Source organism: Camellia sinensis, chromosome 13 (genome assembly GCF_055761805.1).
Source record: "Camellia sinensis isolate YWXY chromosome 13, ASM5576180v1, whole genome shotgun sequence".
NCBI lineage: Eukaryota > Viridiplantae > Streptophyta > Magnoliopsida > Ericales > Theaceae > Camellia > Camellia sinensis.
In genome coordinates, this window is record NC_138973.1 from 66,042,529 (window position 1) to 66,186,707 (window position 144,179).

Here is a 144,179-nt window from a genome sequence, read left to right on the forward strand (position 1 = left end):
AACAGAATTTTCAAACCATACCTTGATGACTTTATTGTTGTATTTATTGATGACATATTGATTTACTCCAAAAGTATAGAAGAACACGAACAACATCTGAGACTTGCCCTACAAACCTTAAGAGAACAGAAACTATATGCTAAACTGTCTAAATGTGAATTTTGGCTTGATCATGTTATGTTTTTGGGGCATGTTGTTAGCAAAGATGGAATTTCTGTTGATCCGCAGAAAATTGAAGCTGTAGTGAACTGGCCTAGACCAACAAATGTGACTGAAGTTCGAAGCTTTTTGGGATTGGCTGGATATTACAGAAGATTTGTCAAAGATTTCTCCAAGATTGCCCTACCATTGACTCAGTTAACTCAGAAGGGGACATCATTTGACTGGACTGACCAAAGGGAATCAGCATTCCAAGAGTTGAAAACTCGACTTGTGACTGCACCAGTTTTGACCTTACCTTCAGGTACGGATGGTTATACTGTATTTAGTGATGCTTCTCATAAGGGTTTGGGATGTGTTTTAATGCAGAATGGGAAAGTTATTGCTTATGCTTCCCGACAGTTGAGACCACATGAAAAGAACTACCCGACCCATGACCTGGAACTTGCTGCAGTGGTGTTTGCACTGAAAATCTGGCGTCACTACCTGTACGGGGTGACATGTGAAGTATACACCGACCACAAGAGTTTGAAATATTTCTTCACACAGAAAGAACTGAACATGAGACAGCGGAGATGGCTAGAACTGATCAAGGATTATGACCTACAGATATTGTACCATCCGGGAAAGGCCAATACCGTTGCCGATGCATTGAGCCGGAAATCGATTGGGAACTTAGCATGTTTGCTCACAGGACAGAAAGAGTTGCTTTGTGACCTTGAAAAATCTGAAATTGAAATTGTTTTGAGAGAACAAGGTGGAACCTTAGCTGCTATTTCTGCTCAACCGGCACTGATTGAAGAGATTAAAGAAAAACAGCAACTGGATGACTTCTTGAAGAAGATCATCGAAGAAAGAGAATCTAAACCGAGACCGGGATTCAAATTTGAGAATAATGTACTGAAATTTCAAGAAAGACTGTGTGTACCAAATGATACTGAACTGAAAAGAAGAGTTCTGCAAGAAGGCCACAATTCGAAATTGTCTATCCATCCGGGGAACACGAAAATGTACCAAGATCTGAAACAGAATTTCTGGTGGCCGGGAATGAAGAAAGAAATTGCCGACTTTGTGTCCAAATGTCTTCATTGCCAACAGGTCAAAGCTGAACACCAACGACCTGCCGGACTATTGCAACCCCTACCCATACCAGAGTGGAAATGGGAGCATATCACGATGGATTTTATCGTCGGATTGCCTCGCTCCAGAAAAGGTATGGATTCAATTTGGGTTATTGTTGATAGACTAACCAAATCTGCTCACTTCTTACCTGTCAAGACGATTTATAATGCGGACAAATTGGCTGTTATCTATATTGATGAGATTGTAAGACTGCATGGAGTGCCTGTGTCTATTGTTTCTGACAGGGATTCGAAGTTTACATCGAGGTTTTGGCAAAGCCTACAGACTGCACTGGGTACCGAACTGAGGCTGAGTAGTGCCTATCATCCTCAGACAGATGGACAATCAGAAAGGACTATCCAAACTCTGGAGGATTTACTGAGAATGTGTGTCCTTGATTTTCAGGGAGATTGGGAAAGTCATCTGCCATTAGTTGAATTCGCCTACAACAACAGTTACCATTCGAGTATTGGTATGGCGCCTTTCGAGGCATTGTATGGCAGGAAATGTAGATCTCCAATTTGCTGGGCAGAAGTTGGAGATGGGCCTTTGCTTGGGCCCGAGATTATTTATGAAACAACTGAGAAAGTGAAACTGATACAGCAAAGACTGAAAACTGCACAGAGTAGACAAAAAAGTTATGCAGACGTCAGAAGACGGGACAGAGAATATGAAGTAGGTGATCACGTTTTTGTGAAAGTGACACCGATGAAAGGCCAGACTCGTTTTGGAGTCAAAGGCAAGTTAGCGCCGAGATATGTCGGACCGTATGAGATTATTGAGAAAATCAATCCGGTGGCGTATCAAGTTGCGCTTCCTCCTGAAATGGAACACATGCATAATGTTTTCCACATTTCTATGTTAAGAGATTATCTCCGGGATCCCTTTCATGTAATAGAGCCTACCCACGTAGTGTTGAGTGATGACTACACTTACGAGGAACGGCCTATACAGATTGTAAACAGACGAATCAAGAAACTGAGGAACAAAGAGATCTCGCTGGTAAAAGTTGACTGGCAAAACCATGGTGGCATGTATGCCACTTGGGAAAGGGAAGATGACATGGCCAAAAGATATCCTGAACTGTTTCCACTGAATCCTGTTTTCTTCCAGAATGAAGGTAACTCGAGTTTAGAGGACTAAACTCTTTATAAGGAGGGGAGACTGTAACAACCCTCATACTGTTTACCGATTACTGACTGATTGATTACCGATTACCGTTAAACTGAATTGATTATGACTGATAATTGGACTGATTAAAGTACTGAACTGACTGATTGAAATTGGAAACCGAATTGATTGAGTATATGTTAGTTAAATTGCATTTTATCTGTTTGACCGTATGATTATCTGTTCATGCTTATATGTTTAAACTGCTAATTGAAGGCCATATCGGCGGCCGAATTAGAAATTGATTGATGTTTTATGATCCACATAATTAATGTAATTTTATGGTATAATTATCTGAAATTTGATTAGGTATGATTAAATTAGATTAAATAATGAGTTAATTGCAGAGTTGACTTATTTACCGTTTCGCCACTTAATGGCCACCACTTCACACCTCTTGAGCCTTATTACACTCCACGTGCTTGATCAAAACAAACTTTTCTTCTCCCATTCTTGCACTCAACCGACCCAAGAGGAGAGTTAGAGAGAGAGAGAGAGAATTGTTCTAGAGAATTGGCTTGAAAGGCTTGAAGAGATCATAGGAGATTTGCCTAATTGGACTCCTAAACCTTGAATACAAGCTCTAGGTAAGGATTTTATCTTCTCATTCTCGTGTTTGAACTGGTTCTTGTATGGTTCATGTCTAGTTGTAGAGCTAAGTCATGAATTGGTCCATTAATGGTGAATTGAAGCTCAATCTTTACATGCATGTTTGTATTGTAGATGTTTGAGTTGTTTTCATGGCAAAAGGTTACATGCATGTTCATAATCATGTTTAAGTCCATGATTTCACCATGTTTTGAAAAAGAATTGGCTCCTGAGAACATCAATTGAAGCTTAAGTGTTGCATGCATGTACATATATTGAAGTTTTGAGGTGGTAGTTCACCATACCTCACATGCATGTCCATCTTTTGGTCATACTCCATGAGTTCATCTTATCTTTGAAGGTTTGAGCTCTTTTGAAACAGCATTAAAGCTTTGAAAACGATTTAAGATCATGCATGTCATGTTTGAAGATTGTTCTTGAAAATGATTTGAAATTGGGTTTGAATTAAACACCCTTGGGCTTTGATTTCTTAAAAATTGAGCTTTGAAACATGATATCCTATGTGTTTTTAAGTGTTTTCCAGAAAATGGGCCCAAGAGGATTGGTTTTGATGCTTTTGAGCTTGGTTTTAGACCTGGAGATCGAATCTGGGATTTCCAGATTTCAGTTGTCCGCTCGAGCGGGGGAAGTGCCGCTCGAGCGGGAAAATCGAGCTTCCAGCATCTTGCACTGTTTTACAGTCCGCTCGAGCGGAGGATTGGGCGCTCGAGCGAAGTCATGTCTCAAGCTCGAGCGGGCGTCGAGCGGAGATTTCACCCGTCCAGTACTTTCACAGTACGCTCGAGCGGGAAAGTTTACGCTCGAGCGTGTACCTTTGTTGCATGTCCGCTCGAGCGGGTAAACCTGAGCTCGAGCGGGACTCTGTTTTTCTGAAAATGCTTTTAAATGTACATCTTTGCATCCTCATCCCATTCTAGGCATTCTTAGGCCTAGTTTAAGACATCTTGTTGAGGATATAGACGTAGAACACACCGAGGCATTAAGGATTAAGTTATTATATTTCCCAACTGTGTAGCTTAGTGTGTTCAACTTGTGAACTGTGTAGGGTTGGCGACTGGGGAGACACGCTCTAGCATACTGTAGCCCGAACTCTGTGAGTAACAATTGTGTAAAGATATGTTCAACTGATTATCTTTTGAATACTGAACTGAACTGTTTACTGAACTGGTATTACTGAATGAATGTATGTCCTTTATTTCTGAACTATACTGTGGCATCCTTAGTACCTACGGTTTACTGTATTGTTACTGTTACAGAGATCTCTGTCGGTTCCCTCGTGGAGCCACTACTGTTTACTGACTGATGGCCATCATTACTGTTCGGTCTTTTAAGACCTACTGTTACTGTTATGCTAATGGATGTACCACATATGACTGTTTACTGTACTGAACAACTGGAATACTGATTGAATTGAACTGTTTTCATTACTGTAAGGACATTCATTCTAAACCCCTTTACGCATTATGTTATTCACTGGGCTTTAGCTCACTGCTCATATATATATGTAGGTGTACAGGCACCAGATCGGAGCTAGGAGCGTCAGGGTAACTCCAGTTTTGTCAAGCCAGCCTTCGTGCCTCACTGCGAGGTTCCGAGCCTATCTGCTAAGGCTTAGGGGCGTTTTAAGAATTCCCCCTTCCGTACTGTTTCACTGTTTTGTATAGACTGACTGTTCACTGTACCGCTATCTAGGGTTGAGTCCCTAGTTTGAATGAATGTAAATATTGTGCATACTGTTCTGTACTGTTTATGTATGAATGCATGAAAAATCTTTTTGGCATACAGACTGTCACAGCTCATTGGACATTGTTTAATTACTGTATTGGCTTCCGCCAGGCCCTGTACTCTGTTTTACTGTATTACTGTTCTGCAGGCCTTCGGTAATCTCAGATTACTGGCCGGTTACGGTGCTAAACCCATAGGGCCGGGTTTGGGTCGTGACACGTTTTTTCCTAATCATTGTCTTTTTTAGGATCTTATCACGAGGAAGAAAATTAGTAGTGGTAGATAGGAACATGGTCTCTACATTCTGGATCAGCCTGACAAGCTTGCTCATTCATTTATTTAGTAACCATCCACCAAGGAAGACCTTTGTCCGTGGCACCGTCGCTTAGGACATCTCTCTTTTTTACTACTTAGGCATCTTTTTCCTTCTGTTTTTGAGAAAAATAATGTGTTTGATTTTCAATGTGAGTCATGTCAACTTGGAAAACAGCACAGAGCTTCTTTTGCTCCTTCTATTAATAAAAGTTCAGTTCCATTTTCTTTGATTCATTCTGATATATGGGGTTCCTTACGTTTTGTGTCTTTAAAAGGTCAAAAATGATTTGTTACTTTCATAGATGACTATTCTAGGGTTACTTGGGTATATTTGATGAAAGGGTTACTTGGTTATATTTGATGAAAGAAAAAAGTGAGATGTTTTCTGTGTTTCAAAACTTTTATAAACTGGTTTGCACTCAATTTGAGACGGTTGTCAAAATTTTGCATTTTGATAATGGGGAATATATTGACTCTGGTCTTGCCAGTTATTTCATCACTCATGGCATTATTCATCAAACTTTGTGCACTAACACCCCTCAACAAAATGGTGTTACTAAACGAAAAAAATCGCTATCTCGTTGATGTGGCCCGTTGTCTATCCTTTGAAATATGTGTTCCTCGATCTTATTGGAAGGAAGCGGTTTTCACTGTAACTTATTTGATTAATCGTTTTCCTACTCAAGTCTTTCAAAAACAAGCATCTCTTCAAGTTTTGTTTAGGTCCACATCTTCTGGGTTTTCCATTCCCTCTAAGACTTTGGGATGCGTTTGTTTTGTTTATAATCATTCACCCGCCCGTGGTAAATTAGATCTTAGCTCTCTTAAGTGCGTTTTCCTGGGTTACTCTGCAACTCAAAAGGGTTATAAATGTTATCAGCCTTTTCACTTGCAAATGGTTTGTCTCTATGGATGTCACATTCTTTGAGTCCCAGTTGTACTTTTTAACCTCCCCAGTGTCAAAGTCATCCCTTTAGGGGAAGCCTCGGTATGCAGAGATTCATGTTCCACTACCGCCAATGGTTAAACAAATAGAGGATGATGGGCCCACAGTTGTTGTGGAAAATGAAGCAGGCAAATTTTATGTCAAGGACAAAGATAGACAGAAAGTCACCTGAATGCAAGAGACTATTTTTCCTCCTCTACTACCAACTTCTTCTTTGGATAACGGTCCAGAGTCATCCATTTCTCCTGGGAGTCCAGGTAATTCTGATCCTAATGCTCATATTCCTAAGTTTTCAGATCTTGATGTTCTCATTGCTAATATGAAGGGATTAGGTCATGTACTCAGTATCCTATGACTAATCATGTCTTTTATTATAATTTGTCTCCCTTGTATAAAGCTTTCATGTCTAAGATTTCTTCTGTGAGTTCATCTAACAATTTTCAGGATACTCTCTCTATTCCTAAATGGAAACATGCCATAATGGAAGAGATGCGAACTCTTAACAAGAATGACACTTGGGAATTAGTGGAGTTACCTAAAGGCAAAAATCCAGCTGGGTTTAAGTGGATGTACATTGTGAAACACAAAGTAGACGGTTCTATAGAACTATACAAAGCAAGACTAGTTACTAAGGGTTTCACTCAGACTTATAGGGTAGATTACCAGGAGACATTTGCACCGATTGCTAAGATGAACTATGTGAGAATATTACTCTTTCTTGCAGGAAATTCGGAATGGCCACTTCATCAGTTTGATGTGAAGAATGCCTCCTTTCATGGAGACCTAAAAGAAGAGGTCTCCATGGATATTCTCACTGGTTTCGATGATGCTAAGTCCAAAGGTAAAGTGTGCAGACTTCGGAAGTGTAACAACCCGAAAATTTAAGTTGTCCCTTAAATTTTATATTATTATTCGAAATTATTTTCTAAGTATTATGATATTTTTATTATAGTTTTCTAGACCAAAATATACTAAAATACAACATTTTCCGTACAACAACTTGCGTGCCCCGCAAGTGTCTTGTCGTCTATGCTTTCTTCACTATATATATATGTGCTGATTCGTATGAGCCTCATTATTTTTATTCCCAAACTCTCTCTCTCTCTCTCTCTCTCTCTCTCTCTCTCTTAGTTGTTCGGTTTATATAAATAAAATTTTGAGTTTAGTTTGGAGTATCTAGTGGATCACAGTGAACGAAAGGTAAAAGTTGAAATTAACATTAAGGTAAGTTATATTATACCTTAAGTGACCATAATATATTTTACGTATATTTTAAGTTATCATAATATATTTTATACAAGTTATGTTTTATAACTTATATTAGATTTCGAGTATGTTAATTATTTTCAGAACTCTATTTGCTTAAATTATATCCATGGATATGTTTGTTTAAATTTTAATAATTATTTGACAATGATTTTATAAATAATTATGTTTTGTAAGTACCACCACGGGAGTCCCATGCCTTGGGGGACTTAAATAAGCATTGGCCTCTATTTGGCCACTTTGTGATCCTCTATTTGTTATGGATCTATTGACCTCTGTTCTGTGCGAAGTAAAGTGATGTGCGGAACTAAGTACTACACTATTGTAGGAGCCACCTCTAGAATCCGTACGAGTCACCTCTTGAATCTATACCTCTGTATTGTCATGAATCCATTGACCTCTGTTCTGACTGTCACTTCTGCGACCTCTGTTTTGTTTAGTTCGGTATCGTGGTTATGGTTAGTTATTTACATAATCTTAATTTTACTACTTAAATGATTATTTGTTCAGACTAAGTATTTTAAATATTTTAGTTTAAATAACTATATATCCATAGTTATTTTGTGTCCCTTATACTCTTAGTATAATATTTCTCACTCTGCCATGTGCTTATAGTTGTTTACCAATTTTCAGAAAATAATGCAATTCAAAAATAGTTTTTGGAGAGTCTTAGACGATGAGTTATGGAATAGACACACATAGCATTTTTATAGTATTTATAATTCTAATTTTCATATGTAAATATCGGCCTTTTTGGTCTATAAATTTTGTTATAAAAATAGAAGCTCCAATGATTATTTTGGTACCCTCACTTAAATATTTTTCTACTCTCATTTAGTAATTTGTTTAAGAATTGGCTAGAGATAACTTTAGTTGCTAGCCATCACAATACTTAACCCTTGGGTATGGGGAGCGAGTCGTGACAAGAAGTCACTTTATAGGCTAAAGCAATCTCCTAGGGCTTGGTTTGAAAGGTTTGCTCAAGTTATACTGAGATATGGGTTCAAACAAAGTCAAGCTGATCACACCTTATTTGTGAAACATTCCTCACATGGTAAGACCATAGCTCTTATTGTTTATATTGATGATATTGTTCTGATAGGGGGATGATGTTAAGGAGATCCCTTGCTCGGTCCAAGGAATTTGAAATCAAAGACTTGGGTAATTTGAAGTATTTCTTGGACATTGAAGTAGCTCGGTCCAAAGATGGCATCTTCATATGCCAGAGGAAGTATGTACTTGACTTGCTAAAGGAAACTAGGATACTTGGAGGTAGACCATGTGATACATCTGTAGAATCGAGTCAGAAACTAAGTGAGGATCAAGGGGGAGATACCAGAAGCTAGTGGATAAGCTCATATACTTATCCCACTTGCGTCCAAACATTGCCATTGTAGTGAGGATGGTAAGCCAGTTTATGCATGCTCTTAGAACTTCCCACTTAAAGGCAGTTATGAGAATCTTGAGGTACCTAAAGTCTTCTCCAGGAAAAGGTCTCTGTTTCTCGAAATATGGACATCTTAGTGTGGAGGCATTTACTAATGTGGATTGGGTTGGATTAGTCACTGAGAGACGATCAACTTCTAGATATTGCACATTTGTTGGAGGAAACCTAGTCACATGGCAAAGTAAGAAAAGAAACATAATGTGGTTGCTAGATCTAGTGCTGCCGAAGCAGAATTTAAGGTTATGGCTTAGGGTGTATGTGAGTTGTTATGTATTAGACTAATGTTGGGGAACTTGGGGATCCATCAGACCAATTCCATGAGATTATACTGTGACAATAAAGCGGCGATCAACATGACAGAACCAAGCATGTGAAGATTGATAGGCACTTCATCAAGGAAAAGCTCACTAGTGGCACCATATGTACTTTATTTGTAAAGACTGGGGATCAACTAGCAAATGTTCTCACCAAATGAATAGGGAGCAAACCGTTTCATAACATTCTCATCAAACTAGGCATGAGAGATATCTTCGCACCAACTTGAGGGAGAGTGTTAGAATAGGGAATTATATTCTCATATTTTATTTTAATTTGTTTTCAATCTTTGCTTAATGTAATGGGCTGTAATGAGCTGGCCCATAATTTATGTCTTATGGCACTCCTATAATTATGCTTTATTCTTAATATAAAAAGCGATGAGGTCTCTCTCAATTCCACTCCTGTAATTATACTTTATTCTTAATATAAAAGGGGATGAGATCTCTCTCAATTCCTATCTCTTTCTCTTCTCTAAACTTACAAGTTCATGTGATACTCTAAATAGTTATTGATCTATATATGTAGAGGCTCATAAAGACAATATGAGAAATGTCAATTTAAGACTCGGAAGAATTGTTCTAAAACCACTTAAAATTTTTGGAGAGAGAGAGAGAGACAGAGAGAGATTTGGGGCAACCACTTTGTAGTGTAGGTCAAAGATTAAGTGTGTATTTAATTTTTTTTTCCATTAAATATATATTAATCCGTACTAATTAAGCATTATTTTTATATGTGAGAGAGAGAGAGAGGGAGGAGGAGGTGTGGTGATGCAATAGTGGAGCTCTTTTTATCTACTTTCTAGAGCATTCCTTGGTTGCAAATCAACCACTGTGGTAATCCAAGTCAAGTCCTTGTGTGAATTATTGATGAGAGACCAATAATTATTTTCTTGTCTCCTAATCAACCTTGAAGTCAACATTTCAAGTTGTCACCTAGTCTACCATTTTAAGTTGCCAATAACTTTATTAAGGTATTTATAGATAGTGACTATTTTAATTAATTTTTTAATTTTTTTTATAAAAAAATGTTTTAAAAAAAAGTAAGAAAAGTAATATGATTAGGTGTTTTGATTATTTTAATTAAAAAATTAACACCCCAAACAGGACTAAAGTGAAAATAATATGGCAATAATACTATTAAAATCTCTGCAGCCAAAATAATATAATTTTGCTTTTACTTCACATTTGAGTGGTTGAATTATCACAAAACATAATTGTGATAGAAAAAAATCATGACAGAGGATCCTGTCATAAACAAATCGAACACAAAATTAGCCACTTAAGTTTAGTTTGTTTTGAAGATGAACTCGAAAGTAACACAGCTCAAAAATCAAATTAAAAAAAAAAAAAAAAAAAAAAAAAAAAAAAAAAAATCAACTTGGTGTCAAACACATGTGATACAAATTTGACACACCTAACCAGCTTCATCTAGTTGCTAATAAATAATAACCTTTTATCCAATAATGTTACATCATAAAATTGGGTCGCAATAAGCACCACCTTGAGGAACATTTACTGCAATTCCTTGTACTGCAGGGTTATTTGGGATTTGTTCATTTAGTGTATTTTTAACTTTTTACGAGGAAATATATAAAAAAATAAAGAGATAATGTAACTTAAATAAGTACACTTATTTAAATCATCCTAAATAATAATCTCTAAGTACTAATACCCCATAGCAATATCACGGCCTCAAACGTTGTTTCAAATTTTAGAAATTTTAATTAGAATTTTATTTAGAATTATGATTGTGTAATTTAGATTCATATGAGCCATGAATCTCGCAAGACAATAATTGAATCTCAATTACGCAATGTCTAAATAAATTTATGGACAATTTTTTTGAGTAATTAGCTTTACACTTTGTTTGAATTAGGGGTGTTTGCGGTTCGGTTACGGTCAGGGAATTCCTAATCCACCATCCGTCCGCCGGATTGGCGGATTGGAAAAAATCAATCCGCATTCGTCCGTCAGATTGACGGATGTGAATTGAGCAAATTGGTGAATTAGCGGATGGATGCAAATTGGTGTGGCGGTTTAAACTTTTATAAATTTTGAATATAATATAACAATTTGTTAACATTTTTTTTTTTGATAACAATCCAATTCAACATAACTAAAAACTTATCAACTAAATTGTCAAATATCAATAATAAATACATATAAGAAAACCATGCATTATCAAAACTATTTCATTACTTTTTTTAATTCAAAAACTATTCAATTTGTTTTTTTTTTTTTAAATGACAAGATTAAGCCTTATATTTTCTACACAAAAATACCAAATATCAACACTTGTCATTTGATAAAAGGATTAACAAATTGAAAACACAACAGAATATTTAAACTTTTTTTCAATTGAAAACACAAACAGAATATCTAAACAAATTAAAAGTACAAAGTCTTACAAATTACTAGAGGTACTCGTGGTTTGGAGGTTGGGTTGTGCCTAAAGGAACCTCAAATCCGTCATTCATTCAAAACTAGGCAGATTAGAAAAAATCAATCTGCGACCGTCCGCTCGTCATCACACATTCGTCCAAAATACAGCGGATCGGTTCGGTTCGGTTCGATCAGTTTGGATGGATCAAAATATCCACTGCTCACCCCTAATTTGAATCGTAGGATGAAAAACGAAACGAAATAATTATGGTTTCTCATTTAGGTAAGAAAATAAAAATAAATGATTGTGTTTGTTTTACTATTTTGTTTAGATGTGTGAGAAATAAATATTTCTTTCTCTTCCTTTGTATTTTAGGAACAACTTTAATATTATAAATATTTACGACCAATCAATTTGTTTCTTATCAAATCTTATCACTTTTGATAATAAATGAAATGATTTTATAAAAAAAAAAAAAATTTCTCACCATTTTTTTAACGTTTCTCATATTTTTTTACTGAGCTTATAAACTAAATATGCAAAAATATTTTACCTTTCTCATTATTTTTTATTATTTCTCACTAAATCACCTCATATCCAAGGTTAGTATACATTTGTAGAACTTAACCACTTCGATAATACAATCATTCTAAAAGAAAATTTTCTGAGAAGAGCAATGAGTGAGGCACCGAAAGGTGAGTTGTCATTGTCAATGCCATATAAATTATTATGAAAAATGTTGCGCACAGAAAATCAAACACAAAATTAAATATAAAAATTATTTCATCGGATGATCGGTTGGACAATTGGAAGACATCATAACAATTATAGTCGACACTATGACAGTCGCGGTCAACAAGTACTGGTCAAGATATCCAGACGATCATCCGGCCAGACAACCAAATGTACAATTTCTGTATTTAGATCTGTATTCAATCATCTGTCTGTCTAGACTTTTTGAATTATTATTAAGAATATATGTTGCTTTCACGCCATTCACAAGAATTAATCACCGTGGAAGCAACATTTTATGTTGTGGCATTATCATAAAAGTTGTTGGGTTACATTTTATGTTGTGGCATTATCATAAAAGTTGTTGGGTTGGTTTGGTTTGATTTTGAAATCAATTTTAAAAAATATATTTTTGCAAAATGTTTTTTAAAATTTAAATTTTTATTTAGTTGTATATTTTAAAAATTATTTTTTAATTTGTGATGATCTACAATTTTTTTGTAATTCAATAGATAAGTGAGAGAAAAAAATAATTGAATAATATATAAGATATGAGCAAATAAGAGAAGGAAAAAATAATTGATTAATATATAAGATATAAAAAAAAATGAGAAAAGATATATAAAAAGCAATTGAAAATTGTTTTGAAAAAAATTAAACAAATTTTAAATTTTAAACCCTAAAAAATTGAACCGTTAATTTTGTGGGGTCAAGAATTATTTTTGGGTGGTGGGAGTAGGTGGTGCCAACTGCCGATACGTGTCCCAATGGTCATTGTCCGAGAATTGCTATAGACTAGGAACTTTTTATCAAGATGTATTAAATATTTATTTTAATTTACTGTATTTTTACCAAAAATAATAATTTATAAACAAAAAAAAATTCGTACAACCTTACAATAATGATTTAATAGTGACCTCTTAAAAATTTTAGGGCAAATTACATATACACCCCTCCAGGTTTGACAAAATTACAGATACCCCCCTGAGGTTTGAAAAATTACGAATTCCTCCCTGAATGCTATATTTGCATAAGAAATTAGGGGGTAATTTGTTATGAAATATAAACCTCAGGGGGTAAATTGTTATGAAAATACAAACCTCAGGGGGTGGGATGTAATTTCCGAAACCTCAGGGGGGTATCTGTAATTTAACCAAACCTGGAGGGGTGTATATGTAATTTGCCCAAAATTTTAAAGCATTTTAATTAATCATTTGATATGAATATGAGTTTTTCATCTTAATTTTTTATTTATAGATCATCACTCTATTTAATTGATAAAATTTCAATTAAAAACTCGATTCTTTTTCTTGGTTCAAATTTTTGCGTGACTAAATTGATATCATTCATTTTTCAACAAATGATTTACATAGATGTTACTTAAATTAGGGTAAATTACAAACACGTTACACATTCTTTTAAATTTATTTAAATTACAAATTATTTCTTGTAATTTTAGAAATTATATTATACCCCTTAAGGTTTCTAATTTCATAACAAATAGGTCATTTTATTAATAAATCATCAAGTTAATTAACTACTTTTAATAATGTTAAAATTTTATTTCAATTAATAATTCAAATAATTTTATTATTGTATAAGTGAACAGTTAGAAATTTCACTTTTTCAATTAATTCTGTTAAATAAAAAATTTTGACAGGGAGATATTTGTAATTTTTCAAACCATATGGGGCAATTCATATTTTAAGCGAATCTCAAGTAGTGTATTTGTAATTTATCCTTAAATTAACCAAGCCTAATTGGTTACTATAATTCTCCTAAGGATTTGATTCTAACAGAAAGTTATGAGTTCAACTCTCCCTAATATTTTGTTTGGTTGAAAAATATTTATGTATTTTTGGTGTTTGGTACAATAAAAAACGAAAGTCAACAGAAAATATTTTTCATGGTCAATAAAAAACAAGCCTATTTTGGCATAAAACGTTTTCTGCTTTTAAAATGCAGAAATCATTTTTCGAAATTAAAATTTTACCGATATCACTACACCACCACCATTCTCACTTTCACTTCCACCACTACACCACCGTCGCCCCACCATCATGCCACCACCTCAACCTTTGCCTTTGTTCCACCACCGCCAAACATAGAAAATTTTTACTAATGTCACCAGACCATCACCACCCCCACCAAACATAGAAAAATATTTTTTGCAACTTTCTTCCACGAGTGGTTGGATCATGTAAGTCCTGAAAACACCATTTATGCTGTGGTGTGTCTGGGTTGGGACTAAATTATGCTCTTGTTATTGTTTTAGCTAAGGGTCTGCTTGTTTTGAGCCGTGTAGCGAGTGTCTAGCCGGTCAAACATGCTGCATGGTTTAACCGGCCAGACTTTGGCCAAGTTTGGCTAACCTAAAAAAGTGCACTTATTTAATCTTTTTATCTTTTTTAGGTCACATCAATCAACATCTCCTCTCTACTTTTTTTACACATAATACAAAAAAAGTCAAAAAGTGCACTTATTTAGTCTTCCCAAACTTGGCCTTTGTCAAGGTTGGGTTCGTGGACCGAGCTACTCTCAAGTAGCGGTTAAGGATCGAACCGAGCTACTTATGTAGACCGGTCAAACTAGATTTGGTGAAACATTTTGATTGAGCTAGGTGAAGAGTCGTGCAATTACTATTCAGGTAATGCAATTACTATTCTCGAATTCAAAAAAATTTTCCTCCTCGATTGTCTTATTTGTTGACCTAGGCATCGGAGGGATTTTCAGCACACATTCTCTAACTAGCTCACGTTTGTAGTTTCAGCTTAAACGACAACATTCGAAGGATTGCAAGCTTGATCAACAAGATTATACAAATGACGATTATTTCGTACTCGTACACATCATATTTGGCTTTGGATCAGATGTTTCTAAATGAATTTGGTGATATTTAAATTTGAATAGTTTGGATCCAATCTAATCCTATAAAACTCGCAAGAAAAGATCATACCTGCCATGGCCCATTAATTATAATGTGCCCATATTCACTTAGGTGGTAATATGAATTGATATATCAAAAAGTAATGTTAGAAATTTTAAAAATTTTATCAAAATTTCTATTAAATGTTTTATATGGATGTGAGATTTACTGATGTGTGACCCACACCATGTAAGTCTCACTTCCTTATGAGACATTTGGTAAAAATTTTAGTAAAATTTTTTAGAGTTCTAACATTTTTTTTGTGTATCAAATTTAGAACCTAACTAATTATGTACGTACCATAAAATTTGTCTTACAGACTCACCTCTCTCTCTCTCTCTCTCTATATATATATATATATACTAGTGTATGCCCGTGCTTAAAGGCACGGTGTAAATGATATTGTGATCAAAATATAATTGTAATTTATACATATCATGTTAAAATTTATAAAGTCTATAGCATTTTTTGATGATTTTTAAAGAATTTTCACGGGCTCTATAGAACTCAATTAAAATAACAACTCCCCCTAGCCTTAATACAAATTAAGAAATAAATATATAAAATTTATAATGTTCAGTAGTATTGCAAATCAAAATAGTAAAATGTAAAGTAAAAATAAAATAAAAATTTATAACTCATGCCTAAAGGCACTCTCAACAATTTTTTTGGTACCTCACACTCTACAAAACTCAATTAAAATAAATCAATTTAGAATGACAACAATTTCATTACACTATAGAACTCAATTAAAAAAATCAATTCAGAATGACAACAATTTCACTGCGCTATAGAACTCAATTATAACAAATCAATTCAAAATGACATATTTCAAGCATAAGAGGAATGGTGAATGAACATTTTGGTACAAAAGAATAATCATTATAGCTTATTAAAAAACAAAAACAAAAAAACTAATCATCCAATCAAGAATGAAAGACCAATCATTAACACACATAGAAAAAAGCAACACAACCACAACGTTTTTAATGCTTATCAGTCACCTGTAACAAAATCACTCCAACACTTGAATTCGACTTAAAAAAATCAGCTAAAAAAAATCATAACAGGAAAACTCATTCAAAATATTTATGAGAAACAGGAAAGCCAATAATTATGAATTAAGAGAAATTGAACATAAAAAAATTCATAATATAACTCTTTTTGATAAAAGCACCAATGTCTTCCCCAATTTACCTGCAATTATCGACTAAATACCAGTAATTTTTTCGTGATCAAAATATCTGATTCCTTATAGAAGGCTAAAAAAAACCGTTTAAAAAAAATTACCATTTAAAAAAAGTAACACTTGAGAAAATCCAAACTGACTAGTGCCGACAAAAGCTAAGAAGCAAAATAAACTATTGTATGAAAGATAGGACACCTAATCAAGCTTCCTCACCTTCATAAGTATGAAAGTGTGATGTAGATAATCGGTTTACTCCCTTCAAAAAAATTTGTCTTGAGTTGTAGTGGACTATCATAGAACTAAATAGGAAAAGCAATATGAAGTCCTGCACTTCCTTTTACGTAGTGTTAAAAAAAAAGGACAACGCTTCCAAATGCCTTCGAGCATTACCAAATGCAACCATCACTACAATCAGTGAGTTAGTATTATAAAAGATTGGTTCAATTCCTTCGCCTTCTCCGATCTGAAGAATCTTTACAGTTTGTTCATATAAAACCACATAAGAAAATTTAATTGAAGTACGCATGTTAAATAAATAAATAGGCGTTGAAGTAAAAGTTTATTGACTACATCATGCATGATTTCATTAGACAGTGATGAGACTGCTTGAATATTTAAAATCTAAGATCTTACACAATCATTAATAGTATATTATCCCCCGTTTCTCACTTAATCCCATTAAAAGAAATAGGCTTAGAAATTACAAACACATTTAAACTAATAAAAAAATCCATGAAATCCATGGCCATCAAAGTCACCATCTTGTTGTGCCCTTGGGTCAATATTCATTTATCCAGCTTTTCATTGGAAGAAAAATCCAGAATATGCAAACCAAAAAAAAAATCACGCATGCAGGAACAAATTTAAATTCTTTGTTTTTGATAAACATAACAAATCTAGTAGTCCATGGCGAAACTGATATTACACCTATTATTACATTCTTAAGTATGCATCAATGTCGAAATTAAGAAAAGACCACAATGTTGCATTCAATTATTCAAATATGAGGAGCTTTCGACATAATTAGAAGCATAACAATAGAAACTTGACATAACACAACCTACCAGTAACGCTAAATAAAAGTGTAACAACAATACTAATATTATGAAGTATCAAATGTTTTGTAGTCTTGAAACATACTAATATTTTAATTGTTAAATAAATGAAAATTCTTCAAGAACCATACCAGTTGATAAGAATTTTGTTCAACAACCATCTTAGGACTAAAAAAACTGTGATGTTTAAATTCTTTGTTTTTTATGAACATAACAAATCTAGTAGTCTATGGCAAAATTGATATTACACCTATTACTACATTGCTAAGTATGTATCAGTGTCAGAATTAAGAAAAGACCACAATGTTGCATTCAATTATTTGAACATGAGGAGCTTTTAGCATCATTTTGTTTTCCTTCACAAATAAGCAGACTTTATTAAAAAGTATCAAGATGACGCAAAGAACACAAAAATTCAGCCCCCAAAGGAATAACAAAGCTAAGAAATCAAATCATTCACAAAATCTACAAAAGCCAAAACATCTAGATCAACCAAAACATTGACTTATTGGCTTATTTGGGTCACGTCACCTCTCTACTTTATATATATATTTTCGTAATAAGCCAAAAAAACCAGCTTATGATCCATATATAAACTTGACAAAACACAACCTATAGGTAACACTAAATAAAAGTTTAACAATACTAATATTATGAAGTATTAAGTGTTTTATAGTCTTGAATCATACTAATATTTTAAATGTTAAAGAACCATACCAATTAATAAGAATCTTATTCAAGAACCATCCTGGGACTAAAAAAAACTACGATGTCAACACTTTGAAAGTTGTTGAACTTCTTTTAAAAATTAAAAAAAAAAAAAAAAAAAAAAAAAAAAAAAAAAACTTTTGTGACAAAATAAAAAATTTAGCATCTCACCAAAAAAGAAAAAATAAAAAAGAAATGTGTGAAAAAGACATTACCAAAAAGAAGAATATATCAAAACAATCTAGCGAATGACCTGTGCCTAAAGGCACGCCCCAACCAAAATGAAGCTTAAATTATCAACATTTGATATTCCTTAAACTCACTGTTAGCCTCACACTCCATTTTTAATCCTCAAAGATTCAATTTTTCCAAGCAAATCAAATTAAGGATATTAATGCAACAAAGTTCACTCTAAATATTCACCCAAAAAAAAGTTCACTCTAAATGGTTAACAACAAAGTCCAAAACAAAGAATAAAAAAAAAGAAATAAAAAAAGAAAAGAAAAGCAAGCAGACAAATACAAATCTGAATAAATGAGTTCTCTTATGATCTAAATAGCAATGCTAGGAATACAGATGTTTAAAAACAAACCCAAAATAGAATTGTAAACAAACACCAAATCAAAATCAAATTAGAAAACAAAGGCACCTAAGGATCTCATCACAGCTTGAGTTGAAGATAGAAATGTTTTTAGAGATCTATTAGATGGCATAATGGGAAAAGGAAAAAAACCAAAAAAGGAAAAGCTCATTATGTAATGAAAGAGGCACAAAAATAGTGAAAGCAAAAATTAGAAAACCTAGACAACAAAAATTAGACTTTGATGAGGCGGTGGCTAAGAGGAAGGGGCAAAGTTGAGGAGGGATTGAGAGATATCTAGAATTTGAGATGGGTGAAGTGTTAAAAAATAGACCATTGGATTAAACTAATCAAGACCATCCGAATTGCCACATAGGACAAATACATTTTCAAAATTAGTGTTGGAAATGGACCGTGGATTAAAGGGAGAAACAATCCTAGCCATTGGATTAAATACTACCTGTCCTTGTTATATAGAATTTTCTCTAAAACTAAATATTGGATTTTTTTTCAAATTTATTCCCCTATCGCAGTGCTACCATCTTCTTTGTCTTTTCCTCCCCTACTGCACATCCTCTCTACCTCACCAATAACTTACTAAATCCATAAAGATAGAAATTCAATAAAACAAAAGTAAACCAGCTAATGTGTTAAAGAAATTTCAAGGCGCATCAACTAATAAAAAATAAAAAACATCAAAATCAACAACCAACATAAATAATGATTGATTAAGCATAATATGAAAAGTAGATGTCAATGAATACCTACAATTATTTGGATGGTCTCGTAAAAGCATAATCAGAATTACTTCAATTATTTCCTGCAGAATAACGAAAAAGATCATCTAGAGGGGATTCCATTCTCGAAAACCATGTACAACAGCTTTTGAATGTGAAAATGTGCAGGAAATATTGTGAAGTAGGCTTGGGAGTTATTGACCGAAATAACGAAAACTGTAGTTAGGAAATAAACAACAGTATAGGAGTTACTAAAATGATTGTGAATCACTTCGGCCATATGAGTCCTCTTCTCGTTATAATGCTTTTAAAATTACATGAACCTCAAATATACAAACAGATTTCATGAGTATTCAAATGATAAAAACAAAAAAAAATAAAAAAATACATAGGAAAAAAATAATGAATAACATAAAAAGTATTCTTACAAATAGTGATTATATTGGAAACCTCAAAAATTGTTGACCTTTAGCAAGAAGAAATCAAATTTCAGAAATAGATTTAGAAAAAATCCAAAAAAGTCATGAATCACATAAAAAAAATATTCTTACAAATAGTGATTATATTAAAAACACCAAAAATTGTCAATCTTTAAGCAAGAAGAAATCAAATTTCAAAAATTGATTTAGAAAAAATTCATACCAAATTTTCATACCTTTGACATAACTTCACCATTCTACAACCGAAGAACCAAGGGACATTACAAATTCTCCTATAATACAAATTAAATAAAAAAATAGATAGAAAATTATATCAATAATGGGAATGGTTAACAAAAATACAAACAGATTTCATGAACCACGTAAAAAAATATTCAAAATTATACAAACAATAATACTATAAAGAACAAAAATTGTGCCTGAGAGAGAAGAGGGAGTGAGTTAGGGATTGGGAAGAGGGAGTTGGAGCTTTAGGGGGGGAGATCGAGCAAGGCTAGAGTCGATTGGAAAAGTTGGAAAGAGGGTGGTTAGCACTTCATTTTAAAGGCCAACTCACCAATAGGATTGGATTGTGTGATATTCTTCAACAATAGGATTTCAATTTGAGGTGGTTGCTGATTTTGCATATGAGACGGGGGGGAAAAAAAAGGTGGAGAAAGTAGAAGAATTATCCCTCTATTAAAAAATTATACATATTATTTTGAATTTGGATGATAATGTTGGACCCAAAAAACCAGCCTCTACCTTTCTTTGACCCATTTACAAATGGATATGGTCATGGCTGTATAAATTCTAACTCAAATGACATACAAAAAGAAAGAAATTACACAATACATTTAACAAAAAAAAAAAAATACACACCCAATTCAAAATCAAAGAATCATGGGATTGTTGGCAAAATGTTACTATTTGTCAATAAAAAAACAAAGTGTTAAATAATCAATGTCGAATTAAATTGAAAAAAAAATAAAATAAAATAATGTGAGCCTACCAAATTTTTAGGCAATGAGAACACATAAATATAATCAAATTCCAACCACAACGTTTGGATGCAAAGATTCTTAAGAAGTTTCACTTTTTAATCAAGCTCTCTAATGTGAGAATCAATCAATGCTTCATATACGAATTGTAAAAATCAATCATAATTAAAGCAATAAAATAGATAAATAAATAAATAACTAAATCAGTACCAAAAACAATTGAAAAAACTAACACAAATTTTTTTTTTCTAAAAAAAAGAACATAAAAAATTGCCTAATCTTCTTCAATAAGATTAGAAACACCAATAGCTCGTGCCTAATATAAAATAAAAAAAAAAAAAAAAAACTTAGAAACACCAATAGCTCTACAACAATCTCCAAAATCCTAACTTGCAAGTTAGTTTAACAATAGATCTAAAACAATATACATACACAATGCTGATAATAAGTGTTTAAAAAAATAAATAAATTAGAAACACCAATAGCTCTAACAATAGATCTAAAACAATATACATACACAATGCTGATAATAAATGTTAAAAAAAAAAAAAAAAAAAAGAAACACACAAGTTAAACACATTATGCGGAAACACAACTCATAACCACAACACAAAATTTCAATTACATGGAACTCAATAAATCATATTTTAACAAAGATCGTTACCTCCATAACATAATGGGTTCTCCAGTGTGATCTGCAAAGCATAGAAGATAAAGAGATTCATACAGTAGTGAGAGGGTAATTTATATGTAAATTGGACCAAGCTGGGTAATGGGCCATTCTATGGGCCATAGTAAGAAGGACTGAGTAAAAGGGGCCTTGTAATTAGTCCGGTTCAAAGGAGTCTTGTAGATAGCCCGGTCCGAAGGAGCTTGGTGGTTAGCTTAGCCCGATCAAACCATCTTGAGCCAAGGTATTTTTGGCCTCTATTTTAGGACCTTACTGTTGAGTAGCTCGGTCGAAGTACGCTATGGTTAGCACAGTCTACAAGCAAAGTCGAGGTACATGTTACGCATAAAGCGCCGGGATAAATAGCTAATGCTAGCTCGGTTGCTGAGCTAGGACCATCTCACTTGGTTTAAGCAGTGAGGGGGGTGTTGAAGGATAGACATTATCTTTCAGGAGTATGATTCCTAGGAGGACTCTGCATGGAGGAATAAAAGTCCTACTGGGATTGTGCCACGCGGAACCTATAAAAGCTCATACCATCACCTATGGAGAGGTAACACAACTTTGATTCTCGAATACACAGAGCTTTTGTCTATTTGTCTATTTTGCTGACTTAGGCATCGGAGAGGTATCCGGCACACACCCGCCAGCTAGCTCACGTTTGTGTTTTCAGGGGGTAAAGCGTCGACATTTGGAGGAGCGCGGAATTGATCAATAGGATTATACGAGAAGATTATTTCTTGCTCGTACAATTGGCGTCGTCTGTGGGAATCACAGAAAGAACAAAACCTCTTGATCAAAGTTTTCCTCGCTAGATTAGACGCAATGGCGCATAATGAAGATTTGTCGCAGTCCGCCATTGACGGGCAAACCCCAGAGGGAGGTAGAAGGCGTGCAGGTTTGCCTACCATCCCTCCCATGGCAGATTTGGAGCCCCAGCGACAGAATCCCCGGAGGGATACAAGGGGAAGGCGGGGTAACAGCCCCCGTCACTCATCAAGTCCTGATAGACAGAGGCGGAGGATCGACCCTCAAGTTTTGGAGGATCGGGTAAAGGAGCAGGATGAGTTAATCAGGAAGATGGCAGCGGACATGGAATTGATGAAGCGCCAGATAAAAGAGAAAGGGGTGGCGACAGGAGAGGGACGCAAAAGCGATACGTCCCCCTCGCTACTCTAAAGATCGTGGTAGGCATACCACGCCATCGCAAGCAGAGAGTAAGAGCCTCAGAACGGGCGATACTCAATCAAGGACTTCTAGAACTCATTACTACAGGTCTGAGAGAACGAAATCATTGAGGTCTTACACTGAGGGAAGTACCTATTGGCCCTCACATACGCACCAGACATCATCCAGGCAAACGAAGTTGCCTAGATCGTCCGACTTACGGACTGTGCTTGAAGAGAGGGCACGACAAAAGGAGGATGCCAGGGCACGCGACCCGCACAGAGTTTCAGCCCCTCAGCAGTTGGCTCCTCGAACGCATGGAAGCGTCGAGGTAGGAATGCCAATACCGTACCTTGCCTACGAACCAACAGATAAAGCACTGGCAAGGTTACATAGCTCACCGTTTGTTCCGGCGATTAAGAACGCACCCTTACCTTCAGGCTTCATCCAGCCTAAATTTACAACGTATAAAGGGAAAACAGACCCTTACATGCACCTAAGCCACTTTTGCTAGGTCATGGCAGTTTACCAGCGGAACGAGGCTTTGATGTGCATCCTATTCCCATCCAGCCTTGGCGACCTAGGTTTAACCTGGTTCGAAAGGCTACCAGAAGGCAGCATAGCCTCCTGGGTGTAGTTAGCAGAGGCGTTCGTGACAAGATTCAGAACGAACAACAAGATGCCAGTGGAGATCGATCAACTACTCTCCATTGACATAGGCGACAAAGAGACGTTGAGATCCTACAACAGTCGTTATCAGGAGACCTTCAACCAGATAGGAGATTGTCCCACAAATCTCGCCATCGCACAATACAAAAAAGGACTTCTAATCGGAAACAGGCTGAGGGACTCAATTACCATGACACCTCCCTTCACAATGGAAGCTTTAATGGATAGGGTACACCAGCACATTCGGGTGGAGGAGGATGGAGCTCGTGCTAAAACAAAGTCTGGTACAGCCGCAATACCAGATAAAAAAACTTCGGCAAAAGTCAACACGGTAGAATGTCCAAGCAAGAACGGACGAGGAAGGCGAGACAACGGAGAAGACCAAGATGAAAGAAGGTTGAGAGTCCGCACTGCCATTACCACGATATTCAAGAAACCAATCTACCAAATTCTCAGTGAAATACGCGATGAACCTTTCGTCAAATGGCCAGCTAAATTGGGAGAGGCATAGAAGGACTACGACGAAAGATCTCGGTGCACCTTCCATAAGGAAGAGGGGCACCGCACTGAAAATTGCACACCGTTGAGACAACATCTGGAGGAGTTGGTGGCAGCTGGTCACCTGGACCGATACATCGAAGGAAGGACGCAACCAGCCCCTCAAAACCACAATCACCCAGACGGAACGTCGATCGACACCCCACCTCAAGGCGTGATAAACGTAATACATGGGGTATTCGAGCCTGAACGAGTATGTGAGCTCAAGGGAATGATAAAGAAGACTGAGCACTTAAGGGAGGTATTAAGTGCGCAGCCCACCATTAAAAATGAGAAAACAGAGGCCACAAACGTCATGCCTTTTTCAGATAAAGACTTGGCAAGGATATATTGCTCTCACAATGATGCACTGGTCGTCACTCTCAGCGTCAAGGATTACGACGTCAAGTGAATTTTGATCGACCAAGGGAGCTCATGTGAGATAATGTACTACGAAACTTTCAAACAATTGAAACTGGAGGACAAAGACTTGGCACCTGCCGTATCTCCCCTGATCGGATTCAACTCAATGCCAGAGTGGCCAGTTGGCAAGATTATCCTCCCAGTCAGAGTAGGAAGCATGACGAAACAAGTGGAATTCTGGGTGTTGAAAGTCCCTTCCACTTACAACGTAATCTTGGGGAGGACATGGCTGCACGCCATGCGATCGGTAGCGTCAACCTACCATCAAGTAATACGGTTCCCTAACGAAGCCGGAGTAATTGAAGAGATCAATGGAGACCAAATTATGTCCAAGCAATGCTTCGTCACAGTAAATAGCAGCCGAGCTGCCAAAGGATTTGTTCAGATGGTGGAAGAACCTGAGAGCAATGAATTGTTTGCGGATGTTGGCAAAGCCGCTGAACAGAAGGCAGTGGAAGACTTGGTACAGGTAAGAATAAATGAAAAGGACCCGAAAAAGTTCTTTTTGCTTGGCTCATCTATGTCCAGCACCGAGAGAATAGAGGTCATGGAATTCTTGACCTCTAACATCGAAGTGTTTGTCTGGACGCCGTATGACATGCCTAGCATTAACCCAAACTTCATTTGTCACCAATTGAATGTCTACTCAACTACAAGACCAATCATACAGCGCATTCGCAGATCAGCACTCCACCACGCCGAGATAGTGGCGGAAGAAGTGGGAAACCTTCTAGAGGTAGGAGCTATCAGAGAGGTGCACTATCCCAAGTGGATATCCAACACAGTAGTGGTGCCAAAGAAGAATAGAAAACGGCGTGTCTGTATGGATTACAAAACAGTCAACAAAGCGTGCCCAAAAGACAGCTTTCCTCTACCACGGATATACCAACTGGTGGACCTCACGGTAGGACACAACCGACTTAGCTTTCTTGATGCATACAGAGGTTATCATCAGATCGCTATGTATGAACCAGACCAGGATGTCACATCTTTTACAACGCCAAGAGGTTTGTATTGTTACAAGGTCATGCCCTTTGGCCTAAAGAACGCAAGGGCAACATTCCAACGGATGATCACCAAGATGTTCGAACCATTGTTAGGCAGAACAATGGAAGCTTACATCGACGATATGGTAGTCAAAAGAAAAGATGAGAATGACCATCTCAGGGACCTAGATGAGATGTTTCAAATCCTAAAGAAACACCAAGTTACGCCTTAATGCATCTAAGTGTGCGTTCGGTGTAGGATCAGGCAAATTCCTAGGCTTCCTGGTGACCAACCGAGGTATAGAGGCAGACCCTTCTCAGATCAAAGCAATTCAGGATCTAGAGAGGCCCAACTCAGTAAAAGAAGTACAGCATCTCACCGATATGGCAGCCGCGCTAAACCGGTTCATAAGTCGGTCGTCAGACAGATATCGACCATTCTTTCAAGCATTAAAGGCCAAGTTTGAGTGGGATGAAGAATGCGACCGCGCCCTAGAAAGTTTGCAAGAATACATGTCTTCTCCACCGCTGCTAGTGACCCCAATACCTAGAAAAGAACTATTTTTGTACCTGGCAGTCTCACAGTACGCAATAAGTGCAGTGTTGGTCCGAACGAAAGGAATCCAACATCTGCCCATCTTTTATGTCAGCAAGACATTGCTGGGCGCTGAAACCAGGTACTTACCATTGGAAAAACTTACCTTAGCCTTGATGATGGCCTCAAGGAAGTTGTCGCACTACTTTCACGCCCACACCATAATCGTCCTCACAGCTTTTCCATTAAAAGCTTTGTTTGAGAGGGTGAACTTTTCTGGGCAAATCTTGAAGTGGGCAGTAGAGTTGGGATAGTTTGACATCAAGTTTCAACCCAGAACCGTGATAAAAGCCCAAGCTTTGGCAGACTTTGTCGCAAAATTTACACGAGGAAGTCATCACGTCTGCCCAGTTGACTTAATGGGTACAACCGAAATAGGGATGGAAAGTGGCACCAGAATAGCGCAACCCCTAATATAGAATACCCAGCCACATCCCAAGACATACCAGTGTGAACAAAAGGAGGGAGAAACAAACCATGCTGCACCAAGCAAAGACTCATCAACAAATAAAGACTTGGTACAATCAGATAGTAAGGAGCAAACAGTAATTGTGGACTTTGAAGAAAACACCAGCAACACTCAGGACCCCAAGGCATCATCTGATCCCTCTACCTGCTGGAAACTATTCGTAGGAGAGATGTGGAAGCTCTTTGTGGATGGAGCATCCAACAGGCACGGAGCAGGACTCGGCATAGTCCTCATCTCACCAGATGGCCTAGTAGCGGAACATGCGTCAACCTTGGCTTCCCAGCATCAAACAACGAAGCGGAGTATGAAGCGCTTCTGGCAGGACTAAAATCAGCACTCTACACAAAGGCCATCGAGCTAATGGTTTACAGTGACTCACTACTGGTGGTAAACCAAATTTCAGGCGACTACGAAGCAAAGGATGAAAGGATGGCTAAGTACCAAGAGTTAGTTAGAAAAGAAATCATGAAGTTTGAAGCAGTGCGGATAGAGCAGATTGGCAGGGAAGAAAACAACAGAGCAGATGAACTAGTAGGCTTTGCTTCAATGGCAGATACATCCATCCCATATCCACTACTGATCGACTTCTTACCCAAACCAAGCATTGAAGAACCTGAAGTAGAAGAAGTATGTTGCGCCGAACTAGGCCCTTCATGGATGGATCCCATTATAACGTTCCTAAAAGACGGCACTTTGCCCATAGAGAATAAGGAGGCCAACAAGATTAGAGCAAAGTCACAACGATTTTGGCTCTCCCCATCAATGGCCTTGTACAAGAAATCCTTTACAGGACCTTACTTGAAGTGCGTCCATCCTAGCAAGGTCAAAGCATTCCTGTTCGAGATTCATGAAGGCGTATGCGAAAACCACCAAAGGGGGAGATCATTGGCTTACAGAGTAATTTCGCAGGAATATTGGTGGCCTTACATGCAAGCAGATTCGGAGAAGTATGCCAAGAAGTGCGAGAAATGCCAGAAGTTCGCACACCAAATTCATCAGCCAGCCAGAGAGCTTCTACCTTTAACTAGCCCATGGCCCTTTGCAATGTGGGGCTTGGACATAGTAGGACCACTTCCAACAGCACCCGGCAACAGAAAGTTCTTCCTTGCAGCAACAAACTACTTCACAAAGTGGGTGGAAGTAAAAGCACTAGCATCAATAAAGGAGAAAGATGTAAAGAAGTTCGTCTGGCAGAATATCATCACTCGGTTCGACATACCCAAGGCGCTGATATCAGACAACAGCACCTAGTTCGACGGCAAAATTTTTAGAGGCTTTTGTGAGGAGTACAAGATAGAGTTCTACAACTCTACACTGGCATACCCCCAAGCAAATGGTCAGGCAGAAGCATTAAACAAAGTTGTCTTGGATGGATTGAAGAAAAAGTTAAAGAAAGCAAAAGGAAAGTGGGCTGAGGAGCTTCCTCACGTTTTATGGGCTTACCATACCACATCTCGACGATCAATGGGAGAAACACCATTCTCCTTAGCCTACGGCATGGAAGCAATAATCCCACTAAAAGTTGGCCTCCCCACCATTCGAAGCGAAAATTTTGATCCAGACTTAAACGGAGAAGCCATCACATTAGAACTCGACCTTGCAGAAGAAAGAAGAGAAAGAGCACTGGTTCACATCGCCTCATACCAACAAGAGTTGTCCAGAAAGTATAACAAAACAGTACATCCAAGACATTTCAAAATCAGAGATTGGGAACTGCGCAAAGTGATGGGCAACACCTTGGTACCCGGAGATGGCAAGTTAGGGCCTAATTGGGAAGAACATTACAAGGTGGTTAGATTAGTGAGAAAAGGGGCATACAACTTGGAAGACGAGGACGAAAAAACCATTCCCAGGCCATGGAACACTGCCAATCTCAAACTATTTTATTTTTAGCTTTTCTTTCAAGTATTTGTAATTTTTTCTTTCTCAATAAAATAAGTAGTTTCTTTTCAGTATAGTTGTTTCCTTCTGTAAAAGAGTGTTTTAGTGAGTTAGGCGCATTATAAGCATCGTTGGCCGGAATAACCAACTTTACACTCTCTTCAGCTAAGACCAGGATCAGTACTGAAGAAGTTGGCTGGAATAACCAACACCCCTCCTAAGCCTAGGATAAGGATCCAGGCTGCAGAACGTTTGGTCAGAATAACCAAACACTTTACTCTAGGTTGGCAGGAATAACCAACTTAGAGGTTGGCTGGAAAAACCAACACCCCTCCTAAAGCCCAAGATAAGGATCCAGGCTGCAGGACGTTTGGTCGGAATAACCAAACACTTTACTCTAGGTTGGCAGGAATACCCAACTTAGAGGTTGGCTGGAAAAACCAACACCCCTCCTAAACCCAGGATAAGGATCCATGCTGCACGACGTTTGGTAGGAATAACCAAACACTTCACTCAGAGTTGGCAGGAAAAACCAACTTTGAGTTCTCTTCAGCTAAGATTAGGATCTAGCTGAAGAGGTTGGCTGGAAAAACCAACACTTATTGTTCTTCAACCGAGATAAAGGATCTCGGCTGAAGAGGTTGACTGAAAAAACCAACACTTGTTACTCTTTAGCCGAGATAAGAACCTAGGCTGAAGAGGTTGGCTGAAAAAACCAACACTTGTTATTCTTCAGCCGAGATAAGAACCTAGGCTGAAGCAGTTGGCTTGAAAAACCAACACTTATTGTTCTTTAACCGAGATAAAGGATCTCGGCTAAAGAGGTTGGCTGGAAAAACCAACACTTGTTATTCTTCAGCCGAGATAAGAACCTAGGCTAAAAGGTTGGCTAGAGAAACCAACACTTATTGTCCTTCAGTCGAGATAAGGATCTAGGCTGAAAAGGTTGGCAAGTATGGCCAGTTAGATCACAAAGTTTAAGACCGGAATAAAGTATCTCGACTAGGGAATATTATATTTCACTCAGATTACAGAGTAAAGTACATACATGGAAATTAACCGAAATAATAGTTGGAATAAAAGAAGATTTCATTGAGAGTACAAATCAAGAGTTACAAAATGGTGGGATTTCAGCCCGGTTACAGTTTTCTTTCCAAAAGTAAAAAAGAAAAAAATACAAAGTCAAGCAAATAGATCATCAAGATCAGCATCCAGTTCAACTCGGAGCCCGGTTTCAGTTGGTAGCTCGATTGTCAAGTCTTCTACCGGTGGTTCAACCCGCGCTGAATGGATGGCTGGATCATTGATGACCGGGGCATTGTCAGGCACGGTCTCTTCATCATCATTCTCAGATTCAAGGAATTTTTGTTGAATGGCGGCTGCATACTCCGCCATACAGCTCGGTATGAAGTGCGATGGAGAGTTCAGGAAAACCTCAGTCTCTGGACTGTGACCGAGCTGTTCCACCACCGCTTTCCACCCGCACTTGAAAAATAGATCCTTGGCAGCTTCGCACTGCAGGATGTAGGTTGCTTCACCTTCTTTGTAACCACGGTCCTTTGCATCGCCAATCTTCTTCTCAAGTTCAGTTATTTCGGCTTTCTTGGTCTGCTCAACTTTGGCAAGCTCACGTAGATAACGGTCCTTCAACTCGGTCAGAGCTTTTTGTTTGTCCACTTCGGCTAAGTCAACTAGGCTAGTGAGGCGGGCGACCTCAGATTGTGGCTCGGCTATTTGTTGTTTGGCCTCGTTTAGCTCGGCCGTCTTCTTTTCAGCCTCTGCCAAGGCTTGCCTTATTGTTTTGCGTAGCTCTAGCATACGCTTATGGGCAATCTGGTTCTTTTGCATAGCCTGTATAGATATGGTAAGCAATGTAGAGTGAGAACCGAGCTAACAGTTGGACAAAACAGGAAAACAAAGGAAAGAGTACTCACCAGCACCATTGATTTGGTGGCCGAGCGGATTGCTTTTAGCTCGGTAAGGTGGGCGTGGTGATCCATATCAGGGGGCAGACACACGCTCTTAGCCAGGTTGAAGGCCAGCATATGATCTTTATCTGCCACCACTGAATCTGTTGGTCTGATGGCTCAATTGTGGTGTGTTAATTTCGGTGCCCAATCAGAGGAGTTAGCTCGGTCTGGGCTCTCAGGTTGTAGGCTCGGTACTTCGGTTTGGGGAAGCACAGTTTCGTCTTCGTCGACGAGGCATGGTTCAGTAGTAGAAGACTGAGCTCGCTTTCGAGTTCGAGACGATTCAGGTTGGTGGGATGGCAGGGCTACCACAGTCTCTTGGGTTTGACCGGCTGGGGGTACCTCGGGCTGGTTTGTCTCAGTCAGAAGGGCTCTTACGGCTCTTTTCTTGGCCATTTCTTGTTCAGTAGTTAGTCAGATCAGATTGATTTGAGGCAAGGTTGGGTCTAGTTCAGGAGAGGCTTCCAACAAAAAGTCAGTTACCCTGGTCTTACATCTACTACTGTGTCTATTCGTCGATTCAAAATTCAGTAGCTCGGCCCAACTTCTATTAGGGTATTGAAGTGCGGCGCGAAGTGTGTTTAAATTGGGGTAGTTGTACTGGGACTTGAGGAAGTTCAAATCTGCATGAGGAAAAGAAAACAGTCAGTGCAGTTCAACATAAGAAAACCGAGGTAAAAGTGAGCATGGAATTGAACCGAGGTAATCTTACCGGCTTCACCCTTGTTCCAATTTATTCTGTCGCCCTGAATCAGGGCTTGTTGGTCCTCAAAATTCCCAGATACCCAGAGGAAATCATCATCATTCACATCCTTATCCGGGGTATTTTTTATTATCTTTTCATGGCGGCGTCTTACTCTTAAATAGTAAACCCAGCCATCTTCTGTCGATCCTATGGAGTACTGATGGAAGAGCTCGGCTAACCGAGGTTAAGGCCAGCCTGACGATTTAGCTCGGCAATGTCATTTATTATGCGGTATGAATTTGTGAAAAGTTGAGTAGGACAGAGGTTGGTTTGTCTGAGGAACTCGCATAGAAGGGGCTGTACAAGGAATCTTAGTCCGGTTTCTACAATGGAAAGAAGTGTAAAGGGAGCAAAACCAAGGTTTTCCCAGGGTATGGTATCTAGTTCGGCTAAAGTGAGATGAACATCATCAAGGATATGGTAGTTCCTTCGGAACTCGGCCATAGCACTTGGTGAGTTCACTAAAAACCTATATTTACCCATAAGGATTTAAATTATGTATAAATTAGCCTGGAGTATTAGCTCGGCGCCAAGAAGATAATAGGTATCTCGGTTGGACGTGCAAAGGAGTGCCTGGGCAACCTAGTCAGAGTTTGCAAAGTGAAAAAGAAAGGTGTTAAGCACAGATCGTGGGACCGTGCTACAAGAAATATAAGCAAGATAAATGAAGTCCTAGCTCGGTTAAATGGAATGCTATCTAGTCTTAGCTCGGTTTAAGCAAGGGGCTTTAGCCTGGTTGAGCCATTTGGGCAGCATTCTTAGTTCGGTTTTAACTAAGGGAGCTGGTTTAGCCCCAAGATTTAGCTCGGTCGGTGGTTGAGGCTTTCTAGCGTGGTATTGCGTAAACCTAGTACGGTGCGATAGCTCGGTTAAAAGAAACAAAAAGTCCCCAACTTATGGAAACCACAAGTATGGCCTAAGTTTTAGTGCGATTGTTGGTTGTGGCTAGGCTTGCATCTAATACAAACAGTATCCTAGTTCGGTTGATGTGTGATTTTGGATCAGATACATCATTCTTCAGTTTATTCATGAGTACCAGTGGTTATATTGCAAAGGTTTTTTCAAAAAATGGAAGCAAAAATGGAACATATGCTTTGAAAAACATACAGGTGCGAAATCAACAGAAAGGAAGAAGATTCAAATCACTTACCAGTTCAAGGTAAAGACACTGAAGATGGAGGTGGTACCAGCAAGAACACGAGCTCCACAGTTGCAAGAGAATAAGGGAGAAGAAGTTTGAAGAGAGAGAAAGTAATGAATAGTGGAGTGATAGATTCAAAATGAGTTTTTTTTTTTGTGAAAAAGGTGAAATTGGGCGGGACTGCTCAAATTACGCGAAATACAAAGGCGGCGTGACAGCTGCATTGGGCTAATGATAGTATGCCACGTGTCTATGGAATGGGAAGCGACTCAGTTTTAGTACGATTGTAGAGACGTTTTGACCGGACAAGTTGGTAGCACGGTGTGAATTTAGCTCAGTTAGAAGGCTAAAGTTTTTTAGCTCAGTTGAAAGGCTAGTCTTTTAGCTCGGCTGGAAACAAGTAATCCCTATCATGCTGCGCAGATGGGATTAAGGGGCAATTGAGAGGGTAATTTATATGTAAATTGGGCCGAGTTGGGTAATGGGCCATTCTGTGAGCCATAGTAAGAAGGGCTGAGTAAAAGGGGCCTTGTAATTAGTCCGATCCAAAGGAACCTTATAAATAGCCCGGTCCGAAGGAGCTTGGTGGTTAGCTCTGTCACCACGGCCGGCGCGGTGACGGTTAGCCCGGTCGAACCATCTTGAGCCGAGGTATTTTTGGCCTCTATTTTAGGACCTACTATTGAGTAGCTCGGTCGAAGTACGCTATTGTTAGCACGGTCTACAAGCAAAGCCGAGTTACATGTTACCTATAAAGCGCTGGGATAAATAGCTCAGTTACATTGTCACTGTGTCATGAAAATGCTAGCTCGGTTGCTGAGCTAGGACCATCTCACTTGGTTTAAGCAGTGAGGGGGGTGTTGAAGGATAGGCATTATCTTTCAAGAGTATGATTCCTAAGAAGACTCTGCATGGAGGAATAAGAGTCCTACTAGGATTGTGCCACGCGGAACCTATAAAAGCTCATACCATCACCTATGGAGAGGTAACACAACTTTGATTCTCGAATACACAGAGCTTTTGTCTATTTGTCTATTTTGCTGACTTAGGCATCGGAGAGGTATCCGGCACACACCCGCCGGCTAGCTCACGTTTGTGTTTTCAGGGGGTAAAGCGTCGACGTTTGGAGGAGCGCGAAATTGATCAACAGGATTATATGAGAATATTATTTCTTGCTCGTACAAGTAGGTTGAGTTCGAAAGTTTGACAGAGTGTTTTGTTGGAAGAAAATCTGACCTGCTGAAATAGGAAACTGAAGAAAATCTGAAATTGAAATCGGTTGACTTGATCGAAGACGACTTGCAAAACCCACCATTTGATCGAAGACGACTCGCTTAACTTTGAACGATTGAAATGGGCAATTTCATATTGCAATGGGCAATTTCATATTGCAATGGGCAGAATCAAACCCTTCGATTTCAGATTGAAATAGGCGATTTCAGATTGTAATGGGAAAAATCGAACCCTTCGGTCAGGGTTGCTATGGGCAAGGGGGTTGAGGTTGGATATCCATATAGGATGGGCTCCGATGGGGGGAGATTGGGTAGAAGAGAGAGAGAACCAAAGAGTGTGTTTGACTATGAGAGAGAGAGAGGGTGGAATGGGGAAACGAGAATGTTTGGTAGAGAGAGAATAGTATCAAACCTTTGAAATGTTTGAATTTTGAAACCTGAACAAACAGAGCTTGAGAGAAAGAAAAACAAAAGAGAAGTGTGATCTCAGCCCTTAAAATTGGGGTGTTTGGGAAAAAAAAATAGCCTAGTGTAGGTTAAAAATCACAAAAAGACAAAATAGACTAAAATAGCTGATAAGACAAAATATCACATCAAACCCATAATCATTTCACTTTTTCTCTCACAAACATCACATCCAACCACAAAAAAATCCAATCATCTTCCCAAACACAAAAATTTTAGCCTACTAAAATAGCCAAAAACTAAAATAACCTACTAAAATATCCACTTCCCAAACGAGGCCAATGTATGACAAGAAGTATAATCTCAGCCATCAATTTATATGTTACTTAAGACAAATGTCCCTTCAACATCCTTGTTTTGTTATCTATATAATATGGCACAAGGGTTTTTGAAAATGTCATAAAATGTCTAAGAGATACATTCTGTATCAATGGGTCAGATTGTCCCATCTAAACTTCAACGGTTGAGATTTCTTCATTTCCCACCCACTCTTTGTAAATCGAAGAAAATCTCTCTCTCTCTCTCTCTCTCTCTCTCTCTCTCTCTCTCTCTCCATCAGAGCCCATCCTGTGTGGGATACTCAACCATAATCCCTATTCGTTTCTTCTTCCTCCCTCGCTCTGATTCAGTCAATACTCTTTCATTCTCTCTTTCCAATTCGTTTCTTCTTTCTCTTTTCCTTCCTCCCCCTTTCTTCCATCTCAATCTTCATCAACAGTGGCAGGCCAAACTCCATATTCCACCACAATCGACACAACCTTTTCAGCCCATAGGAGAGATTTCGAAAGGAGCCATTGCAAAAGGGAAGATTTCGTTGGACCACCACCGGCTCTAGAGAGATCGATACTCCGTCGTTGTCAATATTCAAAGAGATCCCAAACAGGTATTTTAATTAGTTAAGTTCTTAGTTTTTTCCCCCACTGAATCAGATCAATCTCTCATAGGGTATTTGAATGTCTGGTATACATATTGATAGATATGTATTGTGGGGATTGTGTATTTAGGATTTTCTTTTGTTTACATATGTGTATTTATGCAAAAGTTTTGGGAGTTTTAGAAATTGAAGGTAGTGGAATAATTAGAAAAATTAAAATTGGATTTTTTTTTTTTGGTTTGTGCTTGAATCTTGGATTTGGAGAGTGATTTGTGGAGAGAAAAGGAAAGTGGCTGGAAATATGAATTAAAATTGGGGGTTTTTTTTGGTTTGTGCTTGAATCTAGAACTCTCAACCTTTGCAATTCATGATATTTTTGTGGGTTTGGTTGTTTCTGATTACTTGAATCTAGATACTTTTATGAGTTTGTAAAGTTGAATCTGAATATTTTTTAATCTGGTTATTTTTGTCAAATCTGGATTTTGGAAATTTTTTCATTTTGTTGAATCTCAGATCATTTATTTTTGTGAATTGTGCATTGGTGTTTAAACCATAAACCTTTTTGACGTCTGTGGGTGTTTGGTTAGGTTGGTCATTGTGTGGATTCTATTTATAATTTAGCTTCTGACATGGGTTTGATTTTGAAATGAGAAATGAGTTTTAATTTTTGAAATAAGTTTTGTTTCATGAAATGGGTTTCATTTTTTAAATGGGTTTTGATTTCAGAAATAAATTTTTTATGTTCAGTTTGATTTCTGACATGGTTTTGATTTATGAAATGGGTTTGATTCTTTAATGGGAAATAGGTGTTGATTTTTGAAATGGGTGTTGATTTCCTATGGTTTTGAAAAGCTTTTGATTTATGAAATGGGTTTTAATTTATGATATTAGTTTGAAATGTTTGTTGTATGGGTGTATCTACTTTGACCTGTTGAATTTTTTGTGGTCTACAATTGACTACATAACATGTGTCTTTTTATTCTTTGTTTAATTTGCTTTTCAAGTTGTGGCACCAGTTGTCAAATTGGTTGTGCATTTAATTTCTTATGAGTAAAGGTTTAATGTTATGAAAGTATTTATGTCATTTTACTTCTTCCAATATAAACGGTGACAACTCAAAATGAGATTTTTTTATTATTATTTCTATGTATAAATTTAATATCAAATAATGTTTTAACTTATTCTTCATGACATGTAAGTAGGCACATTATGAGCTTGAATGCCAATTCTGATAGAGTTCTCTTCCATTATAATGGACATGGTGTACCAAAATCAACTGTTAATGGTGAAATTTGGGTATTCAATAAGGTTAGTATCTAATATGAGGCTATGATCATGTTCTTTTCTTTATCACTTCTAGAGTAGTGATGTTGTTTCTTAACTGTTCCTTTTGGTAGCTTCTTCTTCTTCTTTTTGTTTTTGTTTTTGTTTTTTTAAGTCTGGAATCAATACATTTGGTACCAATCGGTGGTAGTAGATTGGCTTAGAGTGATGCCTACTTGGTACTCAACCATTGTCAATCTTTAACTAGACTCCGAAAAGGTATTTTACTTTGATTGTTTGTTAGATTGCACTCTGACACTCAAATTTTAGTTGGTTTTGCTGAAAGGAAAGCATTAGTTACAATAATTGAGAGGACCCATGGCGGTAATGGACCCATGGTAATCGGGTCCCCAATTGATACATTGTTAAGCTTACTCATTTTCGTTGTTATTTTTTCTCATTTGACAATGCCATTGTCTATTAAAAAGAGAAACCATTGTGTGATAGTGTATGTGTGCAGACAAGTGGAGTGAGATCAACCGATGACGCTAAGCTAAGATAAGTTCTATAGTAATTTCTATTTTTGTTTCCTTTTTTTTTCAACTCTCCATTTCCAACCATATGCACTATCAATCTAATTTGTCATTACATATATAAATGAGGGATTTTAATCTCTAATTTGATCATTTTATTTCATGTGATGTTTGTTATTTCTTTATGATTTTGGGGTTCTCATGTAGAGAGTTGTACTAAATATAATATTTATGCTGCCAATTGGCAGCTTGACAATAGGACGGAGTCAGTTGCTTGAAGTTAGTTGCTTTTGTTGAGTCGATTTTTGGATTCTAGGATTTTGTCAAAGATCATTTACTCCAAGTGGGTAGATCAAGTACTACTAGGAGTACATCCTCCTTATTGTTCCTTTGCTAGGAGAAAATGTAGTATCACCCGTAAATTGAGACAACTCTTCCTAAAGCTGGTTAATGTAGTATCACCCATAAGCTGGTTAATGTTTTAAACTTGGTCCCTAAACATGATGATAATCTCTTTGTTCTTTGTGTTATTTATTCTAATCTTATATTTCTATTATGGTTTCAATATCTTAGTTTTTGTAGGACATAGCATTAGAACAATATTTTCTAATTAATATCAGAGATACATTTCATTTTAAGGGCTCAGATCAATCCTAATTAATATCTCACGGTTGACATCAATTTTCTTCCCGCTCAAACACTCTCTCCCTCTCCCACCTACCCATGTCTCCTTCCTCATTCCCTCTTTATCTCTCTCTCTCTCTCTATCTCTCCCTCTCTGTTACACGTCTCCTCCCATTCCCTCTTTGTCTCTCTCTCTCTCCCTCTCTGTTCTTCTTTCCTACCCTCCCTCTTGAGCTCGATTTCTGCCTCTCCCCCCCCCCCTTCTTTCTCAGTGGCTTCCAGTCGCAACCCTCCCACTCGCAAGGTAGGGTTTCCGATTGTGAATTGCAACACTGTGCTTTGATTGGGTCACCGAAGGCTAGGGTTTCCACCACCACAACCACCGTCATCATCATCAACTTCCTCAAATTCTACATTGACGCCGCTGTCTTCTTTTTCTCTCTCTGCTTCGAACCCCCATGGGAGCTCTCCGGTACCTCTCTCCCTCTCTCTCTCTCTCAATGCTTCTTTATGCTTCAAGTAAATCGATGTTTGTTGGTGGAATTGAGGCAATGGTTTAAATCGATGTTTTTGTTTATCATCGTTTCTGTTTCTGGTTTATTGTTGGGTGGTTGCCTATTTTGTGGTTCATGGTTTATTGTTTGGTGGTTGCCTAATTAGAACTATGGCAGAAATTATTGGTTTATTTATTTTTATTTTTTTTAAAAAAAAATTGTCAAATGATGTTTTTATTGTGTGCAAAGGGTTTGAAGAGAACAATGAACACTGATTGTTTCTCTTTTTAATTATTTGTTTTTATTGACTGATTAATAACACATTTTGTATAATAGTTAGTATAGATTATATTCTGTGGATTGGGGCATAGATACATACAAAGAAGATTTTAGATCAAGTGGTAGAGCCAACTTGCTCTGGTTGAGTCATCCTCCATGTGGTCTGTTTTGTTTGCAGAAATGATCATGTTTTTGTATATTTCAAGGTTTGCTAGATCACAAATTGGGCTACATAGTATATGATAATATATGAGTTATTTACACGGACATCTCTAAATTATTAGAAAATATTAATTTTATTTTGATTTTATTAGTTTTTTCTCTATGTACAGAAAAGCATTAGCTAATGCATTATTTTTGTCCATTCTCTCTCTTCGGAAAACTCTTTAACTTATATTCTCATACGCATTTTCATTTCAGTAGAAATTAACTTCAAATTTTGTGGATTGGGGCATAGATACATACAAAGAAGATTTGAGATCAATTGGTGGAGCCAACTTGCTCTGGTTGAGTCATCCTCCATGTTTGTTGGTGGAATTGAGGTAATGGTTTAAATCGATGTTTTTGTTTATCATCATTTCTGTTTCTGGTTTATTGTTTATTGTTTGGTGGTTGCCTATTTTGTGGTTTATGGTTTATTGTTTGGTGGTTGCCTAATTAGAACTATGGCAGAAATTATTGGTTTATTTATTTATTTATTTTTTAAAAAAAAAAATTCAAATGATGTTTTTATTGTGTGCAAAGGGTGTGAAGAGAACAATGACAATAATCAACACTGATTGTTTCTCTTTTTGATTATTTGTTTTTATTGACTGATTAATAACACATTTTGTATAATAGTTAGTATAGAGTATATTCTGTGGATTGGGGCATAGATACATGCAAAAAAGATTTTAGATCAAGTGATGGAGCTAACTTGCTCTGGTTGAGTCATCCTCCATGTGGTCTGTTTTGTTTGCAGAAATGATCATGTAAATTTACCTTAGATTTTGTATACTCTAAGGTTTGCTAAATCACAAATTGGGCTACATAGTATATGATAATTGGGCTACATAATCTTGGGTGTAAGACTCTTAAAATAGATAACTGTTTTTGTAAAAAAAACATGTCAATAACAATAAAAAGAGGAAAAGTGGTATACTTCGGATCAGGATAAGAGATCAAAACAAGCCTCAAATCCAAAGATTTCTATCACCATTTCTTGAAATGTTTATTCTTTGTACAACAGTGTCATTTTTTGGGTGAGTATGTACAACAGTCTCATGTCTGACTTTTTCAGCATTTCATTTGAAGGGTCAATTTTTGTGATTTTGTGCATATGGAATTGGTTTTTTGAAATGGGTTTGATATCTGTAATCTGAAAATGGGTTTGATTTCATCTTGATTCTATTGCATTTCAAACTCAACCCATTTGTTTGAATGTGATGTATATAGATATAGATATATATATCTATCTATATAATAAGGCACAAAGCTTTTTGAAAAATGTATCAAAATGTACGTGAGATCATTTCTATATACTATCTAACGGTTGAGATCATTTTTATTCCCGCCCAAACACTCTCTGCTCTCTCTCTCTCTCCCATGTCTGCCCAAACACCTTCTCTTCAACTCCCTCCCTACACGTTATCTCTCACATTCTCTCTTCAACTCCCTCTATGATCTCTCTCTCACGTTTGAAATTCTTTCTTTTCTGAAACTGGCTAACAGAGGTAGCAGATCAAAGAAACATCTTCCAACAATTTGATTCAAACAGAGACGGTGGTCTCAATAGGGCTCACCACCGCCGTCGCTGCTCATCATCACCGTCGCCATTGATCGACACCCACTCTCTCTCGGCTCCCACCCTCCCAACATTAGAGGTATTTTACATTTATTTAGTTCTTTGAGGCATTGGTTTAGGGCTAATTTTTGTATCAATCATCCTCCACAATTAAAGACTATGACATAGTTGGGATCTAGGGTTCGCTGACTTTTTTTTATTTTTTTTTCAAGTACATTAGTTAGATATGAGAAGCAGAATGGCAATGGGGGTGAAGAAAAGTGCTGATATGTTGGCTTATACTGCCATGGCCACAACATGTTTGATAGTTTGCCTATCAGAGACTTGTAAGTTGTTTCTTCTCGGTTGTCAAAATAGCACACACACTTGGTTGTTGATTTAGATTCCCCCTCCCCCAATTCACAAAGGAATGTTAATTTGAGTTGATAAAAAACTGTAATTAAGTATTGTCATGGCTGCGTGTGGTTCAGCCAACATGAATAGAGGAATGCTGAGAGTGTTGAGTATTGTCATCGCTGATTTATACAGAACGGAAACAAATAAAAACAAAGAAATACATGTGGCAATTATCCAACAACTAGCATTTTATTATTGTCCTAAATTAGATAAATAAGATGTCAAAATCGAAAAAACAATCCAATTCACAATATAAAAACCAACGTAAGTTTGATTTCACACAAGTTGCACAGTACTTAGTGTAGATCAAACCCAAGAAGCTAGAATAAATATCATAGTCAAAAAGAACAATTAGCATGATCAGCTATAAAAACAAGAATGCATAAAAGATAAAGCTCACATTTCACACATAGTAAGCACTCACAGTTTGTTTGGAACACGTAACTGCCCATTTGACTGACAAACAGAATCGTACGACAAAAAATTAAGACCAAAAAATTAAGACCAGCTGAAGATGGGAAATATAATAATCAAAGAACAGAATACTAACCAAGATAGCTCACCTTCCAAAGATAACTTTGAAGCCAGCTATTCTTACTTCCACAAGTGCATCAAAAGTCCCAGTTATATTGTATCATAGTTGTTGATTCAAGAAACAAAATCCTAATAGTGGAATTGTGAATCGAATTGAATCAAGAATAGTAAGATTACACATCAACTAAAAAAAATGATGATAGACAATTATATTCATTGAAAAACAAATTCCATATGTCACAGTGCTATGAAAGTAACAACACCAACTAATTTGAAAAATATTACCTTTATCAACAGGACATGTGGATCTAAATCCCACCAACAATAAAATTATTTAAAAACCACAATTTATTGGCAAATTAGACTTTACCCTATCAGCTTAAAATTGCTAAAATTACATGATTATTAGAAAAGTTAAGCAATGAAAGCAGTTAAGAGTCCACCATTTAAAATATTATAGAAATGTAAGTAATAGAAACACCAAAATAGTGTTTCAATAAAGAAAACATTGTTAAATAAAATAATGTAGGACTTAAGGTATTTTTGGAATGTATTGCTTTGAAAAAAAAAAAGGTATTTTTGGGATGCATTACTCTGAGGCGTGCCACTAAGTGAGCCTCATAAATTCCACCCAAGTTGGTTTGATCATGTACAAGGACCAATAATACACCAGCAAGCAGTCAAGGAACATGAACTGAGGTAGTGAATAAAGCATATAACGTAAGTGAGAATAAAGCATGACGTAACAACAATAAAAAAAACAGAATAAAGCATAAAAGAAATCCATGGGGTGATTTGAATAAAGCATAACTATACACCCATGTATACATATACATACATATGTCTGCTAGGGTTTGATTCCATGGTGATAGAGGGTGTTTGATGTATCTTGAATGTGTTTAGGTATTATGTTAGTTGTTGTTGGTGATTTTTTTTTGTTGATGTTGTGATCGAATTTTGTTTAAAACGATTTATTGTTGGATTTTCTTTTATAAAGGTTTAATTTTTATAGGTGGTAGTGACAATTTTTTGAGGCTTTTGTTTGGAAATGAGAGAAACTGCCACATTTTTGTAGGAAAAGTATGTTATTGTATTGTTTTTCAATTATGTTTTGATTTGCTCTTTTTTTTTAGCCAGATGTTTATTGTAATTTTGATGTGAAATAGTAGAAATGCGTCTGAAAACCCAATGCATGAATAATTGCCACATTGTAATGTGATCACTGCCTCCTTTGGGTTTGATTGGTGTGATTTGGGTTTGATATTTTTTTCCCCTTCTCTCTCTGTTCTTTTCCTTCATTTCATGAATACATACATTTTTAGGGTTGTTTATAACATTCTTGGGTTTGATTGGTGCATTTGGGTTTGATATTTTTTTTCCCTTCTCTCTCTGTTCTTCTTCATTTCATTAATACATACATTCATGAATACATTGATATATTTGATGAATCTTTTTTCTCTTTGTTTCACTTTTTCATGTTGGTGATGATATACGGATGATGATCCAAGTTAGGTTTTTTTCCAATCAATCTGTTTCGTATGAATAAAAATTTCAGCATCGACAACCACCCTCCCTTCGAACTCGCACTCGCAAGGTTCAATTTCTGTCTCTCCCCTTCTCTCTTTGTGTTTGTTTTTACCCTAATGACAGTGAGTCTTTCTGCAACAAAGCATGGTGCATTTCCCTTTGCAATGCATATCCTTTTTGGTTTTTTACTTTCTATCATGGACAATGGGATTTTTGAACCTTGATATCTGCTACAGTGGCCACAAGGCATCATTTGGCCATGAAATCCATTAGGACATCCATCTTCAGCTAACTTAATTTTGGTTTTGTGTTGTACAGACCTATATGTTTAAGTATGATAGTGTTCATGGTCAATGGAAAAAAAATGAGCTTAAGGTTCAGGATTCTAAGACCCTTCTCTTTGGTGACAAACCTGTCGCAGTCTTTGGTATGAGGTATTATAAGCTGATTTTGCTATCTTTATGTTTCATTTTATTTTCAAAATGGCACCCTTTGAATATTAATAATTTATTTTTTGATTTTATTTAGGAACCTAGAGGAAATCCCATGGGGTGAAGCTGAAGCTGAATATGTTGTTGAGTCCACTGGAGTTTTTACTGATAAGGACAAAGTTGCTGCCCATTTGAAGGTTTGCCTTTATTTTTTTGCTTTATGGATTGGTATTTTGATTTGTGTGCATACTTTCTCTGATATAGTTGAAGAGATATATTTGTCTTGCTTTCATCAATATTGATTTCTGGTTCTTTTATTTCTTTAAATGGACGTGTTGCATGTTGAATCTGTTTTCTTCTTTGGCTAAAATACCAGTGCTGGTACAATGCCCCACTCATGAATTTTGACTTGACATGTTATGCTCAATTGGGCAATGTTTGTTATTTTGTTGGCTTGCAAATGCTCATGAAGGCATGGTTTGTTGATAGTATTGCTCTTGATTTTTTTTTAATCACTAGGGTGGTGCAAAGAAGGTTGTCATTTCTGCTCCAAGTAAGGATGCTCCCATGTTTGTTATGGGTGTCAATGAGAAGGACTACAAGCCAGATATTGATATTGTTTCCAATGCTATCAACAAACCATTAACATTATCAATATCTAGCATTGGAAATATTATTATACCCTGTGTGTTAGTGTTCCCCTTCAATTACTATGCATTTGTCTACACCATTAACATTTATTGTATACAGTTTTTATTTATTTATTTATTTTATTATTATTATTATTTTATGGTTAATTGATGGAATGCTTTCAATATATTTCAGAGAGGAATTTAAGGATGAGGAGATGGTTGATGTGAAGTCATTACACATCCGAAACTTTCTCTGAAGTTGAGTTTCTTGGTTAGTGCTTTGCTTTGCATTTAACAATTGTTAGGATACTCATATCCAGCAATTGTTTCTCTATCTTCTTTGATTGAAATTCATTGATTACCTAGGGACCTGTCTTAAAAAGAGATGTAATCCTAGATTTAATAGTAAACCACTTGATTATCTTTTCGTCTATTGTTATTGTTCGGTTTCTAGACAAAAGAAATTTAAAAACTATGCCAATATACTGTAAGAATGTGATGGATCGCGGCCCTCTAAATCTCCATTCTCAAATTTTCACAAAATCTTAAAAAAGGGTAAATTATAAATATACCCCTGATGTTTGTAAAATATTCTCACTCTCTCTATGGGAGCTTGCATTTTAAGATTAGTATCCAGAGTTTGGTAATGAGGTGCGGTGTTGCCTTTGAGTCAAACTTGGTTCTAGATCATGACACAAAGCAATTATACAATTGGATTTGTTGATTGGGATTTTATTTTATTTATTTGTTTTTATTTTTTGTCGGTCAAACTTGGTTCTTATGTAGTTATAATTTGATTGGCAGCAGTAGCACTAACTGGTGTGCATTTAAGTTTTAATTTCTTTTAAATTGCAGAGCGCTGGCTGGTGTGCATTATTTGATATTTTAATTTTTTTTATATTTAATTTATTTAGAATTGTAAAGTATAGTCTGTTAAATATATTTTTATAACTACATTTTAATCTTAATATTATTTACACCGTACCTTTAGGCACGGGCATACGCTAGTATAAATATATACATGCTTTACAAGATCTTTTATTGAAAGAGCTTTATACCTACTGTGATAGAAAATGTGATGTCAGAAACTTTTGAAGTAGTTTGGCTTTTTTATAAAGTAAAAACAAAAAACCTACACAGATTTGAAAGAGGGACATACTTACGTAATTGGTTTCGTATAATAGTACAAATAAAATATACGAGGCATATAGGGGTGAGCATGGTCCGGATTGGATCGGATTGGGATAAAATCAGGACCAATCCGTTATTTACGGTTCTTAAAAAATTGGAATCAATCCAATCCGTTTAAATCATGGAACCAATCCAAACCAATCCATTTAAATACGGATTGGATCGGTTTAGGACCACGGATTCACATAATTAAATAACAAAAATATATATATAACACTTGAATTTCATAAAAATATAAATATAGCGCTATATTAGTTCCATAATAGCAACATGTTTTTCTATAATAACGACATACTGTTCTAGAATTTAAACAACCATAAGAAAACTGGTTTCACCATAAGTATTTAGACCATTGCAAATTAAAACTTAAAACTAACAAACAAAAGTAATAAAAGAAGATATTATACGATTTTAGGTTTGAGTTTAGATTTTACATAGAATAAGAAAAGATACTATGGGGGAGGATGTATAATAAAAATATAGACTATTTGTATACGGTCCGGATCGGTTCCAATCCGGAACCGTGGGATTCAATCCGGAACCAATCCGTGAACTACGGATTTTTAATTATTCAATCCGGAACCGAACCACGGATTCAAAAAACCAATACAAACCTATCGGATTGGACTGGACTGGATCGGATTACGGATTTCACGGATTCCTTGCTCAGCCCTAGAGGCATACTATTTAGTAAAAATAAATTTGTTTATATCATGATTTTTTTTTTATCAGTAAAAAAAAAATTATTGCTATAAGAATCAAGTATAATGTATAAAATAAAATACATTAATAAAAAAAATAAGTGTAAAAACATCACAACGAGTTAAATTATTCCAATTAAATTAGTACTAAAAAATCTATTCTATCATTTATTAACACGTCCAAAATTGATGAGAAACCAACCAAAAAAAAAAAAAACAAAAAAAAATGGACCAAACTCCGCAACAACCACAACAGATCACACCAGACCAAACTCCACGCCAACAACAGATCGCACCAGATTCCATGCCCACTCCATCTCCCATATGAAGACTGACAGATGGAATACTCAGCTCCCATCCCTAGTTTTATAAGTAGGGTTTGGCTCCTAGTTTTAACAGATAGTTTTATAAGTAGGGTTTGGCTCCTTCAAGTTTAAATTTGAATTTGAAATAATTATTTCGATACGTGAAGTTTATGGTGAGTCCCATTTTCAATAATTCTTATTTTGTAATCTATTATTCATTAAAAAATTAAATTAGTGCAATAATCATAATTTTTTCATTTATCATATTTGTCTCAAAAAAATAAATGAAAAATATGTTTTTAAAAATACATCATCTATATTTTTATTAAATGGAATTTAACACATCTCCTTTTTACTTAGAAAAATATTAGAGATCCTAAAATTTCTACCAAATTGATTTTTTTGTTTTTTATTTTTTTATCCGTAGCATTGCTATTTTACTTATAGATGTAGCAATTGTTACTACCAAAGTATTCAGATCTCATTTTAAATCTCAAAATTTAATTTTTACATATCTCATTTGTAAGTAAAATGTTTGATTTTAATTTTTTATGTATACAAAACTAATCATATATAATTGACCAAACAAAATAGAAATAACTGTTCAAAATAAAAATAAAAAACAAAACAAAATAGAAATAGAATAAGGTGAGCGGAGCAACCCTTAAAAAATGGACTACTAGTTAGTAATGCATTTGTGTTTTTTGCCTTTTTTTAAAAAAAAAGCAAAGGAAGAAGGTGGGAGGGACTAGTAGGTGACGACCCTCATAGGAGTTCTTATTTGTCAGTAAGTTAGATAGAGAAATGCTACGGCTTTGTTTGTTTTTATGTAAAATATTTTTCAAAAATATTTTATTTATTTTTAGTTGTTTGGTTAAACAAACAGCAAGTAAAATTTTTGTATCATTTTCTAAAAAATGTAAAAATTTTGTAAGTCGGTTTTTATAAAGTTGACTATCACTTATTACGTTTTTAACACATTTAGTTTTTTTAAAATAAATATCTTGACTAATTAAAAATTCATATATGACACTTTATTGAATTAAAATTTTACTTTTAAGTAATAAAATATTTTTATTTCAAGTATCAATCAAACACCAAAAACAAAAGCAAAAATATTTTTCTGTGTAAAATTAATTTACAAAAGATAAAATAAAATATTTTACGTCAATAAATGACTGAATAATGCACGAAATTTAGATATATTCTTTCATAACAAGTTTGAATATCCCAATTCTATGAAGAAGATAATGACAAAAAAATGATGACACAAACAACAGTCTTGCCTCCAATAATGGTTGCTCCCAAAGAGTCATACAGACTCAAATCCAAGTTCTTCTTCGTCACCAAACCACATAGGAGTATTGGACCACCATCAGTGGCGGAGGGAAGTGAGGACAGGGTTCGCGTGCCTCCGGATTTTAGGTTTTTTTATTTTTTTTATTTAATATAAAGAAAATATTTTAAATAAAAAAAATTATAAAAATATTATTAGAGTGAAATGTCAATAACATTTTAAAAATTATGAGAACAATAATGGTTATTTTGATTGAAAATAAAACGACTATTATAAACCATATTATCTATAAAAAATTTATGAAAATTTTTGAATGTAACGTTGATGTCATTATTATTGACATGCAAGTATAAATAATCTCACTATAAAGATATGAAATTTATTAGATTGTTAGTTACATTTGACATGTGATGTTCACTCTCTATGTGTTTATTTACTATTAGTTGGTGATATTACATACTAATGATAACGTGGTATTACCTTTATATTGAATTTTTAATTAAATTTTGTATAAAAAAATAATTTATCATTATATAATTTATTTTAAGACTTATATCTATAGTTTTTTATATTGTTCATGATACACTAGTTATAAATAACATTATTTTTTGATATTTTTCGAAATCAATCATAAAAACTTACGTGAAATATTTTTGTAAAAATTTTTGATATTGTAATTAATAAGTGCTCTTTTTAATTTGATTTTCTAGCTCCGTCACTAACCACCATGACCCCAACGGTGCTAGGTTCGCAAAAATAAAATGCAAAATATATATATATATATATATATAAAGTGAAAGTAAATTTTTTTAAAATATTTTATTTGTGTGCAACTAACCGTTATTGAAGCTAAAAACAATTAGCATAAACCATAGTTCTAAAAATTGGTTGATACGTAACGTATCAGAAAAATAGGACACCGCGATGGATACAGGCCGGTATACCGCTGTGATTGAAAATCGCAAGCGCATCGGCCGAGTCCCGGTACGTATCGGTCTGTAACCGTTACACAAGTCGCGACGGACCGATACTCACCGGTTCGGACTGGTACAAGAAAGAAAAGGCTAAAAAACATGTGAAATGATTTTCAAAATTTCACCGTCGCGACACCCGATTCCCGATACGTACCGATTGATACTACTGATACCGAAACTCCGCGATCGATACCGTTACGTTACCCGATACCGCGATTTAGAACACGGCACAAACTGTACACAAAAGGCTAAAAAACCTGTGAAATGATTTTCAAAATTTCACCGTCGCGACACTCGATCCCCGATACGTACCGATTGATACTACCAATACCGATACTCCGCGATCGATACCGTTACGTTACCCAATACCGCGATTTAGAACATGGCACAAACGTCCACAAAATTACAACAGAATAAAAATAATCTTATTGAGCAAAGATCAAGACACAATACCTCAAGAGACAAATACAGATTTTAGCCTAACATATAACAACATAATAATCAAACCTTATAATTAAGAAATACCATAAAAATGATAACATCATCATCGTCACAGTAAAAAAAAAAAAAAAGATGATTAATTATTATTAATCAAACCACCACCACCCCCGCACACTCCTCATTCATTCATTCATTCATTCATTTCCCTCCAAGCACCTGAGTCTTCCTGAACAACTTATGCTGAATATGTTGAGCAAAAGTCCTCGGCGGGAAGAGCGGCGGCTCCTCCTCCGTCACTGTCTCCGGGAGTGGCTGCAGAATGATCTTCTCCTTGGGTGGTTCGCAGAAAACCGCCCACGAAATCCTCACTTTTTCCTTATTAACGAGTCCACGATGGAGAATGCTCTTGTACTTGCGGTTACTGAGAATTTCTACGGTGTCACCAATGTGCATGATAATGGAGTTGGGGACGCATTTGGCAGTGACCCATTTGCCCTCGTAGAAGAGTTGCAGGCCGGGAACCATGTTGTGGAGGATGAAGGTGAGGGCAGAGACGTCGGTGTGGGCTTCGACGCCGAGGGCGAGCTCTGGTTGAGGGCATTTTGGGTAATAGTTTATTTTCATTTGGAGATGAAGCTCTTCCATGCCTCCTACTTCTTTTTCTAGTCGGCCTTCTTCTAGTCCCAAGCCGAGTGAGAGGGCCGACAGGACTTTTGTTGCTAGACCTCGTAGTTGCTTTGCGTACTCGCTTGTTGCCGGACTGCGTGTAATAAAATGCATTCACACAAATTTGAATAAGGGAATGTTTGCGAATATACGAATGGAAAAAGATTCGAACTCCCACAGAAAGTGACCCTACTACCCCTTTTGTGACGTGATTGGACATTTTTTGTTTCTTTCCTTTTCACCAACCCCATCTGTGTGGAGGGTGGTTGGGGTAGAGGCTTGAGGGGTCTCAATCACGAGCAAGGATCTTCTAGAGTAATTTTTTCTTAAAATTTTCTAGAGTGCTACATTGTGTGGTTGAGATTTACTGGTAAGTCACATCAATTTTTCTGATGTAACTTGCCAATAAATCTCAACCACACAATATAACACTCTAGAAAACTTTAGGGAAATTTCACTCTAGAGGATCTTTGGTGCTCAATCACCTCTCTATATGAATATGTTGAGTGGACCACATTTTTCTTTTTTGCTGATTAAAAAAATTATTAATTTTTCTATAAACTAAACATTATTGTTTTGAATGATTATAGGTCATATAATTAATTTAAGTAATTTTGATATTTTTTTAGTATAATTAATAAAGCGTAAATAACTTATCAATAACGTATGGATGACTATAATAATTTTTTTTTATCATATCATTTGATGTGATAAATTCACAATAATTAACACAATAAATCCCACTTGAGTTCCATTAACATCCAATTACTATAACTATGCAACGTTAAGTGATTAAAAAAATAAAAATAAAATTCAGATTAAATGAATACAATCCTTTCTATTGCATGAATACAACAGAAATGTCCATTTCAAAATCAATAGTTATGAAATATTTAAGTGGGTCTTATATACTATTATTTTATATTTAGGAATGAAAAAATTAAACAAAAAATGAGATTACGTATATTAATAAATGTAGCATTAAAGTAAACTTACATATAGTCGGATAGTGTCTTAGGCCAAATGGACATGTCACGCTTGTCTTCAGGGAAGACAAGGTGGAAGAAATAGTCTTCCCACTCAAGTTGACCACTAGCATTATTAGCCAACTTACTTCCATACCCTTGAATATTTCCAGAATCATGGTCATTTGCATACTTCTCCTTCTCCTCCACAGGCTGGTTAAAAAACCCTTCTCCGGCCGCCTTCACTCGCTCCATCAGCTCATCCGGTATCCCGTGGTTCACCAAATGCATCACCCCCCACTCTGTCGCCGCCTTCTTCAACGCCTCGCGGCACCTCTCCCTCACCTCCTTGTCCTCCGCCACCAAGTCTTTCAAGTCCACTGTGGGAACCTGAGGCCCTTCCTCTTTCTTCTCTTCCTCGAATACGTTGCCGATGCTAGTGAGCTCTTCTTGCGGCCTTACGTACTCTTTTGGAATCGATTCAAGGCCGCTGCTGGCCAAGCTTTCGACTCTTATACCTGCCACAGTAGCCACCATTTTTTCAAACTCAATGTATGTATGCTCTCTATTTTTTTTCTTTTTCTTTTATTTTCTTGTATCAATGGTTGTGACTGATATTTGAATGGTTTTTATAGAGGAAATTGAGTTCGTGTGTGTGTTTGCTTGGAAAGTAGGGACGAGGCTGACAGATGGGGTAGAAATAACTACCAAATTAAGAAAGGAAGAGAGAGAGGGGGTTTTGGATAGTTGTACGCGTGGTAAACTGTTACACCAGATCAGAGGGCATAGATGGGAAAGTAGAAGGTGGGTTTGACTGGAGGGTTTAAGCACGAGGTTCTTCTAACTCTAACCGTCACCAGAGTCAATTCTCACCTATTATGATTTGAAACCAAGAAAATAAGGAGCAAGATCCTCTCCTCAGATTTCTCTACTTGGCTCCCTATTTGGTGAGTCATTGGGGCCACTTTTGGACTTAATATTAATTATTCAAACCGCTAACATTTTAGAATTTGTTGAATATATCATACCTGTAAAAAAATCAAGTCGATCAGATATCTAAAACCACGTGTTCAAATCATCGAACTAAAAGTTTTATTAAATTTTTTTTTAATAAACGATTTTTACTTCGATGATCCGAATACATGATTTCCGACATCCGATAAACTTGATTTTTTACAAGTAAGACATATTTGACAAATCTTAAAATATAAACGGTTCAAATTATTAAAGTTAAGCTTTAAAGTAGATCCAATCAATGACCCGGAACCAAATAGAGAGATCCAAGGAAAGGATCTAGACTCGAAAATAAGCACGGTAAGTCAAAAACTACGTGCCCTTTCCATCAACAAGCAAAGACTGCCACCCTTTTCTAGCTGAGTAAGAGCATCTCCAATGCACTAGGCATATAATACTTGTTAGTTAAAATGCCTAGTGTGATTCACTTTTTTCAATTCCAATGCACTAGGCATATGATTAGGTATTTTGGCTCAACTCATATTCACTAGCTACATGTAGCTAGCCTTCAACGCTAGGCAAAATGTATTCAATCATTAGGATCATTTCCCTCCATCTTTGTTGTTGACGTGGCATTCTATAAAATTAATAGTATTTGGATAAATAGCTAAAATAAAGAGCATGGTTGGAGTAAAAACATAAAACAGTTGATAGGCAAAATAAAATATATACTTTATAGTAATATTTGGATAGGTAAAATGCCTACTACCGCTGGAGATGCTAATGTTATATTACATTTATCATATCATTTTATGTCCAAATATTGTATTAGAAATAGGCATAAATAGTGAGATTCATTACATTAATAATATACTGTAATATACTGACACAAGGGACAATGTACTAAAAACAATATAAAAATGTGATATGTATAATATTGGGGTAAAATTTAAGTGGATATGTAGGAAAATATTTTCAAATTAATTGTAAACTTTACAAATAATAAAAAGTAAAAACATGAGTTTTTTCTTGATTTTGTTATTACGATTTAGAAAAAGCCCTGACATGTAATTTTTCTATAATATTACTCTCTTTGTATACAATTTTAATAAATAAGAGGAACATTATACAAGATATTTTGCGTATGAGTGAAACCTTTATTTGTGTGACATTATTTAATAAATAAATGAATAAGTACAAGTGTAAAAATAATAACGAGTGATCATGAATTTTAATATAAGTACATGAAGTGTAAAAATATATAAAACTACGTAAAAACATTTGAAAATGCATTCAAATTCTAACTACTTAATCATTGCCTTTACTTTAATAACAATTCGTAAGACTTTGCTCAATTAGCATATTCTTTTTTCTTTTCTTTTTTTTTATACAACATTAGCATATTCTTTTATTTTATGTGATTTTGTTTTCCAGGCGCATGCACCATCTACCAGCCATGCACGTGACAGCTAACCCCCATGCCGAACCCACATCCTAAAACCATTTTTATTATTATCATCTTCCATTCTATATATATATATATATATATAAAATAGGATTTGACTTATCTCTAGTTGAAAGTGGAATTAGACCAAATAGTTAAAGTCTCTAATTCGTAAGAATCATTAAACGAAAAATTCTTACAGTAAGAATTTATGAAAATATAACCCAGTTGAATTTCTTTTTTTAAAATTCTTATTAATAACAGTCTTTCGTTTAATGATTCCTCCCGATCAGAGTCTTTCGTTTAATGACTCTTTCCAATCAGAAATCTCAACATGAGTAATGTTAGAGATCATGAAAAAAATATCATGAAAATGATCATGAAAGATTCTTCACCTTTGGATTATATACACAATAAAACACCACACACTAATCAAAAGATGAAGGCTCTGTTTGGAACAATTCTCAAAATCGTTTTCTACACTTGCGTTCGCGCGCGGTGTTTGGATAGAGTTGTGGAATTAATTTTCCACAACTCTGCAAAAAACTCTGTCAAACAGAGCGCGATTTTTAATTTTTTTTTTTGAAATTTGGCCTAACCGGTCGTCCGGCCGGTTGACCGAAACGGTGAACTTTTTTCTTTTTTTTTTTCAATTGATATGTTAATTTTTATATATTTGAAAAAAATATTTTTTGAATTTTTTAAAATTTTTTATGTGCTTTAAAATAATTTTGAGTTGTATGTTTGGTTATGAGTTGTAAATTTTTATATCAAATATCGAATGTCACATCAATAATTCCTCACTCAATTCAAAACTATTTTCAAAACTCTTTACCAAACAAATTTTTCACATTCAAATCATAATTCCAAACCCCACAAACTCAAAATACAACTCATACTCTCAAATCATAGTTACAAAGCTCTACCAAACGCAACCAAAAATTATTCATAATACATTTCATGATATTTTTTTCATGATCGTTAATATTATTCATAATATATCTATGTTTTATATTACCTATATTTTACTTTTTATATAGTTTTGTCTAAAATGGTTACTGGGCTTTTAGCTAGTCGCATGTAATAAATCATAACATGTGGATACATTGATGATTTGTCTTTCAAAATATCCCCAAAAATGCATTTTATCACCTCAAATTTAGGAGTGTTTTGGGAAGTCTATTAACTTCTTTAGTGGATTTTTTTTTTAATGTTTCAAAAAGTTTGAGATTTTTAAATTCAGTTGGACAAGATGAATAAAAAAATTATAATTTTTTCAAAAAAAATCAGAGAAGACAAAAATAAGCAATCATTTTGGCTTATTTTCATCTTTAGTATTTTGTTTTGGAATTTTTCAAAAGAAAAAAAAAAAGAAACTCTGCTTGCATTTTAAATATAAAATCAAGAAATCAAAAAAATAACTTCTAACATATTTCTCAAAATAATCCTTCAAGCATAAGGTCAAACCCAAGTACTATCTTCTCTCATGCAAAAGTTTCTTGACTTTTTGGAAAGATAGTTAGAAGTTAATTTTTAAAAATTTTTTAATTGTTTTTAAAAAATGTGTAAAAAAATATGAGAGATGATGTGATCCAAAATAGGTTAAAAACTGTAAAATGATTTTTAACCTTCTTTTTAAAATAGCCCCAATAAAATATTATGGTACACTCCTCAAAATGTGTGTATTATATGCACCTTATAATTATAAAAAAAAATGACATAATTTCATACTTTCTAAATCATAAATAAAAAAATAAAAATAAGTCATAACCAAATACAAAAAAAAAAAAAAAAATCATAACCAAAATCTTAAAATAATATCATAACTAAAAAAAAAAATAGTATAACTAAGGATGCATATGGTATGAGATGTGTATAATAGAATTATCTGTGAAGACAATGATTCAAAAAGATTAATTCCTTAGGAAAAATGTTATGAACCCACGTAATTATTTCAAATTTATCCCGAATGAGAGTTGTGTGATTAAACTTGAATTTGTATAGCGTAAAATTCATATATAAAATAAATGTAAATACGAAAATAACAATTCTAAATAATATTTAAATAATTAAATCTAAATTTGTAATATTACTTATTCGTCAGATAAAACACTTGATGCCATGTCCACATGTTTTCTGGAAAATCTCTATTTCAAATTTCCTTGTCACCCAAAAAACGGATTTGGGGTGGTTGCTGTGTGAGGTGCACAACAACCACTGTTGTGCAGTCCAATAGGCTCATTTTATGACCCATTTCGATAATTCGAACTGTTTATAAGTTAAAATACATTAAGTAGAATATACCTGCAAAAAATCAAGTTAATCAGATATCGTTTATTCTTTCATTCACTCACATTTGACAGAGTAAACGATATCCAATTAACTTAATTTTTTGTAGGTATGTTTAATTTGATGTACTCTAAAATGTGAACGGTTCAGAATATCAAAATGGACCCCGAAATAGACCCATTGGGCTGCACAATAGTGATTGTTATGCACTCCGCATAGCAACCCTCCCAAATTCCCAAAAAACCACCCACACAAGTCACATGACTTGCTTTGAAACTTGTTTTAGTGATTTCTTCTTCTTTTTTTATATAGTGAAAAAAGTTAATTTATTTAGAAATAATTTTTTAGTTAGAAATATAGTTGTGAGAAAAAAAAAATGTACAATATGACTTTTTACTATTTAGGTTAAATTTTTAACTTTTTAATTTTTTTGAGTGGCTTTTTAACTTTTATTTATTTATTTATATATTTGTTTTTAAACTAAAAAGCCACATCCAAAGTGGCCCATGTTGCGTATATATATATGGTCGGTGGTTGGTGGTTGGGTCGGTGGTTGGGTTGGGTTTGGACTCAAATCAGATCCTCATGGATAGCTTGACCCATTGGTTTGAATGAATGGTCGCATTCACTCAGGGGTGATTGGAGATTGGATTGAGTGGGGTAATATCTCATCTTTTATATGCCATTCATTCAAAATTAGCCAAACAGGAGAAAATTAATTTGTATCTGTTCATCAATTTAGTGGATGCAGATTGAACAGGTCGTATGAATTGGCGGATGAATACAATTGATTTGGCAGTTTAGACTTTACAAATTTTGAGTATTTTTTAAAATTATAATTCATAATTTTTACAATCTCTAATAACTAGTAATCTAAAAAAATAAGTATTATTTGTTCATAATAGACTATGGTACCACACGTGTATATTTTAAAGTATTGTTTTTTATTTTCATGAAAATATATATTTTATTATTTCTACCTCACGTTGTTACTTGTTGGTAGATTTTTTTTTTTTAACTTCATCTATTGGTGGATTGGGTTTATACAGGTGCGGCATAGTTTATGCGTCATCTAAATCGTATCGGTGAATTTTGACATATTTCATTCGCATCTATTTGCAAAAAGATAGACATCTATCCAAAATCAATTAAGTTGGGTTGATTTGGTCGAATTGTATAAATTGAACGATTCCATGATTACCCTATAATCACTAGATAGTGGTGCTTTGGGAAATTGATAAAAAATGACTTTTTAACTTTTATGACTTTTTGTTTGTGTTTTTTTGTGTAAAAAAATTGGCTTTTTGTGTAAAAAAACTAAAAAATAGGAAATTCTATTTCCATACATTACTTTCTCTCTTTCCACCCACTTAATTATTTTTTTTATTACATTTTTGTCTTATTATCAAAATATCCCTTTCCCAAAATCCTAACTCTAACTCTCTCAAACCATATTTGTGAGTCTGACTTTGTACCTCCTCATTTATAGCTGACAAACATATTCTGGTAGTAGCCTTTTTGTTTTCTGTTTACTCCATGACGTATTTCACTTTGAGAATTATCTAAACTATTGCAAAAATTTTACCTTTCATTGCTTTGCCAGTTTTTCATTTTCAATTTAATTTAACTTATTTCTTTTTATTATTATTATTATTTTTTTTTTATCTTTCACCTCCAATCACTATTTTGTTCCTACTAGCCATATCCTTCAATACAATTGAATCTTCATTTCAAAACCCAGATGATGCCATAATTGAATATTTGACATTTGGTAATCTCAATTCTTGTTGTGAGAAGCTTGAGAAGTTGCTTACTCCTGGTCTCATTGATGGGCAATTGGAACTAAAAGAAGAAAAATCAAAGCAACAATTTTGATTCTTGAATAGTTATGCAGATTTCAATTTGTTTCAACTCTAAGAGGTATTACCAATTTTCATAGATGTAACAAAAAAATGTTTATGTCATTTGTAGATAACGAAACTCAATACCAGTTACTTTGAAAAAATAAAAGCGGTGGTGGGTTGTTAGGGTTAGGGTTTGAAGGATGAAGATGGTAAGGGTATTTTTGGTATAGGAGGATATGTATTGAGTGAAAGTTAATAATTTAAATTTATTTAGTGTGTGTATTGAGAAAATGTACGAAAACAAAGAAAGTAGAGTGTGGAAATAGATTTTTTCCTAAAAAATCAAAAAGCTGACTTTTTATTAAGTTTCCCAATTGCCCCATAATGATCATTGAATGATGATTGTATTTTAGCGTGATTGTTTCAAAAACTTATTATATATTCATAAAATATTTATATTTATAAAATTTATTATTCATTTGTAATTATTTTATAAAACTATCCGCAAGTTAAATTTTTCCTAAATAAATACGCTCAATGCATTTTGCCAGAAATTATCCTATTATTCTCTCCACTCTAAAGTGCATGTGAGGCTTTTAGTATTGTGGAATCCGGAACATTGTAATGTCTTATTTATTATATGACAAATTATTATTATATTAATAACATGAACATTGTGGGTGTTTGGTAAAACTTAATTTTAACTTAAAGCAGCTTTTGACTTAAATTAAGCTATATTGGTGCGTTTGGTATAGCTTATGAGGATAGCTTATGGCTTAATTTAAGTCAAATTTCAACTTAAATTTAAAGTTGCTCTGGAGATGCTTAAAAAAACGACTTATGCGCGCAGCTATTTGGGGAGGGGCTAAATGACTGAAATGCCCCTCCTAATCTCCATTATTTACGAAAATGCCATTATATAATCCCATCTGAAAACACTGTTCACTCTCTCTCTCTCTCGATGGAGGCGATTTCCGGCGAGTGTGGAGGCGATTTCCGGCGGTCCAGGTAATCTCCGTCATTGCGATCTCAAGGCATCCGACACTCATTTTCATCCTCAACACAGCACAACATCCATCGTCATCGCGACCTCTCTTCTCTCTCTCTCTCTCGATCGTCATCTCGATCTTCCCCGTCCGAGAAAATCCTAGCGTCGTCGTCATCTCGATCTTCCCCGTCGCGATCTGCTCTCACGCGATCTGCTCTCGCGCGATCTACTCTCGAAGCTGTAGAAGCTCTCGAAACCAGAGGAAACCCTAGATCTAATCTGCAATCTCACTCGATCTCGTCTCTCTTTTCTCTATTGCAGACCACCGGCGACGAGGAAGATCAAGGCTAGGGTTGCGACGTACGGAGGCTCAGGAAGGAAGAGGAAGGAAAAAAATTAAATAAATTAAACAAAAATAATAATTAAAAACAAAATAATAAAAATAATATTGAACAAAATAAATTGAAATAAAAATAAAAAATAAAATAATCAAAATAATAATAAAAATAATTTATTAATATTGAAATAAATTGTGCAATTCATATCCATTAAATAAATAACACAATTTAATTGTAATGAAAAAGAATAATAAATTAAAAAAAGAATTATATTAACATTATAATAATTATATTAATATTAAAAGAATTAAATCAATTACACAATTTAATTGTAATGAAAAAGAATAATAAATTAAAAAAAGAATTATATTAACATTATAATAATTATATTAATATTAAAAGAATTATATTAATATTATAACAATTTAATTGTAATTAGTATTAAAAAGAATTATATTAAAAAATAATAATAATTAGTATCAAATAATATTAATATTATTTGATATTAATTACATTTTATCAAGTGTAATAATTTTTATATTAGTTGATACTAATTAATACTAATTATATTAACTTTTATTAATGAAATAATTTTTTAAAATTAAAATTGGAAAAAAAAAAGACAAAATTATCATTTTTATATCATATAAGGGCAAAAAAGTCAATTATACAGAAAAAGCTATTTTACAGCTTATTTACCAAACACTATTCTGCAACTTAAATCTATAATCCCACAGCTACACCAAACAGGTTACCAGCTTATGCTCACAGCTGTAAGCTATAATCTGTTAAGCTATAATCTATAATCACTTTCCCACAGTTCTACCAAATGGGGCCATTATTATTTATGTTTAAAAATTAGACTCACTTTTTAGATTTAGTGGTATGTTAAAAAATGACTGATTGATAACTAATTATTTTTTTGACACATCATTAGATTTAGAAAGTGATCTAAAAAATAGATTTATGTATAATTTTCCTAATAACATATATGAATAATAGAATTAGAACTATTAAAAAGTCGTTAAAAAATCATTCGTAATTAGTTCATTCATAAGTTTTAAGTTTAAATAATTTATTATTTGGTTTTATAAATTTATATACTGTAAAATTTAATGTATAAAGAGAAATAAAGAGTGAATAAATTGTATGTATTATTGATTTATGATATTGTTATAAATTACAAATGGTGAGGGGCTCCTTATATAAGAGATGTAGTGGAGTAGGTGGTAGTAGGTGGTAGTGGTAGGTGTGTAGTAGGTGGTGGTAGGTGTAGTAGGTGGAGTAGGTGATGGTAGGTTTTAACAGCCCCCCGCAAACTCAAGGGGGATAGGAACTAACCAACTTGAGTTTGGAGAGAGGAACAAAACAAGAAAATAATCTGAAAAATAAAAAATGAATAGGAGACACTGTATGGTCGTGTCAGACCGTTGTAGAAGACTGTATGGTTATGGCAGACCGATGTAGAAGACACTGGCTCGTGTCGGACCGATGTAGAAGACAGTTTATGGGGTCATGTCGGACCGTTGTAGCAGACAATGTTGTGACAGTTGTTGTGACAGTTTACGGAGTCTTGCTGGACCCTTGTAGAAACTAACCGGAATCAATGTCGGGACAGTTTACAGAGTCTTGTCGGACCCATGAAGGAGCTAACCGGAATCAATGTCGGGACAGTTTACAGAGTCTTGTCGGACCCATAAAGGAGCTAACCGGAATCAATGTCGGGACAGTTTACAGAGTCTTGTCGGACCCCTAAAAAGTCGCACCCTCAAAAGGTGTGCCCAATCTTTCAAAAGGCGTGCCATCAAAAGGCGTGCCCAATCCATAAAAAGGCGTGCCATCAAAAGGCGAGCCCAAGTCATAAAAAGATGTGCCAGACATGATGGCGAGGCGCGTCACCACATTGGCTTGCGCACCCGTTTTGTCGTCTGGCGTCAAGTGGCGCGCGATGCGCGTGTCTGCCATGGCTATTTAACCAAGACGGATGCTGAGGCTAAGGCAGAGGCTAAGACAAAAAAACTGGCTAAAAACCTCTGAGAAACTCTTCGTTGTCTTGAGAGAGATACTCTGTAACACTCTGTAACCAACCCTTCTCTGAAACACTTAGCAACCCATAACATGGCCTCGTCTTCCCGTTCAGCTACCCAGAATATGGTCTCTTCGTCCCGTGGTCTACTCACTCTCTTTCCCGACCTCAACGAGTCAACAAGAGAGATAACTGGTGCGGTGGCCAGTGAACCTCAACCAAGCGCCTCTGGTTTTGCTCCGTTGAACTTTCCGATGCGGTCGGTGGAGCAAAAAATGGCGGTGCAAACTGATATTGAGGCCAATCAGTATACTTTGAAGTCATGTGTGGAAACCATGACGGCGGTCACAAACTTGTCGCACCAGCTGCAGAGTAGGACAAATGAGGTGCAACAGTTAAACGCCCAACTGGCTCTACTCCAACGCATGTATAAGGATGCGCGAGCAGAGATAAGTGTGCTAAAGGCAGAAAATAAGGAGCTGAAGCGGAAGGCCACCGTGATGTTCCGATTTGGAGGGCCGCCATATGCTGAGCAGGGTGGAGTGATCGTGTCCAGTGGAGTAGGAAATACGGAGGCAACATCGTCAAGGGCCGCCCAGGACGGAGGCAAGAAGAAGAGACCGGCGGTAGAGTAGAGAAGAAAAATCCCGCTTGTGGATGTGGTGGTTGTGGTTTTGGTTTTGGTTGTTTGTTTGTTTTTTTTTTTTTTTTTTTTGGTGTAAAATTGTGATCGAGGTTGATCTCCGTCATAAAGAAAGAAATGACAAGTGCGTGGAATGTTTGTGGTGTTATTTTGGTGTTGTTGTTTTGTAGAATAAGAAAAATAAAATAAAATAAAATAAAAAGATGAAAGACAATATTTTTGGATGGCCGATTTGAGAAAGATCGGTGTGAGGTTTTTTTTTTTTTTTTTTGTTAAAAAAAAATATATATATATATTCTATACACTCTAGTGGAATGAATGATGGGTTCTGGCAACATCACATTGTGGGGGTGGTGGAGTCTGACAAAGTAAAGAGTGGGAATCATGAGATGGGTTCTACTTTTGTCTGTGTAGAGAGAGGTTTGGTTTTAAAGTAAGGGAAATCAGGGATATGATTAAAGTGGGTCTAGTGGAGAAAAAGGGATCAGAGAGAGAGAGCGAAGGAAGGCGAAAATGGTGAAGTTTCTGAAACCAAACAAGGTCGTAATCGTCCTCCAAGGCCGCTACGCCGGCCGAAAAGCCGTGATCATCAGATCCTTCGACGATGGCACTCGCGATCGCCCCTACGGCCACTGTCTCGTCGCCGGAATCTCCAAGTACCCGAAGAAGGTGATTCGCAAGGATTCCGCCACCACAACGGCTACAAGTGCGGCGAGAGAGAGAGAGAGTTACCAGACGGTGTTTCTGAACTGATGAGAAGTGAAGAATGTCTTGATGGGTTCGTTGGCAGGGCCAGAATCGGCTGGAAGAAACTATCCATGTGTGTGTTCTCATGCCCCACGAGAGAAAGAGAAAAGAGAGTGACAGTGAGGGAGTTCATGCATGTCTCTCTCTGTGTGTTATCCGAGAGAAAGAAAGTATGTATATGGATATCTCTGTGTATCATTTGTCACCTATGGTTCCCCGGCGACAGGTCCGACACCACCTATTGATCTTGCTGCTGCTGGTTGTTCTTGTTGTAACTATTGACCTCGGGTTGGCAATAAAATTGCAGAACTCTGCTGGGTTTGTTGCTGCATCGGAACCTTAGATTGTTGTAGCATACCAGATTGAGTTCCAAGTCCGAGCAATTGCTACTGTTGCTGCTGTATTTGTTATGAATGGTCCATTATGAGCAGCCTTGTGCATTCATCTTCCATGCAACAGAATGTGGTGGTGAGGTGTATGGAAGGAGAGAACCAGCCCAAGAGAGAAGAGGTTGGCCTGTCTGTCTGGCTATGTTGGGTGTCCCGCCTGCATGGTGGGTGTGTGTGTTTTGCCCATCATTGTTGCAGACATGGTGTTCGACGAAATGTCCCAAAGGGATTTTGGGTTTGCTTCGGCGAGGTGGTGAAGAAGAGTGAAGGTATGTGTAGAGGTCCGGCGGGCGGCCAAGGCGAGGCTGCCGCCCGCCGGTGAAGCAGAATTACTAGCTTCTTAACCTTGCTCTGATACCATGTAAAATTTAATGTATAAAGAGAAATAAAGAGTGAATAAATTGTATGTATTATTGATTTATGATATTGTTATAAATTACAAATGGTGAGGGGCTCCTTATATAAGAGATGTAGTGGAGTAGGTGGTAGTAGGTGGTAGTGGTAGGTGTGTAGTAGGTGGTGGTAGGTGTAGTAGGTGGAGTAGGTGATGGTAGGTTTTAACAAATTTAAAAAAAAATCAAGTTATTTAAATTTAATTTATCAAAAAATTGTTCGAAATTGCTTATTATGTTAAATAAATCAAATTTAAATACGTTTTTAAATTCATCATTGTGAAAGAGCAAATTTAAAGAACATACACTCCGCTCGTTTATCAACCTAAATAGAACTTATTAAATTAGTATTAATAATAAATTCAAATAATAAGCTCATAAAATTATTGTGAAAGAAACCAAAAACCGATGACCTGGCAGTTGGTTTTGTATGTTAGTGGGTGACAGGCGTAATATATGTTTAATTCAGATAAATAAGTATAAAAATAAATAATAAAGAAATTAATATCATAATATGTATCTTATCTAAATGATATATAAGAGTGTTTTTAATAAAATTTAAAATTTTGAGTTCAAATCTTGCTTGAATAATATTTTTTTATTTTAAGATAAGAAACTTTGTCATGTGATAGAAGGAGAAGCCACCACACTATTAAATACCAATTCATGTGCTTACATATATAATAGTATAAATATATATATATATATATATATATATGTATATTTTTTTTCCAAAAGGAATAAGAGAGTAATTATAAATATAAAATTTATTTATATAATCGAACAAAGCCCTCATTTGGCATAATGGGTTGGGGTGTGGTGAGTTGAGGCTAAAATAATCATAAAATGATAAAATAATTTTTTTAGCTTAATAAGATAAAATGTCACATTTAAATCATAATTATTTCATTTTTTTCCTACAAAATTCTAAAAAGTCAAAAAATTTATCCAAAATGAAACTTTTTAACCTAAGTTAAAATAATTAAAAAATTAATAAATTCCAACAATTAAATATTGGGCAAATTACATATACCCCTCGAGAATTGGCTAAATTACAAATACCTTCCTGAGGTTTGAGAAATTACAAATTTCCCTCTGAATGCTATGTTTGCATAACAAATTAGGGGATAATTTGTTATGAAATTTAAACCTCAGGAGACAAATTGTTATGAAAATACAAACCTTAGAGGACGGGATGTAATTTCTGAAACCTCAAGAGGATATCTATAATTTAGTCAAACCTCAAGGGAGGTATATGTAATTTGCCCTTAAATTATTCAAACACACCAAATTCAAGCCCAGCCAATAATACAAGTTTACCGACCCAAATTTAAACCCATCAACTACCATTAGTTGAATTAAAAAATTATAAAAGACAAAATAAGTTAAAATAAATTAATAAAATAAAATATCACATTTAAATCTTAATTATTTCACTTTTTTTCTTATAAAAGTCAAAAAAATTAAACCAAATGAACTTTTTAACCTCAACTCAAAAATACCAACTAAAAAAATTAATACCAAATGACTTTATCACATCACAATAAAAAAACCAAGGCTGTGTTTGGAATAATTTCCAAACTATGATTCTACCCCTATATTCTAATATGATGTTTGGATAGTATTCTCAAATCATATTTCCACAACATTTAAAAAATTCTGCAAAAAACTTTGTGTGAGGCGCGATTTTCATTTTTTTTTTTTTCAAATTTGGCCTAATCGATTGTCCCATCGGATGTCTTACCGGACGTCCTAGTGGTCGTTCGACCGGTTGACCAGAACAATGCAATTTTTTTTTTTGACATATGTTAATTTTTATATATTCGAAAAAAATATTTTCTGAATTTTTTAAAATTTTTTATGTGCTTTAATAGAATTTTGAGTTGTATGTTTGGTTATGAGTTGTAAATTTTTGTATCAAATATCATATGTCACATCAAAAATTTCCAACTCAATTCAAAACTCTTTTACCAAACAAAATTTTCATACTCAAATCATAATTTCAAAACTCACAAATTCAAAATACAACTCCTACTTTCAAATCGTATTTACTACAACTGACGAAAGTGTTACACAATCTCTAACCAAATGATCGAGAATTATATTTTTATAGATTCCTAGGTGTAGACACCCCATTTTTGACCGTCCTCGAGACTTGGACGTCATCGTTTGAACACTCGATGATTATCCATGTTTGTATTCGTCTTGAGTTCTCGAAGGTTTCGGCTACGCGCCTTGCCTCAAGACCTCTCGACTTGTTTGTTTTATGTTTGGTTTTGCATCAAACACTTGTTGTTTTGCTTTTGAGGGTGGGAAATAGCTTGTAAGCCATCCCCACATCTCACCGGCCATGGCTGGAGGCCACCGGCCCTGTTTTCTTTCTACCGGCCAAATGTGTTAGTCAGTCAGCATTGTGTTTGGTCAGCCGACTAATGATTTTGGTCAATCGGCCACTTTTTCTGCGCGAGACCTTTTCTTGAAGGGGTTTGAACATTTTGAATCCTTGTTTTAGCTTCTTGAGGAAGCTTGAACCTTTTGAACCCTTGGTTTTAGCCTCTTGAGGAAGCTTGAACCTTTCGAACCCTTGTGTTTTAGCTTCTTGAGGAAGCTTGAACCTTTTGAACCTTTGTTCTAGCTTCTAAGAGAAGCTTGAACCCTTTGCTCCAAGCTTCTAAGAGAAGCTTGACTCCTTTTTAGCTTCTTGAAGAAGTTTGGCCCATTTGCTCCAAGCTTCTAAGAAAAGCTTGGACCTTTCTTCCTCTATAAAAGAAGAGCTCCTCTTCTATTGTAAGGGTTGAAAAAAAAAATGGCCTAAGGCACAAGAGTTGTATCTTTCTCTATCTCCATATTTTGAGCTCCAAAAGTGTTGGTTCTTGACCCCTTTGCGCCATACCTCATGGCCACACACCTCCACCACTCATCTAAGGTCCTTGGAGGCCATTTTCAGAGGTTGAAGGTCTGATTTTTTGGTCTCAAAGCTGCTGGTTTTGCTGGAACTATAAGAGTAACACACTTTACCCTCTTTTGGTCTTTATTTTGCTTCATCTTTTAGCCATACTTAGAATCATTTTCGAGCTTTGTCATAAACTGAAAGAAGTCCTAATTTGAGCTCCTTTTGAAATTTGTTTAAGATCACTTTTGTGTTTGGGGTTGTTTACCCCCTCTTAGGCCTTGTTTGGTCTCATTTTGTGCATTTTTTGTGAGTTTCGGGACCACCTTGTATTGGCCCTCTGGATTTCAGTGGTGGGGATGGTGTTTTGAGGTCCTAAGAATGAGAGGGTCATCCCCTCTCCTTATTGTCTTGTTTACTTGCATTTTTGGCCTTACAAAGGAGCCCATATTTGCACACTTCTTGAGCTCGGTTCAGGCCTTTTTCAGTGAGTTTTGGGGCCTGCTTGAACTTTTTCCAGAGCTGTTTTTGTCATTTAAGGCTTGCCTCTTGCATGTGTAGAGCAACCCCCTTCATAACTTTTCAAAGTAGCACCTCATTTTTGCATGTATTGGATACATTTTAGAGGGTATTTGGTCATATTTTGGCATGTCATGAATCTGTTTTGGGCTGGTTTAGTGACCCCTTGAATGTTTCATACACTTGTAGTGTAAATCGCCTAAACTAGCTTCACATGCTTCATGTTTTGTCATGTCTTGTTAGCTTGTTTGGTTTACATTTCAGCATGTTTTTTGTAATGTTTTGCCATATCATGACCCTATCCATAGTTGGTTTGGTCATCATTTGCATGCTCCATATAGGTGTAGAACAAATCTTGTTTACTAGCCTCTTGTGCATGATGTTTTGACTCATCATCTTAGCATATTTTAGCTTTACTCTAACATGATTTTATGCTTATTTTGGGCTATCCTAGGTTTGTTTTGGGCTGCCATGGCCATATCATTCATGCTTTGTATAGCTATAGTGTAAATGCTTAGGCTAGTCTTGGGTTTTGAGGCCCCTACCATGCATATCATGAGTGTTTGCATGCTTTGGAGTCATTTTGGAATCATTTAGTATACCATTTCAGAGCCGAAATGTATGCCATTGTATGCCATGTTTCATCATTGCATTGCTCTTGGAGAGTTGCATTTTGTGCTTTAGGCTTGGAGCCCTTGCATTGCGCATGTTTGCATGAATCTTGGGCCTTGTTCTCATCTCATATGGCCACTGTTTTGGACCTATTAGAGAGCTGTCCATCTTGGTGTAAGACCATCCTTTGCATGTTCTTGCATGCTCGCTTTGCATGTTGTTACATACTTGGCTTATTAATATGTTGTTGCATGTTTAAGTGATATCGCATTTGGCATGCATCTTTGATTAAGTTGCTCAACATGTTGTTACATGTCTTGCATACTTGCATGTTTAAGTTGCACTTTGCATGCTTATTAGCTTGCATACTTGTTACATGCTTGCATGTTTGCATACTTGTTCACATGCTTATATTGCATGCTTAGGTTGCATATCATTGCATGCATCACATTCCTCTTGATCAATCATGATAGAGATTGGGGGCCTTATGTGTGTTGTGTGCATTACATTTGACATTGAAATGCACACTTGGCCTCTTGGGCCATCATGCATCGAAATACATGATTGGTGGCCCGAGGGTCGATGACCATCATTCCTTGAGTTCATAACATGATAGGGAGGTTAGTTGTGCAAATATTGCATCGTAAATACTTTGCCATGCTCTGTTTGTCCTCTGCTGCTGTCAAACAGGATTCTGCAGGAATGGATAGCCGACCGACCACATTGAATGCTGGCCGACTACATATTTTTGGCCGAGAGCCATACTTTTGGTCGATGACCAGTTTCCCATGGCCGGTGATGTTTCCTCTTGGTCGGTGACATCCCACAGTGTTCAGGGAGTGTTCCAGAACCAACCTTGGGACTTTTGCAATTTTTAGAGGCATAAAGCAGTGTAAACAGAGGCAACATGAGCATGGCGTTGGATTTCCGAGCGAAGCCGAGCATGTGTGCATTTGACCCTCTTCCCGAGGCTGTTTTATTACTTTCTTAACTTAATTAATTTTGTTTAATTAGTTAAGTGGTTGTGTAATATTTAATTAGCTTGTTAGTTAATTAATTTGTATTATCCTTTTGGTCCCTCTGAGAGAGGGCGAATTATGTAATAAACGCGTGTGTGTGTGATGCATGTCTTCCAACCTCCACTTCTTTCTCCCTTTTACTTACCTACTTTTGATGGTTAGTACTAGGGCATATTTCAATTAGCATCATTATGCTCGCATGTTTGCATTATTCATCTGTATTGCATGCACCGGGCTCGGCGTATCATACTAACTGCATTGTATTTTCCATTCCAAAGTTGAATACATGCTATCTGTTGCATTTCATATGCCATCTTAGAATAGCCGAGCCTATTTCTAGTTGCATTTTGCATGCGTTGCATTAGCCATCTTAACATTAGCTAGGATCATACATTTGATTACTAACTAGCTTTTGTTTTGGCTCGGAATACTAGGTAAGCTTTTATGCTTTAACATCCTTGCATGTGTGTGAGTGACTGCCATGATAGCATGCTTACCATGAGACTATTTGCTTATGTAATATAACTGCCTGAATGCCTGTGGGTGAAGGTTGGATTATCTGAATTGGAATAGTGCATTGACTGTGAGTTTTAAACCCACTAGATAGTGGCCAAATCATCTTTCCTAAGCCCACCCGAGGGTGACAAAATCTGCATTTTAGTCTACTTGCGAGTTGCAAACCGCTTTAAAAAACAAACAAGAAATGTTTTGTTCTAATTCAGGCGATCCGGTCTATACTTGTATGCTGTGTGCATCATATAGTAAATCTAAGCTAATGACCGGAATAAGAGCACATATGTTTTCAAAACCTGATATTATAGTTAGTAGAGGTCGATCTTTGATCGGGGCGAGCGGGGGTGCTCACGAAGTGACCTTCCCCAATCGTACCCAAGTTCCCGAGCCAAGGCAACTTTGGTGATGACGGACACGTGGCCTTAGGCACGAGTCAGGGTTTCCTAAATTCTTCCAAAATAAAATATTTAGGTGACGACTCTGTATCTGGCAAAGCAGTCCATGTTTGACATTTCTTTACAAAAAATATATTTTTCAAAAACGATTTGCCAGATTTGAACTCTTTGATGATTCATCGGTCTTGCATTGTACTCTGCGAGATTAGATACAGGACCGTGACATTGAGTCCGAACTATAGTGAGCTCAAATGAACAGAACGGGATTCCCTCCCGGGACGTTCAGGGACGTCTATACCAGGTAATACTTTGTCATTTTTAAAAAGTAGGTTAAAAATTACTTCTTAATTTTTAATCTATTTTACGTCATATTATATCTTATATTTTTTTATATATTTTTTAAAATAATTAAAAAAATAAAAAATTAATTTTTAATTATCTCCTCAAAACATCTATTTTTATATCAAAACTTAACACAAAAGTGATGAATCTAACCAATAACTACCACACGTAAGCATTGAATAATTTCTCGCTGGGTGATTGGACGTTGTTGATTAACCCGCATTGAATAATTTCTCGCTGGGTGAATCAATGGGGGTTGTTGATTAACCCGTTTGGGAGCTTCGCTATTTTAGATCTATTTTGAGTAAAAATCATTTTTTTAGTTTTTTTAGATCATATCATTTATTTATTTTCTTTACATTTTTTTAAAAGAAAAATTAAAAAAATAAATTGTAATAAAATTATGTTTGGGATAATAGTTAATTCTTTTAATAATTAATTTGATAATTGTGAGAGAAAAAAAATAAAATAATTATAATCTAGATATAATATTTTGTCTTATTAATTATTTGAAATTATTATATCTTTATTAACTATTTTAATAATTAAAAAAAAAAACAAAAAAAATGATGTTTGGTTTGAGTTTGGGAGATGAGTTTTAGAGATAAAAAGTACGAAAAGTTGTTTGGTTTGGTTTTTTTCAAAAGATATTTTGAAAAATTATTTTGAGAGAGAGTTTTGGAAAAAGTGATTGATTTGATGTGTATGAGAGAGAGATTTGTTTGGAAAACTTGTAAACCAAACAAGTTTTGAGAAATTTTTTTGAAAAAATTTATTTAGTTTGATTAGTTTTGAAAACTTATTTGTAGAAAATTTTTTCCAAAATTTTTTGGGAAACATAACCCAAACAAGGCCCATCCCAAGCAGGGCCAGAATCTGATCTTTGGAAGATCTGTCTCTCACAATTTCGTTCACACATTTCGTCATTGCCTTATCCGATCCTGAGCTCGGTTGTCTCTTCTTTCTCGCCCAAAAAATCATCAACAGTCCCCCACCCCAATAATCAAAATGCAACAACCACTACCCATATCTTGCCCTCCACTTCTCCACTTCTCCACCGCCGCCGCAGCAAATGGCCACCAAATTAGGGTTTACTCTGACGGCTCCTCGTCTCTTCAGCGCTCGCTTTCGAAAACCCGTTGCTCTTTTCTCTTCCACTTCACCATCATCATCATCTTCTTCTTCTAGGGTTCGCTTAGTCTCACTCGTTGATCGACAGCTGTGTGTTCGACGCAGACTGTTTATTCTTTCCCCCAAGGCCACTACTGACCAGCCAGGTTTGGTTTCTATATCCGAATCCCTATGTGTACTTCATTGATCACATTGATAGAAAATGGTTTTGTTGGAATTTTGAATTCATATAATACTGCTTAAATGCCTTTCCTTTACTCTTTACTTCTTTTTTCCTCTCCCTCTCTCTCTTAATTGTTATGGTGATTTGATTATGCCTTGTTTATATAACATATGGGTGGTTTGGACATTTGAATAGTTAGTTCATTCATTGGGTAGACAATGCTATATTACCGATAATCACCTCATGTAATTAGAATTGAGATTTTGATTGTCAGGAGAAGAAAGTTGTTATTTTAGACTTGACAACACAAATTCTCTAATTTCAAGTTTTATGTGAAGTGTAACCCATTATCTATGAAGCACGGGTGCGGGTACGAGTATGGTACGGGTACGAGTGCGGGTACGCCGATATGGCAAAATTCCAAAAAAGTAGGATACGGGTACGGCTGCGGTACGCCGATATTTTTTTATTTATTTTTATTTTTTATAATTATGGTTAGAAGATCCAACCTACAAATTGAAATTAAATATCAAAACTAAAAAGAAAATTATAAAACTAAAAGACAAATATTAATATAGTTCAATTCAATACAACACAACCAACACCAATTCAGTCCATAATCCAAGCAATGGAAAAACAACCAACACCAAAAGAAAAACAAGGCCAATTCAGTTCATAACACAAGCAAATGAAAAAAAACAAAAGAAAGCCCTATATATCTAAACTTGACACTTCAAAGTTCACTTCCATCAACTTCTTCATTGAATAAAATAGCTTTCATCTCTGGCTCATCAAGTGAAAGATTTGCAATTTCAAGGAAACCAGAACCCTCCAATGAATCAAATGCATCTCCCCCAACGTCCCATAACTTGGTCTCTCCTTCTGTGTATAGTTGACTCCTTCTTGTTAAGAGGCGAATACTGGAGTGCACAAAAACCAAATCCTCGCACCGTTGTGGTGTCATTTTATTCCTCCTCATAGAGTGAATGAAAGAGTAGGTGCTCCAATTCCTTTCACAACATGATGAGGAACATGGTTGGCTAAGTAATTTCACTGCCAAAGATTGGAGCGTAGGTGCAAAAGAGCCATGTGCCAACCACCAAACCACTGGTTCCATTACGCCTCTATCACATATTGAGTCAGAGTCACCAAAACTTTCTAAACAACCTGAAAACTTCGCATACTCTGTATTAACAACTCTTCTCTCATCTGAATCAGGAAAGTATCTCTTAAAACACTTGATTCTCATCTCAGAAATTTCAACATCTTTGTGAGGAGGAACACGAATGGGATTTTCATGAAGCCACATCCCACTATAATACCTAGATTTCATAATTAGAAAAAAATAATAAGTAAATTATGCAATGAAAAAAATTAAAGTATAAACTATGACTCTAATGTGAATTATACCTTGGATTCAAAGAATGAGCAAGGCAATGAAGAGGTGTGCTACTTTTTGTCCACCTTTCCACTAATATTTGATGCACTATAGAGTAAAAGGATGACTCTTCATTTTCTGACTTCCCTTCACGTCTATAGATGGATGCCTTCACCCGTTCAATCATTGAATCCCACATCTCATAAACCAAATGTAGACATGGCTTATCTGTGTCACAAAATCTGAGCATCTCATAAATTGGCAATGTGAATGAGAGTATATATTCAATCTTATCCCACCAAACATCATTCAACAACTTTTCCTTTACAACACTTGCTTTCCCAACATCATCTTCCTTGTAAGAAGCCCATTTGTCACTTATCACCATTGTTTGGAGACCATAATATATAAGTTTAAACCTTTTTAACATAACAATTGCAGATGCAAAGCGTGTATCTGCAACAGAAAGTAGCTTCAAAGGTACAAACTCATTAAAAATAGCTAATCTCATAGAATGATTCATGATGAAATTTTTCACAAACATTACATCATCAATCACAGTAGTGATCCAATGGCACTCATCATAAGCATATGCAGCAACTCCAATTTCCTTCGCAGCACAAATGTTCTTAAGAGCAAGATTAAGAGTGTACACTACACAAGGTGTCCAAAAGATCTTCGGATAATTACCTTGAATAATTGATCCAGCTGCACTACAAACTGGAGCATTTTCAGTAATTACCTGAATTACATTATTAGGACCCACTTCATCAATCACTTCACTAATTAATTTGGCAATATGATACTTGTCCTTGGTCTCACCCTCATAATTAACAGCTTTTATAAACATAGCTCCACCATTACATGCTGCCATAAAATTAATGAGAGGCCTCCTCTATGCATCAGTCCATCCATCAGATACTATACTCAACCCCTTCTCATCCCATGATTTTTTAGTTGGTTCCAATAACCTTTCAATATTTGCCCTTTCTTTTTGAAGTAAGGTAGTCCTCAACAAATTATATCCAGGAGGGACATACCCAACAATTTGATTCTCAGCAGCATATTGAAAAGCATCCACAAAGTATGGATTCCTAGCCAAATGGAAAGGCAAACCGGCTGAATAGAACATATGAGCAATTAAAGAATGTAAGTGCTCTCTAACACTTTGATTGAATGCCTTATCTAAAGGGCTACTCCCAATTGCCTTTCTCTTTCTTGGTGCATAACCTTCCATTCTAAATGTTCCAACATCTTCTACACTGCCGTGGCTAGCACTAATTTGAGAAGATGGTGGTGGTAAAGGAACATTTTTTGGCTTTGCCATTTTTTTCCGGTTCTCAGCTTCTTGATCTGCCTTTCGAATTTCAGAAAGAAGATCACTCTTGTTCTTCACAATTGCACACACTCTAATTCCATGGCCAGTAAGTAGCAACAAATGGGCTCTAACTCTAGAATATGACCCTTGGTACTCAATGTTACAAAAATTACACTTAAATTTTGTATTACCACTTCCTCCTTCTCCCCTTCTAACTAATTTTGTAACATAGCCCCAAAGAGGAGCATTTTCATCTCCAGATTGATCAATGGAAGGAGCAGAAGCACTTGCAGCAGATGAACCTAAACTGCTTGATGAACTCATTTTCCTATAAGCATAAAAAATAATATTTTTGATGATTAAAAATAATATTTGTGATTAATTATTAACAATGTTTGTGATCTAATTTTTTTTTAACATCAGATTATAATTATTTGTGATCTAATTTTTTTTTAACATCAGATTATAATTATTAACATTAGATTATAATTATTTGTGATCTAATTTTTTTTTAATATCAGATTATAATTATTAACACTTGCAGCAGATTAATTATTAACATTTTTTATCTTTTTTTTTTTTTTTCTTTTCTAAATATGATAGGGTTCAATACCTCTCTAATTTTTTTTTCGTTCTACATCAGATTATACCTCTGAAGAAGAAACAAGAAACAAGAAAAAAAATCAAAAAAAATAGAGATGAAGAGATTCTGACCAGTTGCTTGGTTGCTAGGTGGCTGATATGCAGTGCAGGGGACGAATTGAAAATAGATGCTTGCTGATCTCTGTATAAAAAAAAAAAAAAAAAAAAATGAGATGAAGAAGAAGAAACGAAGAAGATGAGAGAAGACGAGGGTGGAAGGAAGATTAAACAGAGAAGAAGAAGGCTAAGAAGAAGGCGAAGAAGAAGATGAAGACGAAGAAGAAGAAGACTCACCGGAACTCTTGCGTCGCCGTTGCCGGAAGGGAATGGTGGGTCGCCGTCGCCTCTTCGTGCTGTGTCGCCTCGCCTCTTTGCTCGACTGATGACAGATTAGGGCAAGAGTGATGACATTAGGGCAAAAGAAATTCATTCGTAATTTCGTAAATATCTTTTTTTTTTTTTAATTTTTCTTAATATTGCTCCGGTGCCCCTCAATTCTCCAGAAAATTTGATTTCTGCCCCGCCGTACCCAAAACGCACCAAAGTCGTACCCATGCCGTACCCGAGCCGTACCCATGGCGTACCCGACAGAGGCAGACGTACCCGACTACTTTTTGCCGTACCCGGTACCCGTGCAGCCATACCGGTGCGCGTACCCGCACCCGGTAAGTACCCGGTGCGTGTACGGCACTATTTTTGGAGTACCCGTGCTTCATAGCCCATTATGCGTTCACCGGATTTCTCATTTTTGTTCATGCCCTAGTTGGGTTTTCTATTTTATGTGGTTTTGTTTTTGAGTCAGTTACTCACAGATTCTTATTGCTGCAATTCGAATGGATTTACTTGGTTTTTGAGAGTTATGGCTGTTAGTTTATACACAAACATTTCTTTCTCGATGGTGCTTTTTTCCTTTTTATCATAGATAGGGGATGCTGTCTAGGCTTGTCTAAGCTTTTGGAAGCCACCTTCGGGAGTGGTATGTTCTTTAATCACCCTTTAATATCAAGTGCAGATAGGATATTCGGTTGTTGAGTGTATTTCATGTATTATGTTCGTCCATATAGTTCCTGGCTTGGTACATGTGTTTGGGTAGGGTTGTAGGGTCTGGAATCCACTAAGGGGTCCAAGATATGTATTAGGGAAATCCAACTATATGAGGGAGGGACAAAACTCATTGGTATCTGTTTTGGATGTTTTCGATTGTCTACTATTGGTGTCAATTTTGGATATTTTAGATTGTCTTAGGCCTGTAATCTCTCAGTTTATGATGGATTTCTCTTTTGCCAATAGCGTACACAGGTTTTTGCCAAACTGTATATTCTCTATGTGTGCTTTTATCTTTGTTGTGTTCGTGTGGATTGCGGGAGTGCTTCCATGTGCGAAATAGTGAATACAATTCGAATAATAGCAATTGAGGAATATTAAATCAAGGCAATTTCATGGCTACACCTTTGGCAATGTGTTGAAATTAAGGGATAATTAATAGCTTATTCTCTATCGAGAGCATGTAAATCATAGACAAATTGGAAAATTCCCAGTGGGTTTGGTAAAAGGTGAAAAGAAAGCAAATCTTGTATGGAGTTTATAGGAATGGTTGCGTGAAGTATATATAGGAGTGCTAGAGTGAAAAATATAAAAGGAGGAAAAATTGCTAAGGGGGAGGGTTCAATGTGATTTTCAGACCTCTAAATTTCAATGAGTGCCATTGGGATATGCAAACTTTGTGACATCCAACATGAGCCACCAAAGAGAGATGTGGGGAAGAGGAGTGGATGAGAAAAGAAGAGAAGAAGGACAAGAGATGAAAAGAATAAGATATAGGATAGTGTTGCCAATTACACACTTAAGTTTCTGCCCAAGCACCTTATGACACTTGTAATGACTTCTTGACAGCATTTTTTGTGTGAATATTGTAACATCTACTTTTTGTATTTTTAATTATGCTTGATTGAACATGGAGGACATTCCCTCTTGTTAGTTCAAGGCGACTAAATTTTCATGTGCAGTCATATTTTTTTGATAAGTAGTTTTCATGTGACAACTTTAATTGAAAATCACGCTGAGCTGTGAGCAATTATGGAAGAGAGGGAAAATTGTATTTTATTGGATTAACTACTCTAAGCTTAATCACATAGCTTATACAAAATAAATAGAGAACAAAACTCTAATTAATCCTATAGACTAAAGTACCCCTACAGAAAATATAAAATGACCAAAATACATATCACATGTGCTATCTCTGTTTTCATGTGCAAGTTGCCTGACAAGTGTGGATGTGGATAAACCCCTATAAGAAGGCAATGTGCACATTAATAACTATGACAAAGTGCACAATCCCAACCCTAGTGGTCAAGTAGTATTGCTGCCTCCTTAGCTGCTACTTTACTTGCTTGGTTGCTAGCAATAGTCTCATTTGATTGGCTCTTTCGAAGAAGTGACTAATAAAAAATAGTAAACAAGAAATAAAATTCACATTTTGGTCTTCTCAGGATTTGAATTGCTTGCAAATACAGCTCTTTTACTTGCTCTACATCATTGTGCATTTTATATGTTCTCTTACAAATATCTTTTCAAGGAGGGTTGCTATCAAAATTCTGTTTGCTAACCCTAGTGCTCCTTGCAGGTCAGGTCCAAGAAGATGAGGTGGTTGACAGTAAGATCTTGCCATACTGTAGCATAGACAAGAAAGAGAAGAAGTCATTGGGCGAGCTTGAACAAGAATTTCTTCAAGCACTACAAGTAATAAAACATATTATTTTTAGTTTGTTTTGTTTTGGTTTGTTTTTTAAATACACAAATTTATTGTGTCTTAGAATTCTGCTCAGACTACAGTTCTACAGTGATTAAAATACTTCTGATTGTCCTACTGATTGTAGAATCAGAAGTATTATGCAGCGTTCTAGAATTTGGAAAAAAAAAGAGTAATGGTTTCATTCTGTTAATTCTGCTTTTGATTATATATTTAGTTTTGCTGCTTTTTATGCAAGGGATTTGAGGTTTGTTTTTGGTTTCTGTTGTAGGCTTTTTATTATGAGGGAAGGGCTATTATGTCAAATGATGAATTTGATAACCTCAAGGAAGAACTAATGTGGGAAGGAAGCAGCATTGTCATGCTAAGTATGGACTAAATTCTACATATGGAGCCTCCACCTTTTATGGTATCCTTTCATCAAATTTTGAACCTTTAAGATGCCATTGCATAACTTTATTGGTTCATGTACAGCTTCTGATGAACAGAAATTTCTCGAAGCTTCAATGGCTTATGTAGCTGGGAAGCCAATAATGAGCGATGAGGAGTATGACAAACTGAAGATGAAACTAAAGGTTTGTTCACATTGGCTTCATCCTCATATGCACATTCTTCAATTAACAATATACATTTAATTTATCTTGAAATTTACTTTCGAATTTTAAGGGGTTGCTAAGTATTGATCATTCATTATTATAGCATGGGAACGCATGTTTGAAGAATCCAAGCCTACTTGTTACTCTTTTGTTGACTTTTAGTTCACAAATCTATCATGTCTAGTTTCATAATTTTAAATTTTTGGGTAAACTACCAATAAGTGCTAATGATTGGACTTAATTCTCATCAAGTCCTATTGAAAATAATTCTTAATAAAATCGTCGTTAAAAATAATTTTTTGTGACTGTTTTTTGCATATATCGCTAAAATTTGACAATTAATGATTTTTTTTTTTGTCATGGTTTTTATAAATTGCCTCTAAAACTTCCGGTCGCGAACAGTGGTTCGATTGATGATGAAGAAAGAGAATTCTTGGTTTTTTTTCTATGGTGACTATTTGGAACTATCGCTAAAAGTTAAAAATTGGTGACTTTTTTTCGTGAGAATTTTTAAACTGTCGCTGAAATTTTACAATTAGTGAAGCTTTTTGATAGTGTTTGATGAAAAATGCCATTAATTCTCACAGGACCTATTGGACAATAAGTCCATTTATTAGGACTTACATGTAAGTCCCCCTAAATTTTTTCCATGGTGATCCACAGTCCTGGGGTTTCTGGCCTTGGATGACAATGTCACTATCGACTTTGATTTATGTAGATTATACTATCACCAATTACTTTAGGACTCCCAAAGATACTGCTGTCCTTTCCTGTATAATAATATATCCAAGTGAGAAAAGGAGAAAAGCAGCTTACTAAGACCGGGGCCATAGCTTCTGTTCTATTAGAATTGTGCTTGTATCTGGCAGGCAATAGTTGCATTACTTAAGATGATTGCTTTTGATTCTACATTGTAAGTGGTCAAGTTGTTGAGTTGTGGAGCAAATAATTTACTGAAGATATAGCAAAGCAAATGCAATCAATATTCTGAGGAGGTTTGGAAAATATCATAGAAATTGGAGGCTTCAATTAGAGAGTCGTCTTCTAGTAGTTTTGTATAATTGGATGGAGAGGAAGGTTGATCCGGATATGTTTTTTTCAAAGATTTTTTTGGATGAAGTGATTGGTTAATGCTTGCTTTTTCTCCCCAATTTGGGGATGCCTTTTTTGTATTCTTTGCATTATCTTGATGCTTTCTTAATAAAGTTTGTTCATTTATCCAAAAAAAAAAAAAAGGGAAAAGAAAAAAAAGAAAAAAAAGGAATTTCTTGACAATGATTCATTGAAAATAAACTACGTTTCAATTGGAAATGGGAATGAGACTCATGTTTTTGGTTGAATTTGTAGATGCTAAATATCCAATACAATACTTCTTGAAAGTGTCACCACTTATCCTAAGGAAGTTTAAATCTCAACACAATGTACCTGGGTCCAAGACCTACTTTCTTTGTGAAGGAAGAAGGCTATTCTAGTTGACTTGATCTGTGTGTATGCCTTCGTTGCTTGCAGCTATTAATAAGTACACATGCACTTACAGTGGTTGCATGTGTGTGTTTACCTTTATAATTTGTTTCCCAGATATGTATCATTCTTTGTTCTACAATGGTCAATTCATTTATAGCAGATTAACTCCTTTATTACTTGCATAGAACTCTGAAACCTTGCTGAAGAAACTAGTCCAACATCTTTTGTGGTTGTGTGGCTGGTAAGTATTCATGCATATTTTTTTATGTGGTTGAAATGTTTGTGGCTGAAGCTATTTGGGAAGATGGATTATAATCCACTCGTAGATGTTGTTATTTCCTGATTTCTTATCATAGAAAGTTAGGGAAACAATTAAACTTGCACTTCCAGTTGTTCCTCTATATCTGTTATTTTATTGCTTTCTACTGGTGACTTTGTTTCATCCTTTCTGTCTCCAGATGGATGGGAGTGACATTGTAGTTGAGGGTCCACGATGCAGTCTCCGCAGTAGAAAGGTGTGTTCTGTTGCTATATTATTTACTTTTTTTTCAATTTGCGGTTTTGTGTGTTTATGCTTACTTAATACAAGTTAATTTTTGTATGGATACAAATACAAGTACAATAATTTTATCGTAGCCTTTTATTTCTGGAATGATTGTTGGGGAATTAGTTTAAATATTCCCTACAGATTGATGTTACCGGTCCTCTCTCATCTATCTTTCAGGTAACCCTTCTTTTTTTTTTCAAAGCAGAGTCCCCTGTTGTATCCTATGCTATATGGATTTAATTTTGATTAAGGAAAAAGTAGCTTGCTTGAGCATCATGCCAAGTTGTGGGTTTAATCTCTTTAATGGATGCATGTCATCCCTAAACTAGGGAGCTGTCTCTAATTAAATGGGTTTTGCCTTGGACAGTATCTTTCTAAAGGAGGAAAGCTCACCTTAACTGATAGCCTTCCTACTTTTTGTCAGTTTTCACCATCCTTGCTTTTGTGACCAAGGAATTGGAACAACGTCAAAGAAACTTATCATGGGGTGGGGTGGGGTCGGTTTCAACCATGTTTATGGGGATCAAAAAGACATTGGATAAAAAGTATTTAGTGATTTATTTAGGAATTATTTTTTATTTATTGGATTTTATTACTTTATTAGGTTATTTTATTATAATTCAATTATTGTAGTGTTTTATTTTTGCTAACTTCAATTTAATTAGGGCTTCCTATTATGCCTAAATATATGGCTTTATGTAATAGTTTTAGGGCACCAAACTTGGATGAATGTTGATTGGTGATAATTGAACCGAACCAAACCAAACCGAACCGAACCAAACCAAGTCTTAAGTCCCATCAAATAGGGTCGGTTACATGAATCTTTCTTCTCTACTCGACTCTATTTAATGCCATTTCATTAGACAAATTAAGGAGATTCATATCTCTAGTTGCTTCACTAGTCCACGTCAATCTAGGTCTGCCTCTTCTCCTAATACTTCCATCTACCGTCACTGTATCGCATCTCTTTACTACTGTCTCTGTTGGTTTCCGTTGTATATTACTAAACTATCTTAATCTATTCTTTCTTAACTTATCTTTTACCAGTATTACTCTTACCCATTCTCAAATATATTCATTCTTAATTTTGTCTTTTCTAGTATTGCCACACATCTACTTTAGTATCCTCATCTCAGCAACACTTCTCTTATTTACATGTTGTTTGTTAGTTGCTTAACATTCCGTCCCATACAATATCGTTGGTCTAATAGCCATTCTATAGAACTTCCCTTTTAATTTAGTGGGTACTTGTTTATCACACACTATCCCAGACGCACTCCATTTAAGCCACCCTGCCTTAATTCAATGGACCACATACGCTTCAATCTCTCCAGCCGTTGTGATAATCGATCCTAAATAACGAAAATGTTCACTCTTAGGTAGTACTTGGTCCTCAATCTTTACTTCTCCTCTACTTCCATTGTTACTGTTACTAAAATTACACTCCATGTACTTGTCTTAGTTCTGTTTATTCTAAATCCTTTAGATTCAAGTGCTTCCCTCCATGTCTCTAACTTAGTGTTAACTCCTTCTCTAGTCTCATCCACTTGCACGATATCATCTGCAAAAAGCATACACCATGGCTTATCATCCTGAATATTTTTGTTTACTCATCCATAACTAAAACAAAAAGATATGGATTTAAGGTTGATCCTTCGTGAAATCCTATAATAATTGGAAATTCACTTGTTTTTCTAGCCATTGATCTAATAGTGGTCACCACACCTTCATACATATACCTAATCAAATCAATGTAACCTTTTATCATCCCCTTCTTTTCTAACATTTACCAGATTCTATCCCGAGGCACTCTATCATATGTTTTCTCAAAATTCAAAAAAACTAGATGAATGTCTCTTTTCTTATATCTATACTTTTCTATTACTCTTCTCAAAAGATAGATCACTTCCATTATTGATCTACTAGGCATAAATCCAAATTGATTCTCTGACACCTTTGTTATATCTCGTAATTGATGTTTCATCACTCTCTCCCTCACTTTCATTATACAACACATTAGCTTGATTCATCTATAGTTGTTGGAGTTCTAGACATCTTCTTTATTCTTATAGATTGGAACTAAAATACTTTTCCTTCACTCAGCTAACATTTTTCTAGTCAATAAAATCTTACTAAATGACATAGTCAACCAAGCAACCCTCTTCTTATCCAAACATTTCCAAGCTTTAATAGGGATATCATCGGATCCTAAAGTTTTATTCGATTTCTTTTCCTTAAGTGCAATCTCCACTTCAAAGTTCCTAATTTAACAACTTCTCAAAATATTTTTCCGCCTCTCCTTAATCTCTCCATCCTTCACCAACACCTTAGAGTCTTCACTCCTGATGCACTTAATTTGTTTAAAGTCCCTTGTTTTTCTCTCCCTTATTTTGGCAAGTTTGTTTATGAAGCAGGAACACGAACACGGACACGGATACAGGACACGACAATTTTCAAAAAATGGGGACACAGACACGACGGAGGACACGGCGAATTTTATTATTATTTTTGTATGTTATGTAGATTCATATTACATTTATCTTAAATCAAAATTAACAAACACTAACATAGTAACATTAATTTAATAAATATAATCACTATATTTAAATAAATTAATAGATCATTCATTCAAAAAAAAGTCATAATAAACGATAACAAGAGCTAAGACAAGAAGGGAAAAACATTCAACATCCAACAATATTCTTCACAAAAGCACTAAATAAGAGGCAAAAAAAAAAAAAAAAAAAAAAAAAGAAAAAAAAGTGAGCCCTGCCGTGCCCCATGTTGTGTCCTCCACAAAAAAATCATTAAATTAACGGGACACGCCAGATGGCGTGTCTCGTATGTGTTCCCATGTCCCCGGCATGTCCGTGTGTCGGACACCGCCATAACACCTATTTTGGAGTGTCCATGCTTCATAAAAGTTTGTATATCCTCTTGTCTCCCTCCTTATTATCTAGTCTAGTGTATAGGTTATCATAGGCTTTCAACTTAGTCTCTCTCACAATTTTTTTGACCTCCTTATTAGCTAATCTGTAGCCCTTAAGATTCTTCTCAGTTCTATCATTCTTTCACTTTTTAAAGTATTATTTTTTCATCTTTATTACCGCTCGAGTCTCCTCCCTCCACCACCAAGTTTACCTAAAGTTAGGTCCCTTTCTTTTCGACTCTCCGAGAACTTCATTGAGATTCTCCTCATATAATTGACCATTGAGTTCCACATAGTGTTAGTATCATCTTCTAAGTCCCAAGTACTTTTTTTATCAATTCTATTATTAAATATTTATAATTTATCTCCTTTTATGTCCTACGACGCCCATTATCCTTCTTAGTTTGGTATTGCCCTTTAAGGCACAAATTTAGTACCAAAATCCTATGTTGAGATATCAGGCTCTCTCCAGGAATCACCTTACCGTTGCTGCATTTTAGACGGTCCACTTTTCTTACTAGAAAGTAATCTATTTGGTTCCTAATTGACCCACTCTTAAAGGTTATCAAATGCTCCTCTTTTTTCTTATACATAGTATTGGCCACCACTAGATCAGAAGTCAACGCAAAATCTAAAATACTCTCCCCAACCTTATTTCTACCACCAAAACTATACACACCATCAAGGTTCTGAAAAGCGGTTGCGGTCGCCGTAACGGTGGCGGTGACGCGGTTGCGGGATGTAAAGACCGTAGTGTAACGGTTGCGGTAACCGGAACCGTGAATTTTTTTATTTTTTGCACAATTTGAAAAAAACTTACCGATACGCATATTTTTTTTCCATGATCATATTTATTGGGTTAAAAATAAATATTGATCAATTTTTATAAATTTTTAAGTATGATGCAATATATTTCATATTTTTAAATCACTATAAACTGAGTTTTTTACATTTTATTTTAATAATTAATGACTTTATATTATACAAAAAATTAATCACTAACTATTATACATAAGATAAACAATGACAAAAGTAAGAGAATAAATAAGAGGCTAAATATATATATATATATATATATATACATATTTTAACCAAGCCAAATAGATAATGACCACACTTATTATTATTATTATTATTATTTTCAAACAATATATAGATAGACACACACAAACAAAATGGTTTAGTGATAGCAGCTGAATAGAATAGCATAGGTCTTACAGTTTCAACAAATTAATAACATGTTCTTCATCTTCCCTCTCTCTATTTCTTGCTCCTCCATTTTCTCTCTTTATCTTCTCTCTCCTCTCTTCTCTCTATCCCTCTTCCCCCATTTTTAGCCTTTTTTTTTGTGTTTTTTTTCGGAAGAAACAGTTTGGAACCGTTACGTAACGGTGCGTAACAGGCCGTTACGGCTGTTACAGCACCGTTACGACCGCTACGGCAGCCGCTACGGCCGACACACCTGTGAATCTCAATCACACTGCAAAAGCGGCCGTAACGGGTGGCGGTAACCGCCAAAACCGTTACGTAACGGCGTTACGTAACGGTTGCGGCCGCTTTTTAAAACCTTGCACACCATGCATCCTCTCATATCCTAGTTTATCTATTCTTACATGGCCGTTGAAATCACCACCTATAATTAGGTTTTCTCCTATTTGTATCTTCTGTAATACCTCATCCATTCAGTCTCAAAAATCTCTCTTAGTTTGATCATCTAATCTTACTTCGGAGGCGTATGCACTAATAACGTTCATTATATTATCTCCAATAATTAGTTTAATTAATATAATCCTATCACATTTCCTAATTATTTTGGGGTTGTGTTTCGCATTTATCTTTGTTCTTCTATTCTTCTTACTCATTTCCCCATTATGTGCATTGCACACTGTGAATCAGCAGATGTATTTATTATTGAATGTTATAGAAGATTATGTGGATTGACTGCGAACAAATTCAATAAATTTCAGCGTCTATTTCATGAACTTAGAATACGAGGCTTGTACATTGGTATTCTGTTTCCTTTGTGCGCACATATTAATGAGTAATGACTATCACCTTTCCTAATTGTTTTGGGGTTGTGTTTCCCATTTATCTTTGTTCTTCTGTTCTTCTTACTCATTTCCCCATTTATGTGCATTGCACACTATGAATCAGCAGATGTATTTATTATTGAATGTTATAGAAGATTATATGGATTGACTGCGAACAAATTCAATAAATTTCAGCGTCTATTTCATGAACTCAGAATACTAGGCTTGTACATTGGTATTCTGTTTCCTTTGTGTGCACATATTAATGAGTAATGACCTTGGCACTAGTTGTATATAGTTGTAAACTAAGAGCTGGCATCAGTGCTATGTGATCTTTGAATAGTTATTGGGAAAAATTGTTGTTCCTAAACGTCATCTGTTTAAAGTTGACTACCTTTTTGTCACACCTGATGACACTTTTAGTGGGTGTATGCTTGTGCAAACCTGAGCTGAGCCTTGAGTTTTCTTGAACTGATTTACCTTTGTCTTGTAGGTTTACAGTGACCTGTCCGTTGACTATTTCAAGATGTTCCTCTTGAATGTACCTGCTGCTCTCATTGCACTAACATTGTAAGTAATATTGTATCTTTATGTTGCCATAGATCTTCTGCAGTATGTCTTTTTATGCTGTTTTATTTAATGATCTCTTGCCATTGGTTAGCATCTCACTGTTGTTATCTCGTCTCCAAAAGGTGTATTTAATCGAACGTAGTTTGTGTTTGCCATTTCAGCATCAAAAGGGTCATAACCCACCATTTTGGATAATTTTGGATAAATGTGCTAAAATTAACATATCTGAGTTGTTTTTATTCATATGGATTTCAGTCTTATTTGTTTATTTCTTTATTGGTCCGCAATGAATTGCCAACCATTGTGTTTGAGATTCGGTTGCTGAGTCAGATAATGCACCAACGTGTAACATTTAATGTGTGTAACATTTAATGTATTTCATGAAGTTGTTAAGTGGTAGAGAATAAACCAGCATCCTCCTTGTCTTCTTTTTCTCTTCATACATGTGGCGTATAGTTTTCTTCTCTGTGCTTATGGAAGAGAGTTGTGTTTGCTGACGAGATAAAAAGTAGAAACAAGTAGGAACATTAAGATAAGAGAATATATTGCCTGATGCCCGTGTTGCTTGAAATTTTGGCGAAAATATCACTGACATCTCTCTTTTTTCCCCCCTCTATTTTTGGGAACGATATTTTTATACAACTATTTTGAAAGCCTACTCCGTTGCTTATAGACAATAATGATGCTGGTGATGATTCACAAAATATAGCCATATCTTGCCGCTTGTTTGAAGCCATGGTCTAGAGAGCTTTGTGTGATGTTTCTAGCCTTGTTTGGAGTGTATTGTGTTTTCCTAGAAGTGTGGGTAACTGTCTTCGTTGTTAGAAGAGAAGGAGGGGGTAGAGAAGGAAGAAAGCATGGTTGTTGGATTCTTTGATTGTGATGTAGATTGTTTGGGAAGAAAGGAATTGGAGATCTTTTGAAGGACAAGAACTGAGAAACCTATTTGTAAGTTGATGTGACACCCATGTACCTCACAGCTCATGCTGTTTGTTAACCGTAATTCATCAACCCAATTACCATAGCGAAAGAAGTTGTTAATAATAGATCACCTAAAAAAATAGGTAAAAGAAATTTCCATACGAGATTGAATAGTTTGTCCATTATCAGCCTCGGTAAAATCCATATTTTGTCTTCTTTTGTATCATCGAGTGTTGGGAGCGTTGAACCTTTCAATATAGCTACTTTTGGATTATGTAGTTTTTTGAGTGTAAAGAGTAGGTATGTAGGATGTTTTGATTCTTTGCCTTTTGCATTCAGGTGGCATCATCTCTTATTGCTTTTCTTGATAAACTATTACTTATCCCAAAAAAATCCTCATATTAATGTGTCTGCATCATGCTTTAGAGGATTGCAAACACACTGGGAAATTTTAAAAAAAAGGCAAATCTTGTACCATCTGATTGGTGTGAACATCCCAGGAACATGCAACATTCTAAAGCTAAGCTTTTTAAATTTATCTGCCCTTTTGGTTCAAATTTTTGTCATCCTTAGCAGATTGGTTTTCAAGTGATGAATTTAAATTAATGAAATTGCCTTTGAATGAGTAATTTTCTTGAATTTAATTTTCTAAAGGTCGTTGTTTGCTGACATTTATAAATAAAAAGCATATATGTTTTGAATGTGATTGTAGAACTTTATAGTAATTAATAGCCTGTCTGGCTGGCGATGCGATATTGTACATTTGTTGGAGGTTAAAAAATGTGCACACTTCTGTATTTTTTTTGGTAATTTTCTTAACTAATGAAGATTCATCTGGTAGTGATGGCAGAAGGCTATTTTTGTGGATCTGAATTTACAGCATTTTTTGATGCTCAACAAGGTTTTTGTCATTTTTCTTGTTTTTACAGGTTTTTCTTCCTGGATGATTTGACTGGATTCGAGATCACATATCTTTTGGAGGTAAATTTTTATTTTTATAGCTTTTTCTCATTCTCAAATGGACTGTATGGAACACTGAGGTGGTAAGATGCAAATTGTTTGAAATACACAGTTGGCTGACAGTTTTGAGATGTACTTTTGGCCTTTCTGAGTGACCACAATTTTGATACATGATGAAACCTGTTGATCAATAGGATTATCCCTAGTCAAATCACAGCTGAACAAGTTTGCTCGACCAATTCTCTAGGCAACTATTCATAATTTTCTACAGAATTTAATTTCGTTGTAGATAGAAGTTTCTCAGCATCTCTAAATACTATAAAAACAAAGTTCTTCCTAGGCTGGTAGTTGGCCTGTTACAACCAAAGTTTATTAGAGATTAATTATACATTATGAACGGAGGAAGAAAAAAAAAAAGGGAATGGTTTTTAAGTTGAACACGTTGACATATTGTAACAGCTTTTGCGATTCTGTATTTGTAAAAGCTTTTGGTTCTCTTTTTGGAAGAAAGAGGAGTGAGTAGACTATTTTCCTTCAAGAATAGGGATAAGAGTGGGTTATTGATTTCCCACTAAAGCTACCATCTCAGTTTGCTGAGAACCTTATTTGGACAGCAAGTTCTTCGACATTTACTTAATGGGAAAGTGAGGGTTCAGTTGATTAGGTTGGGATTTTTTATGTAGTTGTCCAAAAGGAATGGTTTCTCTAAGAAGGTATTCATTATTCTGAGATTTGTGAGTAATCCAAACTTGCATGCACTTATTTGTGATTCTTGTTAGATTTGGGAATTTCCTGTTAGTACAATTCTAAAATGAGTTTTACTCTTTCAAATACATTAGTAGTTCAACTATTCCTCATCATTACCATGCATGTGTCACCTGAATGTGTGCAATGCATGTATGGAATTCCGAATCATTACTCTTGGTTAAATTGTGAATTTCTGGTCATTACAATGGCAAGTAATGACTAGATATTATCATCTACAGTTTTTCTAGGGCTGGGGAACTCAATTGAAGTAAGTTATAACTTGAAAGCAAAGTTGATATGATGGTGTGAGACAGAGCTTGTTCAACATTATATGAAGTATTTTCTCCTTTTCTCACGAATAAATTTTGGGTTTTTGATTCTTCAGTATATACGGCTTTGATGTTATTTTATCTTAATTATTTCAATTATTATTTTGCAGCTTCCAGAGCCATTCAGTTTCATTTTCACATGGTTTGCTGCGTTGCCTCTCATATTGTGGTTAGCTCTATCAATTACAAACTTCTTTGTGAAAGACTTTTTGATCTTGAGGGTAGGAACCTTGATGTCATCATGTAAGAGGTTCTATATCTAACAACTGGGCCATGTTTGGTGTGCATTGCAAACTAACAAATGCCATTAATTTTCAGGGCCCTTGTCCAAATTGTGGGACAGAAAATGTCTCCTTCTTTGGGACCATCCTATCAATATCTAATGGTGGTTCTGCCAACACTGTTAAATGCTCAAAGTAAGTTTGTGGTTATGTATATTATCTATGAACCTCATAATACTTCATTTGCGTTCCTGTAATCATGTTCTTGGTGACACTTATAGAAAAAAATAAACTTCAATTTTTAGTAATTTTAACTTCCATTTCTGGCGTTGTCCTCAGCTGTGGAACTGAAATGGTTTATGATTCAAACACACGCTTGATTACACTGCCTGAAAGAAGTAAAGCTTGAGTGGAGGTAGATTCCTTATCTGACCTTTAATCTCCTTCCAACCATGACATCAAAATTCATAAGAAAGCAAAAATCTTCAACTATATTCATGTATTGAGCAAAGTGCTCAGCATAAAATCTTAGAAGTATGCATAATCTATCAAGAGGATGCAGTGAGCTCAAATGCTCTGACAGTCTTATTAAAGGCGATAGGCGCACTAAGGCGCCAAGGTCTCTTGGGCCTAGGCTCAAGGCGCAAGCTTCACCGAAGTGAGGCGCACCTTGTACAAAAAAAAAAAATATAATTTAATATAAGTAAATAATTTAGGGTTCAACATAAACAAAATAAAATGTTAAACATTTAGTGTTCTTCGGAGATTAGGAATTAGAGCTATTTTTTCTTTTTTTTTCTATCATTGATTTGGGATTGAATGCCCAATGTATTGGCATTTGTAATAAGAGTAGAGATCTTCTGTAGTTTCACCATATTAAATCAATGGTCAGATTTTAAACAAAACCAATTAAAGCAATAATAAAAAAAGCTCTCAAGACAGAAGTCTTGGGCCTTATTGTGCCTTGCACCAGTCAGGCACCTTATCGAAGTCGCCTGGCCTGGAACACTACAAGGCGCAAACCTTGCGCTTGGATGGGACTTGGGCCTAGGCGTGCTTTATCGAAGTCGCCTAGCCTAGAACACTACAAGGCGCATACCTTGGGCATGGATGGGACTTGGGCCTAGGCGTGCCTTTAATAACACTGCTCTAACTAGAGTAAAAAATATGTAGGTTATGATTTCATCATTAAGTGATGAAAAAAGGGGATCATCTCTAAGGCAGTGTTTGGTTCAATGGAATGGAATGGTCATTCTGTTGGATTATCTATCATGTTTGGTTTTTAACAAGGAGAAGAATGCACTTGCAATGAAATCATCATTCACCAATTTAGGAGAATGACCATTTCATTGGGAGACCAGGGAAATAGCAATTCCATTCACCTTGCATGTTTTCACTTTTCAAAAAACATTTTTCAAAAAATTCTACTTTCTTATTTTCTGTATTTTTTTGTTTTTACTGAATTTTTTTAATATTTTAAGCAATTTTTTTACTTTTTAGACACACTTAACATAAATACACCTAAAAAGTGAAAGAATTGTAAATTTTTTTTTTTAAAATTCACTAAATACCAATAATACAAAAAAAAAAAAAAAAAATACAAGAATTCAGTACATTTTTTTTGTATTTTTATGTATTTATTAATTTTTTAAAATATTTTTTTCACATATTTTTTACTTTTTAGATACATCTAAGTAAGGTGTATCTAGAAAAGTAAAAAAAAAAATTGTTTAAAATTTAAAAAATATTCACTAAAAACAAAAAAACATGAAAACCAAAAAAGTCAGTTTTTAAAAAACTTAATCTAGAAAACTCAAACTAAACACACTGATTCCTGTCCAAAATCATCCCAGTGAACCAAATGCTATTCAAGAGAATAAATTACATTTATATATTGTAATTTTGTAAGTACTAGGTTGTTTGGAATTTTGGACAACTAAGGGAGTTAATGAAACAATCATCATTCACTCTTACCTAACCATTAACCATGTTTTCCCCCCTAATTTTCAATGAGTCTAAATGTTTGTACTCTTGTGGATAGTTTAAGTATCACATACTTTTTTACTTAGATTTATATGGGGTTTTGCATTGTGTGAGACATCAACCCTGAGTCTCAAAAGAGATAAGGTCACTTGCCTGGATGAAGGATAAGTGGATTCCACCACACTGCAAAAATTCACCTTGATATTGTTATTTCTTCAAGTTTTACTGATATCCCTCTCAATTATGTGTTTTATGGATACATTGACTGATAGATCTGAGGGTTCTAAATGCAGGATGGATCCATGTGAAGGGATATATGATATGAGAAGTGCTAGAATGTGTAAGCGAGGGTTGCCAAGTTATGCATCTCTGGGATCACTACAACTGTAAATGAGGCATTGAATATAGTCTTTCATTGACTGGTTATATGTAACACTAATCTGTATTTCATGTGTCCGCGTGTATATAACTTATCCAAGCTTGTCCAAGGTGAACAGTTGTGTTGGATTGTTCAAACTAATAGAATTTCACATGCTTTACATGTAGTATTGAAGCTGTCCCTCAACATTTTCATCTTGACCTGTGATGTTTTAATTGTTGTAGTGTTTGTGTATTTGTTATTGAGTCCGCTGCAGGTAGTCATTTCTACCACGGATTAGTTATGTGACCACTGATAACCACCAGATGGTGCTAACCTAGTGGTTGGGGGTTTATTTCCATGTGGTTTGGTGACCAAGAATACGTAGGTTTGAGTCTCTGGGGCAATGCTCAAGGATGAGACTCTTGTCCAATAATTTTGGGCCACTGCTTCTTGCTTGCTATATCATTGGTGGAGCTGGCGGATATGACTCAAAACTTGTCTTGAGGGAGTGCTTGTCCATCGCCATTATGCGGTATCATGTGTTGTCTTGCCTGTCTAGCCCGTCTTGTTTGGCTGGGGAGTTGCACAGGTGAGGGTTGGAGTGGAGGAAGGAGGGGTGAGTGAGGCTAGGCATCAAAGAGGGGAAAGAAGGTGGGGGAAGGTGGCTGAAAGATGGAAGAGGGAGTTGTAGGCGGTGGTCGAGGAGGGGAGGGGCTAGGGTGGGTGTTAAAGGAGGAGGCAAGGTAGGAAGGCTGGGGTGATATTATTTTTTATTTTTTTAATAAATTGAATAGTCCTTTGAGTTGCATTTAGAGATTCCATGCATGGAGATTGGGTGGATTTAGGGTTCATGGTTCAATCTTGGTAAAATCAAAGACGACTTGAAGTGCTAATTATTACATTTTTAGATCAATTAAGCCACCTGCATAGTGAGAGAGAGAGGGTGTTGCCACAACACAATTATACTTTCTTTTCTTGCGATAAATTTAAATAGTGGGATCAATTATACTTATAATATTAATAATTGAGAGATAAGCGGATCAAAAAATAAATAAATTGGGAGATAGCATAAATAAGATGATCATTTGTAATTAAGGAACGTACTGCATGACCTTGCCACCTGATATCCTTTCTGTATCCAATAATTTTTTCAACAGAAGAAGTTCAATCAGTTGACTTTTGTTTTTTTGTTTTTTTTCTTCCAATTTTTAGGGCTTTGGAACTTTGTCTTTTTTGTTCTTTTGTAATTAACTTTGAGAATATTTTGTTATCAAAACTAATTATTGGATCTAGAAATGAGTCTAAAATGTGTAATTATATATCATTTTTCTATAATAAAATATAATTTTGATAAGCAAATAAATCACCAACCTTATATTCCATTTTCTGCACATTTTGTCAATCAAACATAAAGTCTACTACTTCAAAAATACCACAAAACCTGCCTGCACGTTCTTTAGCCATTTTAATATTTTCACACATATAATAATATTCCAAAAGATTCATATCATTTGGTACAACATAATAAAGCCTATGTTTTGACTTGTAAGGACACTGCATATTATTCGTGAGGGTCACGTAGGGTAGGGAAGCTCTTATTATCCATAGTTGGATTGGATACTATATATAAGGTTTAAGCATTGTGTTGTGTGCTTGTTTCACATAGAATAGAACTACCAATTTCATCAACAAACCTAGATTAAAAAATCAAAATCATGGCTTCCTCTTCGTCTTCCATCCATTCATGGTGCATTAGCTTCTTGGTGGTTGTGGGATGGATTATGACAATCATCGACAGATCAAATGCCGGTTACGTGTCTGCACGGAACACACACGTGTTCCGGCCTAGCCAATGGGCCCTCGCACATGCCACGTTTTATGGCGACGACTCCGCCTCTGCAACCATGGGTTAGTATCTCACTATCTTATGTAGTTTTGAAGTAATAATATTAGATATATATAATTTAAAGTGACACTGAACACTCATAAGTTGGGAACTCATATTATGTGAGTATTTTGTATGACTTATGTGTTCCTAAATTTAATTGCTTTTAAAATGGTCACACAGTGATTTCTCATTTTCTCATAAATTTTTTAATTAAACCTTTATGATGTTTGGTACCTAGCTATCATTAATTTTTTAGATAAATTACAAATATACTCCCTGAGATTTGCTTAAAATATGAATTGCCCCCTGTATTTTTTATTTAACAGAATCAATTGAAAAGTGAAATTTTTAACTATTCACCTATACAATAATAAAATTATCTGAATTATTAATTGAAATAAAATTGTAACATTATTAAATACCGTTAATTAACTTGATGATTTATTAATAAAAGGATCTATTTGTTATAAAGTTAGAAACCCTAAGAGCATAATGTAATTTCTAAAACTGCAAGGGATAATTTGTAATTTAAGTAAAATTTAGGAAGTGTGTTTGTAACCTTATTTGTCAAAGACGTTACAAATTCAATGAATGGGAAAAGAAATTTTAGAATCATATTTGCATGCACCCCCAAACAGGTTTGAAGTATGCCTTACTGCAACCTCAATGGATCATTCTGAAACCAACTATTGATGTTCTTTTTTCTGGGATTGGCATGCATATAGGAGGAGCTTGTGGGTATGGAAATTTATTCAACAATGGTTATGGAACCGATACATCGGCTTTGAGCTCGACCCTGTTCAATAATGGATATGCTTGTGGGACTTGTTACCAGATCAAGTGTGCTCAATCACCATGGTGCTATAAGGGGTACCCATTCACCACCGTAACGGCTACAAACCTGTGCCCACCAAACTGGTATGAGGACTCAAACAATGGAGGGTGGTGCAACCCACCTCGGACTCACTTCGACATGTCCAAGCCTGCTTTCATGAAAATTGCACAGTGGAAAGCTGGCATTGTCCCTGTCCTTTACCGGAGGTATATTAATTTCTATCCTATCTCTCTTTGCATGAAAATTATCTCGATATCTAGTTTTTTTTTTTTTTTTTTTTTTTTTGAGTAGACAGAAATAGGAACAGCTCCAATAAACTCGTCAATCTCTATATCTTCTCCTTTGCCAAAATAGCGAGTCACTCTTCAAAACCTCGCCTTGGCCGCCCGCCGGACCTCAACCTAATCTGCTAGAATTTTCTACACATACCTTGAAATTTCTTCGAGTCCACCACCACTGCCTCTCCTCTCACTGTTGTCCTCCCATACACCACCGTCTCGATCGTCTTCATCTACAATGTTGCAGTGAAGGATCTCAAGCGTGGTTTTGTTGCATCCAACTCGAAGGATGATCCAGCCAAGGAAGCTGCAAATTTCACCTCCCAGGTTATTATTATGAATCACCCGGGTCAGATTGGTAATGGGTATGCTCCAGTTCTTGACTGCCACACCTCCCACATTGCTGTCAAGTTTGCTGAGATTGATCGTCGATCTGGCAAGGAGATTGAGAAGGAGCCCAAGTTCTTCCGTGAACATGCTCTCCTTCCTTTTACTCTTGGAGTGAGGCAGATGATTTGCTGCTGTAACAAGATGGATGCTACCACTCCTAAGTACTCAAAAGCAAGGCATGATGAAATTGTGCAGGAAGTCTCTTCCTATCTGAAGAAGGTTGGTTACAACCCTGACAAAATTCCTTTTGTCCCCATCTCTGGTTTTGAGGGTGACAACATGATTGAGAGGTCCACCAACCTCGATATGATTACACAGCCCAAGAGGCCATCAGACAAGTCTCCTTTTCTCCACATTCTTGATAACACCAACAGCAACAGTTTGACGCATTTATTAGAGAAAAGGTCCAAAGGCAGCTCCTGTCAAAGCTGATGCTCAGCAGGCTGTACCACCTATTGAAGTGCCAGCACTATCCTTGCACATGGGGGGCACCCACTCATTTCTTTATTGTTTTCTTTTACTCACCCATGTGACCCACGATGCAACCTATACTTTTTCTTTTCTTTACACTCTTGTTCCCCACTTTCTTTATTATATATATATATATATATATCTCTTTTTATTATATTATATTAAAAAAAAAAAAATCTTCATCTCTCCTCCGTTTGATTTCCAACTCCATTATTTTTATTTTTATTTATTTTCTCCAAACCACTTTCCTTATTTCCTCCATCTTTCAATTTTTGATTTCAAATATATTTTTATTATTTTTTCTTTATTTTTCTTTCACATTCTTTTTAATCTTTTTCCAATTCCCTTCATACCATATAGCTTTGCACACCAAATCATATTTTATTCATCTCAGGGATCAACCCCGATCACAATTTTACACAAAAAAAAAAAACAACAAACAAACAAACCACCACAACACACCCGCACCCACAGTGGGATTTTTCTTCTCTACTCTGCTACAGTCTCTTCTTCTTGCTTTTCTCTTGGGTGTCCCTTACCGGCGCTGCCTCCGTGTTTCCCACACCGCCGAGCACGTTCACTTCCCCCTACTCCTCCACTGCAGCATATGGCGGCCCTCCAAATCGGAACATCACGGTGGCCTTCCGCTTCAGCTCCTTGTTTTCTGCCTTTAGCACGCTTATCTCTGCTCGCGCATCCTTATACATGCGTTGAAGCAGAGCCAGCTGGGAGTTTAACTGCTGCACCTCATTTGTCCTACTCTGCAGCCGGTGCGACAAGTTTGTAACCGCCGTCATGGTTTCCACACATGACTTCAACGTATACTGATTTGCCTCCACATCCGACTGCACTGCCATTCTTTGCTCCACCGACCGCATCGGAAAGTTCAACGGAGCAAAACCAGAGGTGTTTGGTTGAGGTTCACGGGCCACCGCACCTGTTATCTCTCCTGTTGACTCGTTGAGGTCGGGAAAGAGAGTGAGCAGACCACGGGAAGATGAGGCCATGTTCTGGGTAGCTGAACGGGAAGAAGAGGCCATGTTTTTTGGGTTGCTGAGTGTTTCCGAGAAGGGTTGGATACAGAGTATTTACAGATTGTTTCAGAATGACCAGTTCAGAGGTTTCAGTCTGGTTTGGTTTCCTCCGCTTCTGCATTGGTTTATATTGACACTGACGACGCGGCCGACACGCCGCTCTGTCGCTCACGTGCCTCGCCGCGTTTCCGACTCACCTTTTGATGGCTCGACGCTTTCTGTCGGGCACGACTTTTGATGAAGTGGGCGCGCCTTTTGAGGGCGCAACTTTTGATGGCACGCCTTTTTATGGATTGGGCACGCATTTTGATGGCACGTTTTTTTATGGATTGGGCACGCCTTTTTATGGCACGCCTTTTGAAAGATTGGGCACACCTTTTTGAGGGTGCGACTTTTTAGGGGTCCGACAAGACTCTGTAAACTGTCCCGACATTGATTCCGGTTAGCTCCTTTATGGGTCCGACAAGACTCTGTAAACTGTCCCGACATTGATTCCGGTTAGCTCCTTTATGGGTCCGACAAGACTCTGTAAACTGTCTCAACATTGATTCCGGTTAGTTTCTACAAGGGTCCAGCAAGACTCTGTAAACTGTCACAACAACTGTCAGAACATTGTCTGCTACAACGGTCCGACATGACCCCATAAACTGTCTTCTACATCGGTCTGACACCGCCATCCAGTGTCCTCTACACCATTATGACACCACCATACAGTGTCCTCTACAACGTTATGACACCCCCTTACAGTGTCATCTACAACGTTATGACACCACCATCCAGTGTCTTCACCAATGGTCTGACACGACCATACAGTGTCTCCTATCCTCTTTTATTTTTATGTATTTTCTTGTTTTGTTACTCTCTCCAAACTCAAGTTGGTTAGTTCCTATCCCCCTTGAGTTTGCGGGGGCTGTTAAAATCCACCCACTACACCACTACCACCTCACATACTCCACTAAACCTAACCCACTACACCACTACCACCTCCACTTCACCTACTCCACTAAACCTAACCCACTACACCACTACCACCTCACCTACTCCACTAAACCTAACCCACTACACCACTACCACCTCCACTTCATCTACTCCACCTACCACCTACTCTTCTATATATAGGAATCATTGTAACATTCAATTAATATCAATCAATAATACAATTCTCTATTTCTCTTTATACATTAAATTTTCTACAGTCTCTATTTTAACGGATTATGTCACATGTGATTGTTAGTGAGAAAATGGTTAGTGAAAAAATTGTTAACGTAGGGATTGTTAGTGAAAATAAGTAAAAGTGTGGTTGTTTTGAAAATAGTGTGGAAGATGGTTAGTGATGTCAGATTGTTAAATTATTTTTATAAAAATAAATAAATAAATTATTTCAATTTAAAAAAAAATGAAAACAAACAGATGCACTTGGTAAAAAAAAAAAAAGGTCTAATTTGATTACTATTTTACTAATCCTACCCTCTACCTAGTCAAATTAATCCCCCCTATTGAATGAGATTACTAACCCCTTAGACTATCAGTATGGCTTCTCATTTCAGAATCAAACATGCTGTGGGTAGGGCCCGCATGCATGGTAATCCAATCAGGCCACTAAAACCGGTAAACAAACATGATCTTAGGCCTTATTTGATTAGTAAAATTAATAGTAAAACGATTAATAATTTCATGAATTAGTGTATGATTAGTTATTCAATTAAATTGACGAAATAATCATTTATTATGTATTCATTTTATTTTTTCCTTTTATATTTAAAATTATGATCCACAACCTCTCTCAATATTAAAAATTTGCTAATTTTGTCGAATGAATATCCATCATACATGTAATCCAGTTAACAAAATTTGAAATCAAATATAAGATTGTGAGTTTATGGACTAACAATCTCAATCTTATGCTATAATCTTACTAATCAAACATATCCTTAAGGAATTTGGTGAGGCACTAAGATTCTGTAAACCCTTGTAAAAAAATTTTTAAAAATATTCTCTCATCTTTGATTTCGTCAAAATCACGTAGCAAGTGAGAGAATAATTAAACTTTTACAAACTAAAAAAAATAAATATTTAAAATAAATAATGGAGAAAGAATAGTGAATATTATTGAAGGGCTTATTTGAAAAAATGGTTCTCTAAAATAAATGAGACATTTTTCTAACTAAAATTTTAAGAGAAAAAATAGAGAATATTGTTGAAATCTCCATATTTTCGGTAAAATGGATCATTTTAGACAACACCAACATTCTCGATGTTTCTATTTTTTTCCAGCTAAAGCATAGAGTCATTTGTTAAAAGTCAACAAATTAGTGAAAGTGTTTGTTATTTGCAGAACACCAAAATACTCTATATCTCTATTTTTTTTATAGCTAAAATAGCACATCTAATAATTCCAATCATGTTATTAATTTTTTTTATAAAGTTTTTGGTTCTTGAGTAATTATGTTAATTATTAAAAAAAAATGCTTATTTTGAGAGATTGATCTCATATTGATCCAATACATATTTTTGTTGGGTGTAGAGTGCCATGTGTCAGGAAAGGCGGACTCAGATTCTCATTCCAAGGAAACGGGTACTGGTTGTTGGTGTACGTGATGAACGTTGGCGGAGGCGGTGACATCTCCGGCATGTGGGTGAAGGGCAGCAGAACTGGGTGGATTAGCATGAGCCATAACTGGGGAGCTTCATATCAAGCATTTGCTACTTTGAATGGCCAATCTCTCTCTTTTAAAGTCACTTCTTACACTACCAAAGAAACCCTTATAGCTTATAATGTCTCTCCTTCAAACTGGAACTTTGGATCGACCTACCAAGCCAATGTCAACTTCCATTGATGCATCACTTGATCGTCGTCGATCTTTTGGCATTTTTTAAGCCTTAAATGCTATAACATAAACCAATTACTTGCTTTTGTTATGCAAATATAATGGGCTTTACGTGTATTTATTAATGTAAGTTTATTATTTTATGTTCAGTGATTAAAAAACCGTGTAGGAAATCATTTGTGTATGATAACTATTTATATATTTGTTACCTTTGTTATATTTCTTTGGAGAATATATGTATATATTTTCCAATGAATTCAGATGTTCTTCGGCTTGGGTTAATTTAAGTGCTCAGTGGAGCTAATAGATGGGTGATATTGAATAGATAAGTAAATAAATAGATGAGAGTTGTATAAATAATGGGACATTTGAACAAATAGTTGAACATTTGAACATATAATTGTATAGATAGGTGAGGCTTGTATAAATACGCGATATTTGAATAGATAAGCAACATTTCGAACAATTAAACGAATGGGAAACTTTGAACAGATAGGTGTCCTTTTAGACAAATAATATGTAATTTTAGCTTAAAAATATTTAAGCTTAGGGGCAATAGGCCTAGGGGTGTAATTTTGGCTCGTGACCCGTGGGCGGTCCGAAGCCCGCTTGCGGCCCGAGGTGGGCCCGGCCTGTTAAGGCCCTAGCCAAAGCCCAGCCCGAGGTCTTGGGCCAGGGCCTGGGTCATCGTTTTGAAGCTAAGCCCGGCCCGCAGCCCGACCCATTGGCCTACTCAAGCCTGCCCAAAAGCCCGCCCCGAAGCCCGCCCCGCCCGATGCTTAGTGTTATTTTTAATGAAAAATAATAAAATTTTGGTAGAAAAAATAAAAAAATAAAAAAATAAATTGTTTAGGCCAGCCCAAAGCCCAAATATCCCTGGGCTTGAGTTAGGGTCTGGGCCTAATTTTCTGACCCGTGGCCCGCCCTGGTCCGATTTTTTTGACGAGAGCCCGCATGGCCTGACCCAGGCCGGACTGGACCGGGCCAAAATTGCACCCCTAAATAGGCCCACGAATTTTAAAAATGGACATCTGGTTTAATTGGGTGACTTTAGCAGGCAAACGTCAAATGAAAAAGAATTGGGTTCGATTCACATTAAAATGGATCAAATGATGCAAGAGTTGAATAAGCAAATTTATAAAAGTTAGTAGACCCCATGTCCATTTAAATCTGTCTATATAAAACCGATTTGCTATTTCAATAATTTTAAACTTGCTAAATTTAAGGTGCAATCCGCATAAATTCGCGGAAATACATGTCATTACACTGTATCTTGATTATCAAAACTTGTAATTTAATTCGGGTAAGAAAAACAAATATACCCTTCAATCTCTAGGAAAAACCTTAGTTAATTAATTATAAACGTTAGTTAATTAATTATAACTTACAAGTACTATACTTTTTTACTGGCACCTGGAATGTATACTATTTTCATCATTAATTAGAATTCAACTAAGGTAATCATAGGGAGAAAAAGAGACACAGAGGATATATGCATTGAAAAAAAAAAAAAAATTAATAATTACCTAAACTTTATTAATGACTAGTGTAAAGTAATGTACAATGCATAAGTCGCTTCACACAGGGGACCAAACAACAAAATAATATGATATAAGAAGCAAAGCTCCTGTCGAAGCCCTAAATATTTTTGTATATTTTGGTACCCTAATTACACTGTAAAACCTTACCGTTTCTTGTATTTTTGTTTTTTTTGTTTAAACTTTTAAATTTTTAATAAATAAAAAAATTACTTTTAAAATTTTGAAAATTATTTTAGCACTATAACGAAAAAAAGCGAAAGTTTTTGAACAGCCATTATTTTATTTTTGATAGCGCGCGCAAACACACACACACAAAAAAAAAAAAAAAAAAAAAACTCAAAAGGATTTTACTTAGGGGCTAGCTTGATCATGCTATTTGGGCCCATGAAACCCACCACGGGTCTCGTTTTAATAATTCAAACTATTTTCATTTTTTAGACTATTACGTGTATAGATCATTCATGAAAAAAATCAGATCAATCTGATAACCATTTTACATTTGTTTCTCAAAAAAGGAATGATCTAGTTTTTAAATAATATTTGTTGTGTATTTTTTTTTTTTTTTGTGTGCAAATATGTCATAGACTAATGCGGTTACTATTATCGTATCAAACTTATTTTTGTATGGATGATTTACACATAGCCTAAACAATGAATGGTTTAAATCATCAGACAGAACATGTGATGGACCACACAGGCCTAAACAACGCGGTGTAATCCATAGAGTGCATTGGAGATAAGGTAACCCTTTTTACTTTTTAAATGGATTTTCAATGCCATGTGTAAATATAAGATTCATCGTGTATATAAATTTACTAGCGAAATTCATTCCTTAAAAATATTATTTTACTTTTTCATTTCATTTATTTATTGTCATTGTTGACTTTAACAATCCAAGGCTTGCCAGTTGCTTCCTCTCATCTACCCTGGATATGGATGATCCCAACACAGGTGAGAATATGGGGGACCCTTCAAAGAGCAAACAATTTTGAAGGGAATGCCACTGCTAGAAATAGCAAACAAACAACAACATGAGACCCACAAAAAAGTAGTTGCATGCTATCAAACACAGTTGGGAGTGGGAGGCATGTTATCAAACACAATTAGAACATTGAGTATTGCCCCCCCAAAGCGACACTATGCCCTTCATTCCATTCCCCAAGCACGCCTTCCTTTTTCCTTTCCTTTTTACCATGTACTGCTATCATCACCTCCACACTCTCCCAAATCATTCCTTCCCACTCACTTTATCAGCCTTAAAAGGCTTAAACCACGTCCTTAACCTTTTCATATATATGTTTGTGTATATATGTGTTCATTTTCATTTGGAGTGAAGTACATTTTGCCACATTATAAATTTGCCCATTGAAATTCATTATTTCTCTTAAAATTAATTGGTGATTAAAAAAAATTCACATATAAGTTCTATGGCATGTGACATCATGTCTATAAGACTATTTTTAGAGTAATCGTAGAGTGATATTGTGGATCCAGTATAAACAATACACCATATGGTACCAAATTTTCTTTCTTTTTTATTGATTGACTAAACTTTTTTTTTTTAATGTGTGTGAAAATAAGTCTTCATTGCTCGTACTTGTCCAAGTATGTCATATTTCGAATGAAAGACTACTCTCCTAAGATATGTTCAATCACTTGCAAATTATATATATCAATGAAAGAGTCATATTTAGAATGTCCACGCTTACCTAAGTCAAAGCAGTATTCACATAAAATTTGATCTTCTTTCAATACTTAATCTCTTCTATGTAGAAAAAAGAATGATGGACGAGTATAACTAAAAAAGTCAAAAGTAATATAAAAAGTCAATTCATTATTTCTACTTTCTTTTCACATCTTTTTATAAAAAATAAAAAATTATTAAAAAAATTAATTCCCAAACCAAACATGGTATAGATTGCCTATTTTGCTACATGCAAAACAAAACCACAGATGCATGTAGCCAAACTCATCCCCACCTCACCTAAACCAACTGACAGTCATATGAACTAAACCTCCCAACTCACCTAACTCCATTTAATATTCTCTCCAAAGCTCCATATATTATAACAAAACATTAACTGTACTTTCTCTTTTCCCTCTTCACTTTTGCATTTGTGAAAGCTTTCACACAATCATATATATATATATATATATATATTGGCCACACAGTCCAAACTTTCCTCTTTGCAACTCCAACCTAGTTTCAACCCACAGTCAAGAAAAAAGCTGGTTTTAATTAGTGCTTTTCATAGAACCCAAGCTCTTCTTTTCATGTACATGTCCCAAAAACAGAACAAAAGCAACAATACCATACTGGCAAGCGCTAAGATTCTTGTAGCAAACCAACCTTTCAGTCTGTCAAATGGGCTCTCTTATTTTCTCTCTTACACTCACAATCCTGTCATTGGTTTCGTTTTCATCGATTACAATCGAAGCTCAAGGAATCAAATCAGCTCGCCTCCTCGATCTTCTCATCAGAGATTACACGTTCCAATCATATAACAACAAGTACTATTTCAAGACAGGAATGTTACACACTGTAAAGTTACCCGCGAATCTTTCTGGCATTGGAGTCCATACAGGGAAATTTCGATGTGGCAGTCTTCGAAGGTACGGTGCTCAGCTCAATGAATTTCATTTGGGTATTGGTGTGATTGTTCACCCGTGTGTTGAGAGAGTCATGATAGTTAGGCAAAACCTCGGATTTAACTGGTCTTCTATATACTACGATAACTATGAATTATCAGGATATCGCCTTGTATCGCCTGTTTTAGGCCTATTGGCTTACAATGCCGGTGATGATATGAATTTTAGTAACCCTTTTGAGGTTGGAATTTTAGCAGATGATCAAAATCCCATTACTATAGATTTCAGCAACACTACAATGCTGATCAATAACACGATGGGGCTAATACCGGTGTGTGCTAGATTCGAGCATGATGGGAAGGTTACTCTGGCGAATCAAGTGTCGCCAAGTGTCTGCGCTGCAACGGGGCATGGGCATTTTGGGCTGGTGATTGAGTCTCCATTGATGCCGGATAGGAAGAAAGTGAGTGGGTGGAAATTGGCGATTGGGAGCTCGGTTGGAGCTGCATTGGGAGCTTTTCTTTTGAGTTTGCTTTTAATTGCTCTTTTTGTTAAGGTTAAGAAGAAAGCAAGAATGGAGGAAATGGAGAGGAGGGCTTACGAAGAGGAAGCTCTGGAAGTGACAATGGTTGGACATGTTCGGGCTTTTACAGCACCTGGTACTCGAACACAACCTGTAATTGAACATCAGTACAGACCTTCCTCTTGAATTTCTTGATTTTTTTTTTGGCTGTAGCATTCTTTTTGTAAGATTTTAGATGAACACAATGTTTTGGTTCATTAATTAATTAGTACAATTCAATTGTTGACAATCTGTTTTTAGAGATCTGTCCATTTCATTGGATTTTTTTCTTCTTCTTCCAAATGCAGGAAAGATAGAGATCAAAGTATTTCTTTTTTTTTTTTTGATGTTTGAAGGAATTTTATTTTATATACAAACTAATTGTAAGAGGCAAATTAGGGTCCAGGCTATTCGAATTTTATTTATTTATTTTCCCAATGATCCAAACACAACATAATGCTAGAAATTGAAATAATCATCTATTCATACAAATTAAGTGAATAACCATTTTAGTAACAGGTGTCAGGACAGAGGAATGAACATTCAAACATGAATTTAAGGGACACCTTAAATTCATACTCTGATTTTCTATCAATTATAAATCGAATAATGTAGATGTGAGCACAAAATTTTAAATAACAGTATTAACTATTAGGAGACTTATCAATTCCAGTCGCAACTTAAAACAATATCACTGAGTATGAAGTGATAATTATTGAGAATTGAGTGTTGTAGTGAATTTTTTAATATCATCTTGTAAAAAATATTTAGCAGCCAAATTTATCGTATCAATTGTAAATCAGTGAATATCGGCGATGAATTAGCCTGTAAAGTAATTATGAACAAATACGGATCGGGAACTAATCCATATCAGCTCAAAGGATGGTAACTGGAGAGACATAATAAGCCTGCAGCCCCCACAACCATTCTGTTTGACCGAGAGGAAAAGAAAGGAAAAAGAGAAAGAAAATAAAAATTAGGAGAGGGATAAGATGATTACGATGTGTTTCCTTTAAGAATACTCATGTGACACTTTAATGGAAGCATGCCCTGTTTCCAACTCAAGTAGGTAAAAGTGACCAAAGAGCTCTTGCAGTCAATGTGATATAAGGAAGCAATGGGCTTTGTGAAGAAGCATATGAACTTTTGAGTGGACTGTATTAACCCTATTTGTTCTCTACTCAATTGACTTCTTGTATCATTGATGTTAGTTAAGTGACCAAGGATTTAGATGGAGGTTCAAGGGGCTAATACATTATTTATCTTCTACCTTTTGACTATTGTTGTTTGACTATGTAATCCGTGTCTAAATCAAACCGATCTTATAGCTTATATATGCATGCAGGCATACAATATTTCAGTTAATTACAAATTACTTGGTGTTACAAAAAGCTTAAAAATATGACATAACTATTAAGAAATTAAATATTATCATGTTTAATAGATCTTAATTAAAGATTATATTTTCATTGGAGATGCCCTTATGTCACTCCCTATTTTAGAGGGAACACAAATCACTTGACAGCTATTTAAAGGCACTAAAACTCTGAGCAAATTACATCTTGAAGTTTTAATAACAAAAAAAAAAAAATTAATTTAATAGTTTTTGGAAGTTTTTAGTTTAAAAATCTCTAATATTAATTTGGGTTGGGTTGGTTTGGAAAGTGGGTTGGATTTTTGGCTTTCTAGTTTTTTTGGCTATTTTAGCTTGGGCTAAAAAGCTTGGTTTGGGAAGGGCTTTTTGACTTTTTGGTTTTTTTGACTTTTTTTTGTGAGAGAAGAGTATAATGATTATGGGTTGGATGTGATGTTTTGTTTGTTGTGGCTAAAATAGCCTATTTTGTTTTTTGTGGCTATTTTAGCCAAAAAAAGCCCAAAAAATCTCTTCCCAAACAGAGGCAATTTATAAGATTTAGGACATATAACATTTTCATAATAGTTAGGATCCCTCAACATTTTTATAGAGAAATTTCAACATAGAGATATTTGTCTTTACAGAGAAATTTCAGCTCATCATAGAACTAAATTTCTCTAATAATATTATTGAAAGACTTCAACTAATAAGAAAAAATATATTGAATCTCCTACTACTAAAAATTGAAAATGAATATTCCACTAATTTTTCCTAATTTTTGGATGTCATAGTGACGCTGTCTGAGAAGTAAAGATTGGGGCGAAAATAGCAAATAAACACATACAAACAAAAGTCCATCACATGGCTTTGTCACTCCTTGTTATGCTTGGGAATAACATCATTGTTGTAGGAGCATTTTAGTCATTTGCCATCCTAGTATTATTTCAAACACATTTTTTAATATAAAATTTTTAAAAATATATATATATATATATAAAAATCTAACCTATCTTTCCAAACACAAAAAACTAAAATAATCTATTAAAATAACTAAATAGCTAAAAAAACGGAGCCAATAACTCATGAAAGCAAAAATAGAAAAATTAAAAAATGGTGGCCCATCATACATAGTGGCCTTTTTAGTGTTGTAGTGTCAAGAGTTGGCTCTTTACAGAAATTTAAATGGCTGACCCACTGAGCCTACATTCGATGGCCCATAGGACCACAGTTTCCTCTCAATATTTATATCTATACTATATATCAAGTAAAAGAGAGTTTTTAACTCCAAGATCTGTGAGAGTTCTAATATGTTAATCTTAGTTTTCTAATTTTTTGTTTTTAAAAAAAAAAAAAAATTAACCTTTACATTTATTAACTTCTCTCAACCCACAAGACTTTTTGACTTCTCTCATAATTACTGCAGTACTTTTTCCAAAACAAATAATTTGTATATTAAAAAAAATTTAAAACAAATATAAATATCTATATCTATATCTATCTATTTATTTATATCTATCTCTAACCCACAAATCTCTAACCCACAAGTTTTGTGTGAGTTCCAATATCTGAACCTTAATTTCTTAATCTTTTTGATTTTTTGTGAAAAACAAAAACTTAGCACTTATTAAATTCTTCCAAGTCTTTTTAACTTCTCCAATACACACACTCTTTTTAACTTTTCACATACCTATTGCAAAGAGTGAGTCTCCTTCTTGACTTCTCACTTCTACACTTTCAACTTTAGTGACCACGTATGCAAACAGTAAGTCTTCTTTTTGTTTTCTCCTTCTTGACTTTTCCTTTTGTTTGCTGTTTTAATATTGTAGTTAGATAGCGCATAAAAATATTTGTGATTTGTCTAGCGAATAAAAATTATAATTTGATTTTTTAATATGATTAAAATTAGATAAATATAAACCCTCACAAAGAGAACAATGTGATTATAATTAATTGAATGATTCTTTTTTTTTTAATGTGATTGTAGTTAGTTTAATAGTTTTTTTTTCATTTATTTATTTTATTATGGAAAAAATGTGAAGTGATTGTAATTTGTTCAATGACTTTTTTTTAATATGATTGTTATAGTTAGTTCAATGGTTTTGTTTTTTAATGTTATTTAATCTTTTTATTTACTATTTTAATTTTATTTTTAATATGATTGAAGTTAAATAAATGTAAACACTCACAATGAAAAAAATGTGATTGTAATGTGATGTGATTGTAATTTGTTTAGTGACTCTTTTTTTTAATATGATTGTTGTAATTAGTTCAACGGTTTTTTTTTAATGTTATTTAATATTTTTATTTACTATTTTAATTTTGTTTTTAATATGATTGAAATTAGATAAACAAAACACTCACAAAGAAAAAAAATGTGATTACAGTTAGTTCAATGGTTTTTTTTTTTAATGTGATTGTAGTTAGTCAATTGTTGTTTTTTTCATTTATTTCTTTTATTATAGGAAAAATGTGATGTGATTGTAGTTTGTTCAATGATTTTTTTTAATGTGATTTAATTTTTTATTTACTGTTTTAATGGTTTTTCCTTACAATTATTTATGAAAAAAATATGATTGTAGTTAGATAGCATAAAAATATTTGTGATTTGTTTTGATTTTTTTTTTGATTTGATTTTTAAAGTACCAATTATTGATAATGATTAGATTGTATTTTGAAAAAAAAATTATAATTGATTTTTTTAACTCACTGTGTTTTTTGAAAAAAAAATTATTGTATTTTTTTAACTATCAATTCACTTAATTTGTGATTTGATTTTTAACTTACTGTATTTTTTATAAAAAGAAATAGATTGTACTCATTAGGGTCACATAATGTACCAATTATTGATGATGATTAGATTGTATTTTGACAAAAAAAAAATTGTAATTGATATTTTTAACTCACTATGTTTTTTGAAAAATAAATTATTATTTTTTGTAATTATCAATTGATTTAATTTGTGATTGATTTTTTTAATTATTGATGATAATTGATAGCATTGAAAAAATTATGATTTGTATGATTGAAGTTATCTCATTTTGTTGAAGTTATCTCACATGCCTGCATTTATTGATTTAGTCAAAATTTCCTGATCAGCATTTAAAATCTTCTAATATAAATAATTATAGATACAATCTGTGTATAGTTACTACAGAACCATTTTCAACTTCTCTCATATACTATAATTAATGATAAGATTATTAAATTATTTTTATAAAAATTTTTAAAAAACATAATTTATATATTAAAAAAATCTAAAACAAATATAAATATCTATAATTATTCTGTACATAGTACGAATGATAGGCTCGTATGAATTTGAAAGGAAAGGAGGCAAATTACGGGCTAATCCTACGTGATAGATTTGATTTTTTATAAATTATGTATATATTTTTAGGGAAATTGACCTATAAATAGGAATTGTAAACCAATCCTATTTTTTATTTTATATACATAGAAGTCCCATTTGGTGTGGGGTGACGTACTTGTCCATTTTGTGGATAGTGTTATAGTTGGAATTTATATTATATATTAAGTAAAAGGGGGGTTTTTAATCCAAAGTCTTGTAGGAGTTCTAATCTTTCAATCTAAATTTTTTGATTTTTTGATTAAAAAAAAAAAATCCTAGCATTTATTAACTTCTCACAACTCCAAAGTCTTACCCTCATAATAACACTATAAAAAAAATTCTTTGAAATCTAACACATATGAATTCATTGAAAAGTTCCAATATATATGATTATTATCCCTCATAATAACACTTTAATGTATTAAGAATAAGCATAAAAAAATTTCTTGAAAAGTCAAACACATATGATTATTATCAAAATATTAAACTTTAATATAATATAACAATAAAAAAAAGACATTTAATTCCTTGTAAAGTCCAACACATATGATTATTATTAAAATATTAAACTTTAATATAATATAAAAAAGGAAAAAAAGAAGACATTAAAAAAAGAAAGAAAAAGAAAACATTTAAAAATCACAATTCACATATATAGATAATTGTAAACACAATCCGTGCATAGCACGGGTGATATGCTAGTACTATATATTAAGTAAAAGGGAGTTTTTAACCCCAAGACTTGTGGGAGTTTCAATATCTCAATCTGAATTTTCTAAATTTTTTATTAAAAAAAAAACTCAGCATTTATTGATTTGGTCAAAATCCCTTGATTAACATTTATTAACTTTTTTCAATTTACATGTCTTTCCACATGCCTGCATTTATTAATTTAGTCAAAATTCTCTAATCAGCATTTAAAATTCCCTCATACAAATAATTATGGATGCAATCTGTGTATAGTTACTGCAGTACCCTTTTCAACTTCTCTCATACACTATGGTTAGTGATAAGATTGTTAAATTATTTTTATAAAAAATCTTAAAAAACATAATTTATATATTAAAAAAAATCTAAAACAAATATAAATATCTGTAATTATCCTGTGCATAGCACAGGTGATATGATAGTATTTTATTACTCTAATTTCCGTTTATGATATGTTTGGAAAAAGCGTCCTATAGGGTTTTTTGGGTTTACCACACTTGGTATGGTAGCGCACACTCGGAACCAACTACAACTTTTCAGCCTCCCAAAATTGAGAATTTCGACACTCGGTATGGTAGCCCACATTCAGAACCAACCTAAATGTTTCAGCCTCCCAAAATTGAGGATTTCAATCAAACCACATTTGGATCCAACCCAAACGTTTGAACCCCCAAAATTTCAAATTCCAAGCACACACCACTAATTTTGTGTGTTTGTCGATTGAGTTTTCATCGGAGCAACGTTTTCGTCATTCTCATTTGGAGATTCTGTCAAACAATTTAGCTCCCAAATAGATTGAGGATTCCGACTAGCATCTTTGATTCGGTGTGTTTGTCGGAGAGGGTTTTGACGGTGTGACGTGTCGTTACTCTCGTATGGATGTGCCATATTCACCTGGGTAACTGTTTTTGGCAAGCCCAAACAAGGTTTTTCACCATGCACGTTGCATCTTTACGTGGTGACCACATCTACGGGATTCAATATTCTGAAATCATTCGCGTGGGTTTATGGCTTGTGTAAATCATGTCGTATTGCGATTTTGTTATCATTGGATCACATATTATGCAATGTACTTAAAGAAACAAATCAATCCCACATCAAAAAAAAAAAAAAAAAGGCACAAAAATCCCCCCTAAATCCCATAAAATTCGCAATGTATCGTTGTTGTCATCAAAGCAACGTATCATTGTTTTGATTTGTGTGTCTCACATTCGATTGGGTCACTATTTTCGTCAACTCTGATTGGGGTTTTTGTTGTTGACGTTGCATCTTAGTATGACGATCACAACTATGGGATTCAATATTTTGAAATCATTCGCATGTGTTTAGGGTTTGTGTTGTATATGTTAGTTTGTATACTGTGATTAAATGGTGGCTTTGGTTTGTCTGATTTATTTTGATTTCGAGTGAGTGTGTTATTGTTTGTGTACCTATGTGTCACATTAGTTGACCTCATGGTTGTTTTTCCCTCACATGGTTGGTTTTGATGATTGTGTAAATTTTTGAAATGTGTTTGGTAATTTGTGTACTGTTTCATGGACATTGTGGCCACCTGTGTGGGATATGGGAGAGTGGATGGATGAGATTTTGGGCGATGTTGGATTTTTTTTTTTTTGATGTATGTTTTTTGGGGTACAAGTGTGGTCAGGTTGGGTGGCTTTGTCCACATCATTATAATGTGAACAATAATATCGGGCCTAACGTAATCAACGAAACTTAAAAAATTCCTTCCAAAACATTTCACCCACGAAGAAAGGGGTAAAAAAAGTCACTAAATCCATTCCACAAATAACAATTGGGCTGTTACGGATCACATTGCCAAAAAAAAAAAGAGACTTACCAGTGTATTAAAGGAAAAGGAGGACTCTCCCAAATGGGATTTTTTTAAATATTTATTTTGTTCTAATATTTTTTGGGGAATGTTGCTAAGTAAAAAAATAACAGAATTTATAAGTAAATAAATATGTTCAATGAGAGTCCATGAGTCCTCCCAAAAGGGTTAGAGTTCCCCCCCTAACCCCCCCCCCCCCCCCCCAAAAAAAAAAAAAAAACAAATGGGTAGAGCATGCCTATTTTTTCCTCAAATTTTTATCTAAAAAGTGTTTTTCTATTGGATTTATTATAGTTTCTACTCCTCAGATATCACCAAATTGTCTATATAGTTTCTAAACTATTGATTGGGTCTACTAAATTCCTAAAATATATAAATCAAAATCTATTTAGTTCTTAAGCTATCAATTGAATTTATTAAGTACCTAAAATCTGTAATCAAACCTATTTAGTCATTGAAAGAATTAAAAAAATAAAATATAAATCCACAACTATTTTAAATTAATAAAAAGACCCCTACTTAGTTAAGATTTTATTCAAACAAGATTTTAAATTTTATTTAGTCCTAAAAGTGTTTTGTTTCATTTTGTGTCTAAATTAACATTGAAATTTGGTTTTTCAGCCTCGCCAATAAAATTAATATGAGTATTAGATGTATTGAAGAAGTAGAATCAACTAGTTTGAGTAATAACACTTCGCTATAAATAATAATAGAATAAACTAATACATCAACTAAGTTATAGGTAGAATTTAACCAAAAATTTCAAGACAATCAATTAGAAATTGTAAATTAAAATTGGCTTATAATACTACATAAAGGCAGTGCAGTCCAATATCCATTGCACAAGATAGAATAAAATTTTAAGGTTTTTTTAAAAATAAATTCTTAACTAGATATAGTCTTTTACTAATTTGTAATACTTATCGGTATATATTTTATTTTTATAATTCTTTCAAGGATTAAATAAATTTAAATTAAAAAACTTTAAAAACTTAATAAATTCAATCAATAGTTTAAGGATTAAATAAATTTTGATTTATATATTTGAAGAATTTAATGAAGTCAATCGATAATTTAATGACTACATAGATAATTCGATAATAATTTAAGAATAGAAAGCGTAAAACCCTTCTCTATTTTAAAGAACCAAAGTTTCAAATAAACCCTTCAACAATATCCTCTACCCTTTTCCTACTTCTTTTAAATATTCATTTTAAACATTTTTTTTAAAATTGAAATATGCTCCCAATTCCCCCCCCCCCCCCACTTTTAGTTCCATAAATTTCTCCATAATTCAATATCTAAACACAATAATAAAGTCAAAGTGGGAATTTTCTCAACCGTGGTATAGATGCAATCATTGTTCACAAGAGTTTGGATCAACTTTAAAAAAATCTTATTTAGTTTTTCAACTTAAAATTTGTTACAAATTTAACCACATACGGTCCAATCTTCTTATCGTAGTACTGTGAATGAATCTAAGTTGTGAATCTCTAACTTTCTTAACAAAAAAAAGTATTTGAAAATTGCTCTGAAATTTATTAAAAATACAACTTTATATCACACGAAATCAAATCTATATAGTTCACTTTATTTTGAATAAAATTATGAACAACTATTTCGACAACTAAAAATTATTGAAAATAGATACCGTCACCAAACCCAACATCAAGATCATCAATAATCATATATTAGACCAGACTGCACAATGATAAAATACATGAGACATTCGTGTGGTCAAATAAAACCACCCATTTCTGGTACAAATATGCTAGGGACCAGATTAATCCATTAAGAAAATTCTGAATAAGTAATTGTGTGATAAAAATTAATTTATATAGTGTGAGATTCATATATAAAATAAATTTAAATCACAAGATAAAGATTCTGAATAATTTCTGAATTGATAAGAGTATATTCATAATATTACTCTTTCTGGTAATACACCCCTTTGATTTATGTTGGAATCACATCCCAGAAAGGGCAGACAAGAAAATGCTGAAAATACAAGGACTTCTGTATTTACATCCACAACAACAACAATAACAATTTGTAACATGTGAAGAAAATTTTAAAAAATAATAATAATTAGAAAAACAAATCAATCATAGAGTTGTGTAAGACCATCTTTGTAGTTGTTGTTTGTTGGAGTTGGGTTTGGTGGGTCCATTGAGTCCGATCCTGACCCGATAGATCTTGGTGACCAAGGGATCAACAAGCTGATTGGTGGAAAGCAACATGTGCAGTTCTCTTGGCATGGCTTTGGCATCTCCCAGTTGCTTATTGATGGGGTTTCATCTCCTTTGTCTTTGTAGGACCCACAACTACTAACCTTAGAAGGTGCTGCAGCATCCTTGAGTGGCCCCCAACACTCCACCTTGTTGTATTCTGGAATGTTGGAGTGAAAATATACCCAAACCAGAGCTTCCTCTAATTCTGGATAGTTGTTGAACAAATTCCCATCTCCATGTACAAAGGCCTTCAAAACCTATTCATATTGTGTTATTAGTGTGTACTTTAGATTACCTTGGGATTGCTTGGCTCACCTTATAAAACTGTTATAAATTTTTTAATTTATTAAAAAGTTAGAGATGTCCTTCTAATTTAAGTGTTTTAATTATCAATTTTTAACTCGCTAAAAACTGCACTAAACATACCTTTGTTTCATTTGAAATAATAATAATAATAATAATAATAATAATTTGCAGAGAGAGAAAAGGGAAAAGAAGAAAAAGAAAAAGAAAAAAAAACCCTCACACTTCATCTATTTTTCTTTTTTCTTCACAAATTGCTCTCTTAATAATTCAAGATTTAAATGTAGCCTAAATAAATTAATGGAACTAAAGTGTTAATCCCCTCATACCCATAATGAAATAATAATTTAATAATAATAGAGATTGAGAAGGGATATACCACAGGGAGTTCCTTGGAGAAGATGAAGAATCTGAGCCTAGCACAGAGATCTAATAGAAAGTGGCCACCACTTATGTGACAGTGAACATGGAGAGACATTTTCTCCTGGACTTTCTTCCACTCTGCTACAACTTCATCTCTCTGAAACTTATTGTACCACCCCTGTAACTGCACTCCAAAATTCCCAGATCATCCACTTTGTTAATTTTCTACACCAAAACTTTTAGTCAACACTTAATGGCTACGTAAGATAAAAAAAAAAAAATAGCATTGGAATCAAAATCAATAATCCTCTGTTTTGACCTTGTACTAACCTTTAGAATTAACTTGAAAACAAGATGAAATTAAACAGTAAAACCTTGTTTTTCTTTTTATTTTTGATCTGAGTTTATCAGGTTATGATTACTCTGTAGGGATTTGAAGTATGCATGAACTCATATATTATGACTAATATAATACGTACAATCCCCCGTTTTTCTCTGTTTTTTTTTTTTTTTTTTTGACTTAATAACTTAATCAAGATCCAAATAGTCAAACAAGAAATTGGTATTCTAATCAACTGGTTGAAAGGGATTAGAGTAGAAAAGATTAGTAGATCAAATTAAAATAAGTTATTTTGATAGAAAAGTCCTGCAGATCAAGATTACCTGAGAGTTGTTTATTGATTGAGAGATGGCCAGAGTGAGCTTAGAGGTTATATCACTATGTGTGAGTGTATAAGTTCTTGGAAGCTGCCCTGGATGCTTCTTTTCATCAACTCCTAGGAACAGAACCTGCAGCTTTGAAGCTTCAAAGATTGCTGGTCCAAACAACCTTGCAACCTGTACCCAATCAAACCCTTCAATCAATACATACATAAACACATACATATAGATAGACGTGTATTAAAAAAGAGGGGGGAGAGAGAGAGGGAGAGTTATTACAGGGACAATAGATTGGTGCTTCTTGGGTGATCTTCTTCGGTGGGTGAAAAGAGAGCTATGTTGGTGAAGTTGAGAGAGTGAGGAAGGCTTTAGCTCAGATGGAAGCACAAGAGAAGCAGTCAAAGTACCCATCTCTGGGCAAACAGAGGCTTGCTCTCAGACCTCTCTTTTCTTCTTCAAGCTCCAACTTCTCAGGACACTTATAGTTAATTTATAAAGATAATAACAGTTATTAAAACGAAAATTATAACTAGAAACAAAAAGCAAAAGAGAGAGAAAGAAAGGGGACACTTGTAAGTTTGACATTTGGTATGGGGTTTGATATTACTATTGCTTTATTGGGTTTTGCTAGAGCTTTGCTTTGCTTAGAAGGTTGAAAGATTGAAGATTGGATTTCATTTCAAACAAGAACTAAGGCCAAGTTTGGGAAGATCCAAAAAAGCCAAAAAGTTAAAAAGTTACTCAAAAAGTTAAAAAGTTAACACTATTCACCAAAAGTCAACAATTACGGCTGCACAACTCCCAATTCAAATTTTTCCCTACAAATCAATTTTTACAATTTTTTATTACACATTTTTCAATAAAAAGTCAAAAAGTTAACCCAAACATCCATATTTTCAACCTCAATTTTTTAGTTCAAAAAGACAAAAAGTGCACTTTTTTAGTCTTCCCAAACTTGGCCTAAAAGAAGTAAAACATAAAAAGAAATAAAGAAAGAGAGAGGTGAAAAAAAAGGATTGGAGAGGAGGAATTAAATTGTGTCTTTCAGAAATTTTAATTAGATTGTGTCTTTTTATAATTTTATTAATTATTTTATATAATATATAAAAAAAAATATAAATGTATAATCAATAGAATTATAAAAATATACCATACAAAACATAAAACGGGTCTATGTAATCTTTTTTTCTTTTTTTTTTTTTTTAATTCAAAGGATCTATGGATTCTCGGTTGGGCATGCGTGTCGGTTTAATGACTTGGCAATTTGCACGGTAATCTCGGTTGCTTCACGTACCAAACTTCTTTATATATATATATATATTTTTTTTTGTTGGTAATGTTATAGACCATTAATTTATTATTATTAATTTTACCACTAGTGAGGTGGTAATTGAAATATATATATATATATATAAACACACAGTGACGGTGAGCGGGACCCACTACCACATCATTAAAGTCACTACTAATTAGTAATCTAAAACATTTCTTTTTTTTGTTTTTTTTTGGGTAAATAGAGAACTGCATTCTTCTGATATCTGACACGGCCTGATTTGAGTGTAAAGTACCGACTTCAGATTGTCTTCAGGTTGTCTTTCCTGTAACTTCTGCGGGAAACGCCTTAAATGGAGCTATGCCATCCGGACAGCAAGAAAATACGGTTCTATTTGTTCACTGGATATAAAATAGAGGATATAATATGATGTGAAATTTAGTCAGAATATATAATGAATAGGACATAAGTATTGAATAATATATTCCCCAAGTCATGTTTGTTGACTTGATATATAAAATTGAATATATATTATCCATGTTAGTTTTACAAAATATATTGTGGGATATAAACAAATAATTTCTAAGATTGCCTTCATAATATTATATTATATTAACTTAAATTCAATAATATTATATTATATTAAATTCAAAATTTGTATTAAATTATATTAAATTAAATTATATTATATTAAATTCAATAATATTTATATTATATTAAATTCAATAATATTAAATTAAATTCAATAATTATATTATATTAAATTCAAAAAATATATTAAATTATATTATGTTAGATAGACAAAAGGGTAAATTGGACTTTTTAAATCATATCCCAACCAAAGGGATATGATATAATGGGGGTGGTGGTATTGTATATCCTCCACTTTTGGGGGGATATACAATCCCATGGGATATTATATCCTTCCTGAAAAAAAATTTGTAAACATGGGATATGTAGATCCCACAGGATATAATATCCAATCCCAACCTTTATATCCTGAAATTAAACAGGGCCTTAGATTGTTTGAGATATGCACTTTTTTAACTTTTTGGATGAAAAAGTAAAAGGAAAAAAATATGTATTAAAAAAAATTAAAATTTGTATTAAAATTTGGGATAATTTTTGGGAAAAAAATTTTGGGAAAATTTTGGGAAAAAAAAATTTGGGATAATTTTTCGATTTTTTATACAAAAAAATATTTATTAAAATATTATATAAAATATTAAAATTACGAAATTACCCTCCCTGACACCGTCAGTATTACTGCGCTGACTTTCTATCTCTTTTCAAATTTTTTTATTTTTTTTAATGAAAATGTGTGACTTTAAGCGTGCCACGTTTTTTTTTTCTTTTTTTTTTGATGAAAATTTGTGGCTGCACAGTTTTGTGGCAGCATTGTTTTTTTTTTTTTAATCTGACAAATTTCCCGTTAAAATAAAGGTAAATAGTATGATTTTTTTTTAAACTTTTTTAGTGACTTTTTGGATTTTTAAATTTTATAGATAATACCAAACCAGCCCTAAATTTAATGATTCAAATTTATTTATTTAAATAAAAAAATTTCAAACACACTCACACTTTCATTCTGTTTTGAGTAATGATATATCCCTCTAATTTTAGAACTTTAATTAAGTTTTAATGATGTGATAGAGAATAAAAAAAATAACAATAAATAAAACTAAGGTCAAAACATCACATTACAGTGGAGCCACTCTCATTAAAACTTATTAGAGTTATTTTATTAGAGCTCCCAATCATTTTTCTTCTTTTTTTTCTCTGACTCTCTCTCCCTCCCTCACCGACACGCACACGTTCCACTACACACACACTCTCTCTCTCTCTCTCTCTCTCTCTCTCTCTCTCATATTTTTAATAAAAAATAAAAAAAAATATTTTAATCTTTTTTATTTTATTTTCATAATATATATATATATATATAATTTTTAATATAAAATTTTAATTTTATAAAATAAATATCATTGAAAATATTCCTTTAAAATGAGACTAATATTAAATATATTTAATAAAAATTTAAAATAAATAAAAAGTATTTAGTTATGTTTTCAAATTATTATTTTTAAAAATAAAAATTAATTTGATGAAATAAACACACAAAAATCATATATTTTTGAAATTCTCAAAAACAATTTTCATTCCTATATATATATATATATATATATGAAAATAATGCCTTTTAATTTAATTTTATTAACCAAACGAGTTCATAATTTTTTTAAAAGGAAATAAAAAATACTGTATTTGATTTGCACCTATGCACATATTGAATTTGTATTTTAAAGAAAATAAAAATTTTGCACCTTTGCACAGATTGGATAAGAGCAAAAGAGGAACGTGGTAATTTTATAATGAAATTAAAAAAAAAATTATATATAACTTTCATTATCTATATAAGAAGGGAAGATGATTTTTGAAAATGTATAAAAATATCTCAGTGATACATTTAATTTGGACGGCTGAGATGCTTTGTGACATTTGCATCTCAAAACAATCCCTGAGACATTTTCCCGCCCAAAACAATCCCTTTCTCTCTCTCTCTCTGCAGCGTCCCACCCACACATCCAAAACATTTGCACTTCTCTCTCTCTCTCTCTCTTCCTCTCCCTCCCCCTCCTTTCCACTGCCGCTCTGCTTCCACCGTTGTGCCGCCTCCGAACTCCACCGACAGCAACTCTTCATCTCTTCTCCCTCCCAGATCTCAGATCTCAGGTCTTAGATCTTCTCTCTCCTCCGATCTCCACAGACAGCAACTATTCATCTTTTTTCCTTCCCAGATCTCAGGTCTCAGATCTTCTCTCTCCTCCGATCTCCACCGACAGTAACCATTCATCTCTTCTCCTTCCCAGATCTCAGGTCTCTGATCTTTTCTCTCCTCCGATCTCCACCGACAGCAACTCCTTCTTCCTCTCGAACTCGGCTTGCAAGGTAAGATTTATGCCTCTCCCTTTCTCTCTCTATTCCCCTTCTCTCTCTGTCGGGCTGTGTCTGCCTCTCTAGTCCTCCGCAACCTTCCCTCTCACTGTCGGCCTATGAACAACTTATTTTAGGGTTTTGTTTACGGGTCATTTAGGTTGGACTCCAATTTTTTTATTAGTTTAAATCCAATTTTTCTCTCTATCTAATTTTTTGGCTTGCTAATCAAACAGCTTCTGTGAACTGGTTGTTGGCCTAGGTGTCTCAACCCGCTACGGTGCCTCCGTCTTCCACCGTCGAGAGTTTGATGAGTTAGGCACCATGTCTTCCCAAAGCAAGCGTAGAGTTTGATGAGTTTAATTTATTGTTTTATTGTTTTTTTTTTTTAATTGTTGGGTTTTGATTGTTGTGAAATAGTAAATCTTCAATTTTTTTGTTCCATATAATTTATTTTTTTTTTGTTTTTTTTTAATTGTTGGGTTTTTTTATAGTTCATTTGTTATTATAATTTTTTTCATGATTTTGCTATTCAAATTTGGTACCGCTGTTCAATTTCATGATTTTGCTGGTTTACTATGAAGTTGAGGGCTTAGTTAAAGTGCTCTGTTTCTATAAATTTTTTGAATTTGGAGTTTATTTGGTGTATTTAGTTTCATGTCTTCATTTAGGAAACCGTCAGGTTTGGTATCAAGATCGCTGACATTTGTATGTGTATGAATTTTTTTGTTCATGTCTTTGTTCAATTTCATGATTTTGCTATGAAATTTGGCTCTCATTTCGTAAATTTCTTTGTTCCAGCCACAACCACATCCTCGCTGTACCGCTATTCAAAGGTAATTTGATTTCTCTTTTTCTCCCTTTCTCCCTTTGAGTAATTGAGTAATTTAGTTCGCATGTTCGAGTTTGGTATCAAGTTCACTGATTTTCTTTGTTCAATTTCATAATTTTGTAGTTTGAAGTGTTGGTATAGGGTTCGCTAACTTCTTTTAGGTATGATTTTTTGAGGGCTTAGTGGAAGTGCTGGTAAAGTTGGTGTTTTCTGAATTTAGTTGAAGTGCTTGGTTGAATTTTCTATAAATTGGTGTATTGAGTTCCATGTCTTCATCTAGGAATTTTTTTTCTTCCTGTGAATTCATTCCCTACTCTTTGAAAAGAAAGAAAAAAAAACAAAATTTTTTTGAACCATAATGCATCTTGAGGTACTCTGTAGTTTATGGAAAATTTTAGGACCATAATGCATGTTTGTTCCATGTCTAAAGCATTCTGTTATCCATGTAGAACTCACTACTCTTTTCACTGCCAATGCACCACTACAGCTTTGTCCACTAACCTCTATATAGTTGTCTCAAACACTTTAGAGAGCAAGTGATCAAGTAAAATTGGTTAAACAAATACTTTAGAGAAGCAAGTGATCAGGTATGGTTATTGAGTTTATTTATTCCTTTATTTATTGTGTTTGTATGCCAAACGAGTTCACTGAGTCATTTCCATTTTAAAGTCTCTAGATAATTAATTCCCTTTGCCTATAGAATAATTAAGCCCCAAAAATGTGAAAAGAAAAAAATTAAACTACTGTTCATAATTAAACTGCTATGCTGTCAATTAAGACAATGATAAGAAAAAAAATTAAGCAATAGTGAATGCCTCCTTCATCATTTTGATGTGACAGGAAGATGTGCATAGCGGAGGAAAAACACCATACATTACATGTATAAGTGTGTATGTTACAACAACATTCAAATGCATACCATGTCATAAGCTATACATTCAAATACAAGCCTCTCATCCAATACTACTATTCACAATTAAACTGCTAATTGTTTCAGTCTTTTTGCTGGTTCAAAATTGTTGTGTTGATTTCTGCCTCTCCCCTTCAGAATTGTTGGCTTGATATTCAAACAGGTTATTTTAGACCAAAAATGACTTAGATAGAATATCACTTGGCTGGTTCTGTTTTTGATTAAATAGACAATGGTTGTTTGCCTATGCCATTTTCTGTTATGATAATCTAGATGTTTGATAGATTGGGGTAAATAGTATAATGATTTCTTAATGATTTTCTGATTCTCACCAAGTAGGAACTGAACTGATTCTCACCAAGGTAATCTCTGCTTCCTTCTCTTTCTGCTATGTTTTGTTATCCACAAAAGGTGCACCAAAAAAAAAAAAAAAACATTTGAACACCTCTTATGGGTTTAGGTTTACCTACCATTTTGTTAGCAAATTGTTAGAAACCCTTTTTCTTTTTTTTTTCCTTCAAGCCACTGCCTGAATAATCTGAACTGCTAACCCTAATTGTTGACTAAATTTTAGCTTTATGAAACACCAAAGCACCACAATTGTATTTTCCATAATTCAATTTCACAATTTATTTGCAATTTCACAATTTCTTTGCAATTTCAATATTAATTTCTTTATTATTTGTTTTTAAACTTACTTATCTAAATGTAAGGTAATGCTTTTTCTTTCGGTTTTCGTTTTCTCCATGAAATGCGTCCATTCCGAGTACCCGTTTTATATCTGTCTTGTAAACCACAATTTCATATGACTTCTTTTTAACATGGGTCATGTATTGCTTAATAAATATTCAAAATGTATTTAAGGTTGAAAGCAAAATGAATCTGAATGGGTGTAGGTGAAGATTGAAGAAGGTGATGGAGGGTGGTTACATACACAAAACTGATGGGACTAAACTGATATAATAAATGGCTTTGGGTTTTTGGACAAAATAAATGGGGTTTTTAGGCTATATTGATTTGTAAATTATGGAAGAATTAAGTTAGTTAGAGTTTGTTGTTGAATTACCAAGCGAAGAGTTTGCTTTCTGAATTTTATTTTATTAAATTCTTTCTTAAGAACACTTCCTTCTTAAATTTTCCCTCTAACCTTATGTGATCAATTAAAGGAAGTTTCAAAAAGTAAGAATTGAAAAAAAAATAAAACCCAAAGAAAATATTGATTGATTTGTGTAAATTAATTTTTTTTATCAGTCATTAATTTGTATCTGTGTTGACAATGTGTTGTGTTTGTTCGTAATGTTTGTATTGGGTGACCAATTATTATTTTGCAGCAATGTTTGTGTTTAGTTTGAATTGGGTGGTCTATAAAAAAACCTTTCATTTGTGTGACAATGCACGTGTTTGTTTTGAATTGGGTAGTCTCTTTTAATTATCATATTGGCTTTTTTTTGTTTTTTACAGGTGGATGAAGACTAGAAGCGAATGGTAATATTGACTCCCTTTTTACAAGTCTACATTTTTTAAAGCTTAAGTTTTTCTCATCTCTGTAATGATTTTGTATTTATTGTTGTGTAAACTAAACGTGCACTTCTTTGATTGATGAGTGTTGAAAGAGTGGCAATCTCGAGGGCAAAATTTACACTATTTTTGGTTTCATTGTTGACAAACTTTGAAAATGATTGACGTTGTATAAAGTTAAAGATTATTTAGAGGCAGATTGATATTGTGTAAATTATTGTTATATTTTTCTTATCAAAATCAGACCAAATTGAAATTGTATTTGTGTTTGTGTTGGAAAAATTAAACATGTTTGTCTTTGTGGGTTTTAAAATCTGTTGTAGATGCAGTTGAGTGTCTCTCTCTTATTTTGGTTTCTATGGGTATCTATGAAAAGCCATGAAATTATTGTTGTATTTTTCTTATCAAAATCTGACCAAATTCAAACTGTATTTGTATTTGTGGGTTATAAAATATGTTGCAGATGCAGTTGAGTATCTTCATTCCGGTAGAAGTGTTGGCAAGGTATGGATTTTTTTTTTTAAGGTCTTTACATGCTTTTTTCTTTGCATATTTTTTGTTATGCATTGCTGAAAATTTTTTGACCCAAAAAAATCTTACAGGTGGTTATTTGCATTGACTCGACTTTCAATCAGCAAGTGGCAAAGTATTGAGTATGTGCGTGTTCAAATTGTGAGATGGGTTTTTATATTTGCTTAAACATCACTGGTTAGAGTTGATCTCAAGCATTGCCCATTTGCTAAGGTAATTTATCTTTATTGCTTGTAATTTATCTATATAGATTTGGTTAAACATCAAACATATTCCCTTACAGTAGGTATGGTTAATGATTAGAAAACTGGTAGTGTAGTATGCTTAATACATATATGGTTGAAGATCATCTAGCATGCTTAATACAACATTGAGTGTTATTCTTTGTTACTTTTTAATCTGAATATTATTCTCTTTTTCTTTTCTTTTTTTTCATTACCAAGATGAGTTCAATTTGGTTGTTGATTTAGATTTTGTTATTTCTTTTTTTCCTATTAGTTGGTGCACTTTTTTATTTTTATTTTTTTGAAGTACATTAGTTAATGACAGGGCTTGTTTTTTTTTTTTTTCCCCTTTGATTTGATGTCCAAGTCTGAATTTAGGACTTATTTGTTCTATTTGTTCTATTTTTTTATTTTAATCTATATAATACTAATCCAATTTGTTATTAAAGTGATGAACATGAGCATGGAGAGAAGCCTACAGATCACCACCACAGGTGGTGATAGTGTAGTTGGTGGTGGTGGTGGTTTATTGGAGAAGAAGAGAGGGAGGCCAATAAAGTATGACTCAGATGGTTACTTGAGACTATTATCTATATCACCACCACTACCAGGTTTTTCTTGTTCACCTCTTTTTCCTTCTTTTTTTGAGTTCTCTTCTTCCAAAAGGGATCGAGGCAGACCACTTGGTTCTGGTAACTGCCAGCTGTTTGAGATGAATAGGTGAGTTCATCAAATCAATCCTTTAAATCAACCTTTTCCTTTGCTGCAATTCAAGACAGACTTCATCAAATACATTGAAAATAGTAGGTATGGTTTAACTTGATTTATATTTTTTTGAAGTACATTAGTTAGTGTTATTGCACATGGTTAAATCGGAATGGAAGTATTTATTCATTCTCTTCATGGGTTTTAGGTTCATTGAAGCGTATGTGGAAATAATTCAACAACCTTATGTATGGGGGGGAGTGCCTGAGTTGCTGATGGCATCCCATGTTCTCAAGTGAGTTCTATTCACTGTTTCAGTGAAGCATTTATGTTGTCAATATGAAGCAATTTATGTGCAAAAAACAATATCATAGTGCTCATCAAAGTGTTTTTGCATATTGCCTGATATACAATGGTATTTGCCTATTTATTAGTTTGACAGAAGGGTTTGTTTCTACAAAGTTATATTTGACACTGTTAGTGGAATTGGATAGGCATACACAGGGACATGTGAATGTGGGATTTATGGGTTTTTGACCGTTGGTTTATCTAAATACAAATTTACCTCTTATGGTTTGTGAGATTTTGTTCGTTCTTGGGTTTGAATTACATTTCAAATTTTTAAGTGGTTTTGTTTTAACTGTTATGATGTTGAAAATTATGGTTCTGTCTTAATTGTTATGATGCTGAAAATTATCTTCGATGGTAGTGCCGTTTTCTTTAATCTCGATATTTTATGATGATGAAAATGCTATTTGGTGCAAGTATGTCATATTCTGCCATTGAAGTGCATAACTGGTTTGACTTTTATCTTGCAGTATTTACCATTATATAATTTTGAAACTTGAAAAACATTTTTGGCTTCTTTTGCTAAGTCCTCAAACCCAACTTCCCAAACATAAGCTATATAATTTATATTAGATCTGCAGCTCTTTTCCAATAAGTTTGCCTTATTGTACTGAGTGCTTAATACATGCACTATTTTTGATCCATTATTTGTAGATCTCCATGATGGATTAATGAAGAAATTAATTGTTGTAAACAAAGGTAGTGCCATAGAATTTTAGTAATTCAGTAAAGGGGAAATTGCACCAATGATAGCTATTTGTCATTATTTACACCGTGCCTTCAGGCACGAGTATACGCTAGAGATACATTTGATATTAACGTCTCAGATTGGCTCAGATGAATGTTGATTGCCGCCTAATATACCCACCTACCCACGTCTGACCCCATCTCCCTCCCACCTTCCTCTCTCTCTCTCTCTCTCTCTCTCTCTCTCTCTGTTCTTCTTCTTCAACAGAAGCAAAAAACACACCCGATGCTCCTCCACATCTCAACCCCCCCACCTTCCCTCTCTCTCTCTCTATTCTTCTTCTTGAACAGAAGCCCACCCTCTCTATCACAATCGACACTCCTCCTCCTCCTCCTCCTCCTCCTCCTTCGTTATGCTCCTCTTCATTGCAAGGTAAGATTCCCTTACAACCCTTCTCGATTTCAGTAATGTTTTGTGGCTTTGATCATATATCCAGAAGAGTTTTCAATTTCAATTTACTCCTTCAACTTCTACACAGACTTTACTCTCTCTTTGATCTCACTGTCGTCTTCAAGAACAGAGGTATTTTACCCCAATTTTGGGCTTCTATAGTTCTTTATTTTTTTCCCTTCTCTCTCTGTTCTTCTCCTTCATTTCATGAATTCACATTTTTAGGGTTGTTTATTTGTTATTTTTTCCCCTTCTCTCTCTGCTCTTCTTCTTCATTTCATTAATACATACATTCATGAATACATTGACATATTTTTAGTTTCATCATCTGGGTTTAAAATTGGGTTTATTGGGCCTTCCAATCTGTGTAATTTGGGGTTTGATTTCCTGTTTTTGGTGGCCAATGCAGACTTACAGGTTAAATCTAACTTCACAATTGTATATTAAAGTTGTATTTATTAATTGTTTGAATTCCTGTTTATTGATAATTCGCGGTTTTCATTATTTTTTGCCTTGATTACTATCTCTTCGCAGTGCTATGCATATCTGTTTTACCTAACACAGGCCCTCCATCATTGTCATTGCGATCCTTAATTAGAAATGAGAAGCAGAGTGGCAATGAGGGTGAAGAAAAGTGTTGATATGTTGGCTTATACTGCCATGGCCATAAAATGTTTGATAGTTTGCCTATGAGAAACCTACCACAATGATCGAACAGAGTAACAGAGTACTCATTTACTCATGTTGATTTTGATTTTTCTAAACCTTAAATTCATTTGTTAATTAGGTATTTTCTGGATATTATTTTTAGGTATTTGGATTGTTCTAAAACGCACAAGTTTGTAAGATTTGGTTCAGTTATATGTGTTTGTTTCCCTTTTTTTTCCCCTTTCTTGGTTTATTTCCTCCTTCTCGATTGAAGGCATTGTTGAGAGCAATTGCCTAATTATTGCAGTTATTTGGGGTACAATTGAAGTGTTTTTTATGTTAATTTTTTTATAAATTAACTGGTGCTTCTGCTTTAGTTTGCATTACCTGCTTTATTATACCTGCTTCTGTTAAATTGTTGGATAACTTGTTGGTTGATTATGCTTCAATTTTTTTATTTTTAATTTTTGTTAGATAAATTGTTGGTTTATTCTGCTCTCCTCTCACTATCGAGCACCGATCGTCTCACTCTCCAGGTTTTGCTTTAAAGTTAATGATTTTGATGTAAACTATTTTAATTTGTTGGGGCTTGGTGGGTTTTGATTTTTGAAATTTGAAATGGATTTGATGGGTTTTATTCGCAGAAATCCGCAGAAATTTGAAGTCGTTTTCGCTTGAGACATCATCCCCGGGAGTAAGTTTTCCAGCTTCGGCACTTTCCAGCACATCCCCGTGAGTTTACTCTCTCTATCTCTCCTAGAAATGTTTATAGATATATGAATATATAAACATACACCATCCAGGTTTTGCTTTAAAGTTAATGATTTTGCTTTAAAGTTAATAATTTTTCTTTGGGTTATTAGAACTGCTTATACAATTATATTTAATAATTATGTAATAATTTTCCTTGATTTACTAGCTTTGAGGATGTGTAAGCATTAATTTTTTGCTTCTATACCTTTCCTTTGCTTTAATAGACTATAAAAAGAGTATATTCTTGAAATCTTGAGTAATGAGTTAGGGTTTCTCTTGGCTGGTTCTGTTTTTGATTAAATAGAATGATCATTGTATTTTTTTTTTCAGTTAAATTTTTTTCGATTAAAGGCGTTGCAGTTTCTTCCTTAACCTTTTGGTATGATGATGTTGAGAGCAAGAGCCTAATTATAAATTAATAAATTCACAAAAATACGACAGTTTTCAGCCTCAACATCGAGTACAGGATGTTCAAAACCCACCCCCCACGTGAGACATACACACATATATATACATAAACATACACATGAAATTGATTTTGTAAATCGCCTTGAGAACCTACAAAAAATGAAATTGATGCTTACAAGATTTAACTTCTAAATATTTCCACAAGTCAATTTTCTTTCTGAATGAGAGAAATATAACCAGTCTAAAGCTTAAATGTAGTTATTCACCCAAAAAAAAAAAGGCTTAAATATAGTGGTCATTACTATTAAGAGTTGAGAAATCATTATCGTTAAGAGTTGAGAAATAAGACTGGTCACAAAAGTAGTTGAAAGGAAGTGGAAATGATGTAGCTCTTATTCACGAAGACAAGAATGTTATGCTCAATTTTAGCAAGTTGAGTAGCTGTTGAATTTAGGGGACCAGAATAGTGGTTTTTTACTTTAAAGCTATAAATCATAGAAGAGCTAGCCATAGAAATGTGGGAATAACAAAGTAGGGTGGTTCAGTCATACTGATCCAAATGAAGTAAAGACATTGTCTCATTTTTTGATAAACTTTTAGGGCCTACTACTGCTGACCATGGGGCTAGCGATGACATAAAAAACTATATCAAGAAGCAACTAACTAAATATCAGAAATGTGAGTTACTCAAGTATGTTGCTTCTGCAGAGATGAAGCACTATGTTCTCACTGAAAGATGAAAAAGCTCTAACAGCTGATAGATATAATGCTATGTTCTTTAAAAAAGCTTGGTCCATTATAGGTGATGATGTGATTGCTTGGATATCTTTTTTCTTCAGTTCTGGTGCTTACTGAGAGAAGTTCAATAGATAGTGATTAATTGGATTGGCAAGCCGCTTAATCCTTTAAATCTAAGTGATAGACATATCTCTTATTGCAATATCATTTATAAGTGCACTGCTAAAATTGTAGTTGATAGACTTAAAATGGTTCTTCTTTGAATTGTGTCAAATTGTCAAACTGCCCATTATGGAGGATGGAGAGGATTGCTGATAATGTGTTGCTTTCTCAGGAAATATCATCGCAGTGTTAATGACAGGAAATGTGCTTTGAAGGTGGACTTAAGAAAAGCCTATGATTCCGTAAGTTGGCATTCTAAGCTCCGAACACTTGATGCGACAGAGTTTCCTGAAAAGTTTATAAGTTGGGTTAAGGCATGTATTACTTCTCCCATCTTTTTAATTAATGGCAATGATAATGAACTGAAGGAATATTTCCCAAGTGCCAAAGGCCTTAAACAAGGGTACCCATGTCACCTTACTTGATTGTTTAGGCTATAGAAATTCTGACAGGTATCTTGAGAAAGAAGATAACAGTGAGTGACTTCAAGTACTCAAGGTATGCAAAGGAAAGGCTTACTCATTTGACTTCCACTTATACATGCTCTTTTGTATGGCTGATGTGAGTTTTATTACTCTATTTAAAGAAGCTTTGATTGTGTTCCAGAGTTTTGTCTGGTTTAACTCCGAATCCTGCAAAGAGTGATGAGTCTTCTAATATGGCGTTTCTAGCTTAATTTCTTCCAAGTTCGGACATATCCCATACCCTTACGCAAGTGTTAACTGTCCAACACATATACTTCATAAATTTAGAAAAGCCCATATAATATTGATCAATGCAGTGTTATTTTCTATTCAATTATACTGAAAAACAGTTTTTTAGTTTGTTCTATATCACATGATTCAAACTGTTAGATTGTTATAGAAACAGGGATTGTGAGAGAAACATGGATTTAAAAAAATAAATAAATAAAACTCTAGATGATTGATAGATTGGGGTAAATAGTATAATTATCACTTGGCAGGTTCTATTTTTGATTAAATATCGTTCAGGTAATTTCAGTGTTTTTTTATGTTGTGTTTCACTCAATTTCTGCCTCTCCCCTTCTCTCTCTATGTTGCTATAATTCAAACCCGTCGTTCTTCAGTTCAACAGATGTAATGTCACGCCCCGAAAATAAACTCACATAACTATTACATCAACCCCTTCCAAAATGAGATATTGCTCAAATTCATTTGCATGGTTCCAATATTTACCAAAATATTCTCACATGTCATTATACATTTATTTACACACTAGTACATGAACCAATAGCATGTAAAAGAAATCATTAAATCACAACAAATAAGGCCCTCAAGGGCTTACAAGTTCCAAGGCAATAGCCCAGTTACACATAATGGTCTCTCGGACCCAAACACATTAGCCATTGGCTTACAACAAATATCACAACAAAATAAGAGTCAAACTACTCTTCTTCAAACATCTCCACGCCTTTAGCTTGGCAGGGTCACCACATCTTTACCTGCACTAATTCCCATAGGAGTGAGCATAAAGCCCAGTAGAGATTCCTCACAAAGTATATACAGTTATGCTAATACCATCAACGTAAAAAAAAATGCATATGTAATTCCATGCAAGTGCCCATATTGAAGGCAAAATTTATTTCAATGCACTATTTCAAAATCACCATGTTCTCAATAATGTTATGCAATCTCATCAATTTCAAACTTTCAATATTTAAATCAACAGGGGCGGTAAATACAACACTGGTAATTCCTAGGCTGGTGTCTGCAAGTAGACTCTACATGTACTACCAAACTGTCATTTTTACCGGTATTAACCGGAAGGCTCGACACCTATCTGCGCGGCTTTCGGGTCTTTCACCCTGGACACTCAAGCCAACTTATCAAATTCATCTACACCCCCTATCTGGACTTACCAACGTATTTACCCCATACACATTTCCATTAGTTCTCATTACAATATAATCCTTCTCAAGTAAACATGATGAGAATGCAACAATGGTAATAATTCACTTCATAGACAATGGTGATATTAAGTCAAATGGAAATAAGAGGCAATAATTAATATCTCATAACATTTCTCTATTTTCAAAATGCCTTAACAACTATAATAAACAATACCCTTCTCACTTTCACAAATACGTTTCTCATTTCGCAAAATAATCACGTGTCTTCCACACACCATCACAATTTCTCAACAATGATTCATCATGATCAACCCTTTCAATATGTCCAGCATGTCATCTTTCACTTTATTTTCCCATTTCATTAATATCAAACATTTTTACATCATCTATGGTTCTCAACAACTTGCCATCTTATAACTCTACACATATATACATTTATCAATGGACTTTAAAAATGGGCCTCCATTTTATACATACATCAAGAAATTGTTATTAGCAACTAAATCATAAAATCAATGCTCATTCATCCTTCAATCACAAGAAAAGAAGAACTTTCAGTGGCCTTTCTACTTTTTAAGAAAATCCCCAATTTTTAGGGTTTTTATTAAAAACAAAACTCCATCATTTTCTTATAGGAACACCATCACACCATTTTCCATGAGTTTAATAGAGGAAAACCCACAAAATAATAGTAAAAGGTTGAAATACAAACTCACATTCAAGACCGTCTTCATTTTGAGATCAAAATCAAATAAATCAACTCAAAACTTCAAAACCCTTTTTAAATCAACATTAATCTAGCAAAACTTGTATATATAACTCAAGAAATCCCTACCTCAAAGCTTGATGAAGAACAAGATGAGATGAAACCCTAGCTTTGAAAGATGAGAGTGAGCTTTGATTTCTTCAACCCAAATGAAGCATAGTTCTTGATCTCCAAGATTTAGAGGGAGAAGATGAAGATCTTGACCCAAGAATTTGCAAAATCAAAGTGTTTTGGTGTTTAGAGAAGTTTTCTAGAGAGAAGGGGGAGAGAAATAGGGTTTAGAGTGAGAGGGGAATGTGTATAATGGATGATATATTCGGACCAAAATGTTATATGAAAACAGAGCTCGGACTGCCCGTTTGGCCGCACGTGCGGCCTTCTCCACCGCTCGAGCGCCCCACCTTGATCGCTCGTGCAGCCCATTTTCTCCGCTCGTGTGCTCTAGACAGAATGGAATTTCTTAGGTCTTAGCCTCCACCGCTCGAGCGGCCTAGCCCACCTCTCGAGCGGCCTAGCCCACCACTCGAGCAGCCCAGCCCGGCACGTGCGGCCTAGTGCCCCACACGTGCGGCCCAAGCCCAGCTACTAGAAGTTTCTGCTTCACTCCCGGCACTCTGGACTCACCCGCGCATCCTCCGGAATAAGCAAAATTTAACACCAAACAGAAAAACACTAGAACTCCAATCTAGGGAACCATCCCGAACATTTTAAATCCAACGAAGGCAAACGAAGAACGAAGCGAAGAGAGAAAGAGAAAGGGAAGGAACCCGGCCGTCACAGGCAAGTTCTCTAGTTCTTTGTGTTGATTGTTTATGGGCCAGTTACATTGTGTTATTTTAGATTGTTATTATTAGAATTCCATTCTCCCAAACCCATAATTTTTTGAAACAATCTAATACATTTTTTAAACAAAATATAAACCCACAATCTGTTTATTAAACCCATCAAAGCACCAAGAATTACATTAGTTTTTTGAACTGGTTTGAGGAAGATGGTTATGGTGACCAATTTTGTTGTAAACTGGTTGAAGTTGGTTTTTTTTTTTTACACCATTTAATGTTTTTCTCATTACCACTGGTTAGTTTTTTTTTTCCCTCTATTAGTTAGTGTCGTTTGTTTTTTTTTCCCCTAATACAATTTGTTATAGTTTTGTATCTTCGTATAGTGACTTAATTAAAAGCCAATAGCTACTTTAGAGCCATACTCTCATAATTTTTTTACTAACAGCCTGTATGCAAAAAGACTTTTCATATATATATATATATATATACAATCAGTACCAAAACAGTATGTACAATATATATAATCATTCAGGATAGGGACTTAATCTCTATTAGAACAGTACAGTACAACGCCATTCAGTCTATACAGTAATTACAAAACAGATACAAAAAGGGAAAAACTAAAGCACCCTAAAAGCCCTAGCTTGAAAGACTTAGAACCTCTCAGTGAGGCACAGTGGTTGGCTCGACAAAACTGGAGTTTACCCTGACGCTTCTAGCAACGGTCCAATGCCTGTACACCTACATATATATATATAAGCAGTGAGCTAAAGCCCAGTGAATAACATATGCGTAAAGAGGTTAAGAATGAATGTCCTTTCAGTATTGAAAACAGTCATTTAAACAGTATATCAGTCATTCAGTTTGTGGCTCATAATTCATGTCATAACAGTCATTTAGAAACTATAATAGTCATATGTGGTACATCCAATAGCAAAGCAGTACAGTAGGTCCTAACAGACCTAGCAGTCAATGATGGCCATCAGTAATGGTTACAAACATGGGAACCGACAGAGATCTCTGTAATAGTAGCAGTAACAGTTCAGTAATAGTATATTGCTATGGATGCCATGAATACAGTTCACAAATAGGACAAACATTCATTCAGTAAACAGTGTCATTTCATAAAGCAGTATAGTCATTTGTTCAGAAAATAATCTCAATTGAGCATATCTTTACAACATTGTTACTCACAGAGTTCTGGGCTACAGATAAGCTAGTACGCGTCCTCAGATGCCAACCCTACACAGTTACAGAGTGAACACACACTAAGCTACACAGTTGGAAAAAATAATAACTTAATCCCTAATTTGCCTCGGTATGGTTCTACATCAATATCCTCATTAAGATGCCTTAAACTAGGCCTAAGAATGCCTAGGATGAAATGAGGATGCAAAGATGCCCTTTTAAAACACTTAACAAATTTTTAGAAAACAGGGGTCCAGCTCGAGCGTGAGTTTACCCGTTCGAGTGTACAGGCAAACAAAATACTCCGCTCGAACGCGAGTTACCCCGCTCGAACGGACTGTAAAACTTGCCAAAAGTACTGGATGTGTGAAAATCACGCTCAATTGGGCGCTCGATACCCGCTCGAGCGTGTGACACAAGTCCTCGTTCGAGTGTCCAATACCCCACTCGAGCGGACTGTAAAACAGTGTAAAGTGCTGGATGCACGAATTTCACGCTCGAGCGCCAGTCACTCCGCTCAAGCGTGAGTCCAAAATTTGGAATTTTTAGATTTGAACCTCAAGCTCAAAAACAAGTTTCAATGTACCAAATTCGATCCTTTTGGGCTAATTTTCTAGAAAACACTTCAAAACTCATAATATAACATGTTTCAAAGATCAATTTGAGAAATCAAAGCCTAAAGGTAGTTCAATTAAACACAATTCAAACAAATTCCATGAACATGATGTAAAACACAACATGTATGAATTAAATCAACTTTAAAGCTTCAAAGCAAGCTCAAATGAGTCTAAACTTCCAAAAACATGATGAATTCTTGTACTAGAACCATAATATGAACATGCATGTAACAATTTCCATGAAAACAACCTCAATATGCTAGAACATGTACATGCATCCATGGATTAAGCTTCAATTCAACATATTACGATCAATTCTAGACTTAAATCACTAGTGGCTCATGAACCATGCAAGAATCAACTCAAATACACAATTAAAAGGAAGAACTCCCAACCTTAAGTCTTGAATTATAGGAAAGGAAGCTCAATTTGCCAAATTCTCTTCAAAACTACTAAGTTTCCAAGCAATGCAAGATAAAGACAAGTTTCTCCTAGCTCCCTCTCTCTCTAGTCGGTTAAGTCTAAGGAAATGGTTGAGGAAATGTTTTGCCTAAGTGTATTCAAGCCTCAATATGTGTAAGGAAGTGGGCCACTAAGTGGCAAAGTTGCAAATAAGGCCAACTCTTGTAATTTAGCACTATTTAAACTAATTTAATCATACCAAATCACACTTCAAATAAATATACCATAAAATCATATAAATCTTAATTAGTACAACACATCAATCAATTTCAGATTCGGCCGCCGATAAGGCCTTCAATTTGCAGTTTAAAGCATAAAACATGAACAGATAATTTAATAGTCAACAGATAGAATTGCATTCAAACTAGCACAATCAATCAATCGATTCAGAATTTTAGTCAGTCAGTCAATTAACATGCTTAATCATAGATTAGTACTAATCTGTGTTATTATCAGTAAACAGGAGTGAGGGTTGTCACATTGTTAAATCATCAACATTGTTTTGTAAAGCAATTTTCTCATTAGAGATGGTGTCAAAATCATTTTTCAAAACAATTTTTTCTTTTTTTAATTCTTCTACACTAATAGATAAAGATGCAACAGATTTCTTCAACACATTATTTTTGGCACAAACTTTTTGTTAGACTTATTTATTTTGATGATTTATTTAATTATGTTTTAATTTATTTGAAAGAGAAAAATAGAATCCAAAATTTATTTTGATAATTTATTTAATTATACTTTAATCAAAATTTATTTTGATGATTTATTTGAAAGAAAGGCCATTATTGTAGAAAGAAAGGCCATTATATATCTTCTTGTCCATTCAAAAATAATATAAACATGGGATTTAAAAAGATTTGGATTGTTAAGAGATCTAACAAAACTAACCAAGAAGGACCCAAGAAACTATGGATACCAAAAACCAACACTTGATTGTCATCTTGTAGGTTTGTTTTAAGTCCAAAGCTAAAAAAGAGAAGTGGTACCTTGATAGTGGATGTTCCAGACACATGACCAGAGATAAATCATTATTTACTAAACTATCATCGAAAGATGGAGGATTTGTTACTTTTGGAGACAACAAGAAAAGAAAAATAATCGGTATTGGTAGCATCGGTATTTCTCCTAACCCTTCTATTGAAAATGTTTTACTTATTGATGGACTTAAGCATGACTTCCTTAGTATTAGTCAATTATGTGATAAAGGTAACCAAGTTATTTTTGATAAATCACATTGCATAATTGAAAGCACAAATGATCATAAAGCTTTATTCGTTAGTAATCGCCATAACAATGTTTATGTTTTTCATCTTTGTGATCTCTATGCCAATGATGTTAAATGTTTATATGTTAATAATGAAAATAGCTGGTTATGGCATAGAAGACTTGGTCATGCTCATACGGATTTAATTGCTAAACTTTTGAGAAACGATTTGGTTATTGGACTTCCAAAAATTAAATTTGAAAAAGATCGTCTTTGTAGTGCTTGTCAACAAGGAAAACAAACTAAAACATCATTTAAATCAAAATCTCATATTTCCACAACTAGACCTTTACAACTATTGCAAATGGATTTATTTGGCCCCTCAAGGACATCTAGTCTAGGTGGTAAACATTATTGTCTTGTTATTGTTGATGATTATTCAAGATTTACATGTGTTATGTTTTTAACACACAAAGATGAAACATTTTCTTCTTTCACAAAACTCTGTCGTAGAATTCAAAATGAAAAATGCTTTCTTATTACTTATATTCAAACCGACCATGGTAGAGAACTTGAAAATGAGAAATTTGAATTGTTTTGTGGTGAGCATGGTATTGGACATAAGTTTTTTAGCACCTAGAACCTCTCAACAAAATGGTGTAGTAGAAAAGAAGAATAGAACTTTAGAAGAGATGAGTAGAACAATGCTTTGCGAAAATAATCTTCCTAAATATTTTTGGGCCAAAGCCGTTCACACCGCATGCTATATTTTAAATCGTGCATTAATTAGACCTTTTCTCAAAAAGACTTCTTATGAACTTTGGCATGATAGAAAGCCCAACATTAGTTACTTGCAATATTTTTGGTTGTAAAAGTTTTGTGCATAATAATGGTAAGGATAACTTAGGTAAATTTGATTCAAAATATGATGAAGCAATTTTTCTTGGCTATTCCCTAACTAGCAAAGTTTATCGTGTTTTTAATAAAAGAACTCTTATTGTGGAAGAATCTATACATGTGGCATTTGATGAAACTAACATCTCTGCTCAAAAGCAAATTATTAGTGATAATATAGAGTTGAAACCAAATATGAAAGATTCAAGTATCTACAAAGAAGAGAACCAATTATGTAGGTTGAACAAAGAGATTGAACAATCTATTCTCCCATCTCAAGAAGAAGGAGGAAACAATGATGATTTGTCAAAAGAATGGAAGTTTGTTCATAATTACCCTAAGGATTTAATCCTAGGTGACCCTACAAAAGGTAATTGAAACTCGCTCCACTTAGAAATATTTGTAGTAACTTGGCTTTTCTCTCACAGATTGAGCCTAAAAACTTTCAAGAAGTTGAATTCGATGAACATTGGATGATAGCTATGCATGAAGAGCTTAACCAATTTGAGAGAAACAAAGTGTGGAAACTTGTGCCAAAACCTAAAGATCATACCATTATCGGTACCAAATGGATCTTTCGAAACAAGCCTGATGAATCCGGCACAATCATAAGAAACAAGGCTACACTTGTTGCACAAGGATACAATCAAGAAGAAGGTATTGATTTCAATGAAACCTTTCTTTCAGTTGCTAGATTAGAAGCCATTCGCATGTTACTTGCATTTGCATGTTTTAGAGATTTCAAATTTTATCAAATGGATATAAAAAGTGCCTTTTTTAATGGTTTTATAAATGAGGAAGTTTATGTTAAACAACCCCCAGGTTTTGAAGACCATATCATGTTTTAAACTATCAAAAGCTTCATATGGTTTGAAACAAGCACCTCGTGCATGGTATGAACGATTAAGTAAATTTTTTATTGAAAATAATTTTTCTAGAGGAACGATTGACACAACACTTTTTGTTAAAACTAAAAATGATGATTTACTTATTGTGCAAATATATGTGGATGACATTATATTTGGTGCTACTAATGAAACCTTGTGTGAGGAATTTGCTAAGTGTATGTAAGGTGAGTTTGAGATGAGTATGATGGGAGAGCTAAATTATTTCCTCGGCTTCAAATCAAATAATGTAAGGAAGGAATTTTTATCAACCAAGTTAAGTACACAAAAGAACTACTCAAAAATTTTGGTATGTATGACTCAAAAATAACTGGAACACCTATGAGCACATCCATTAAGTTAGACAAGGATGAAAAAGGTAAGTCCATTGATCAATCAAAATTTCGAGGTATGATCGGCTCACTGCTTTATTTTACTGCAAGTAGACCCGATATTATGTTTAGTGTTTGTATGTGTGCTAGATATCAATCAAATCCTAAGGAATCACATCTCAGTGCTGTTAAAGAATTTTTAGATATCTTGTTGGCACTCAAAATTTGGGACTATTTTATCTAAAGGTGTTGCATTTGATTTAATTAGTTACTCCAATACCAACTTTGCCGGATGCAAACTTGATAGAAAAAGCACCAGTGGCTCTTGTCACTTTCTTGGTAACTCATTTGCATCTTGGTTTAGCAAAAAGCAAAATTCAGTTGTTTTATCAACAGCCGAAGTTGAATATATAGCTTCCAGAAGTTGTTGTGCCCAAATACTTTGGATGAAACAATTGGAGGACTTTGATTTGCATTATAATCATATCCCTATTAAATGTGATAATACTAGTGCCATCAATTTAAGCAAAAATCCAGTTAAACACTCACGAACAAAACATATTGAAATTCGACATCATTTTTTAAGAGATCATGTTCAAAAATGGGATATTGTACTTGAATTTGTAAACACCGACAAACATTTGGCGAATATTTTCACAAAAGCCCTAAGCAAGGATCGTTTCAATTTTATTCGCGGCGAGCTTAGAATGTCGATTTCTACTTAAAAAGTTTTGTTATGACTGTGAAACTTCAATTTTTGTTAAAATGATATATGTGTATTGGTACATTGATATGGAAACATTTATATCAGTTGAATGTTCTCAAGTCCTTCATACATTTATTCTCCTTAACAGTTTGTTATTCTCAACTGTGTAATTTTTTTTTTGGTTCTGCATCTTGCGATAAAGTTAACTTTCCATACATTGATTTTTTTTACACCCTCATGGTATTTTTTTTTTTTTGCATTACCATTCCAGCAACACCAACATCCCATTAAGTTTAATTTCTACTGGTATTATTTTACTTTAATTTATTTTTTTCTTTTTTTATTTTGCTATTAGGCTTAATTTCTTTTATTTTTATTTTTTTCTCATTATTATTTTTTGTTTGGACTTAATTTTCTTATTTTTTTCTGCTTTTTTAATTTCATTTTTCAGTACTTAAACATAAAAACAAAAACAAATCAAAATACAAATATTTACATAAAAAAAAACACCCTTCATTTTTTTTTCGGCCATACATCGATCAAAATAAAAAAATAAAAATAAAAAACCCTTCATTTTTTTTTCGGCCATATGCCGATCTTACTTACTCGCCTCTTCCATCGTTTTCTTCTTCTTTTCATCACCTTGGGCTACCCTTGACACCCCTGCCCCCGTGCTTTCGTTGAGAGCGACGACTCCCCGCTGACTATCAAAGGTCAAGAACGACGTTGCTCCAAATTAAGCCATGGAGGTGGTCTTCCGTTTAAGCTCTTTATTTTCAGCCTTCAGTGTGCCTATTTCTGCTCGCGCATCCTTGTACATGCACTAGAGCAGAGAGAGTTGGGCGTTGACCTGATGGAGTTCACTTGTCCTGTTCTGCAATCGGTGAGCCAATTTTGTGACTGCCGTCACCGTCTCCATACAGGACGTCAGTGTGAAATGATTGGCTTCTATGTTAGATTGAGCTACCATGATTTCCTCAATCGACATCATAAGAAGGTTAGGAAGAGGAATGACAAGAAGAGTAGGAGTAGAGGCACTCAGTCCACCCGAGCTTATGGGATCGTTCAGGTCCGAAAATAGAGTGAGGGGACGGGATGAGGAAGTCATGGTTTCGAAGTGAGAGGTTTAAAAGAAATGAGTTACAGAGAAATAAAAGAGAACAGACTGAGATTTGGCCTCCTCGGTTCAGTTTTTTTTTGTCTCTCGATGAAGAAGAAGAACAGAAGAAAGTGGTGAAGAAGAGATAGAAGAAGAGATAAAAGAAAGTGAGGTGAAGAAGAAGACGCAGACGAGTGTGATTAAGAAGAAGGCTGAAGAGAAGAAGACAAGGAGGGAGAGATAGCTGAGGCGAGTGGCAATCGAGGAGAGCTACTTTTGTCGGTCGGCTGACGCAAAAGCGAGGCCGCGTGTTCGACGCGATTTTCAACGAAAAAGCGCGGCGCGGGAGATTCCTATATATATATATATATATATGTGTATGTGTGTATATATGTGTTTTGATTATCTATTTTTTGATGCCATTTATCACTATCATTTTTCTCTTCCTCCTCCTCCACCTCCAGATTTTGACCCATGATTTCCTTTTGATAATGTCACAGGGGGAGAAAATTATATGATGTTATGTATTATGGTATTATTTTCAAACTAATCTGATGTTATGTATTTATAGTTTGATATCTTAATCTCATATCATGTTATTGATTAAAGCTTATTTATTACACATGTGCTAACCTATATATTTAGAAATGAATTCAGAGAGCATAACTTTAGGGGGAGCCCTTGTTACTCCCAAATCAAATCAAAACATCATTGTGTGTCATCATCAAAAAGGGGGAGATGCTTAGACTTATTTATTTTGATGATTTATTTAATTATGTTTTAATTTATTTGAAAGAGAAAAATAGAATCCAAAATTTATTTTGATAATTTATTTGAAAGAGAAAAATAGAATCAAAATTTATTTTGTCCCATTATTTTTCACCTAAACCTTTATCCTAAATGTTGTTAGAATGTATTTAATATTTGATTAAATCAGGAGTTCAAATAGCCCAAAATAAAGGTTCAAATAGCCTAGCACAGCAGCAGGCCAAAAGGTTCAAGTGGAAGATATTCAAATTAGTAATGATGGAAATACAACGGCTATAAAGGTTGAAGATGCCAAAAGGTTCACGTGAAAGATATTCAAATTGATAATGATGGAAGTACAACGGCTATAAATTCAAATGACTACAACGGCTATAAGCGGCTATAAATTCAAATGAATACAACGACTATAAACGGTTACAATTTTCTTTATATATTCCAAAGCCTCTAATGTAAACAAGTTAAAAAAAAAAAACCTGAAAATATTCTTTGATCTATAATCACTCACATCTATTCTCAAAAATTATACACTTGAGCCTTATAGCTTTAAGCCCATCTTTCATGTGTGAGGTTTACAGAAAAACTAGAGCTTCATTTTTATATCTATCTTTGAGAGATAATTCTTGTAGCTTTCTGTGAATGCAAAAATACATTCTTTTTAACCTTGTAAGAGTGTAGTACACTTAGTGTTCTTGACTTGGAAAGTCAGTGTAAATCTGTGGAGGATTGCTCCATCTACGAAAAGGTTGCTAGCACCATGTGAAGTTAGAGTATAGTGGAAAATCTCAAGTGAAGCTTGAGGAGTGGACGTAGGCCGAGTTGAAACCGAACCACTATAAATTTATTTGCATCTCTCTCCCTCATCTCTTTATTTTATTTTAAATTGCCATAGCTATATTTCACATTTTTACAGTGCTAAAATCATTAACTAACAAAATTGTTAAGACACTTGTTTTAATTATTTTTATTTCATTAATTATATTTATCTATTGTACTAGTCATAATTTTTATTAGGGTATTATTAATTTTAATTATAAAAACCTAATTCACCCCCCCTCTTAGGTTGTCTTTTGGGTAACACTTTTCTAAATTCATTTTGTAGTTCACGGAATACACTTTCAAGTTCTTTATAAAGAGTAGTTACCTCATCTTGAGTAGAGTCTTCATCTTTAAGAGCCATTAGACATCAGTTGGCTACTTCATTTTCAATTCTATCACTTGAGCTTTCATCTTCACTTTCTCCCCAAGCTGCTACCATGGCCTTTTTATTTATTTTGTAGTCTTTTCCATGATTCTTCAATTTTGGACAATCCATCTTCATATGTCTAGGATTTTTGCACTCATAACAAATTATAAGCTCTTTCTTGTTATCTTTGTTGTGCTCTTTCTTGAAAGGTCTTCTTCCTCCATAATTGTTTTTCTTGAAGTGCTTTTTGAGATTTCTACTAAACATGGCTTAGCTTTCATCCTCACTAGAGTTTTCATGTTCTTCTTCATTTGATGAGACTTTGAATGCAATTCCACTTTTCTTTTTGTTTTCAACATCCTCATGTCCTTGCATGGTGATCTCATGAGTCATAAGAGAACCCATAAGCTCATTCAATCCAAGTGTGGAGAGATTTTTGGCTTCTATATTGGCCGTGACCTTTGCTTCCAAATTCTTTGGTAAACACCTAAGAATTTTTCTTACCAACTCACTGTTAGTATAAGTTTTGCCAAAAGATTTCAAAGAGTTTACAATTTCAGTAAATCTAGTAAACATATTTGAAATAGATTCATTAGAGTTCATTTTAAACAATTCATAACTATGAGCAAGCATATCAATACGAGATTCCTTCACTTGGTTTGTACCTTTATGCGTTACCTCAAGTTTGTCCCAAATTTCTTTTGCCGAATCACAACTTAAAATTCTATTTTACTCCTTAGAGTCTAATCCACAAACAAGGGTGAGTTTGGCTTTAGCATTGGCTTGCAATAATTTCTGATCTCTCTCATCACATTCATCTTCAGTTTTAGGTACACTAATATTGTCTACTAATTTGGTAGGAATTTTTGGACCTTTGGTGACAATAATCCATATGGCATAATCAATGACTTGTAGGTATAGGGTCATCTTATCCTTCCGATGACTATAGTTGTTTCCGTCAAACAATGGTGGCCTATTTGTGGCCTGTCCTTCAGCTAAGGTTGCCATGGATCGGAACTCCTAGATGGTTAAATCTAAAATAAGAGTCTAGGCTCTGATAACAATTGTTATCCAAAAGACTACCTAAGAGGGGGGGTGAATTAGGTTTTTACAATTAAAAATTAATAATACCCTAATAAAAATTATGACTAGAACGATAGATAAATATAGTTAATGAAATAAAAATAATTAAAACAAGTGTTCTAACAACTATGTTAGTTAATGATTTTAGCACAGTGAAAATGTGAAATATAGCTACAGGAATTTAAATAAAATAAAGAGATAAGGGAGAGAGAGGCAAACAAATTTATAGTGGTTCGGCTTCAACTTGGCCTACGTCCACTCCTTAAGCTTCACTTAAGATTTTCTACTATGCACTAGCTTCACGGGGGTGCTAGCAACCTCTTTACAAATTGAGCAATCCTCCACAAATTTCATAGACTTTCTAAGTCAAGAATACTGAGTGTACTACACTCTTACAAGGTTGAAAAGAAGGTATTTTTGCTTTATCTCTCAAAGATAAATATAAAAATGAATTTTTGATTTTTCTGTAAACCTCACACAGGAAAGATGGGCTTAAAGCTATAAGGCTCAGTGCATAATTTTTGAGAATAGATGTGAGTGATTATAGATCAAAGAATATTTTTAGGTTTTTTGTAACTTGTTTACATTAGAGGATTTGGTATATGTAATGAAAATTATAGCCATTTATAGCCGTTGTATTCATTTGAATTTATAGTCGTTTATAACCGTTGTAGTCATTTGAATTTATAGCCGTTGTACTCCATCATTACTAATTTGAATATCTTCCACTCTATTATTACAAATTTGAATATCTTCCACTTGAACCCTTTGAACTGCTGTTGTGCTAGGCTATTTGAACCTTTGTTTTTGGGCTGTTTTGAATTCCTGATTTAATCAAATATTAAATACATTCTAACAACATTTAGGATAAAGGTTTAGATGAGAAATAATGGGACAAAATAAATTTTGATTTTATTAAAACATAAAATTATCAAAATATATGTTGATTCTGTTTTTCTTTTTCAAATAAATCATCAAAATAATTTTTGATTCTATTTTTCTCTTCCAAATAAATTAGAACATAATTAAATAAATCATCAAAATAAATAAGTCGAACAATATCCCTATTAAATGTGATAATACTAGTGTCATCAATTTAAGCAAAAATCCAGTTCAACACTCACGAACAAAACATATTGAAATTCGACATCATTTTTTAAGATATCATGTTCAAAAAGGGGATATTGTACTTGAATTTGTAAACACCGACAAGCAATTGGTGGACATTTTCACAAAATCCCTAAGTGAGGATCGCTTCAATTTTATTCGTGGCGAGCTTGGAATGTCGATTTCTACTTAAAAAGTTTGTTGTGACTGTGAAACTTGAATTTTTGTTACAATGATATATGTGTATTGTTACATTGATATGGAAACATTTATATCAGTTGAATGTTCTAAAGTTCTTCATACATTTATTCTCCTTAACAGTTTGCTATTCTCACCTGTGTAATTTTTTTTTGATTCTGCATCTTGAGGTAAAATTAACTTTGCATACATTGATTTTTTTTTAAACCCTCATCGTATTTTTTTTTTTGCATTATCATTCCAGCAACACCAACATCTCATTAAGTTTAATTTCTGTTGGTATTATTATTATTATTTTTTTTATTTTGCTATTAGGCTTAATTTCTTTAATTTTTGTTTTTTTCTCATTATTATTTTTTGTTTGGACTTAATTTTCTTATTTTTTCTACTTTTTAATTTCATTTTTCAATACTTAAACATAAAAACAAAAACAAATCAAAATATAAATATTTACATAAAAAAAAAACCCTTCATTTTTTTTACAGCCACACGTCGATCAAAATAAACATACAAAAAAAAAACCTTCATTTTTTTCCAGCCATACGCCGATCTTACTTACTCGGCTCTTCCATCGTTTTCTTCTTCTTTTTATCCACTTGGGCGACCCTTGACGCCCCTACCCCCGTGTTTTCGTCGAGAGCGACGACTCCCCATTGACTATCAAAGGCCAAGAATGACGTTGCTCCAAATCGGGCCATAGAGGTGGTCTTTCGTTTAAGCTCTTTATTTTTGGCCTTCCGTGCGCCTATTTCTGCTCGCACATCCTTGTACATGCGTTGGAGCAGAGAGAGTTGGGCGTTCACCTGATAGAGCTCACTCGTCTTGTTCTGCAATCAGTGAGCTAATTTTGTGACTGCCATCACCGTCTGCATACAGGACATCAGTGTGAAATGATTGGCTTCTATGTCAGATTGAGCTGCCATGATTTGCTCAATCGACATCATAGGAAGGTTAAGAAGAGGAATGACAGGAAGAGTAAGAGTAGAGGCAATCGGTCCAGTAGAGTTTATTGGATCGTTCAGGTCTAGAAATAGAGTGAGCGGACGGGATGAGGAAGCCATGGTTTAGAGGTGAGAGGTGTAAAAGAAATGAGCTGTAGAGAAATAGAAGAGAACAGACTGAGATTTGGCCTCCTTTGTTCAGTTTTTTTTTTTGTTTCTCGATGAAGAAGAGGAACAGAAGAGAGTGGTGAAGAAGAGATAGAAGAAAGTGAGGTGAAGAAGAAGAAGCAGACGAGTGTGATTAAGAAGAAGATTGAAAAGAAGAGGCTGAAGATAAGAAGACAATGAGGGAGAGATAGCTGAGACGAGCGACAATCGAGGAGAGCTACTTTTGTCGGTCGGTTAACGCAAAAGCGAGGCCGCATGTTCGACGCGATTTACAACGAAAAAGAGATGCGCGGGCAATTCATATATATTTATTTATATATATGTTTTGATTATCTATTTTTTGATGCCATTTATCACTATCATTTTCCTTCTCCTCCTCCAGATTCTAACCCATGATTTTCTTTTGATAATATCACAGGGAGAGAAATTATATGATGTTATATATTATGGTATTATTTTCAAATTATGGTATTATTTGAAAACTAATCTGATGATTATGTATTTATAGTTTGATATCTTAGTCTCATACCATATCTCTAATTAAAGCTTATTTATTACACATATGCTAACCTATGTATTTAGAAATGAATTCAGGGAGTATGACTTGAGTAGGAGCTTTTCTTACTCCCAAATCAAATCAAAACATCATTGTGTGCCATCATTAGAAAATGAGAGATTGTTAGACTTATTTATTTTGATGATTTATTTCATTATGTTTTTATTTATTTGGAAGAGAAAAATAGAATCAAAATTTATTTTGATAATTTATTTGAAAGAGAAAAATAGAATCAACATTTATTTTGATGATTTTATGTTTTAATAAAATCAAAATTTATTTTGTCCCATTATTTCTCACCTAAACCTTTATCCTAAATGTTGTTAGAATGTATTTAATATTTGATTAAATCAGGAGTTCAAACAATCTAAAAACAGAGGTTCAAACAGCCCAACACAACAGCTGTTCAAAGGTTCAAGTGGAAGATATTCAAATTTGTAATAATGGAGTGAAAGATATTCAAATTGATAATGATGGAAGTACAACGGCTATAAATTTAACTGACTACAACGGCTATGAACGGTTATAATTTTATTATATATACCAAAGCCTCTAATGTAAACAAGTTACAAAAACCTGAAAATATTCTTTGATCTATAATCACTCACATCTATTCTCAGAAATTATACACTAGGCCTTATAGCTTTAAGCCCATCTTTGTTGTGTGAGGTTTACAGAAAAATCAGTGCTTCATTTTTATATATATCTTTTAGAGATAATTCTTGTAACTTTTTGTGAAAGTAAAAATACCTTCTTTTTAACCTTGTAAGAGTGTAGTACAATCCGTGTTCTTGACTTAGAAAGTCAGTGTAAAGTTTGTGGAGGATTGCTGCATCTGTGAAAAGGTTGCTAGCACCCTATGAAGCTAGAGTATAGTGGAAAATCTCAAGTGAAGCTTGAGGAGTGGATGTAGGCCGAGTTGAAGTCGAACCACTATAAATTTGTTTGCCTCTCTCCCTTATCTCTTTATTTTATCTTAAATTGCCATAACTGTGACAACCCTCACCTCCGATTACTGCTAAACTGTGACTGAACATGACTAAGTAACTGATTTGACTGACATTCTGAACTGATTGATTGAGTGTATTATTTTAAACGCATTTCTATCTGTTTGACTGTTAATTGATCTGTTCATGTTTTAAGTGTCGAACTGTGAATTGAAGGCCTTATCGGCGGCCGAATCTGAAATTGATTGGTGTTTTATATTAATTAGAATTTATGTGATATTATGGTAGATTTAATTGAAATGTGATTTGGTTTGATTAAATCAGATTAAATAAGGTTAAATTATATTAGTTTGGCTTTATTACCAAATTGCCACTTAGTGGACAATCTTAGACCATTCTTTTTCTACTTCCTTCATGTTTGATATGCCTTTCATTTCCTCTAGAGACCAAAAATGTGAGAGAGAGCTAGAGAGTTGGAAGTAAGCTTGAGTTCATCAAAATTTGCTTGAGACTTAGAAGATTTGAAGGATTCATTGCATATTTGAGCTTCTACCCTTGAAATTGAGGACCTAAGGTAGGAGAATCATCTTCTTGAACTTGAATTCTAGTTGTATCTTGCGTGGTCCATGAGCCATTAGTGATCTAAGTCTAGAATTGGTTTTAAATTGTTGAATTGAAGCTTGTATCATGCATGCATGTACACATTGGTGAGTTTTGAGGTTGTTTTCATGGAAATTCTTACATGCATGTCTATATCCTAGCTATGGTCCATGAATTCATCATGTGTTTGAGTGAATTGACTTATTTGATCAAGTATTTGAAGCTTTGATTTCAATTGAACACTTGCATATTACATATACATTATGTTCATGAGGTTTTGTTTGGATTTGTGTTTAATTGAACTACCTTTGGGCTTTGATTTTGCAAATTGATCTTTGAAACATGTCATATTATGAGTTTTAAAGTGTTTTCCTGAAAATTAGCCCCAAAAGGATCGGATTTGATGTTTGAAATGTTGAATTTGAGCTTGGAGGTTCA

General features: G+C 34.6%; 7 protein-coding genes and 2 long non-coding RNA genes across 10 annotated transcripts; 5 read left to right on the plus strand and 4 right to left on the minus strand.

Moving 5' to 3' along the window:
• The first annotated feature begins 34,363 nt into the window (after nt 1-34,363).
• Nucleotides 34,364-38,366, plus strand: LOC114317864 (uncharacterized). Its single transcript, XR_014348932.1, has 3 exons — nt 34,364-34,639; nt 35,833-35,938; nt 38,244-38,366. It is a non-coding gene; the product is annotated as an uncharacterized LOC114317864 (long non-coding RNA).
• Nucleotides 38,367-47,997: 9,631 nt separating this feature from the next.
• Nucleotides 47,998-50,615, minus strand: LOC114274940 (anthocyanin synthase). Its single transcript, XM_028216924.2, has 2 exons — nt 49,698-50,615; nt 47,998-48,795 (listed from the first exon to the last, which is right to left on the minus strand). Exons 1-2 carry the CDS (start codon nt 50,201-50,203, stop codon nt 48,234-48,236), a joined length of 1,068 nt encoding a protein of 355 aa, XP_028072725.2. The 5' UTR covers nt 50,204-50,615; the 3' UTR covers nt 47,998-48,233.
• Nucleotides 50,616-68,871: 18,256 nt separating this feature from the next.
• LOC114274921 (PGR5-like protein 1A, chloroplastic) lies at nt 68,872-89,233 on the plus strand. Of its 2 annotated transcripts, none has more exons than XR_003633552.2 (11): nt 68,872-69,287; nt 75,266-75,381; nt 75,663-75,759; nt 75,866-75,966; nt 77,910-77,966; nt 83,451-83,527; nt 85,378-85,429; nt 86,595-86,727; nt 86,803-86,900; nt 87,045-87,120; nt 88,982-89,233. XR_003633552.2 is itself a non-coding variant. In XM_028216903.2 (11 exons), exons 1-10 carry the CDS (start codon nt 69,083-69,085, stop codon nt 87,112-87,114), a joined length of 984 nt encoding a protein of 327 aa, XP_028072704.2. In that variant the 5' UTR covers nt 68,872-69,082; the 3' UTR covers nt 87,115-87,120; nt 88,982-89,233. The 2 variants fall into 2 exon arrangements, 1 of the variants encoding a protein (XP_028072704.2); XM_028216903.2 differs by having other exon boundaries at nt 86,595-86,705.
• Nucleotides 70,038-71,556, minus strand: LOC114279378 (uncharacterized). The gene is made up of 2 exons (XM_082902705.1): nt 70,715-71,556; nt 70,038-70,626 (listed from the first exon to the last, which is right to left on the minus strand). Exons 1-2 carry the CDS (start codon nt 71,554-71,556, stop codon nt 70,038-70,040), a joined length of 1,431 nt encoding a protein of 476 aa, XP_082758831.1.
• Nucleotides 72,191-73,052, minus strand: LOC145806189 (uncharacterized). The gene is made up of 3 exons (XR_014348933.1): nt 72,937-73,052; nt 72,715-72,784; nt 72,191-72,328 (listed from the first exon to the last, which is right to left on the minus strand). It is a non-coding gene; the product is annotated as an uncharacterized LOC145806189 (long non-coding RNA).
• Nucleotides 89,234-90,724: 1,491 nt separating the features above from the next.
• LOC114274949 (expansin-A7-like) lies at nt 90,725-97,029 on the plus strand. The gene is made up of 3 exons (XM_028216930.2): nt 90,725-90,957; nt 91,663-91,978; nt 96,470-97,029. Exons 1-3 carry the CDS (start codon nt 90,765-90,767, stop codon nt 96,780-96,782), a joined length of 822 nt encoding a protein of 273 aa, XP_028072731.2. The 5' UTR covers nt 90,725-90,764; the 3' UTR covers nt 96,783-97,029.
• Nucleotides 92,210-93,020, plus strand: LOC145806254 (uncharacterized; the record flags this gene model as incomplete). Its single annotated transcript, XM_082902707.1, has 1 exon — nt 92,210-93,020. A coding segment is annotated over one exon (663 nt), but the record flags the coding sequence as incomplete, so codon positions are not given.
• Nucleotides 97,030-100,209: 3,180 nt separating the features above from the next.
• Nucleotides 100,210-101,715, plus strand: LOC114274950 (uncharacterized). Its single transcript, XM_028216931.2, has one exon. The coding sequence runs from the start codon at nt 100,680-100,682 to the stop codon at nt 101,610-101,612; it is 933 nt and encodes a 310-aa protein (XP_028072732.2). The 5' UTR covers nt 100,210-100,679; the 3' UTR covers nt 101,613-101,715.
• An 8,877-nt stretch (nt 101,716-110,592) lies between these two features.
• Nucleotides 110,593-113,552, minus strand: LOC114274922 (protein STAY-GREEN homolog, chloroplastic). Its single transcript, XM_082902390.1, has 5 exons — nt 113,225-113,552; nt 112,544-112,954; nt 112,268-112,441; nt 111,621-111,788; nt 110,593-111,195 (listed from the first exon to the last, which is right to left on the minus strand). Exons 2-5 carry the CDS (start codon nt 112,673-112,675, stop codon nt 110,809-110,811), a joined length of 861 nt encoding a protein of 286 aa, XP_082758516.1. The 5' UTR covers nt 112,676-112,954; nt 113,225-113,552; the 3' UTR covers nt 110,593-110,808.
• Between the last annotated feature and the right edge of the window lie 30,627 nt (nt 113,553-144,179).

What these genes read in the sequence shown, in the direction of transcription:
- LOC114274940 (XM_028216924.2), bottom strand. Translation starts at nt 50,203, where the DNA reads ATGGTGGCTACTGTGGCAGGTATAAGAGTCGAAAGCTTGGCCAGCAGC. An exon ending in AAGACACTATCCGACTATAT is followed by an intron (nt 48,796 to 49,697) that starts GTAAGTTTACTT and finishes TATTACACGCAG; the next exon opens with TCCGGCAACAAGCGAGTACG.
- LOC114274921 (XM_028216903.2), top strand. Translation starts at nt 69,083, where the DNA reads ATGGCCACCAAATTAGGGTTTACTCTGACGGCTCCTCGTCTCTTCAGC. An exon ending in GGCCACTACTGACCAGCCAG is followed by an intron (nt 69,288 to 75,265) that starts GTTTGGTTTCTA and finishes TGCTCCTTGCAG; the next exon opens with GTCAGGTCCAAGAAGATGAG. An exon ending in AAGACTTTTTGATCTTGAGG is followed by an intron (nt 86,706 to 86,802) that starts GTAGGAACCTTG and finishes ATTAATTTTCAG; the next exon opens with GGCCCTTGTCCAAATTGTGG.
- LOC114279378 (XM_082902705.1), bottom strand. Translation starts at nt 71,556, where the DNA reads ATGGCAGCATGTAATGGTGGAGCTATGTTTATAAAAGCTGTTAATTAT. An exon ending in GCTCATTCTTTGAATCCAAG is followed by an intron (nt 70,627 to 70,714) that starts GTATAATTCACA and finishes TATGAAATCTAG; the next exon opens with GTATTATAGTGGGATGTGGC.
- LOC114274949 (XM_028216930.2), top strand. Translation starts at nt 90,765, where the DNA reads ATGGCTTCCTCTTCGTCTTCCATCCATTCATGGTGCATTAGCTTCTTG. An exon ending in CTCCGCCTCTGCAACCATGG is followed by an intron (nt 90,958 to 91,662) that starts GTTAGTATCTCA and finishes GCATGCATATAG; the next exon opens with GAGGAGCTTGTGGGTATGGA. An exon ending in GTCCCTGTCCTTTACCGGAG is followed by an intron (nt 91,979 to 96,469) that starts GTATATTAATTT and finishes TGTTGGGTGTAG; the next exon opens with AGTGCCATGTGTCAGGAAAG.
- LOC114274950 (XM_028216931.2), top strand. Translation starts at nt 100,680, where the DNA reads ATGGGCTCTCTTATTTTCTCTCTTACACTCACAATCCTGTCATTGGTT.
- LOC114274922 (XM_082902390.1), bottom strand. Translation starts at nt 112,675, where the DNA reads ATGGGTACTTTGACTGCTTCTCTTGTGCTTCCATCTGAGCTAAAGCCT. An exon ending in AGCACCAATCTATTGTCCCT is followed by an intron (nt 112,442 to 112,543) that starts GTAATAACTCTC and finishes GATTGGGTACAG; the next exon opens with GTTGCAAGGTTGTTTGGACC. An exon ending in TCTCCAAGGAACTCCCTGTG is followed by an intron (nt 111,196 to 111,620) that starts GTATATCCCTTC and finishes CAATATGAATAG; the next exon opens with GTTTTGAAGGCCTTTGTACA.